Here is a 132,988-nt window from a genome sequence, read left to right as displayed (position 1 = left end):
ATATTTTAAAAAAATATGATAAAAGTTGAATTTAAAAAAAAATGGGAAAGGGTGCGTGGGTGCCCGCGGGCAAATGAATTTTGAAAAAATGTAATTTAAAAACATATATTAAGGACTGCAGTCTACAATATCAGTAAGAATTATGAAAAAATATAATCAGAGTTCTATCGACTTTCCCTTAGTACTGTAAAAGAATGTGTTAATTTATTGAAAGTTATTTTGGATACAAAAAATTAAAGTGAAAGAGATCTAAGTGCTCTTTTACGTTAAAGCAATTTTTGACTTAAATAGTTTAATGTTTGAATTAAAATAATATTGTTTTTCAAACGGTAACTAGCATACATTTGGAAAAGTATACAAAAAATTCAAGTATAATAATATTTAAATTTTTGTTATGGTCTTAGTAAATATGTCTTAAAAAATAGATTAAGTGCAATGTGGAAAGAAGTGAGAGGAAAACATTTTGGGAATGCTAAGACAATATAATTTTAATACACTAAACCATATTTTAAGTCAAAACTAATGAATATATAAATACTGAAAACCTCACAATAAATCCTCATACCGTCAACTCTCATGTTTTCTTAATTAATATTTAGTTTTATTTTTTGATACATTAGAATGCTTAAATCAGTTTTTATAATTTTTTGTGATAGGCAAATCACTAATTATTGTTGACTGTATTTAAATTATTATTAATTATAAGTACTGGTACAACTCTAGCCGACTGGCTTTAAATCTGTATATACAAATTATGATACTTAATTAGGTTTTAATTTATCTTGGTAATATTTAAATATTTTCTTTTATCGTTATGCTTATACAATATCGATTACCTTGGTAGTTAGTAGAAAAAGATCATTGCAATAATACACTCGACCAGGGATGATAGTATACTACCACTAGCCTACTATCATCACCACAACTTTAACTATTCATAGCTCTTAGGCGTACTAACCTTTTTACGACTTATTTAACCCTCTGTCTTAACAGCATAGTCGCGCGAGTTGGGCAGTGTCGGGGGTGCTAGTTAAATCGGGTGAAACACGATTGCGGACGCTTTACCTTTTTTGCAACACGATTGCGGACGATCATTATAGAACAAAAGGTCTTATGTTGCATCCGAAAAATGACACGACTGCGGTCGAAATTTAATGAAACGTTGCCAAGTTGTGCGACGCGGTCTACCAAGCCCAAATATTATCAATTTTATAAAAGTTCTTAATAACACAGTTAAAAATTGAAAATCAAAAAAAGTAAAAAACAAGAGCTCAATATAATAATATAATATACACATTTAAAGTCAAGAGCTCAATATAATAATAAATTAATTAAATTTATATTTTTTCCCCCTGTAATGACAACTAATTTTTTTTAAATATTGTATCACGTTTTGGTGATTTTTGTTATCATTATAGCTCTGAATAGTTAGGTTGATTCTATCTAAATCTTTTTTTGCCACCGATGCCGTCAAAATACTTGCACTACAGACTTTATTAATTTGTACATAACCATTTCAAAATTCCATCTTTCCGCAGTCGCCTAAATCCATATTTATTCGTTTTGTGTAGAACTAACTCTTTACCACGTTCTGATCACTCTCAGAATTTCCACATACCCACATTATCGAAGTATTATTTATAAATTGGGCAACATGTGTCCGCAATAGTGTAATATTCGGGGGTCCGCTGATAAACTATAATCGTTCGCAATCGTGTCAATAAAAAGGTCGCCCCGATAAGAACCGTCCGCAGTCGTGTATCACCGGTTAAATCACCCCCGTTTGGCACGCGATTAACAGAGGGTTATGTGGGACCCTTAGAATAAAAAGATCCTTATTTGGTTTTCTATTTTGTGTCCGCTTATTAAGTTGAACTATTTTTTTTATTTTATGATTCTTAAAATGCATTTGCCTGCGAGTGCCCATGCTCCCTTTAACATTTTTTAAATTTATATCTTATTTAAGTTGAATTTTTGTTATTTACATTTTATAAACTTTAGAATATAGTAAGTGGTTTCAAAAAAATCATTGTTTATTGAACTAATTGTTTCTAGTATGATTTTCGGTCAATGAGTTTGAATATGGAGTTGAAATTTTTTTTTTTAATTATTACAACTTCAAACAACTTGAAGTATACGATCTATAAGGTGATAAAGACTTTTATATGTACTTCAACTTGAAAGTATGATTGGATGTACGTTTAAGAAGTAACTAGTTAGTATTAATTTTTTATAAGCATGTGTTGGCCCTGTGTTACAAGTGCTCATCAATGTTAGCAGATCTCATTTAGTAATGAAAGTTTTAATATTAGAGTAATTATTATTATTTGAAATCAACGAAGATGAATGATAACTGCTTAACTAAAATTTGATATGTTTCACACTTGTAAGACGCATTTGAACAATTGGAGACCACGCATTCAGGTGAAACGTCTTTCTTAAAGCAATAACTTTTTATTAATTATTTATGTTTCAAATGTTTTGTAAAAATTCTAGAGAGGTATCTAGATTTGCAGCAACTGAATAACGTATTGAAATAATTTTATTTTGAAATTCTTTGAGTGTTATTTGGATGATAAACCTTCTCCCCGTCAACTGCAATAACCGACTAAAATAATCGTAATTTTCATTGATTCTATTAAATCTATTTGTTAAATTAATATAAACAATTTGGACTTTTTTTGTCCAAAGCATCGGAAACTATGACAATTAGCATCTTTTGTAGGGATCACGGTCAGGCTCGAGTAACACGTGTGTATGTGGAGGTAGGATTCGTCACTAAACACCCAGTTGGTCACCCATCCGGATGCTAGCCACGCCGGCCGATGATTGACACCCATTAGGGACTACAGCCAATCACCACGCCACACCAAGCCCCAACTGCATTCTTTTATTTTGTATTAATTGTATATCACATATTATTTTGTACGCCAATTTGATTGTAAATAAGCCGTGCACTATGGCTAACAGCATCTTTTGTAGGGGTCACGGTCAGGCTCGAGTAACACGTGTGTATGTGGAGGTAGGATTCGTCACTAAACACCCAGTTGGTCACCCATCCGGATGCTAGCCACGCCGGCCGATGATTGACACCCATTAGGGACTACAGCCAATCACCACGCCACACCAAGCCCCAACTGCATTCTTTTATTTTGTATTAATTGTATATCACATATTATTTTGTACGCCAATTTGATTGTAAATAAGCCGTGCACTATGGCTAACAGCATCTTTTGTAGGGGTCACGGTCAGGCTCGAGTAACACGTGTGTATGTGGAGGTAGGATTCGTCACTAAACACCCAGTTGGTCACCCATCCGGATGCTAGCCACGCCGGCCGATGATTGACACCCATTAGGGACTACAGCCAATCACCACGCCACACCAAGCCCCAACTGCATTCTTTTATTTTGTATTAATTGTATATCACATATTATTTTGTACGCCAATTTGATTGTAAATAAGCCGTGCACTATGGCTAACAGCATCTTTTGTAGGGGTCACGGTCAGGCTCGAGTAACACGTGTGTATGTGGAGGTAGGATTCGTCACTAAACACCCAGTTGGTCACCCATCCGGATGCTAGCCACGCCGGCCGATGATTGACACCCATTAGGGACTACAGCCAATCACCACGCCACACCAAGCCCCAACTGCATTCTTTTATTTTGTATTAATTGTATATCACATATTATTTTGTACGCCAATTTGATTGTAAATAAGCCGTGCACTATGGCTAACAGCATCTTTTGTAGGGGTCACGGTCAGGCTCGAGTAACACGTGTGTATGTGGAGGTAGGATTCGTCACTAAGCACCTAGGTGGTCACCCATCCGGATGCTAGCCACGCCGGCCTATGATTGACACCCATTAGGGACTACAGCCAATCACTGCGCCACACCAGCCCCAACTGCATTCTTTTTATTTTGTATTAGTTATCAATACATATTATTTTTTATATTATTATATCTCCCATTGATAGGTGAGTAATTGGCTTACGAATAGTGAATCAACCATGCCACAGGAAAATGACGTACAGATTCTTTAACATAAATTATTACACAGGGAAAAGAGTATCCGTGCCTACATCTATTATACACCAGTTTCAGGTTTATTTTTTTTATTTGTTTTATTTAGATCATAATTACAATGTGTATTTTACAAGAAATATTACTTTAATATTAGTTCACGTGATAATTTCATGTAATTATTAAAAGAAATTATTGTAATCATTGAATACTATTATTGTCTTTCATTAATTTTGTGCATCAACTTTAGTAGGTCAAAAATCTAAAATACTCCCCATCCAACAACAAAAAGTAAATATGCCAATATTTGACATCCATTTAAGTCATACTTTACTAGAAAATTCGTCATCTTCCCTCATAGTACTTTACTCCAATATTAAAGATTTGGATTAGTAAAATACGTAAATATTACAATTAGTTGCTTCCAAACTTGTCACACCATTTTTATAGGGCATAACCACAGTTTTTCTCTGATCTCAACAAATTACTACTGGACTAGTTATTTCATTTCATTTCTTAGAGTAATGTATAATAATGTTATCATTCATCTAAGTTAAACAATGTGCTGTGATTAATTTATTATTAGGTATCTAAAATCTTTTAACTTTCATTAAACATGTTATATGTTTATGGAACATATTTTGATATTATTTGTTACTCATCATTATTTTTTATCTTTGACAAACGTTTTTCTTGGTTAAGCGACAAGCCAAAAAATTAAGTTTTGAATAAAGGGCCACGCAGGGTTTTGAAGCCCGTCATGCAGTACTTGTCTTTGTCGCCGCGTAGGGTCTCCAAAACCTTCATTTTACACGTTTTCTTATGGAATTCAAACAGAGCGTGGCCTGTAGGGTAAGTTTGTAAAATGGTTCATTGAAATACTCAGGCGTTGAAATTATATGGGCAAATGTATAAATAGAATATGTTTGGAAAATTTCTATCGTTATCGATTTGTAATCGCACTATTAATTCGTCCGTTTTAATAATAATAATCATTAATCATGATATTTATTACTGTGATAAATATGTGGTAAACAAATTATAATATTACGATACAAGTATACAACACAGTCGGTTGATGAAAGTGCTGCGTGATCGACATTTAAAATGGACGAACGTATAATTAATTGGCTGAATAACAGTGACTTTGAGTTTGATTCAGATGATAGTGAGGATGAGGTAAGAAATAATATAATCATTGTACTGTTTAAAAATATAGTAAAATAAAATAAAATATATTTATTTGTAAAATATAGGTCGATGATTCCGATATTGATCCGGATTATTTCCCAAACCAACTGCACAACGAAGAACAAAATATAGGGAATTGTGACAATGATGATATTGAAAATGATATTGACGAAAATGCTCAACTCACAGCCGATGAGTTTGAAGATGATGCTAATACGCCGAGCAATGAAATTACATGGGGACCAGTAACTGGTAATCTAAATATAATACCTTACAACCCCCTTAATTTAGACGTTGGTATCAATCCTGATATCACTGATTCTATGAAAGATTGCGCTCCAATAGATTTTTATACTTTATTTTTTGATGAAGATGTACTAGATTTTCTAGTTTCTGAGACCAATCGTTATGCACACCAAATAATAAATTCACGTATATTATCAAAATGTTCTCGTTTGAAAAAATGGACTCCTATTGACCGTACCGAGATGAGAAACTTTTTAGGACTTATTATATGGATGGGATTAGTGAATATGCCTAGTTTAAGAGATTATTGGAGAACAGATTTTCTTTATAAAACTAGAGTTCCAGAAATAATGAGTCGTAATAGATTTGAGTTGATTCTAGGAATGTTTCATTGTGGAAATAATGAAATTATTGAGCACGGTAGACTAAGCAAAGTACAACACCTAGTCGATATGTTAGTAGCCAATTTCAATAAATGGTACATTCCTGAAGACAAAGTATGTATTGACGAAAGTGTGGTTCCTTTTATAGGACGATTAGTCTTTAGACAATATCTTAAAAACAAAAAACATCGTTATGGAATTAAGATATTCAAACTATGTTCGAAAGATTTTTATACTTTGCGTTATAACATTTATGCTGGAAAAGAAGTAGTAAGAGAAACTGACGTATCTTATAAAATTGTATTAAAGTTGATGGAGCCGTATCTTAACTTTGGACGAACCTTGTATACTGACAATTGGTATTCGAGTGTTAAGTTGGCTGAAAAACTTAACCAAGAAAATACACATTTAGTGGGAACTCTGAGAGCCAATCGTAAAAATAACCCGGAGAATGTAGTTAAAAAAAAATTAAAAAAAGGAGAGATAATCGCTTCACAGAGCAACAACAATGTAGTTATTCTTAAATGGCGGGATAAACGTGACATTTTATTAATCACCACCAAACACTCTGACCAAATTATAGAAATACAAAAAAGGAACAAGATAATAAAAAAGCCACTCGTTGTCGAGGATTATAATACTGGAAAATCGTACATAGACCGTTCTGATCAAATGTCATCTTACAGTACACCTTTGAAGAAAACTATCAAATGGTATAAAAAAGTTGCCTTTGATATTCTTCTATCCACATCATCGGTCAATGCATTATCTTTATTTAAGTCTGTTACCAAAAATAAATCCATAACAATAACTACTTTCAAAGAAGAAATTATCAAGCAGTTACTATATAAACCAAATGTTCCTCAACCTATTTCACCAGGCTTAAAACACTCACTAGTTACAACACGACAAAAAAGAATGTGTAAGCCGTGTTATGCGCAGAAGTCGGAAAATCTTGGTAGATTAGAAGCTCAAAACAAAACAAGAAAAGTATTTACTTATTGTGAAGGATGTAAACTACAAATGTGTAGAGATTGCTTTATAAAAAAACACAAAAATGTATTGTAGATATTCTTTACAGTTATAACCATTTGGTTATATAATTTACATTATTTTATAATTCATATATTATGTTATTTAATTTTTTCAAAATAAAAAGTACCTATTATTATTTATTATATCTGATGTATGAATGTGTAATTATTCAAAAAGTTAAATATTGTATTTTTACATAATTGTATATAGCACTAAAAATTGAATAAAGGATCTAATGACCCTACACTTGTCATTAACGCCACGTAGGGTTCTAAGATCCATCACATTTTTTATGTGTGCATTCAATTCAGGTAAAAAAGTTAATAAATAGTTAATATGTGATAAAAAGTGATAATTGTCTTTCTTTTCGGTGAAATGTAAAAAATTATTTTGACAAACCTACTGAATTTGATAAGAATAGTTTTGACAAGTCGAATGAAAGGTCAACAGACCCTACGTGGCGCTTAACCTGTTTTAATAAAATATCATTTCAGTAAACTATTTTTGTCTAATTTCTATTGAAAAGACAAATTTACAAATATTATTACAAGGGTAAAAATTGCCTAATTATTATGAATAAAGTGTAACTAGGGTCACAAAATGAAAAAAATTGTCGTTAAAGTATTTTGTATGGCGTGATAAATTTAATGTAAGACAATATCATTATTTCATTATTTTTTCTTTATATTCTAAAACAAAATATTTTTTGGAGTACTTATAGACATTATACTAATCAAATTTCGGACAAGTAGTTCATTTGTTATACGATGCTCGTATATGAAAGGAGTAGTGGAAAAACATTTTCCCATTAGTAGTACACCCCCTCATGAAAACTAAAAATGTATATTACTTGTTTCGGCTCAGTTTGTGGTTTTATTGAAAAAAAAATTAGCCGAAACATTGGTCCTAACGAAGCGGATCAGAACGTGAGCGTCAATAGTTTTACACACATTGCAGCCAATTTGACTTACAAGTCCATGGTAGAAGATCAAGAAACTGTGCAATTCAAGGATGAAGACAACTGACCAGGTGAGTAAGTCTAGCAATTTAGTACCTATTTAAATGAAAATGGCTTTATTTCCATAAATTCTATAATCCTGTCCTTGTGTTAAAATAAACATTGTTGGAGAATATGAATGAAAACGGTGAAAATATTTAAATATTACAAAAAAAAGTTTAAAACAAAAAATAAAATAAATTTCATACCTGACCAATTTCATAATTTTACTGATAGCCGGAATAGCGTTATACCAGTAGTTACAACACAATTAAATTGAAAAGTTGGGGGCAATACAAACTCTGATCATTTAACAATATTAAATAAATCTACTGAAAAATAAAAAGTACATACCACATGCTTTCTGCTATACAACTAAGTCATTGAAACACTCACGTCAACACATTTCACACTGCGTAATATGACATTGTATTCAACATTTGGCAAATTTTCACTGACGAATACCATCTCTGAAAAAACCGCAGCCTACATAGTAAAATGTTCAACAATATATGTATGAGCTATTTGTTATTAGAAATTACAGATATTATATAGCTAAAATAATCTATTTAAGTTTTAGCTTTTATCTACTAGAACTCTGCTAGTGGTTCATTTTTATTTTAATAATAGTATAATACACAGGGACTAGTTACCATAACTGATTAGCCAGTGTGTTTATTTTATTTCAATATTTTATAAATATCTTTCAAATCAATTATTTTTATTATTAATTAATTTACCTATAATATATTAATTCCTGATATATTGTGTTTAAGAAAATAAATAATTATTTGCAATAAATTAGAGTTAGATAATATGTTATGTGAGTACCTATATGTACAAAAAAATGTAGTATAATAATAACTGCAAGCCTGGGCTAGTTAATGAAAATTTTTAACTGAGTTAAGGTAAGTCGATATGAAACATTTCAAAAAGTTTTAAATTAATAGTTCTCTTAATTTTATTTTTAATTCATTTAAGTTAAAATTGATTTGGAAACTTACAACTAACTTATTTTTATTTTATGTACATAAATAGCCAGTTTCCTGGTTTTAAAATAATAAAAAGTAAATTTTGATGTAATATGTAAATAATATAATTTTTACTATATTTATCATTTTATATTTTATAAACAAACTATGCAACTAGGACTTGATTTAAAGTAACTCAATATTTAATAAATGTTTAGCAATAAAAATCAGTTAAGTTAAAAATGTTAAGATATTGAGAATTATATTTAAAAAAACCTGGTATGAGGAGGTCGCTTTGCTGTACATTAGGTTACAATTGGGTCACTGTAATGGATGGTGTTATGTTTGAATTCAACAATAAAAAAATCATTGTATACGAAAAACGATTCTGAGCGAAGACTAAGGTCTGTCAGTCTATAATATTACTTAATAATTTAGTATATTCGATGATATTATTGTGATTAAAGTAATTTATTTTACTAGTAAATATTAGTACTACGCTGTAGATTAAATTGATTTGAACAGATTTGAAAAGTCATTGTGGGTATAAAATATAATAATATACTTTAAAAGTTTCAAGTACCCACGAATAATATTTTTAATTAACAACAAAATAATATAAATCATTGTTCTTGGCAATTTAATCTTTAATTTAGTTCACATTTGAACATAAAAAAACTGTGATAATATTTTTTTGATTTTTTAACAACAGAATAACCTAATTGCTTGAAACTTTGTTTTGAATTTTCAACCCTAAACTACAAAAGTTGAATATTTCAAAAATTTTAAATTATAAAATTATTTGTACATTTCAAATTATGTGAATTTTGTTAAAATTTGAACTTTAAATGCTCATTACAAAAATCGTTCCCATGTATTTTAAATATTTTAAATTAATATTGTAAATATCTATCTGCAGGAGCATTTTATTGAATTTTCAAGCTTTTTTGTCCAACAAATACATATTTATTAACAATTATAGAAAAGAAAACCTAAATAAACTAAGAAAATTCAAAATTCAAATTGTTTGTAAGCAGCTCAATACGAGTCAAAATAATTTGAAAATTGTATTAAGTATATGAATTGAAAATATAAACAAATGGTGTGAATTTCAAATATCTGCAATTATTGGTTTTTTTATTATAAAAAAATAAGTAAAAATCACTATATGAGAAATTCTTATAAAAAATTGTTGTCAAAATTGTATGCGGGTTTATAGAAAAAGCCGTTATAAATATATCAAATCCAATCCATCGTATGATGCGCATTTGTAACGAGCACCTATGCTTTTCTTAGAAAGTTTTTTTTTTTTTTTAGTTCTTAATCCTTATTACTGTTTTTACCTTTGTTTAATTTTTGTTTTATTTTTATTTATTTATAATCACCGTATTGTTTGACGTTTACCTATTTATTGTTATAATATTCATATTCATTACTGCAAATTGTGTTGTACTATCGGGCTCTCATAGCCCGTTCATACATATAAATAAATAAATAAATAAATAAATAAATAATTAAATAAATAAATATTCAGTAAAAATTTCATGTATATCTACGGTATTTTTTTTTTTTTTGAAAGTTACATCAAAAACCAAAATCGATTTTGTCGAAAACCGGGTGGCCGTAAAAATTCGCTTTGTTTCCTTAATTTTTTTGTTTGTTTTTACTGCCGCTTTTGAAAACTATTTAGAATTTTTTACTTTTGACCCCTTGAAATACCGATACTATTCACATTTCTACCAGAGAAGATGTTTGTCGAAGAAAATCTAAGCACTTTTACTCTCCCAAATTAACGTGATGACAGAAATAAAAAAAATAAATTTTAAAATCAATACATTCATCGCTCCGCTCGGAATCTAAAAGAAGTTAAAAGTTAAAATTTACATAACTTTAATTTTTTAACTCGTATACACCCAGGTTTGAATAACTACATAATTTTAGAATATTTGAACGCCTGTGTCTATTTATTTCATTACTATTTATTATATTATATAAAGATACCTATACTAGTATAAAAGTATATTTTTCATAATCACTCGTACGGGGTGATTACTTTTTAGGATAGTGAGTTTACCACTCTGTGAACATTTTTGTTTTTTGGATACAACTATAATATAATGTAATATTAATATATTATTATAATAGAACAATGAAATATATATAACACTAAATTAATAGTGTTCTGTAACAACTTTGGATTAAAAAAAAATTATAAGTTATAAATTAAAATTTTGCTTATGAGTAATCACTTATAACGGGTATTTCTAAATTAAACCGTATAATGAATGTCTATTTCAAGTACTTAAAAATATAGGTTATAATTATAAAATTACCCTACGATCAGGGAGCAGAAAAACGACGACGACGAGCGGCGTTTGTATATTATTTGATCTCTCGTATATTATGCATTTGCTCTCAGAAATAAAATAATATGTGTCGTACTAAATCGCCTCAGAATAGGCCATACGCATCACACACGTAGCCACCTCATGAAAAAAGAGCCACCAAAAATATGCCTTACATACAGAATTACAACTACAATCAAACATATTATCACCGAATGCAGAGACACAAAAGAGGCACGACAAAAATTCAACATACCGGAACACCTTCACGACGCTCTGGGCCCTGACGAAAAATCCATCCAAAGTATAATTTTATTTTTGAAAGATACTGAACTGTACAATCTAATTTAAGTTATCATTATATGTAAAAACAAGCCAATGATGGTCACGTTATCGAGGCTTTACTTCTTAATTAAAAAAAAAAAAAAAATATGCCCCTACTTTACCCGAGTAGCAAATTGTCTGTGACAATAAATTTTAATTTTGAGAATAAAAAGTAAAATATGTAAGCCCCAAAAGAATAAGTAATCAAACTTACGTATACATCGACTCTTCGGGTAATACATAGGATATATCTATATATATATATATTATATATCTTGAGTGCAGACGCCATACCGAGGAACTTCTTTCTTCATCTAAAACCGAACTGAAAAATCGAGATTTTGTATAAAAATTACTTGAGTAAAATGAAATATCTGAGCAAATGTTTATTGTTGCCTTACAGATTTCTCTTTTGTTCAATGAAATTATTAGAATTGTGAATCGTCTCCGACGAGTGACGACGATCGGCTTTTGCCATAGATGATAGATATTATAATATAATATGTTGTTATCAGTTTACGAGTTTTTGAATTCTTTGGATGACACGATACATTTTTTATTTCAGATTCCGAAACATAATAATATTATTCGGAGTGTATACAATTAATATTAAAATCTATACAATTCAGAACACGGAAGTCTGCGTATAGGCCATTTAAATACACTACAGTCGCGAGTCCATTTTTTTGTCCGGCATCTCACAATATTGTTTTTAGTCTTAACGGTTAAACTATAACTTAATATAAAACTTTAGAAGTGTCGAGACATGAAAAAAATTCAAAATTAGGCTTTGAAATTTACAGAAGTAATAAAAAAATGGATACTTTAGTCGTGCATATAATATTCTCTCTGGGATCGGCATTAATATGTTATCAAACAATATTATTCTATTATAGTGTGCAGTATTTGCTAAACAATTGTGTGATTATATTATACTACTACTGCACTATAGTGTAATAAATAATGTAATGTATATACAGCCGTGTTAACCTAACTAAGGCTCTCACATAAAGGTAAGTGACGGGGGAAAAAACCTTATGACCAAGGTTCGGGACTTATAGCTTTTGCATACTTTTTTTATTTATTGTAAAATGTAGCAGAGTGCAAAATAAATTCATACCAAATCTAAAATTTGAATGTGCATATTTTGCATAGTTCATACATTTTGCCGGAAACCGCTTATTTTTACGTTATTGTGCTTAATTTGCATATTTTCGAAATTTCAACTTCACAAATTTTACCCCATCTAAAAAAGAAAATAGTAATGCAGCTTACTCGCAGTCGTATGTACCTATTTGCTATATACAACTCACAACTCCTTATAATTTTCGTGGTTTGAAAGTGTGCCATCCGCCGTTGAAAAACGACTGTGTTTCAATTGTGCTACGTCGAAAACTATACCAAGTCCAACAATAATTTTAAAATCATCATTCAGCAATCTCAATGATATGGAGTTTAGTTTGAAAGAATACAGTGAAGTAAAAAAACTAAATGCACAGAACTTAACTGTTTGGGATTTTTAAATGTAACGAGAATTCTAGAAAATCATTTATTTATTGAAACAGATTAAATTACTGAATATCAAGAGTACTCATTGGCTGACTTGCAGTGTAGTCTGGCAATTGACAATAACAGGTATTGTATATAATTATTTGAAAATAATATATTATTTAATAAATCGTTTTAAATAATTTTTAGATATATATTATCCGGAGCAGTTTCTTATGGATATGATCATTTTGTAACGTATGTAAGCCATGTAAATAGATGGGAAGTGCACAAAGATTTGGCAAAAAAAATTAAAAGTACCCCTAGTTCAACAAAAATAAAACCACATGTAATTTTATATGTGAAAGAGTAAAAAAAAAGACATGTACATTGGTACAAAAGTCAACTATAGCAATAAGAGATGTCTTTTTTTTAATTAAACAAAAAGACAAAAAGGTTATATTTTATTATTTTTAAATTTATATTAAGCGTTTGTTACAAGATAAATAAAAGTAATAAGAATCAATAATTAATTAAATCAATTTTATTTTTTTCAATTTTCCTTTTACCAATAATTATATTATAGTGACATACTGACATGACTCCAGGATCCGGTACCAAAATGAGAAGAAGTCCGCAAAGGATTGAAACAGTCTGGTGGCGAAAAATGTTTTTGATGTATCGACCTGACGTTTTATAACAAATGACGAGAACCATGAACCACGATTTCTAACTTTAATAATTCAAAATTAATAGAGTAAATTTAAAATGAATGAAATTTGAAGATCTGAAAAACATAATCTATTTATTAGCAAAACAAAATAAAAATTGTTATTAATTAATGTGAGCTCTTATTTGATGGCCATGAGCTTATAATATTCAATAACCCATGCTATGTTTCTACAAATATAGAGTAAAAATAATTAATAGCCCGATATATTATGTAAAATATTTCTGTAAGTAGTATATTTAAATTGTGTATTACATAATATAATTTTAAACTATACTATAAACTGTACCTACGTATAAACAACAATGATTGCTATGATTTTTGGACTCGAAATTAAAATTAGTTAGGGGCTATTGGCAAAATGTTAGCAGCATATTTTAATTCGTAGCTCAAAAGGGGGTGTAGCATGAAGTTGGCCCCCTGTCTTATTTTTTTATTCCTGGCAGGGAACTTATTTGCAAATTCTGAAAACCAATTTGCAAAATGATAGCATAACTTTCAAAAAAAATTGGTCATGGTTGGGGGGCCAACTTCACGCACATAACAAAATAAATGTTTTACATAATTGTTTTATAAAAATAAATATAGTTAGATGGTTTTTTGGGTTGCGGTGGTGTAGCACAGAATATAATACACAAAAAAAAAGTAATGATATCATATTTTAAGTTATGAAAAAAAAACAAAATACCTGTCTACCTATTTTATGCTATATAGCGTTTATAATGTTCAGTGTTCACTGTTCACATTGTATTCATTGTAGCCCTGAAACGACGGAACTAACTATATATACTATATATATAATATATATGTACCTCTATAAAATCAATAAAAAGACCACAAAAGTTATTAATTATTTTACGGTCTAAATTATTTTAAATTCTAAACAGAGCGAACAACCTATTGATTTTCCGGTAATGTGTTTTGGTTTTTTTGTATATACCTATAAGCTATTATAATAGTATAAGCATTAGGTTTTGAGTTGCGGTAACAAAATTACCTACCTACTAATGTTTTTTTTTCTGTTTATTAGAATGTATACAATATTGGGTTTACAATAACTAGGTAGTTGAATTTAAATGCGAAGGAAATGTAACTATTTATACCTACATAATAATCTCGAAATTCTTGAGTAACTATTTCACGTACACTATATAAGTCGTAAAACAATATACCTATTATACATTATATACTACATTATATACCTATAAATAAACTCCAATCAGAACAATTTATCCAGTAACATGATTTATTCATACTATATTTAATTAAAAATAATAATAAACCATGGTTTGTACACGCACGCCCTGAGCCAAATCATCAAAATCTCGAAAATGTTGACAGTTATTTTTAGTAAAAAATGTATAAAATCTTAATTTTTTATAGCTGAGGATTAAACATTTAAACAATATTTCACTTAAGTAGTTCATAGTGGAACCAAAAAATATACTAACACAATTATGTTTATAAATATTTGAAGTTTAAATTTGAACGAAATTAGTTTTCGTACATCATGGTTTTAAATTATTGAATTAATATTTAACACAACTATTACAGTAACCTCTCTAGACACCTACTGTAGGCCCCTTCTAGCGGTACCCATTTACCCACCTTTTTATGTTATGATATAATGTACCATTATGTTAGCTTTCGGTAAAAACATAATCCTCGACGTCAAAAAAGTAAATAGTAATTGATGATTGGATGAACTATCAAAATCAAGGTTTTTCCAAATTACTTCTTAAGTATCCTTGAAATGTAAATTTTTTAAAATCCCTGCTTGTTGCACATTTATAGGTATAACATTAGAGGAACCACTATTTCAAAATTCAAGTTCTTAGGTTTTGTCATTTTTAAGAAATAACGACGAGTGCACTGGCCCCATTTGCCCCTCCCCTTTATATACTCCTTGTATTTCTGTAAAAGATATTTAGTAGAATTTTTTATGATATTCATTATGGCCCTAATATGTATCAGGTGTCAAAATATAAAATATCTAGATAGATCGATACATTAACCTATGCATTTTAAATAAAACTTGTTTTAATTTATGTTGTAATAAAAATGTACCATTTTTTTTTTAGAAAAAGTCAAAAGGATGCACCTACCCATATAATATATATATATATATATATATATATAGCCATTTTATTATTTTCCGTTTATTATTATTTATTATATTCTCTTTATCTAAACAATGAACATTTCACAATTTATAGATATATTTATTTACAACTTGAAAATCAAAATAGAATATTAGTTTATTACCTACATTCACTTTATTTAGCAACAACACACATTTTACAGGTATTAGTTATTATTTATTAAGTACCTTTGTATCACAAAAGTAACAACTTATATTTAATAAATAAAATTATTTACAATTTCTGTAATACCTGTAAATAAAAAAATTGTATTCAACAAACATATTCATAAACTTATATCACAGATTTTAGAAATAAAGATCAAATGTTTTAACATTTTATATTTGTTTGTTCTCTACGCTTGTAATTGTCGTCTTCTATCACACACAAGTTGAAGAATATAAAATTTATGCATTGGTGGTTTGTAATAGGTTAATATATAATATTATAAATTATAATATACACTAGCTTGAACACTAATTATAATTTATAATAATACTGCTATTGTAGATGTCCCACGATGTTCTTCAAAATGTTGTTAGTGGTCTTGTGGACGCAGAGTAACAAAATTAATACATTCCTCGCTTCGCTTAGAGCTTTTAATGTCTTGATTTCCATTTTTTAAGAAGTAGGTAAAAATATTTTCAAACCGTGTACTCTTATTTATTTTTTAAAACTATGGGCCTCCAGCCTAACTCACCGGCTAGTGTCTATACCACTGCAATTTATAAGTACATCTTATATTCCACAGTCCACGCCATTAACAAAAAAAAAAATATATATTTATATCATGAAGCACCTTGTAAATATACAATAAATCTAATATCACAATATTAATGTATATTAAAAATTAAGTAAAAATTATTAAATTATTGTAAGATTTTTTTTTAGTATGAATTATTTGGCGTAGATGGTATCAATAATGTTTTGTTTACAGGAGTTCCGATATTACTATATTCATCATCAACCTGTGAACAAAATAAAATATAAAATATTTAACAGATAGTTGGAAATTTTGAATTACCTAAATACGCTACGAAGGTATAGGTGGTAAAACAAAACATGAATTAATGAAATACTTGAACATATAACTTTTAAAAAAACAACTGTGATCAATACTTACTTATTTTTAATATTTTAATTTTTAATAGGTACGTATTTTTTCGCCGTCGAAAAAATATTTAACTCTTAATTCTTATACTTTATTTACATACGACATACATAAATAAATAAACAATACTTGATAAATCCTAAATAACTCTTTAAATATCTATGTTCCACAATATAATAATATGATAATAATATACATAAATACATTGTTATCTTATTGTTATTAGCCAAATAGAAACTATTTAGTCTTACCATCTGTGAATACGTTTGAATCTCATGACAATCGCAAATAAGTTGTATTGAGCACTTTAATTTTGCATCGATATTTTGTCCCGTGATTGGTACAATCAAATTAAATTTAATCATTGGATTGTTTATTGAATCCACGGTATTCACTAATCCCGCAGCTACAACTGGAGACGATTTTCCCGTTACCAAGTGTACGTTGATAAATAAGCCATGCTGTAATGACAACATTTTTAAGGGATATTTTTTTTCATTTATTTTTAAGAAAATATATTACCTTTGCAACAAAATGTAAAAGTTCTGAGCTACTATTACTACGGTAGAAACAACTGCAGTTGAAATCAGCAGACCATGCTAGACGACTAGGTGAATAAGCTACATCTTCCTGGTCTTTAAAACCCCACGTGAGAAAAATATTTGGTTCCGACTGTAGCGACCTTATGAATTAACATATTATATACATAAATAATATAAGTTTATTTTAGAATAAAATGAACGCTACAAATATTTATTACAAAGTATTTATGAAAATCAAAACACGTACTTTAAATGTTGTATACTTTCTGTTGAGAAGTTTAGACTATTAATATTGATTTCTAGTTGTGCTGAATTTTCTCGAATTATAGTAGTGTTCTAAAATGTTTAAAAATTATTTTTTTTATATTTTGATATTTAAGTTATAAATATAAATTAATTAATGAATATACCTAACTATATATTATAATTAAATTGGTAAGTTGTTTATTATTTTAGTGAAATTATAAAATACATAAGTGACGTATTAGGCAACTATTAATCGTTGGTTAGTTATACATTTTAAAATAATAAAGTTGCTTGGCCCGACGAGATTTCTACGCAACCCCTACAATAGAGAATGGCCATAGTTGCCGGATACTCAAGACAAATAAAAAAATAATAATAATAAATTATATTATATTTTCATCAGTTACCTATAATGGCAAAACAGTAGGTATTACAATTAAAACAAATTACATATTTACATTATATTTGTGAATTATTGCTTATATAAATCAACCAAATCCGCTTTTATATACGAGTGTCGTTCAGTAATTCTTAGGAGAAGGAGTAAGATTCATTTGTTTTAAATTACAGGTATATTTTAAATAGCTGATGCTAAAAATAGGTCGATGATTAATCTATTGTTTTCACTGTTAACCTTATAAATTATATAAAATATATTTTTTAAATCACTATGAAATAAATTAAAAATGTAATACTTTATCTGTTTACCAAGCTTTAAAGTCAAAATGAGAAGAAAAAAAATGATTTATAAAAAAAATAAATGATTAAGGAAATAATACCTAGTCATAATACCTAGACCTTTTATTATTTATCGTATTACAAATCAACCATCTCGCTATGCAAGGAAAACTATATAAAATAACAATACTTTTATTCACATACCTCACTTTTAGCTATGGTATCTGTAATTAAATTAACTATTGGTTTTTTGGTCCACTGTTCTTGATTTAGGATTGTTTGTCTTTTAACCATCCGATCTCTGAACATAACCAACACTTCTAGGATTTCATTTACTAGTTCTTCGAACTCCTTGTTTTCAACATTAATTTCGTTACTTTTCTTAATAGAACAAACTGCTTTTTCTACTATTTCTAAAGTGGCCACAAGGGGTTCAGATAGATCTAATGTTGTAATATCCTTAAATAGGTCCATACATATTTGAATAAACTGTACTGCCGTTTTTATATCACGTTCAGCTTGATCTACCTAAAATATTAAACACCGTTAATAAATACCATATATTTAAATAATTTCCAATCAGTACCTAATAACGTAGTCAATTAAAAGAACACTTTTACCTTATCTTTTAGCATTGTGTTTAAATAAGACTGAGAGTTCAACGTTTGATTAATTTTTAATTGTTCTTGTTGAAGCTCTTGAATTTGACTTTTTAGCCTACGGAAAAATATTACTACCAATTAACTATTGTTATTTTTATTTAAAGATACTCTCGGCAACAGTGACAATTTACTATTGAGATTGAGATTGATTCACAGATATGTATTTACATAATTATATATGACTATATAAGTGAGGTATGCTGTTACATAATACGCCGTTAACAAATAGGTACATAATATAATACATGATATAAATGTATCAAATATTACCATGTGCATTATAATTATAACTTTCATCAACTTAAATTTACCTTTTTTCTTCTGACTCCAAATTTTGATGTATTGTGATCACTTCACTTTCATTTTCTTTTGAAATGGCACTATTTGTCTATTGAATAAATAATAACGTCAGGTAAAATAAAATAATTTGTCTAGAAAGTAGAAATTAAAAAATATCTAGGTATAGTTGTACTACATATTCACCTCAAGTTTTTTTTTTAAGTTGTCATTCTCTTGCAGAATATTATCAATTTCTTTATGTCTATTTGTAATTTCATTCTCTTTTATTTCTAATATTTTAGATAGTTCCAAGTGTTGATTCTGTAATAAAATGTATAGGTAATATCATATTTAAAGCTTATTTTCTATTTAATTAAACCTTCAAGCATTTATTCTCATCTGCGTAATTAGACAGCTTTACTTCATTTTCATGTATTGTCCCTTTTAAATCTGCGATGTATTTACTATTTTCTTCCATTTGTTTTAAAAGTCCAGTTCGAGTGTCGGAAAAATTTTCCTCCAATTCTTTTAACTAAAATTAACATAAATAATTATTATTTATAAGTGTACCTATTTAATTATTTATCAATTTATATTTGTTTTATTATACATTCGTTTGCTTATTATTCAATATTATACAGCTTCTATATAAATATTTGTAAAAAAAAAATAGTTATTATATTTGTACGAAAGCTGTGGTTGTTCCGGAACAACAGACAGTGAGACAATAAAAGTCTGCAATTTATAATTTTCATATTTTCTTCTTTTGTATTCAACTTTCTTAAAAATTGTTATGTTAAAAATATTTTGAAACTCCTTTGTTTATGTGAGTAAATTTTTCAACTTAATGTATCACCGTAAATTGCAATAAGATGCTTAAAAAATTGTATTAGCATTGAATTCAGAGCATATGAATATACCCCCAAAATAGGTATGCAATTATTAAATGAAATTAATTTTTTATAACTAAACAAATAACTTTATTACAATATTGTCCATCACTGGTACAGTGTATAAATAAAAACGAGATGATTTTTATGTTCATAATATTAGACAAGACACTTAGTAATAGGAACCAAGTACAGTTCAACATATTTTATTGAAGTAAAATAATATATTTTACTTTACTGATGACCTGGCGGTGCAATACATGGAGAAATTTATGAAACGAGACTGCTCGGACTTCAGTACGCGTAAGGTATGTGTTTATGTCTGAAGGATTATTACTATATATGTTGTAAATTAATCGAAAATAGTTATACACTTATACCTATATTGTAGCGGTCTACCGGCAGGACTCCGTTATAATACTGAGCGAATAGAATAAGATGACATAGGTACCCTATACGTGTCCGAGATGCACATTTTAATAATAAAATATAAATACTGTAATGATAGGTACCTATTTCACACAATTACACTGGCTTAAATATTAGTTATAACTTATAAGCTCTTATAACTCTTAAGCTGTTTTGAGACAACATTTTTACATTAATTTTTTAAAGAATTAACCTTTAGTCCGTTATTTTGATGCTGTGGCTTGGAAGTAAGTTGTAGCAGTTTCTGGTTGTGTTCTCTGAGTGATAGCTTTTCTCTCTAATTAAATTGTAATCATTATATTAATAATATTAACTCATGACCATCAATATACGTAATAATTATATACTAAACAATTTATGATTGAAATTACTTGTAAGTCACGAATTTGTTCTTCTAATACTTTATTAGTCTCTTTATAAGCATTATATTTTGGCTTTAGTTCACTTAAAGCATGTCTTTCATTAATCAATATTTCTTTCAATTTGTCTAAATGTACAAATTTAAAATAAAATAAAAATATATCCAACTATAACTAAGTTGTAAATTATAACCATACCATGTTCATCACGTTCTTTATCCAACAATTCATTAATATCCATTATATTTTGTTCAAAAGCTTTACACTGAGCTTGTATAGTTTCCATTTGAATCTCCATACTTTTGATAACTCTGTGAGATTGTATTAGTTCAATATTCCCTTTAAATTTACTTTTATTTTCTACTAAGCTACTTTCACTATCAAATGATTCTGTGCTTTCAAATTTCTAAAATACACACATAATAAATATAAATACATATAATGTATATATACCTACTTAATATATTAGTTTTTTAGTTATTATTTCCAATGAAAAAATACACACTCTTTCGGGAAGTTTAATAGTCTTTTCATTTTCATCAAAACCTACTCTAGACAATCTTGAAATTTTTTGTAATTTTATTGGTGTTGACCTATACAAGTTAACTGAATATTTATCACATTTAAATGTAGTAATTAATTATATTAAAACTTATACAAACCTTTGTGAATGTCTTGATAAAGGTTTTTCTGGTCTTTGATGAATATTATTGTATAAATTAGATGATGTTTTCAGTTGAAATTTCAATACTTTAATCTATAAAGACAGTATTTATTGAAACATTGAATTTTTAATGCATAAATTATCAGGGCATGGGGTACTTAGGCATCAATATAAAGGTAATGAACTGCTGCATATGATAGTTTTATGTAAATGTAGTAAATTTACACATACCTTTGAAACAAGGCGGGCGTTTTGTTTTTCTAGTTCCTCGATTTTATCATGACATTGTCCAATTGTCTTGTATGATAAATGTTTTGAATGTACAGGACATGATTTATTGTGCACGAGACTCTTATTAGAACAACTGCTTGGCCGATCTGTCAAAGAACCCTTACTTGGATGCGACGAAGACATTATATTTGATCTACTTGGTGATACGTTAGTAGTCATTTTTTGTTGGAAATTTTAATTTACCGTATCTGCATAACTATGTAAGAAATTACATTAAACGTTTAATATGAAGGTATACAATACCGGTTTTAAACCATTTCAATAATTTTTTACAACTACCGCAATTTTATTTATTTTATTTTATTGTACGAACATGCGGGTAATTTAGTATTTAATCAGTATAAAATACTAAATCATCTAAATCACTAACATCATAAACACACAGAGCATAACAATCATAACCAAAACACAAAAGTAAACGATGCTCATATGTTATTGGGTGGTATTGTTGTACTGTTTGTTGCCATGGTGTCGTAACACCGCAGCTATTATACAACACCTATTCATCACCTTAGCTGTTAATACATTATTGAAATTAGAAAACATTCAATTTGATTGATGGATACTTCCAGCTAGCAGCTACGGGATAACTTTGAAACTATTCGATACACATGAACATAAAATAATTTCAACGTTTTCTTATTTCAAATAACATTATAACCAACTCTGTAATAAGTATATAGTTGATGGGCAAAATATATTTAGCATAGAACTATACAAACGTATTAAATGCAATGGCCTACCGATAAGTATATAGATCGAATTACTATAAATAATTAATACCTCCGCCTAGGACGGCTCCGGGGATATGGTTGGGGCTGGGCCGCTGGGGACTACATCATAATTTTCAGAAAACTTTCGAAGATACGTTTTTTTTTAAATTTTGAATTGAACAATATAGGTACAATATTTTATAAATACGGGTTTGAAAGGGGACCAGAGTTAGTTTTTTTTATTGAAATTATAAAAACTGTTGTTTTAGATAACTTTGTCTAACTAAATTTTAAGCAACTGATAAGTGAAAATACTCCAGGATTTTTCAGTAATTAAAAATTTAGAAATGTAGGTAATCATTTTTAAGGGCGTCACCCTTCGCCGTATAAATTTACAAAATACACGTAGGATAAAACAGTACACATATTTTAAAATACTGGATCTACCCTTACAGCACACAAATTTAATCGAATAGTGTTCACATAACCAAAAAAGCCATAACCCGAAATTGAATACTCGAAGAAATTATTTAAAACTGCTTTTATGCTTTAGAAATAACCTTGCAGTGGTATATATAACTGAAAGACTCTTTCGGTAGCAGACATTCCGGCAAGTTATCTTGTTTTACTGTATTCCAAAAATTGTTGGTAGGTATTTAGTTCATCCGCCGCATAAATTGTGTTAGTGATTTTAGTTACTTTTTCGTCTGCATTTTGAAAACAGAACATTTCAGTGTTCCGAAGATTCCCCCAGGGGACAACCAGACAGAGGTTCGAAAAACGGGACATTTTATATACTTTATAATTTATAGGTAGATGCTATTTTAATTATTTTGATACAAAGCACACATTTTTAATTTTTTATTTGAATCGTGTATTTTGATTTTATTGGAAATTGAATTTAATTCAATTAAATATTTTATCTTCTGAACGGAGTGATGAATGTATTGATTTTACAATGATGTGTGTTTTTTTATTTATTTATATATATAATTTTTTTTTGTGCCTGTCATCACGGTTTGGGGCAGTAAACTGCTTTTATTTTCTTCAACAGCAAATTTTCTGTAAGGAAAGTGATTTTAGTTGGTGCAAAAGGGAGGTCAAAATTCAAAATTCTCAATAGTTTTCAAAAACGACTAGAAAAACAAACAAAAAATTAAAGAAAATCGGGAATTTTTACTCAAAACCAGTTTTCCAAAAAATCCATTTTGGTTTTTAGTGAACTACAAAAAAAAATGAAAGGAGATACATGACATTTTCACTAAATGTTTGTTAGCATTTTCAATAAACCATTCAATTTTCAAAAAATGTTGACTTATATTGAACTATTTATAGGCATCATATGAATTTTTCGATTATTTGTTTTTTGAAACTAATATCGATAAAAAATATTTCGATCGGTCAAAAAACTTGTAAATTTAATACGAGGTTCCTCGTAAGTAGTTGTTAGTGAAAATTAAAAAAAAGTTGAGACTAAATGCATAGAATTTTTTTTTTGAGTACCTATTTGGACTTAGAATTTTGACGAAATTCGTAAAAATCACGAAAATTGGCAAATTATACTTTGAGTTAGAAATTTATATAATTTTTTATTTTTATATCTAAGATTTAAAAATTGAATACGAGATTCTTTTTATGTTGGTCAATATTTTTCATTCAAATTTATCGATTTGACTGATTTTTTTTTTTTGTAATTGTCCGGACAGGGTTTATATGAACGAAAATGTTAGTAAAATCCACCGGAATCTCTGGGCAAAATCATATTTTTAATTTTCGCGCCATATCGACATGCTATCAAATGATAGCGTTATCACATTATTTTAAATATTTTTTCCGGAAACAATAATGTCTTCAAGAATAATATAGTCAATATTCCTAGGCCATAGTTGTAACTTTTTGTCGTTAGCCAGTACCGGTACTTGAGATTTGAGTACTCCATACTCAATTTTCACTATTCACTACTCAGTAGGTTAGTAATCACTAATTCATTAATCATTATGCTGTAACCATAACTTGTTTTCATTTTTCTTGAATATATTTTGTTATAGCTTTCTGGCAATTTAGTTTTGTACTATATTGGTAATGATTAACTAAGCAATTTCTCACTAATAAGTAATAATCGTTGGCGTTTACTAATGTAGGTAACGAGAATTTAATACAAATTTAAAATTCAAATTTAGTCGATTGACATGCTTCAATGTCTCAATAAGATCACTGAATAAAATAACTCCTACATTTGGGTAAATACTATTTATTTGAGTACTCCTCTGGTGGTTGCCGTTCTTATGTTTTGTATTGTTAACCGAGTTTATTTCTTAATAGTGATACGTGTGCATGTTCACATTCACACAATGGATACCAAGTATAAAGAACTGCATAGAGAAGCCATATCAAATCAAACAGGCTCATCATTACTTGAAATTTACACATCTCTGTTTCCACTGCCCATTCATATAATCATATTCATTTGGATGTCAATTGGTACAGGCCACAGCAAAAAAATCAACTTTCCGACAGTTTGGATGTTTCTTTTTGAATTTATTACAATGGTGCTGCCAACCGTGTTTAATTTCACGTTGCTTTCAGATTATTCAGTCGAACAGTTCTTAATTTACGTTACAATCTTTGGCGTTGCAGTTTCATGGATGTTGTTAAATCACAATTATATATCATCAAGTACTATTAAAACAAAAAAAAATCCTTACATAACTGTCTATAGATTTATGCTCAATACATATACTGTATTTTGTATATTGGCAGTAGATTTCAATGTGTTTCCACGGCGGTTCGCTAAAACTGAAACCTATGGACACGGTGTAATGGATATTGGTGTAGGATGTTATGTTTGTTCTAATGCATTATTGTTTACTATTCCTAACCCACAGAATATGAGTAAAAATGTACTCAAAGTTTTCAAACAAATCTTACCATTACTCGTGTTGGGAATTGGTCGTACATATTTTGTAACAAAAGCAGATTACCATCACTATGTATTTGAATATGGTGTACATTGGAATTTTTTCATGACTTTGGCTTTCCTAAAAGTAATTAATCTATTTATTTTACCATTTGTCAGTGCTTGTTGTCTATCTGGTATTGCCACAATTCTGGTCATTATTTATGAGTTGGCATTAAATTTTGGTCTAGCAGATTGGATTATGAGTGATGCTCCTAGAGACACACTGTTCTCAGCTAACCGTGAAGGCATTTTATCATTAATAGGCTATGAAGCAATATTTTTATATTCCTTGTCAATGAAATCACGGTTGTCTATTTTTATGAATAAAAATCATTTAATAAACAATATGTTCCTCTTAATAGTAACGGGTTCTTTATCTATTGCTTTATTTTTATTGACATTCATCATAAGTTTTGTTTTTGGTGTTTCTAGAAGATTAGCTAATGCCGGTTATGTTTATTGGGTATTATCTATATCTTCATATCTATTATTCATGTCAATCATGATTGAAAACTTCATAACTGTTATTTTACGTAAGATGGGACAAATGGGCGAATTCAATAGAGTTTCACTCATTATAGATAGTGTAAATGATAATTTATTATTTTTCTTTTTACTCGCCAATGTTGTAACTGGAGTTATAAATATGAGTATGTACACTTTAGTAATGAATACTGCCTCTAGTTTAATTATTCTGTCTCTTTATATGTTTATTATTTACTACACAATTTATATTTTACAGCGTTATAAAAATAAAATTGATGTTTAATTTTTTTATTTTTTATATCATGGCAAATTATGTACAAGTTATCTACATACATTAAAAATAAAAATGTTTAAAAATGAATGGTATGATTTTTTACAGCCATATGGTTGATATGGTAACAGTTCAAAATGAGAATTTATAAAATATTCCCGTGAACAATATATTTTCAAACTTCAAAGAACAAATTAAATGATGCAATGATTAATACAAAATAAGAGATAAGATTAAAAAAAAAATAAAAATTATATACTAATGATAAAAATTATTTACAGCTCTGATATTGTTGTAAATTATAACAATGATTTTTTGCCAAATCGTAAAGAAGGATCGAGGATTTAATACAAGTTTAACAGACATAAATGTAGGTATTTATGATAAACACTTTTACACTGAAATCTGAATAAACATGAACGAAATGTTGGTAAAATGTGTTACATTAATTGTTCGTAACCTATAACAATATTTGTACATTAAAATTATTTCACAGATAAAACAAAGAATTAAATAAATAAAGTATTTTAATTTTGAATGACCATACAATTTACTAACAACTTTACAAAATATATCACTTTTTTTTATTTACAATAATTCATTCTGGACTTGAAGATGGATTGATATTTGGTTGAGATATGTAAACTGGTGTTGGTCCATTAGCTTGTGAGGCCACCTTAAAAAAAAACCATTTTGACATTAAGTTGGTAATTACAAAAATATTAGTATAAGTATCTTACTTGTATGATTTGAGGTTGCGACTGAACTACTTGAACTTGTTGTGATTGAGGAGAATTTTGAATTTGCATACGAAGCATTTGCAGTTGATTGGAGTTTATTTGAATCTAAATAAAAAAAGTGAATAAAGCATCTTTATCTAAATAACAGAAAATATGGAACAGAAGTATGCTAATTGCTGGTAAGGGTTACTAAAAATATATTCATCAAAATTAATGCTGAAAATTGAATAGTTAATAGAAAATATATTTCTATATTTTATAATTAAAAAATCAAGCATTTTTACTACTGCTCCAAAATGTCATGGCGGACAGGAAAAAAACAACATTTAAAAATCACTACATTCTTTAGTTACGCTCAAAAATGATCTATATTCTATAATATTATGCAATATTTCAAATTTAAAATTGCTGTAAGAAAATCTTATGAAGAACTTCTTGTTTTATTTTGAAAATTGTATACATTTTAACTACAAATTAATTTGCAAAATGTAAGTGATTTCAGTCCTATCAACATATTAAAACTGAAACCGAATAAAAAACTTTATGCTTATGTAATTTTAATATTTTAAAAATCATTGTAATTAAGACTTATGAGGACTCATATTAATTATTTAAACTTTTTGACAGAGCATATAATTTTTTATCAGCACATAAAAAAAATTAAAAATTTGAAATGCTTATACATGTTTAAAGGTTGATTTTAATTGATTACAATTAATCTACTTTATGAGTTGGAGTAAATGGCTAAATTCCACAAATTAACCAACAATTATTACCTAAAATAGCATTGATTTTACACTACATATTATTATTATACACTGGATGATATTAAGACATATATATATATATATATATATTGGTTTAAAATAATAACACGACAATCATGATATAAACATCTTAGCTATGTCAGAACATAAAAATTGGAAGGATGTATATTACACTAATTTATTTAGATAGCTATACTAAATTTAACTACTTGACCAATGAAAATTGGTTGAGTTCACGTATCCTCTAATCCTCTATCATAAATTATCCCAATGATGAGCTGTTGAACATTAAGATACTACGAGGTGTATAAGTAGTGAGCTGCATTGTCGTATCATTTTCACAATACTAGGCTCAGTAATCATGCACTAAAGTCGGTGAGCTTATTTTGAACAAAGTTATGTACACAAAATTGCAGAGGAATATTGGGAGGTAGCCAAATTTTTCAACACCCTCCACAAAAATATTGTAATACTTAAGACTGTTTTAAAAATTTTTACATTATACAAATTATTTTTTAACTCATAAGAATTATGTTGTGTATCATGTTCAATATTAATGATTACATAAACATCAACACTTACGGGTATATGTTGTATTTCTCCAGTTGGAGTAATAACCTGTTGTACCAATTGAAGTACGCCATTTGAGTTTGTATTTAGTGCCTGAGTATTGCCCTGTAACTGTATAACTTGTGGCGGCTGACTACCTGTTACTGTGGTTGAAGTACTTGTAATATTTGATGTATTATTTGGAATCTAAGTAAAAAAGTAATAAAAATTAAAAAATATATTAATCCTCAAAAATAAAATAGGTGTATAATACTATTAAAGCTGAGTACTAGGACTTTCAGTATCAAAAATCCTAAAATATGTATTCACATAATTAAAAAACGAAAAATATACACTTAATATGGTACCTAAATTATAATATTTATGCAACAAAAAATAAAAATGATATTTTAATTAATTTATAAAAACTAATTATACTAAAATTAGTTGCACGATCAATAGGGGTGGTGTCTTTTGCCAGGGGGGACAAGGTAGGCATTTGCTTCTGTTTGGTTTCAAAAGCAACCATATAAGCTAGTGTCCGGTTATGTGTCACAGCCAGAGAAAATACTATATTGTGCAGGAACACTGGGAAATTATTGTCACAATGTTAAATTGATTATTGCCAAGGTAATAAATAATAGTTGGGGTAAATATAACCTTCTTGTGTTATGATACATCATATTTATACATCACTCACATTGTTCTGCAACCTTTCTAGACAAACATGAAAAAACTAGAAATCCTCAGCCTCAAATACTAATTTATTAATAGTTATTGGCATAACACTTATACACTGGCAGATATTTAGTGGAATGTATGGGGAGAAGGATTTACATTTATACTAATTATCAAAATTAACCTTCAATTATTTGGTAAATAATGCCTAAATAATGCCCTTAATGTGGGTTAATATGTAAATATAAATAAATTAAATAATAGTGATAATATGCTTATTTTAATGTTATAAATGTATTAATAATATAATGCCAGGTAGCATGAACCATTAATAAACATAAAATATTTTTATTAATAGTAAGTTAATGCACTAAGAGAGAAATATAAAGACATAGAGAGACTAAAGTACTGTGCAAGCTTGAAAATATCTTGGGGGACCTAAGACAGAAAAAAAACTATGAATTGTAATTTTAATTAAAAGTTAAACTTAGTAGTAAAAATAAAAATTAATTACGATCTTATTTATAACTAAGTCATGTATATAATTTATAACACTTGAGATATGTTAAACATATTTTATAAGAGAATATTAAATTAACCTAACCAAAAGATAACTAATTTTAACTACACAACCCTATAATTTAATAAATACTTATATAACACAACATACATTTTCTATATTTACTTGATCTTGAGTACCATTCCCTAAAGATACTACTTGATTGTTCACTGGTTGTAAGATTTGTATTGTCTGTCCAGCACTTGACCCTGATGCATTATTTGCTTGCTGTTGCTGTTGTTGCTGTTGTTGTTGTTGTTGAGCAAGTTGAAAATAGTACTGAACCTAGAATTTAAAAATTAGGTAGAAATAAAATATTTTTTTATTAATTTGGTAGAATGATAAGTTTATTTTCTTCATTAACATTAATTAATGAAAATATACTGTTCAAATAATAACGTAGAAGAACATTAATTATATTTCATAATCAAACAAATTTAAATCACCCAATAATTATCATAAGTCACCATTAATAAGTAGGTAGTTTGATAGTTTGATAAGAAAATGCTAACATGTATAATATTACCACTACAATGAATAAAATAATACTGAACAGAAATTATTATTTGTATTTTTAAAAATAAAAAGAATATTAAAAATATAACAAATAAAGGATAGCCTTTTTTTCCTTGTTATCAAAAACCGAGGAGGAACTGCTGTTGGCATTGCTTCTCCCCAGGTCCCATCAAATAAAGGATAGCCTATACTAATTTGCATATTTTTATTTTACACAATATTGTAATTGGATTAAGTAAATTTATTCTATAAATAAATTTTTGGGCTGGATACAAGAGATAAAATGTTTTTGACCAATTTATAGTAGTCTTCATTGTTGTTATTGACAAAAACTTATTTACGATTTATAGATTTTTCTTGCAAAGGAAAAATAACGAGTCATTATTTTATTCTTTACATAAACTAAACTAGGGTTGAAATAAATTTAAATTTGATAAAAAGTTAATATTATACATTTTTTGTTCTACAATAAATTATTGGTGAAATATCTTACAGAATTATGGATAAATTAAATACAAATACCTAATAAAAATAAATGATAATTACTTGTTCGGGATTCAGTGATGTCTTAACTTCTTTTGTAACAATTTTTGCTTCTTCTCTAGGCACTATGTCGATAAGAAAATCAAATTGATCATACTTGGTGATTGCCATAGCAATATCATTTCTTTGTAAAGTCCGTCGTCGGTTGTCTTCGGTATGAATCCAAGCGCGAAGAGTTAATTCGTTGATAAATATTTCTGCAGCTTTCGAGAACAACATTGGAGCCTCGGCACTTATCATTTTCACATTATCATCTAATTTCATCACTTTTTTTATTCTGGCTAGTGGTAATGCTTGTGTTTTTAAGTCTAACTAAACAAAATTTGAAAAAAAACTGTTCTGTCACAACCAAACATAATTTTATAGAATGTATAAACTTACTGTTCCAATCTTTCTAATTTCTTCGATTGCTTTGGGCCAAAATTGGTTTAGTGCGGCCACATTGCAAGTTTGATTGTTCTCTTCTACGGATATTGTAATCGCGTTTGGATCATCTTCGGTCGGATTGTCTTCCTCTTCTTCTTCTGTGGACCTGCAATTATAACACGTTTATTATTACAGCATACAACATTCTACAGTCGAACATTAACACTTACGGATTCACCAAGAAGACGGACATGGCTATGTTATTCTCACGATTCAGAATCAATCCAAACGAATTAATTTGCCGCTCAAATTAGCGCATCCAACCAAAATTGGCGTATCGTTAGTTTTCAACAGAACAAAAGCAGATGTCCAATAGCTGTTCAACGACACAAATGACGCCCAATCATTTTTTCGCCTTCATGCTCGTATTGATACTAACCGTAAACGCAAGGAATCCCAAAACTTTAATAAACAAACTCTATTTGGGGTGACACAACTTACTGCTACGTACTACTACTGCTACGACATTATACTACTTCGATATTTTATCATTAATACTACGTAGTGCGTATACAACACTATCTCGAATGTCATTTATTGCGAATAACAACTACAACGCTGTTTAATTGAACGGTGAACAACGACTGCTCACTGCTACGATATTTATTATTATCACAGAATATAGTAATAAATAATAATAAATAGTAATGTAGTAAAAACTATAATTGTATGGGTAAAAAAGGTACATTACAGAAGTGTTCAATATTGTCCATAACTACATTTGTGTGAAACAGTATACGTACCAACTACCAATAGTATAGATCAGAGGTCTCCAACCTATTTTTACGGAGGGTCAAATTTGAAATACGCTTTGGCATCAAAGGCCAACATTTTTAGAAGAATAGATGATAGATTATGAAATTCGGGAGGAGATAAGATTTATTTAGAAAAACGTATGTTTATTTATATAATTTTATAATTCAAAATTTGTTTTATTATGATACGGGTAAGTTACTTAGTGAGACGTTTAAAACTGCTTGTTTTTTTTTTAAATGTCTTGATAGTTTGCGTCAAACTCTGTGGTTCCAATTAGTAGCGTCGCTTGTAAATGTACTCACTTAAATTAGTTCTGTATTTGGATTTGACGTATTATATTTTTGAAAACGTCTGCTCAAGTAGTCATGTAAGTATGTAAAACTAAAATATTGACATCAAAAACTGATTCAGTATTATACACCCAATATTTCAGTGGACTTACGTCTTACACAGTTCGAAAAACTCGTCGATCACCCGTTCGATAGCGTTATTATTAGAGGTCAGATTTTTATGATTATACATATTTGTTTCTAGTCAATGCATTTAAATGGGAGTGAGAAATCTTTACGAATCATAAAACACAGAATTCACAGGAAAAAATGTATTTTGCATAAAGAACATATTTTAAGGGTTTGAGATTGAGAATATTTTGGTAATATACGGCATATAATGAACATATTTCACGTATATCAACACTTTGATAAATGCACTGTTCACTAAATGATTTATTTCTGAGTTTTAATAAAAATTAATCTTAATAACTTATTATTATAATTTTATAGCAGAAAAAGTCGATCGTATCTTATCTGACCATTGCGTAACTTCTGAGTACAATGTAAGTCAGATAAGTGTCATCGACGATTTTTTCTATTATTAGTTAAGTAATTCTATTGGATATGAATTTGTATAACAATATGAATATATTATGATAATAATATAATATGAATAACAAACAAAATAATTAATAAATTCAATTTTTATAATTAGATCAATAAAAAATAATTTAAAACCATAAAAACTAATACATTATTTTCAAAACATGAATTAGCTTGGCGGGTCGGATCCGGCCCGCGGACCGTAGGTTGGAGACTCCTGGTGCAAACTATCAAGATAATCTATCTATAGACTATGCTATTATATAAAATAGTAAAGGGTTTTCTACGAGCGCGCTAACCAAGAAAACTACTTATTGGATGGTCGAGCAGTTTTTTTTAAATTAAAGAGAAGGTTTACAGAGAAGGTTTTAGACGTAAATTTAGTCCGATAAAGTTAATAAATAATTAGTTATTAAGTACTAAAGAATTGTGTAGCGACTCGTCCGTTTATTGTTGGCTCATTTAATTTTTTTTATTCAATGAAATTATTAGAATCGTTAATTGTCTTCGACAAATGTCGACGATTGAGGTTGACATATTTTTTTTTTTTTTGTTTTATTTATACAATTTACAATCTGTTACATAAAAAGGTTGACATATAGAATATAAATGATAGATACAATATTATAATATGATAAATCCATAGACATTTTAATTTGGTATGTGTATGCATAATAAATGTTGTACAAATGTATTTTTGGTATTTTTAGGCAGCTGTAAGATCTATTTATGAGAATCTTTGTTTTAAATTGTTACGATTTTTTTTTTCAGAGATAAACATTTTAATAATTTATAGTAAGTATATAAGAATAAAAAGACTATTTTTTCAAAATTCTTCATCCGATTACGAACTAATATAGTTCCCCAACAGTTAATCGCAGGTTAATGACCAATGTATTAAGAGGACGTCACACCCGCATGTGTTGTCTCCGTCTTACAAATATACAACATAGCAAAAATTGTTTTGGGCGGGACAACTTTCTATGTTTGTAGCACGATTATAGATAGTATATCTATAATCGTGGTTTGTAGTAATGGCTCCAAAATAAAATTTCTGAACATAGAGAGTAGAAAATTATCTATGCAACAGCGTACCTATATTTTAGATAACATAAATACAATATAAGTTGTTTGCTTCTAAACATTTTATTTTTTTGTTTTTTTTTTCATTTGCTTATAAAAAATGATTGGATAGTGTAATTAAAAAAAAGCACACTGTTGCACAGATAAAGTTCTTCTTAACGTGTTGTGAAAATTTGGTAGTTCTAAAACAAATGTTGTGCGAGAAAAGTTGACCCGCGCCAAACAGTTTTTGCTATGTTGTACATTGGTAAGACGGAGACAACACATGCGGGTGTCACGTCCTCAATGAAAAGATTAGATAACCTAGTTTATTTTAAGTTATCTAGTTGATAAATTTGGCACCGTAATGGTTAGTGGACTAGGAACAGTTACTTTGTTTCGTTATGGCGACTCCGCAACAGAAAGCGATTCATCCCTGGCCACCACGTTTCCCCTGACCAAACAGTGGGTGATTTTTTTTTTATGAGGCTACGTAAAAGAGAAAGTGTATGTCCCACCATTACCTACAAACTTGAAAGAGCTTAAAATCAGAATTAAACACCAAATATGATCAGCAACGTTTGGATCGAATTAGATTACCGTATAGATTATGTACGTCGGGCGGACGGTGGGGGTCATATTGAACATTTGTGACCAAAGTAAATAAAACTTGACTATTCTAAGAATATATTTTACTTTATTTCACCCTTATACCTTCATTTGTAATATAAATATAAATTTTTGAAGTAGGACGAAGACTTGATACACTCTGTATTATATAAGCTATTCAAATACCCATTATTTGAATTTATTTGTTAATAATGATTAAGACTTTAATATTATCATTTATCAGTAATCGTGTTTCGTGTTTCTCTTACAAATTCTGTTTTTATTGCTCTTAATTTAATGTAAATTGATATTTTTGGCATTTATCCCCATTTATGAAGTTTCATCGTTAAATATATTATTGCATATGCTTTTCGAAAAAACGTAAAAAAAACATGAACAATAAATTTCTATTTTATGTCACGCGGGTTGATCTAGCGACTGATACGACAACTGTGCAGTTTTTTTAATCATAATTCGCTTCTGAAAACATCTGGAAAAAAGTACGTTTTAAGACTGCAGCGAGTAGACTTGATAATAACCAATTTCTATTAAAGTATATTATTGTAATCAAAAATATAAAATACCCATAATGCCATATCTAGAGTATAAGCTACGCTAAAATAGGTGTAAATACTTGAAAAATAAGATGTGTAGGTAATGAATATAAAATATAAAGATTAGTAATATATTGTTTTAAATACTCGCACGAACTTAAGGTGTTTCCCGGCGTATAGTTTAGGCAAAACATGTACATCGCTGCAAACTTCAATATTGTCCATAATTACATTTAGCTAATACTCAAAAGCAACTTCATTCACCCAGAGAATTTGGTTGCGAAATGAGCAGAGATAAACAAGAAATAAATCAATAATAATTATCATTAATTATGATTTATATGTTATAGATAACTATAAGTAACTTACAAATTTTACAATTTTATTGTATTCGGTATGGATATTTATCTCATCCCTCTTTCCTATACTTACAATTTATAAATATTTACCTATACAATGATATATTTAGTAATATACATAGTTTTTATCTATTGATGCATAAGTCATGCAATATTTAAACATACATTATTATACTTTAAATACTTCGACAATAAGTTTTCACAAGAAAATAATTAGAACAAAATGTGTATTGTTTAAAGAATACTTTATCAATGCCTATTTATACATTATAAATAATAACATATGATGTATTAAAATATCAATCAAGTAGGTTATATTTGATAAACTAAAAAAAAAATTTAATATTATAAATATCTAAAAATATTATGTTATTGTACGTATTTGGAGACACATTAAAAATAATAAGTCTTGCGTTTTCAAATAAGTTTAGAACATTTTGATGTGTCTTTACAATGATATAATATAACATCATACTTTAAAATATAAAAAAAAATATAAAATATTTCATAATTTATTTTAATTTACTCTGTTCTATACCAGAAGGAATCATTTCGTCATCTAATTCTTTGTTCGTAATATTTAGACCCATAGCATTATATCTAATTGGGTATGTTAACAAATTTCCTTGATCCCAAGTAAATAACTCTTTATTATGTGGATTGTATTGGATTAATGTAGTGTGTGCAAATGGATTAGTGAATGGTAAATCAACATCGTTTAATCGAACGTTTTTGTATAAATCCAGTGCAAATCTAAATTAAAATTAAAACAATTTAATGTATGGGAGAGTTGGAAATAAAATCTTTTTATTTTTTTTAAATTAATTATATGCATCATGTTATATACCTAATGGTTGTACTCCTTTCAGTTACACTATGGACTGCATATAATACACCACAAACAATAAACATATCTCCGGCTCGATCATGTTTGATGCTAATATTCCAAGCATACTCGATTTCCAAAGTCACCGGATCTACATGCAGAACAGCTGTATTATTTGAATCTTCCAGCCCATAAATTACCCATAGGCCGTTTTCTTCAACTGCCAAATCTACATAATTCATTCTGAATATACATATAAAAACTAATGTACCTAGTTCTAAACTGTATACAGTTGAATTTCGTTTAAATTTTATGATCAATTTTATTACTTGGTTGTATATAAACGACTTTTAAGGTTAGAAGTATTTAAGTATGGAACCGTCATAGAATTAGTGTATTTTTCTTGTAGAATGTCAAACTTCCGAATTATTGGTTTGTCTTTTTCGTGGAAATAAAAAGAGTCCTTATACATCGCATGACTATTTCCCTAAAATACATTTATATATTATATATATATTTAAGAATTATTTACATATTATTACAATAGTATGCAATTAAATTGAATAACTATTATTAATCCTTACAGACCAACTTCACATTAAATATGGCAATTCTATAGAAACAATAATAAAAATCACAGTATGAAATTGATATGTTTATAATTTTAAAAACAAAAATATATTGTAGGTTAGTCAAGAAAGTTGGAAGATCTGAAGACGATTGAAAATTATTACATTAATATTAATTGTGTTATTTAATTTAATTAAATCAAAACTATAAGGATTATTTTAAGAATAAATTATAAAATGATTACATGGTGTTATCTATTTATAAAACTGTTGCTTGATGTTAATAAATAAAATAAAATATTAAGTACCTAATACTTTATAGTAAATGATAATATTTCACTCACGTGGAATGAGTAACTTAGGGTATATGTTTTTGTTGGTCTATTATCTTTAAACATTGACTTATTAGAAAATTGAAAAAGTGAATTTATTTCATTTATTGTCATCCAAATCGTTTCGTTTGATTCACGCGACATTGGATCTTTCATCCAACTTCCAAATGAAGCATTCGAAACCCTATTGAAGACTGGTTTACCCACTGCATATACTTGACAGTCTGAAATAATCATCATAGTTATAGGTACCTAAGTAAGTTGTAAGTGGAGCTAAATAATACAAACCTATTACTATACTCTTAATTTAGCATTTACCTAAAGTTCGATTAGCATGACCTTTATTGGTGACTTTGTGTAATTGTTGTATAGCTAATGGCTGATGGCCTAGCAAGTCATCAATTGTAAATTCTTCTTTACACTCCTTTGTTTCTTTTGATTTTGGACAAGTAGGACAAATTACGGGTGGTTGACATATATCGTATTCTCCAACTAACTCTGGGGGTCCTTTACCGAACTTAACTTTGTTATTAGGGTCAACATAAGGTGGAGGTGTTACCAAAGTTGGATCCACTACTGTAATATATAAAATATTATGTTATTGAATAAAATATTAACAATTGTTTTTAAATATTTACTGTATAAAGTGATGTTTCCGGCTACGATGGCTTCGTCATTTTTACTCACACAGTAATATGTACCATTATCAGCATCATTGACCGATGATATATTCAGTTGCATTATGAATTTATAATTGGAAACATCTATTCTGGTTATACTATATTTATCACTATTATCTATTATGTCACCTTCTCGTTCCCAGTAGTGAATAGCGTATGGAAAAGCTTCAACTTCACATTCAAAATATGTTGAACGATTTAGTGCAGCAGCCACATGTTGATTTTGTACAGAAATAAGTGGAGGGACTAAAAAAAATAATATTTACATATTATGATTATGATAAATTTATAACATCCAATTTAAATTTTAACTTTTAATTGTTTTAGCAATCTCGTAATTGTTCAGGGAGTAAAAATTTCCAATACCAAAACAAACGAAAATTTTTAACGACAAGAACAAAATATGTATATAATAAGGTAAGTACTTACAATGCGTTTCAATTGAATAATATTGTATTGCAGATGGAGCTATACCATTATCAGCTATACATTTATAACGACCCATATGCAGTCTATTAACTTTAGTAATATTAATAGCATGGCCAGTGACTGTCTCCTCTGATGTAAAAAAATTTAATTATATATATTTTATTTTGAAATAACTTGTAAAAAAAATGTAATACTTTTAAAAACAATTACCTCTCCAAGACCCCATTGGTACTGTAGTAGTATCAAGTTTTTGCCATACAATTGTAGGTTTAGGGGATCCTGTTGCTACACACCGTAACCTTAAATTATCACCCTCTTTTACAGTGATATTCTTTAATTCAGAATGTCCAATAATATTAGGAGCTGTTAAAAAATCTGAAGTGGGAGTTCCATTCACCGTGTAATTATAAGCACTTAATCCTGGTCTTCCAGGAGTACCATCAACTCCTGGTTTACCTGGACGACCTTTCGGCCCAGTTAAACCTAATTCATACAATTTTAAATATAATTGTATTATATATGAAAAATATGAATAACCATTAACCTTTTGGGCCAATAGGACCGGGTGGTCCAAATGGTCCCATTTCACCAGGCTTTCCATCGGTACCATTGAAGCATGTTGCATCCTTTCCGGGTAAACCATTAGTACCAGGAACACCTATAAATTCAATTATTAAATACAATCACATTTAGAATAACTCTTTTAAAATAAGAAATATTGGATAATAATATTAAATAATTAAAAGTAATAAGTATATATAAATTATGAAAAAATTCTTTAAGTAAAATATACTTGCTAAATATATTTACTGCGTCGATAAACGATAGATGTTTATTACAAATGTATAATAATATATACTACCTGGCACCTGCATATTGATAGGTTACAAATAAAGATTTTTTAAAGTATTGCTGTGATTTAAGAATTAGGCATGTGACTCACAAAATTACAGATTTGGTTAATTGATTGTTAAGAACACGTTTGAAAGGAGCGTTACCTTGGAATCTCTTTGCATAGCTTAGCTAAAACGTGTCAGCATTTTGCTAAATCGTCAGGTTAGTTTTATCTGAAAGTGAGAGCAGTGGCACAAATATGGGGTTTAGGGGGATAGACTCCTAAAATATTTACAAGCCCCATCAACAACATTCTAGCGATATACTATAATATACTATATATATATAATATGTATAAAGTCTTATAAGGTACACAATATACTTAATTCATTTCTACAACAGGTTTATCCCCAGATTTTCCTACTACAATTATTATATTATACTTATGAAGTTATAAAAAATATCAGGAGACTGAAGCCGCCTCTTTAGAATTGTTAGTATTTGCACCATTGAATGGAACATCCCCTGACCCCATGTCGATGCATTACAAGTTACAAATTTAACAAATTTAATATTCTTTCCTGACTAAATTATAAACTATAATTTGAATTAGAAATCCTTGAAAATTCAAATGTACAGAAAACGTTAAACGACTGAAGGTTTTTTGCAATATTGCGTTATATTGTTATAAAACTTAGTTATAAAACCAATTACAAACCATCAAGGCCATATTTTCCAGGCATTCCATCCAATCCGGGTTCTCCAGGAATACCATCGCGTCCATCTAAACCTAATTAATTAAATAAACATATTTTATGTAGGTATTTATTTCATACAATTAAACTTATTATGTAACTAGTAATGTAAAGTTAAACTTACTGTGTAAGCTATATATTATCTAGGTAATGTAACTATGTAAGTCCATGTTAAAGTAGGTACCTAGTTCTTATTTAGAAATTGTACACTTCAAATCATCGACATTTGTCTGAATTCTGAATATAGTGGTTATATATAATTTCTAACTATATATTTAGCCTTAAGTTTAAAATTAAGTAGTTACTCATTACCTAAGCTAAATGAAACGTATAGTTAGAATTTTAAGCAAAAAAGGGTAGATATATTTGAAAAAATGTCTGTATGCTATTATGTGATCAGAATTCAAACTATGACGTATTTTTATGATTACCTATATTAGTTTATATTATAATATGAATTATCCTTACCAGGTGCTCCTGGGAAACCAGTCATCCCTCTTTCTCCTTTTGGACCCACCTATAATTAAAAATGGTTTAATACATAATAATAAAGCTAGCATTTTGTATGACGTCAATTTAGATGGCATGGCACCTACGAACCGGCCCTGGTAGTCCCGTAGGTCCTTTTCGACCTTCAAGACCCATTGGGCCATCCTGACCCGGTTCACCTAAAACATAAATTATCAAGAGAATCATTATTTTAAAGTTAAATATTTTATAAATTTATATTATTTTATTAGGCATAGACGCATAGTTTTAAAGAACCATTTATTTAAATCTTATAATTATATACAATTTATATTGTGATAATTAATAAACATAGAGTTAAAGAGTTATAATATAATGTAAGGTTAAATTTAACCTATTGGATATTCGACATTATTAGACGCTACAAAAATAAAATAATTATTTTAAGATTTAAATATAACAGTATTATTAAATAAAAAGGTATTATTTTATGATTTTGTTTTTGTGATCAATAAAAATAATCCGTGTTTAGGGTAGTTATAATTTTAAAAAAAAAATAAGTTGGATACCTTTGTTGCCTGGTAGTCCTCCCGGACCAATCTCCCCTCGAGGACCTATGGGTCCTTCTTTTCCAGGTGGACAATAGTCTCTGGTAGATGAGCAGAAACCCTGAAGAGCAGCTACCTAAATATTTTTACCGTTTAGGTTAATATAATATTTATAATAATAACGATAAGCGCTGTGTATTTTACGTATTTTATGTGCAATATGCACTCTCTCTGTCTCTTACTGGTATCCTAGAATAGGCGTTGAGCCAATACCATTCCTCTTTGGTGCCGTTCGGTGGTTCGCCCTTAGCGTTGGTTTCTTTTTCGATGATAGGTCGGAAATTCGGATTGATGAATTCCACTTTTTCTTCGGAACTTTCGGTCTTCGAAGACACTGAGTTCTCTGCGATATTCACATCCCGGCGAGGCCGATGGCTTGCCGCTGCCTCCAGTGCCGAACACTTGATGTCCACCTCATGTATATACTCGTACAGTCCATACAACAGTACGTATTGGACCGTTATGACCGCGACTAAGCACACATTCGGGAAGTACTGCATGATTGAACGTACAATTTTAGATCAGCAGCATTGACGCAGTTAACATTATAAGTATTTAAATAATAACGAGGTCCCCCCAATTCGGTGAAACCATATTCGGCACGCCCGAACGCACGCAGCGACTTAATTAGACACTTCAATATATAAATCTCCCCCATGCGCTCACTCCAGTCTGCAGCAGTCAACGATCCCGTTTTAATCAGACTCAATTAACGGTATGCTTTTTTAATTGAAATTAATTATTATAAGAATCGATGAACGATTAAAATCTCAAAACTTAACCACTTTATCAATCATGATGTGCAGCATATTAAATATGCAATATTGCAATAACATATATACATTCGAAGACATGCTTCAATAATAGAAGGAAAAAAATTTCATATACATTTAAATAAAGCACGAAATCTGATATTTAAACTTGATTCTACTTTCTATACAATATAATATGTGAGATAGATCATGTATATTACATACACGCATTATATAAAATTATTGATATTTTTTCCCCCTATTTCCATGTAAGTTGACGTTATTATTAAAATAATTGTTCATTGAAACAACGTCTATTAAAATCTATAGGTTATAGTTACTCTATCAAATACCAATTCATATTAATGCAACTCATTATGTTGTAATAATAATTGTACACACTATAAGTGGTACAATATTTATTGATTTATTCATTGAATTTATACATAATAAATAATAATACATTCTATAATTATTAACTAAAATATTATAGGTATAGCTTGTGGATACGAAGTGCAAATATTAGGTAACTAATTCATAGTTACATGTATTTTTCAAAATCTATATTATATCCAATAAACGATTGAAAAATTCCACCATTAAGCCGTATCTTTTTATGCTGAATTCCGATTTTATTTAAGAATTTTTCTGGAAACTTGATTAAAAAAAAATTATAAGCATTAAAGCAAGAATAGTGAAATGTAAATCAATGAATAAATACTTACGTAGAATAATCACGACTTACTATTCATAAAATAGATCATTTTATCAACAATTTTTATGAATTATGGAGGTACATAGGTACCACGGTAATTATCCCATACAAAATTTCATCTGATATTCTGACATTATTGTACCTACGTTATTAAATATGTTTGCGTTTTACACATTTTGTTACATTTGATATCTTATCTTATTTAAGTTAATATTGAGAACCTTTTTTCCTGCAGGTCTTAGCTCTCAAATACTTTTATTTTATTCTAGTGGCTTGCGGCTGTTTAATCGGTGGCTACCTTTCCTAGTTTTCTATAGGCAAGGCTATGGAGTAGATTCAATCATCCATAAAGCCATATTATATTAAGGACCATTTATAATAGTTGAATTAAATAAAATAATAAAATAATATATAATATTATATAATTTAATTATTTTAATTTAATATAATTATACAATTGGAATTCAATGGTTTGTATACGGTGTGGAGTGAAAGCAGGGACGTGCTCAGAAGAGTGGGTAAGAGAATTCACCCCATCCCCCTCGTTGACACTTGATAAATATATAATGTACTACATATAATTTTAATTCATAATGCATATTGATTAGATTATATTTAAAAAAAGTTGAACATACTATATATATTTATAATACCGACGTCTATACTCTATGATATTTTAAGAATTTTAGCACATATTGTTGTTAGGACTATTTACCCATGATTGTATCATGTGACGATTTTACAATAACAATTGTGATACCCCAAATCGGTACTAGTGTTGTATACCCGTAAACAAAGACAAGCGTAATGTTTTAACAACTTATTTTACTGTTGACTATACAAAGTACAGACACTGTTCCAAGATACAGAATAGATGATTACACTGGAGTACAACCACAGATACATAAGCTTACAGTACACACTTAAAGTAAATACGAATTAGTAAACAAGTACCATAGTTGTATGTATTATTTGTATTTATTTTTCCAAATTTGTAAATTGTTTGTGATACATCTGTAGTTATTTTAATTAGTTGTTAATGGTGTCAATGACATTTAACCAACAGTGTATGAAATATGTTTGTATGAGATTAGAAACTTGGAATTGATCAGTCAGGTAAATATTTTATTGTTTCTTACGTAGCAGTTTTAGCGCGAAATTTAATTTTAGATAAATATTTATAATGATGCAGGGCCGGATTAAGGATTTTGACGGCCATAAGCTGAAATAAATTTACCGCCTAATTTACATAGGTATTGATATTTTACTAATATCTTAACGTAGTTTTTGGGTCACACCAAAAAAAAATTTGCCGCCCTAGTCTTTAGCCTACACAGCCTAAGCGGTAATACGGTCCTGTAATGATGTATATTTTTGTAATACACATACCTATAAGTTAATAATGAGCAATGTATTATTTGCTGTTAGTTTGTGTTTTCAAAATTATTTTATTATTTTACATTATTAATTTTTTGTAAAGCACATAATATTATATATACCTATTCAACTATAACATTTTGTAAGTATTCTAACATCTTAGAGATCTAAAATTGTATTTTACTTGAATAATTTTTGTGTAAGGATCTTAGTACATAGTTGATAGTATTATTATTATATGTTATAAGTTACTATACTGATATAATATATAAATCGCTGCTATAATAGTAGACATTGCCATCCCTCTATATGGGCACTAATAACAAAAATCCGACTGGAGGTAGCAAACAACAAATCTAAATTAACAAAATGCATTGGGGACATTAAAAAAAAGACATCCCAAATTTTTTAATGGCTATATCATACTGTTCAATATTTGTGATTTTTTAACACTATTATTAATTCATTTTTTTATAACAGCTATTTTATATACTACCATTCTTTAATATAATATACAATTAATAATAATCCTTTTTAATTCCATACCAAAGTAACATATTAGTTATAACTTAATAAGATAGATACCCCCAATAATTGTATTTGTTTCAATTGAAATTTATTGTAATCTACTTAAAAATTAAAATGTAAAACTTGATAAATGATACTAAATAATAGTAATGATGAGGTTATTATTTAATATTATTTCTCCTCATAGGCAGGTAACCACAAAAAAAATATACATACATGTTTTACTATTGTGTAGTTTTTAGTATTGTTGATTATTTAGTTTTAGTAATAAGGGCATAGCCATTAGAAACAAGAAATACCAAATAACTACTCTTTTTGTGACTAAACAATTTTAACCTCTGTTTTTGTAGATCGCTAATATAATTTATTTCTATCTACAACTCTTCTTTTTAACCAGAATTTATCTATATAGGTAATTAAATTAATTTAAATGTTCGATTTCTGTTACTACTTTTTTGTTTAAATAGTAATTACAAACACCACATGAAAATTAAAATTTTTGCAGAAGTAAAACAATAAGTTCATTACATAAAAGTACCAATTTAATCAATCATTAATATTTTACAGATAAAAAAGTTAAAATGCATCGAAGTATAGGTAAACGAATTCGCATGGATGATCCTCCTCCAATGGAGTACGATGTTCCATCTACCCCAGGGAGTTCTATTCATCCAAGCCCAATGACACCTAGTCGATCAGATTATCAAGAACATTACAACCCTTATGCCAATTATCATAATTTTCAAACACCAAGGTAAAAAATAATGAAAAAAAGAAAATTCATGTAATGATGATGATTGCTAATTTATAGATCTGAAGTCTTCAATATGGACCACTATCCAGAACCTGGAATGTCGGATAATAATTATGAACAAATGCCGGTTATTCAGCCACTTCAACAATCACAGACTGGAATGACATATGAAACACCTCCTCCTCATGTTTCTCCATCTATTCATGAAGAAATAAATACACAAGAACATCAATCCCCCCAAATGCCAGTTCATGATGCTATGTCTAATTTACATTTAGACAATCAAATTCCATCTACAAGTAGTGGTATTATTGATTCACCTAGTGGTGGTATTGTTGATTCACCCAGTGGCGGTATTTCTGATTCACCTAGTGGAGGTCGAGTTACTAGAGCAAGGACTAGAGGTTTTATATACATAATTGAATATAATACGCTAAATGATTACACTTTTATATTTTATGTGTTATTGTCATAGGAGCACAATATCCACCTCAAAGATCTACTATGTCACCATCTCCACCACCAGAAAAGAAACCAGAAAAGCGTAAGCCTGGAAGACCTCCTGGCAGACCTGCAGGATCCAAAAAGCAGCATGTTCAAATACAACCTGTAGATTTGCAATTAGAAAATGATGGAACATTATATGGTTCAATTAGAAATGGACGTGTTTCTTTACAGGTAAAATAAATTAGTTTGTCACAGATGTGGCCAACAAAAATGTTGTATTAGATAACGTATGAAATCAGTTATTGTGAAAAAACCTATTATATTTTTTTTAGTAATGATTGCCTATACATATGCTTAATGACTCAAAAAATTCTTTAAATGCATTCTGATTCCTCAATTCTGTTCAATAATATAAACTACTATACTATGATAGTATAGTAGATTGTTGCCTAATAATCCATCAGTTTCGATGATGTCTCTGAAATCTGAATCCAAAAAATTTGACTTTACGTTACTCAATAAATATTTTTCTATTTTTACTAGCCCGATATTTATGTTATCAACATTAACTGAAATTTTGCTAGAAACTGATTTCGCACTTTTGCTGGTATGGCTATGATTACATGGCCATACCCGTAAAAACGCTTTTGGGAATGATCATAATTGTTAAATTTTATACAATTGCTTATAATAATAATATACCAAGAAACTCTTTTGTTTAATAAGTTTAGACTTAAGAGTTTTTAGGGTCTCAAGTCTCATAGTGTCAAAACTGACAGGTATCATAGCCTCATCAGTCAATATATCAATTTATAGCCAAATTTTTCTTTGCTCTTCAGAATCTTAAATGTATAGAATATTTATTGATATATATTTTTTTTTTATGTAAGGTCACTGTTGATGATTGGATCGAACAATATAAAATAAATAGAGATGAAGCACTTTTGGTATTGATGCAGTTCTTTATCAATGCTGCAGGTTGTAAAGGTGTCATTACACCAGCAATGTCTGAAAATATGGAGCATGCAGCAATTATTAGAAAAATGACAGAAGAATTTGATGAAGTAAAATAATTTTCATAGCTGTATTTTTTTAAATTTTATATTTATACATAGTCATTTTTATATTGCTCATTTATTTTTTAGGAAAGTGGAGAATACCCTCTTATTATGAGTGGAATTCAATGGAAAAAATTTCGATCAAATTTTTGTGATTTTGTTGGTCACCTTGTTAAACAGTGCCAATATTCTATTATATATGATCAATATTTAATGGATAACATGATATCACTTTTAACAGGCTTATCTGATTCTCAAGTTCGAGCATTTAGACATACTGCTACACTTGCGGGTAATTTATCTACTCCAATTAATTGAAATATATATTATACTCAATTTTGATTAAATTGCAGCCATGAAATTAATGACGGCTTTAGTTGATGTTGCATTAATTGTGTCTGTCAATTTGGATAATACTCAACGTCAATATGAAGCTGAGCGTCAAAAAGCTCGAGATAAAAGAGCAAGTGATCGTTTAGAATCGTTAATGGCTAAACGACAAGAACTTGAAGAAAATATGGATGAAATAAAAAATATGTTAACATATATGTTCAAATCAGTATTTGTTCACAGATATAGGTTAGTATAAATAAAATAAAAAAGTTCCATCAAGTTTGCTAAAATATATAATTAATTACAGGGATACTTTACCAGAAATCAGAGCAATATGTATGGCAGAAATAGGAGTTTGGATGAAAAAATTCCATCAAAACTTTTTGGATGATTCGTATTTAAAGTATATTGGTTGGACTTTGCATGATAAAGTTGGTGAAGTACGGTTAAAATGTTTACAGGTAATATTATTGTTATATTACGATAATTGCTATACAATAGTATTGTATAATTTTAAATCTGCAACACAAGCATTGCCTATAGATGGATAAATGATAAAAACTGTAAATTTAAAACATTTTATGTTCTACTTTTATCTTGATTCAATAAACAACAAATAAAAGCCAAGATGAAATTTTAAACTGACTAAAAGGTTATTCTTTTTTTGTTTTTGTAGGCTTTGCAACCTTTATATGCTTCTGAAGAATTGAAAAGTAAATTGGAACTTTTTACAAGTAAATTTAAGGATAGAATTGTGGCAATGACATTAGATAAAGAATATGATGTTGCAGTTCAAGCTGTCAGATTAGTCATCAGTATTTTAAAGTAAATAAAATGTTTAGTTTTTACATTTACTTTTATTTTAATTATCTTATATTTAATAAGTAAAAATATTATTTTTGTAATAAAGACATCATCGCGATATCTTATCAGATAAAGACTGTGAACATGTTTATGAACTTGTTTATTCCTCTCATCGTGCAGTTGCTCAAGCTGCTGGAGAGTTTTTAAATGAACGTTTATTCAAACCAGAAGAGGATACTAAAACTGTAAGAACAAAACGAGGAAAAAAACGCTTACCAAATACACCTTTGATACGGGATTTAGTTCAGTTCTTCATTGAATCAGAAGTAAGATTTGGTCAAAAATCAAAATTAATTCATATAATATTATGTTTTAATGTTTAAAATTGTGTAGTTGCATGAACATGGAGCTTATTTGGTTGATTCACTGATCGATTCTAATGAAATGATGAAAGATTGGGAATGTATGACTGATTTATTGTTAGAAGAACCTGGTTTAAGTGAAGAGAGAATGGATGATAGACAAGAAACGAGTTTGATTGAACTTATGGTGTGTTGTATTAAACAAGCAGCAACTGGAGAAGCACCTGTTGGGCGAGGACCAAATAGAAAGGTAGATCTTTTATTGTTTAAAAATATTATTAAAACTTTTTCCCTGTTTTGAATATATAATCCATTTTATTGAATATCAAATTATAAATTTAATTACATTTGTCATATTATAAAATAAATGCACATTTTATTAAATCTACATATATCATTTAGTTAATAATTTAATAAATGCAATATTCAAATCTATTTTAATAAAATATAAATATTAACGAAATGCAGATATTGATTGTTTTCATGATGATACCAAAATGTATATTTATTGAAAACCTATTTTTAATTTATACATTATTTTAAATAGATGATGTCAGTAAAAGAAATTAAACAAGTTCAAGACGATAAGCAGCGATTGACTGAACATTTTATTAAAGTGTTACCCCCGTTAATTGATAAATATAGGGCAGATGCTGACAAACTTATAAATTTGTTATCTATACCTCAGTATTTTGATTTAGATATTTATACAACATCAAGACAAGAATCAGTAAGTAAATTGATGTGAATAACCCTCTTTCCTAAATTTTCATATTATATGTGAAATAAATTTTTTTATATATTTTATTGTTACTCTAGAATTTAGATTTATTACTTAAAAAAATACACTTGGTAACTGACAAACATCAAAACGATGAAGTTCTTGAAACTTGCGCCAAAACTTTAGAAATTCTTTGTTCAAAAAACAATTCTACATTAGCTACCAGGTGTAGTGTTCAAAAAAGTACACTAATGGACACCATTACTAATAAACACAGAGAAGCTATGGATGATTGGAACAATCTAATTGAAGGAGTAAATAAATAAATTATTTTCATGAAATATTGAACCATTTTTTTTTAGTGATATTTAATATTTATTTAATCTTTCAAAATTATTTTTAGAATGAAAAACCTGACGATGATGAAATCTACAATGTGGTGAATAGTGTGAAGAAGATTTCTATATTTTATTCATGTCATAACTTGGGGCCATGGAATTTGTGGGATATTATTTTCAAAGACTTAAAAATGGCCCACGAAGGTTCAAAACCACTACCGGAAGAAGTAATTTAATATTTGTATAAATTTTTAATTTAATTATTGTTTGATTTTTTTATTTGTTATGAAAGGCTATCAAATATAGCATTTCTGCGTGTATGTTTGCTACAATGTGGGAATTGCACAGTGTTGAAAATGTTTTGGAAAATGGACGTAATGAAGATATAGAAGAACAAGTGGCGCAAGTTAAGACTAAGCTCTTTGATTTTATGGATGTACTTCGAGGAATTTTGGCGCATTCTACTAATCCTTTATTCAAAGAAGAGGTATTTTTCTTTTTTTATATCCAGTGAATCGTAGAACGTTTATTTTTAATGAATACTGTTTACATAGGCTTATATATCAATATGTGACTTACTTGTCGTTTTTTGTAACCAATTGGGTGTTAAACATTATCCAGTCTTGGGAAATCTAATTTATGATTCTGACAAAGAACTTCAAGATTTATTGAATAATTTTATTCAAAAAAATGTGTTTGTTTATGAAGAAGAAGGTGATTATTATTATATTGGTTGTTCTCCAATGTATTAAATATTGAAAAATAGACTTAGACTAATAAATCCAAATAAATAAACAGGTGTTCAAGATGAACATTCAAAAATCGAAGAACTACATAAAAGAAGAAACTTTTTAGCATCTTATTGTAAACTAATTGTGTATGGGATGATTCCGGTTACTTGCGCTGCAGATATCTTTAAGCATTATGTCAAAGTATGAATTGAAATGTTATCATTAAATCAATAAATAGGATTTGATTCGTGATTATTTTTTTTATTTTTAGTCATATAATGAATATGGAGATATTATTAAGACTACAATTGGAAAGGCACGTGAAATTAATAAAGTAATTTGTGCAAGAACTATGGTTGTCAGTTTAATAACATCATTTAGAGAACTACAAATCAACTGTGGCACATTCCGTATATCAAGATCTTCTCAAGAGTTCAGCAGTTTAAAGGTATAGTTAACTAGGATTAACAAAACTAAATCAAATTGACTGAATAAATTTTTTTTTATATCAGGAATTGGCCAAAAGATTTGCTTTATCATTTGGATTGGATGCATTAAAAAATCGTGAAGCTATGGCAGCTTTACACCGTGAAGGTGTTTTATTTGCTGTAGGAACTGATGAAGGAATTGTTCAAGATGATCCGTCAGTGCCACCACCACATGTTGCATTTTTGGAGATATTAGCTGAATTCACCAACAAACTACTTAAACAAGATAAACGGATTGTGTATGGATATTTTGAATTTATACTATTCTAAAGTTACTTATCCTAACTGTTATTTACTTTTAGTCTTAATTATTTGGATAAACACATAACTTCAGCAGTCCCCTCAAGTCGCAGTGAAGATTGGCAGCCTTGGGTCATTTATAGAAACAGCTTAATGCATGGTGATGCTGAACCTGGACCAGTAACTTCACGGCGGGCATACACGCGTAGAAACAAAAAAGAAACTTGTAAATAAACCATTTAATAATAAAAATAAAAAAATAATAAAAAAAAAAAATTAATAATATAAATAATTATTTTCTACATTTATTTTTTAGATGATGACGAAGATGATGAAGGGTCAGATCAAGATTTTGGGTAATAAAACCATTACAGTTTTAATTAAGCTATATGTTTTATATACTTGAATTACATTAATTTTTAATGCTTTAGCATCTAAGCGGAGAATTATTTTTATTTGTAATATTTTTGCGATATAGTATGCTTTTATTATTTTTATTTTATTAAATTTTCAATGCTAAATTTTTTATTTTTTTCAGTTACTAAATTTAAGCTGTTATCACCAATGTCATCTTGGAGTTTTTATGCACCGTTGTGTGTTCCTATCTTGTAATAAAATATATTTTGCTATCCAATTTGTGTTTAATTTGATTTTTTAAATTAGTAGATTTGAATCTTTTAATTTAATTTAATGTAAATCAATTACTTATAAATGAATATAAATAATGCATGCTTTTGATAAATGTGATTGATAATAATTATAATAATTTTATTTTGGCTATGTGTTTTACAGTTATTTTTTATTAAATTATATGTATGGAAAATATTATTTTCAATATGCATGAAATTTAGTTTGATATTTTAAGATATATATTATATAATATATTTTTACATTTTACATTTCAACAATATCTTCATTTTATCAACATTATGAAGAAAACATATTTACCTATATCATAATTTATATGAATAGTATAAATAAATGCAAATCATGCAAATAATTTGCAAGATGTAGTAACTCTAGTACTTAATTATATATTTATTTGTATATGTACACAATAAACGATGGGGACCGGGGGAGAAGCAATGCCAATAGCAGTTCCTCCCTCGGTTCTCGATAACAAGAACCAAAAAAAAAAGTACTTAGTTTTAATGTGGTAAGTGATAAAATAATAACTTTTATGCAATTTAAATATTGTTATACTTTAATGATAATTCAAATATTACATAATTAATCATTAATTCATATAATTATTAAAATATAAAATGTTGAATATTAATTATTTCTTGTTTTGTCTACTTATGCATTTTGGTATATTGAGTTTTGTTAAATAATTTAAATTTGAGTATAATATTTTTTAATACTAATTTTTATCAGATAAAATACTTTTAAAAACTTAAATTCATACCAATAAACTTACTAGTTGAAATCATAAAATTGATTAAACATTATTTTTTTATCAATGTTTACTACTTTTTGATACTCACAGAACTCCAAGTATACAGAATGAAGCACCATTAAAGAAAAGGAGATCAAAGATAATTAAGTAAGATTATATATATATGAACCCATATCATCTTCAGTACTTGTTATTTAAAATATATCTATTTTTATTCTTTATTTAGATCAATAAGATCACAAGATAGCCGTTCTGAATTAAACTCTGATGAAACTAATTGGTCGGACAGTACAGTAGCTGGAGGCTCTCGCCCAACACGCCAGTGCATAAATCGTTCAATTCCTTATCGTTATATTCAAGAAGACGATGATGATGATGAATGATGAAGCATATAGTTCAATGATTATAAACTTAAATTACTTTTTATTTGAGATAATTTTTTTGTTTTCGTCAAAATCTTTACTATATAATATATGAAAGAAAACCATCTTTATTTGATTTTTTTGCAATTAAAAATTTTTTCAAACTACTAATTTTTAATTCTTGCCTAAAATGGTACCGTATAGTGTATTCTCTTGGTAGAGGGAAAAAAGACAATTTTTTTAAAATACAGTTTGTCAGACTAATTTCCTAAGTAAAATTGGAAAATTTAAACAAATGTCATAAATTGCATAACAAATGATATTTTGACATTTTGTAGATGAACAAAATATCTTTAAGTCAATTGAAATTGTCCTATTCTGAGATTATATGAATAGTAGATATAGGTTAATTTTTTTTAAAACCAAAAAAGGTAAACACTTACTCATGATTTCAAAAACTATTTTACTAATTTTTTTAAATTAAAAGTCAATAACTATAATCTTAGGTTATATACAGAGTGTACAGTGTTTTATTTAGTGTTCGTAAAAATTAAAAAGCTAGTATCACTTAAAATTATGATATATTAACTCAAACACTCCTTATAGTCCTCTTAATGTACTAATTAAGTATTTACTTGAAGAAACTGCAAAAATGAAAAATTTTTCCAAGTACTACCAGTGGTCTGTTTAAATTGTATCAAAAGGTTTGTAATAATTAAATTTTTAACTTGGTTGTATAGGAAAAATATTTAATTTTTAGGACAACATAATATATAAAATTAAAAAATAATTTTTATTTTAAAGATTGTTATACTAAAAACTCAAAAATTATTTTTCCTAGATAGCCTAGAAAGAAGCTAATAAATTCATACAAACTTTCATAATATTATTCAGACATTGGGAAGTACATAAACTACTAATCTTCTACTTAGTGATACAAAACTAGTGGCGTGGTAATTGGTATTTATTTACCTGATGTAATTGCACCAGCTCTAGCAGAAGCCATTAGGTATGTGACAGGATTTAATCTATGTATATGATATTTGTTTACTATTTGCATCAGGGTTTGAAATGTTGTTACCCCTCTAGATATAAGGGACTCTACTATTCTTAATATGGTTCCATTCATATTAATTTATTTAGGTTTACTGTACTGTTTGATATTTATTGTTTATATTTTATAATTGTTGAGAGTAATTCTCAACAGTTGATATTCATTTTATACCTTTTTTTTACAAGAAATACACAATCTATACTATTAAGCGCAATAAATATATGTAAGATCAGGGTAACAAAACATTATGGAGTAACATGAATAAGGAGCCACCCATCAGTAGCACTTAGCTTGTTTATTATTTAATTACTTATAACTTATTAGAATTAGGTTAGATGATCCCTACACCATTTCCTTTTCACCCTGCGGCGGGGATTTCCAGGAAGTAACAGAATATGTAATCCTTTTATTAGAGGATTTCATGGTTTAATAATTTATTATAAAATCGTTTATAGAAAATAGCAGCTTCTTCCTCTACTGTTTTAATACCTAAGTCTTTGTGTAGGGTTATGTTAAGAACGAAGGGTGGTGCATTTGTGATTTTGCGAAGGGTAATATTTTGGAAGGCCCAAATTTTATTTAGATTTGATTTTTTTGCCGATCCCCATAGTTGAATTCCATACGTCCATATGGGTTCCAGAAGAGATTTGTATACTTGAAGTTTGGTTTTTAAAGATGAGAATTTATTTTTTGAAAGTAATATTTTTAGTGAGCATGAGCATTAAGTATTAATCTTTTTTTTTCTTATATGGTTTTGCCATTTTAGTCTTTTATCAAGGTTTAGTCTTCAGTATTTAACAGTGTCATGAGCAGGGATAGGTAAATTATTTACAGTTACGTTAGGGCAAAGTCCGTGTCTTAGGATGAAAGTTGTGTGAATGGATTTGTTATAATTTTCCATTTGGCATACCATTCTGAGAGTAGATTTAGGTGGAATTGTAAATTTTTTGAGACAATTAGTGGATCAGTATTCACTTTATCGTCAGCATAATCAGCAAAAATAGTATTTTGTGTAGAAGGTTGATTGGCAGCATAAATATTAAATAAGATAGGAGAAAATACACCTCCTTGGGGTACTCCTGCACTAATTAGTTAACGGTCTGTAAGACTCCATTAGAAGAAATAGTGTAAGAGGAAGAAATTTACGAAGATTAAACAGAAGATCTTCATGCCAGACTTTGTCAAATGCCTGGGAGATGTCTAAAAATGCACAATTACAGTAGCATTTGTTTTCAAGAGAGGTAGAGGTTGCATCAACTATTGTATAGACCTGGTGGTGCTGTATTTGGCTCTAAAGCCAAATTCTGAGGATGGGAGTACATTTTTTTGATATTATGTGCGGATAAATATGTTTGAGGATGATTCTTTTGCAATTTTTGATAAGTATGGCAATAGACTTATAGGTCTATAGGATGTTGGGAGGTCAGGTTTATCCAGCTTAGCAATATTTTGTACCTAAAATAAAAAACAATAGTATATAGGAACAGCAAGTATAATATAATGCTATCAAGTATATTTATCTATAATTTAATGAATTTTGATAGTTGGACTTATATGTTTTTGAGCAGCATGCAAAGTAATATATTTTTGAGTAGCATAAAAGTAATATGTTATTACATAAACTTAATTACAAAAATACAAGTAAAATATTGAAATATAATATTCATTTAAACAATTACTTACATAAAATGTAAAATATAAATTATATTAATTTTGATTAGCTACCAAAGTTGGTTTCTATTATTCACAAATAGTTACTCCTAATTTTTTTCTTATATCTTCAACCAAAATGGCATTCTCAATACTTAGCGACCATGGAACTATACTGCTCTCATTTAAACCTGCAATAATACATGTACAAGCAATTGAGTTAGAACTATTTTAATTATATATTCTATTGAAATTTCTATGGACATTATCAGGTTAGGTTAGGCATGCCTGGGGGGGGGGGTCTATCTCCAGGCCTCGCCTAATCAAGCTCTACATATATATTATATTATGGTCAACTTATTAATAATTATTTTTATTTTTCGGGGGTGGTCTGATCCTCCCCCCCTCCCTAGGCATGCCCCTGGACATAATACTTTATGCAAACTTGCAAAATGAATATTTTTTTAAATTATAATTACCTTTCAGAAGACAATTTCTAACTTCTTGAATCTCGTAAATTAGTTGCACACTATTACCATATCTTGTTGCTTTTTTTGTATTAGGCACGTCTATATTAATGTCTGTTCCATTTACAGTAATTTTAGTCGCTGACCAGAATGGATCGTGTAACTAACAAAATAATTTTGCTATCATATATAATTATAGGTCATTTTAAATTAAATTTTACTTTAATATTTCCTTTGGTTCCAAATACAGTTGCCTCATTAGGTAGGTTGACTTTGAAATGGCTTAAAAAGGTAGATATTTTACCATTGCTATACTTTAAAATTATACTTGCATCCTTATCAAATCCAGATTCTGTCAACTGTCCATAAGTGCCATAGATTTGTGGTTTTTCAGGACCAAACAGGAATTGGCTCATGTAAACTGAGAATACAGCCAATTCTAATATTGATCCACCACTATTTCGTCTATCAAATTTGGTCAATTAATTATTTAATATTTTTTTAACTAACTATAAGAGAGGAACTAAATTTTTTATTACTGTTGAATTAGTGATTCGGACATTGGGGTACCGAATGAAGAAATTATTTGCAATGGTTCACCAATTGTACCTTTGTTGATTTCTTCTCCTAAAATAGTGAATGCCGGAGTGAAAAACATCCACATGGCCTCCATAAGAAACACATTTTTAGACCTCGCAAGCTGAAATAGTAAAAATGTTGTTTTTTTATCAACAGCATATTGAAAAAGGTAAACTTGCGTTTAGCTATTAAAACCAGACATTTTAATAAAATACAAATATAAGACATAATTACTTCAACAAGTTGTTGGACTTGCTTAGTATTTTGACAAAATGGTTCTTCACATAAAACATTCTTACCGTGTTCCAACATTAAGCGACTGACAGAGTAATGGTGTTCATTGAGGGTGCCCACATAAACAACGTCTGTTACAAATTACTCATTACATAATAATTATTAATAAATATCATATACCTATTGACTGTTATGATACATATATATACATATATTATCTACTTAAATGTATCATAAATTATAAAATTAAAAAATTTAGGTATCTTACCTACTTCGGTGTCATTTGCCATGAGAGAATAAGAATCATACGAATTGGGAATATCAAACTGTTCGGCGAATTCTCGAGACCTCACCTTGTCTTTGGACGCCACTGATGTGATCAAGTGTTCTGTCCGTGGCAATGTTCCCATGGCCACAGCAAAATCGTGCGATATATTGCTGGTGCCTATTATTCCCCATCTGGTAGCCATCTCTACAGGATGATGTAGGTACAAATGAAATAGTAGTGTCTGTAGCTTGAACTCGGCTGGCCTATAATAATATAAACTTCAATTTTAATGGGCTTGCACAAGTAATAGATATCTGTCAACAGTGGATCATCAAAATATGCATCACAGACATGTGACAACCTGTTGCTTACCTGTAGACTTTACAGAATGAAAGACCTATAGTCGACGGTGCCTTGCTAGAAGTTATTACTTATTTATAAGTATTATTAATATTATACATAGGTATTTATTCTGGGGTATTACTGCTTAGGTTAAAAATATTAATACACTCACAAGCACGGGTCACGGAAGATTATCAATTAATTGTTAGATCATACTTTATTTGAGTTATATAAATTATTATAAAAAGCCATGTGTATATTATTATTAACCAAACCGATAAGTGATTTCAGTATTACACAATGATTTAAGATTATGTAATCTAAATCGCTACTCAGTACTCACATAGGCACCTCCTCAGCACCATAGCACAATATTTTGACAGCACTGAGCAGTCTGTAATTTGTCATTTAAAAAAATTCTGAGCTGACCAGCTGATAGGTACATAATTAATTGATTATTTTATATATATTTTTTTACCAATTACCATAAAATGATGTGTTTTTTTTGTGTTCGACAACTTTAGGACTAGGAAAATGCTTTAATCTTTAACTCTGAGGATGGTTTCTGGTGCAAATTGAATGTAAAATAGTTGGTAATTTGAGTTTGGGAATAAAAAGCAAATAACATATTTTTATCTGCACGATTTAACTCAAAATATTTTGCACCTTTTTGTGCTTGACATTTAAAATGTTCAACCTTTTTAGTCTTTAAAAGACCTTGACAATTATTTGTATACAAGATTCTTCAGAAGCGGTTTTTACGTCGATTAAAAAAATATTAAAAACACATATAAAACAAAAAATCATGCAATTTTTAAAAACTTTAAATAGGCTTGAGCGTTTAATAATAGATTACTCATAGCTGAGAATTGTTTTACTGTAATTTAAAAAAATATATAGCGCTTAAAGCCACATAAACTCGTATAAGAAATTATTCAAGTTTAAATTTTAAAATGACAATATGACATTGTGAAATGCAGATATATAAATATTTTTCTTCTCAAGCGATTTTTGTGACTTTGTTATTAAAAACATATAACCTAGAAACTTAAAACATTCCATTGTTGAACTTAGAACTTTGAACTTATTTATTGCATATTAACCTAACCCACGGACTAAGATAGATCTATCTTAAGATAGACCTAACCTAAGTACCACCAAAGCCCCTAAATTCATTGGTTTCCTAAAATGGGCCAAATTCTAAACAGTTTTTGGGCTAATATGCATTTTACCACCCCATGTAAATTTTTCTATTTTATTTTTGGAACTTACCTACTCATATTGACTATTTAAGTACAATGGTGCAATCAGAATCTGTCGTTCGGACTTGGTTTCTATGAAGTCAGCCTCTATATACTGTTTTACTTTAACTAACAAGGCTAAGTTTTCTTATAGATCATCCGTCTGTCCGAAAGGCAGGATGTCCCCCCCTCCTCATCCAACTCAAGGTCCAGAGGGGTCCAGTGAGTTTGAAGACCGGAGCCGTGAGGCGAAGGGAATCACTATTTAATAAATATTTATATTACACACTCATATTTTATAGAGAAATTTAAGTGTATAACTTAGTTCAACTAAGTTTATTCTCCTATAGGCTTTTATATTTTTGGATAGGTATAAAATATTTGTCATTAAGATCATTTACAACTATGAGTTTAATTTTACGCTATGAAATATTGATCAATATTTAAAAAATAATTATATTTCTTCAACTACATTTCCGGACATCACCTGACTGTGTGGCTAACAAATTCTGATTGCATCATCATTCGTAACTCTTTGAAGTCATAAGTATCCATAAAAAAAACATCAATATTCGTAAATCCTAATACTCATCTGACTATAGGGTCCTTTCAGTCCTATGTATGTCTTTCTGAATATAAAGGGACCATATAACAGCTAAGTTATAAACCAAAATCGGCCGAACTATATAATTATGTGAATAACACTAAGTGGCAACTTTCTTGATTGAAGTCCGAAGCATTTCGACGAATAAAATCCTATGTACTCAGTGCTTCGCAAGTAATGAGTTCAACACGAGTACTAAAATATAGAGATGGTACAAATGAAAATTCCAAATCTTCTACAAGATCTACTCGAGGTAGACATTTGTTATGAATTAAGTACCTAATGAAAATTAATCTTGTTACCTATATGTTTTGAAAAATGTTATTACCTAGGTACCTTGCATTTATCAAAATGTATAGAGTCCAACCAAATTACATCAATGATCAATCAACTAGTTTATTTATAGAATTTTGCAGTGCAGTCATCTTGACTCTTGAGTTTTTATTTATTTTTATTTATTTATTTATTTAACGCCAAACGGCAATTTATAGATACATTGTACAATTAGAAGATTAACATGAAGAGATAATAATGAAATAAAGTACATGGAAAATATAGTTATAATTATAGACTTAAGTTTAAACTTATACTAAACAGCGTTCAGCTAAAAAGAGTACATGCTAAGGTAAAATAAAACAAAGACAAAAACATTCAGTAGAGATAAATAATAATATAGTCAGCTACAGATCAGGAGCTATTAAGTAGGCGGAGCATTCTGTCTAATGGATTATTATGGGAGTAATTAGTACGGTGAGAGGAGACAAGGTATAAAGAGTGATTTCTAGTGAAATGCACAGGAACCCGGAAAGAGACAGAGGACAGAAGGTTCGGTGCATCTATTGAGCCGTTAAGGAGGGAGGTGATGAATGAGAGGTCAGCATCGATACGACGAGATGCGAGAGTAGGGATATCTAAGGAAGTTCTAACTGATAGGTAATCATGGGGTGGGTGATCAATATTGAGTATAAAAGCGGCGTAGGAAAGGAAGCGGTTTTGGACACGCTCTAAACGTAATTGGTCCTTGGCTAGATACGGGTACCATACAACTGAGCCATATTCTAAGACAGAGCGGACAAGGGAAAAATAGAGGGATCGAAGACAAGTAGCGGACGTGAAAAGGCTAGTGTTGCGCTTTAAGAACCCTAGAATTTTTAACGCTCTACCAACAGTAACATCAATATGGTGTTCAAAAGAAAGAGAAGGAGTTAGATAGAACCCAAGATCTTTGACAGTGGATACACGCTCGAGAGTAGAGCCATTAAGGGAATAAGGATGGATTATGCAAGTACGTTTTCTATGAAATGACATAACATGACACTTGTTGAGGTTGAGCGTTAGGCCAATACGCTGGGCCCAGAGAGAGAAAGTATTGAGATCTGATTGAAGTTGAAGACAGTCAGATGGAGATGTAATTTTTGAAAAAAATTTAATATCATCGGCAAATAGAAGAACTTTAGAGGATGAAATGTACCTGTTAATTGAGTTAATGAAAAGGATGAACAGAAGAGGACTGAGATGTCCTCCTTGGGGGACCCCAGAGGGAGTAATAAATAAGTCAGAGTCAACGCCGTGAACTCTTACGAATTGCTTTCTTTGACTTAAATACGATTGGAGCCATGAGAGTAAAGGATTACCGATACCAAGTGAATCCAGTTCAGAAATAAGGCGGCTATGAATGACAGTATCGAAGGCTTTATTAAAGTCCGTGAACACAGCATCAACTTGACAATCAGATTCAAAGCTTTTTAATATATATGATGTGAAAGATAGGCTGCAAGTGACAGTAGATTTCCCACTACGGAAACCATGCTGCTCATCCATTAGAATATGATTAAGACTTCTTTTGATTGAGGAGTAGACGATGGACTCAAACAGTTTAGAAATGTGTGGTAGGATGGAAATAGGCCTGTAATTAGAAACGAGTGAGGGATCTCCAGATTTAAAAACAGGGGTGACAGAGCATGTTTTCCAAGCAGCTGGAAAGATACCCTCATCAAGAGATAGCCTAAAGAGTAGGAATAAAGGATAAACAATAGAATCTTGACAATTAAAAAGTAAACGTGCTGAAATCCCGTCTGGGCCATTAGAATTGGTGTTTTTTAAAGAGTTGAGTGCAAGTTGCACATCGTCGAGGGAGAAGTGACAATTAGAAGGAAGTTCATATGGAATAGTATTAATATTAGAAATATTGACGGGTGGAGAAATAGAGTTGTTATACATAGAATAAAAGTACTTAGAGAATAGGTTAGCCGAACCAAGAGGAGTATCAACCTTATCATTGTTCCAGAATAGAGTGGTGGGTACTGTGTTTTTCTGGTTTAAATTTTTAATAGATTTCCAGAATAGTGAGGGATTGCGATTGAATGAATATGAAACAATTTAACGTCTTCAGCAAATAATAGTATTATACAAGGCGAGATGATAGGTAATCTTCGATAGGTAAGGTATTTATAAAAATAATAAATAAAAGCGGTGATAAATGTGCACCTTGAGGTACCTACACCAGATGTCACTTTTAGGCTCTCCGATGTATTATTAAGTAAGTTAACAACTTGAAATCTATCACTGAGGTCTGAGGTATGATTAATTATATCAGATATATCTGACATAGACTGTATATCTAAAAAACCGTCAACCCTATTCTAATTAACTTTAGAAACTGCTGTTTTAAAGTTAAATTATAAATTTAATTGTGATTTTAAACTTTAACAAGCCATTTATTTAAGTTTTTTGTTTCTTTACATTTAAATGATGATGTTCGCACTACCTATAAATAAAAAAACAATTACTATGTGCCTTCGATTTTATTTTTTCGATATTCACAAATAGGTAGGTACGAAAACAGTAAATTAAATGTTATCCTTTTTATAGTTTAAATATATGGTTACTCAGCTTAGACCACAGTCCAGTGGCGGCATGAGTCTTCATAACTCAAGGAGTAAGTTTATAAGCAACCCACCCGGCACCCACCCACTACATCGTTACATTTACTAGGATCAATGTAGGTAATATTGTAAGTTCTTTTTTAGTTAAATTTTTCATTAACTTTTACAACTTATGATATAGATACACTTATTTTTTACTTGAATGATCTTCTGTTATGAGTTATAAATAAACCTGTTAAACTTAAAACATTTTGTTTCCCGATTTTCAGGGCAGGAGCAGTCGCTCCTAGTACCTATACTTACAAGCCGCTCCTGCCACAGCCTGCGTGGTTCTTCCCCCTCATAATAATTTTTGCTATTTTTTACATCAAGACGAGACAACACAAGCGTCCTCTTAAGGTCAAACAAACTATTATAAATTATTTTATTTATAAATAGTAATTTTGTAATACCAAAATATGTATAAGATATTAAACATTTATCTAAAATGTTTATTATTTATATGTGTTTTTTTCATTCCATATAATTGGTATATTATTAAAATACAAAAATAGAGAAGTAGAGAGCGGAGCTCATAATTTTTAGTTTAACCTTAGAAAAGGCCCTTTGATCAGATAGCAGAGAGCAAACTGGGCCCTTTTGACGCCAGTCCGACCCTGCCCAGGATAGCGTCTACTAGATTAATACTGTAATCTTTCCACGGTAAGGTTATCAGCAGATGAAGTAATGTTGATCCCTGTGAAATATTTAAGTAAACACAAAGGATTTTACTACACAATTGATAAATTGTAAATCAATAATTAGTTATGCCTATGTTTTTTTCTTGATTCGTATCACAGAGTAATAATCAGTAACTGTATTGCCACCATCATGTACCTATTTCTCCCATGCTATGTATTAAACCAGAATAAAACAAACAACATCCTTTCGGTAGTGGTAGTAGATTAGCAGTTGCATAAAACAAAAATACAAATAATTTGAAATAAATATCAATTTTTAAAATAGTCAGCACTGGGCAATATTGTTAAAAATTAGGAGTTCACTTATTATAGCGAAATACAAAGTAAATTATTTGATAAATCAATATTTTGACGACTAAATATAAAATAGTTTGATATTTTACCAGCGTCTATGTATGCTAAAATACCAATGTTTCTTATTTTTGACATGTTATCGATATTGTGACAACAATAACGTTTCATAATATGTTACGATGTAATTATAAAATGATAAAACGTTTTTGTTACAAATTATAATAATTTATCATATCATAGACATTTTATATTCTATAGAAGCGTTGAAGGCCCAATCATAATTTTTTTTTTAACTCATAACTATGGATTATTACTATTCGTTTAATTGAATTAGAACTCGTAATTATTATGCATTGAACAATTATTTTTATAGAATTTACGCGTTGCACAACTCGTAATAAAATTACGAGTTCTAAGTGTTCTAACTTCTAATTCAATTTAACGAATTGTGATAATCCTTAGTTAAGAGTCAAAAAACATATGATTGGCCCTGCAACGCTTTTGTAGATAAGAGTCCATATTCAGTGATAATATTATATAGTATACTTTATTATCGATATAAATATAATATAATTATTTACTATTAAACATTTATTGCCGTGACAACTAGAAAAAGTCAAATATCTCAGTTTTACTTTTTAGTGAATACCTACATCATATCATAAAAACACATTTATTTATTTCAAATCAAATCGAAAACGAATAAACGATGGTTGAAGCTAACGAAGGGGTAATAGTTCATGTATTACGTTATTATTATATTGTTTTATATATTTGTGAATTTTCTAAATGTAATTTCTGATAAATATATAAAAATGTGTTGCACATAATTCACAATCATATTGAAACAAAATATGTTTTACTGAAAAGTTGATTTAAAATTGTTGATAATAATTAATTGAACTATCAAAACAATGTAAAATAAATTATTCGTTAAACTAGTTGTAACTTCAAAGTCCTGCAATAGTAGGTAATGAAATGAAGTATATTCATAAATATTTTTGTTTTAGACCCTTTTTGTGGTAGATGAAGTCAGCGATATTATTAAGGATTCAATTGAACATTCAATCGGCAGTCAATTATACCAACAAAATATGGTAAATAAATGGACAGATTCTGTAGTTGAAAACTGCCTAACAAGGCTTTGTAAATTGGCCAAACCTTTTAAATATATAGGTGGGTGAAGTAGAAATAATTATAATTTTTTGTTTGAAATTATTTGATTCAGAGCTCGCCTTAGGTATTTTGCCAACCAGTACAATATTACACGAAGCCCATATCTGAGTTCAAAATGACCCCCCCCCCCTAATTATCCACTTAAAATTGCTGTACGGTGTAAAGGTGGCTCTGATTTGATTTTTAACTTTTGTAACTTAATTTTTTTATTTAATTACACATTTCTTTTGGCAGTGACATGCGCCATCATGCAAAAAAACGGTGCTGGTTTTCATGCAGCAAGTTCGTGCTATTGGGATAACTTGACAGATGGTAGTTGTACTGTTAGGTGGGAAAACAAAACTATGTATGTTATTGTGTCAGTTTTTGGCCTAGCTATATGAATAATCAAATTCAATTTCTGTACAAAAATATTTATATGTTTACACTATAAAATAAAAAATTATACTTTTTAATTTTAATAGAATTTGTATGAAACAAGAAAATATTTTTAATTTTGTCATATCGCAATCAGTAAAATTATATTATATATTGGTTTTTATGATATAGCTTAATTAGAATACTAATATAGATTTAATTTATGTGATATAAGTAAATGTACTGGTTGATACAACATCAACAACTATTAACTAGAAAAATAACAATGTATCAATCAAAATTGTTATTTATAATTGTAGCTATTGAATAATTTGTATTTTAATTTTGATATTTATTTTATATAAAGGTAAAAGGATCAATCCTGTTCAATGATAATTATTTATTATTAGCAGTATTTTAACAAAGCATAAATGTAAAATGTATTATAATATTGTTGTTCTAATAAACTGATTGTGATTTATTTTAAAGAAATTGTATCTAATAACAATAAATTTTTTTTTTCTAATTTACTTTCATACAAAGTTTTATCTACATATCAATAATTTTAACCTAAAAATAAGTAGATTCAATTTTACATTTTTTTTGTTTACAATTTATATTAACTTGTAGCCACCTTAAATGTATAGTATTTGTTATTTGCGTGCTTACTTTTAGAAGTATCTCATTTGATTTTAAATATTTGACAAATTTACATTGAAACTATATTTAAATAGGTAAAATATGTCTAGTGTTCTAAATGGATGGTGTTCATTACTTTTTAAATTTTTCTAAATTATTTAAATTGGCTTAGTTATAATTAAAGTAATTATATTTCTAAAACAACTATCCACATTTATTTACAGTGTGTAAAACGTTTGCATTAATATTCTTAACTCATTAAGTATCCCAGTCGTTAACTGTGACAACCGTGTCAACAAGTCATAGTCTTTACAATATATAATTCACTCGAATAGAAAGGCAATATTTCCATTTCAAACATAATTCTATATATGGTGTTCAGTGGTTTTTTAGGGTAGGGTGAGGGCAATACACCGAGGCATTTTAAGTGGTAATAAATTAATACATCTTATTTTTAGTTTATGAAATTTGTTTTTATACCACTAAAGTTGAATAATGTTCTTAAAAAATAAAAATAGTATTTTTGGCATACTCAAAAGAAATATACAATTATATCAATATTTATACCATATTTATAAATCAAATCAAATGAATATTATTATTGCTTTTGTTGTTTATCTTCATCTTTAATTAAACCTGGAACTCTATATAAAAATTCTCCATTATCATCATAAAAACAGTCGTTGACTCTATACATGTATCCTTCTTTCCAAACTTGTTTCGGTATTCGAATAGCAAGTGGATAATCATTAATTGTATCAATGAATGCAGACGCTTCTTTGCGTGAAACAACGCTTGTATTTTCTTGTAAACTAGCTTCAACTTTTTCTACGTCAACACATTTATCATTTGTCAACAATGTCCGAGGTGTAGTATACAATGAAGAAGATTCTTTTCGAGCATCACATTTGAATTCTTCTAATGTTAAATGTCTCTTACTGCTTTTAGTTGTTGTATCATATTCATAAATCATCTCAATGTTTGGTTTATCTTTAGTTTCAATTTGAATTGGTTCATCAATTGGATTTGTGAGTTCTCCAAGGTAACTTGTTATTATTTGTCCAAATTCCTGGGGCTTTAAATAATCTGCAGCTAGCTTGGGAATATGAGCTTCAGCTTCTGTAAAATAAGTTTATATATGATTATCAAAATATGCCTAAATTTAATATTCAAAAGACAGAGAAAAATATCTATTTATTTTCTAGGCAAAAACATTTTTTTTAAATTAAATTTAAAAATATATAAGCTGTAACTAAAATGTAAGATGTATGCATGGGGATCTAGTGGCATAGTTCTCATTGGTCTGGTTAAGATTTTTTTTGGTGGGATCATGGCGTAAATTGATGTAATTGTGAAATATAATAATTCAATGTACTTACTACCAGTGGTACTAAAATACTTACGTTCTAGTGTAATTAGTGTAGGTCGTCGTTCTGAAAATTTTTCCAAATGATTTTTTAGTTCATCAGATAAAATATCTTTAAACAGTCCATTACGAAAACGTTCCCAATTTTGTTGCACCAATTTATCATGTCTCAATATTTTTTGCCCTTCATCCGATATCCATTTAGATTTCAGTATTTTCTATAAATTTAAACACTGCTAGTCTAGTATAATCATTATTAAAAATATACTCTAAATTACTTACAATAATAACTTCTGGTGATGCTGGGAAGCATGTTGATAATGTTTGAGGAGTCCATTCTTTAGGAGATTTGTTATGTAAGTTTTTTATTTGTTGTTTTTCAAAGTATGTTAAAAAATTAGGCTGTACTATATTACTTTTGAAATATTTTCGTTTAATGTTCTGAAATGATTTAAATTGTTTTTGTTTTTTCATTTCCCTAAAATTGATAAAAAAAACTTTAAAAAATATATCTTCTACCAAAATTACATAGATTCAATTATACCTTTATAAATATTTTTATAGTTGGTCTATCCTCAAAATTATATTTTTTTCAAAACAGCATTTATAAACTTAATTATATAACTATTAGGTAATCAATAAAGTTTGAAATTAGAAGATATTATTAATTTTATAAATAACACATAGACTTAGATTATATTTACAATTAATTAAACCTCAAGAGATTTTAAAGAATATAGTTTACTGGCTAGTTCATTACTCTTTATTTATTTTAATCTAACAGAAAAAGAAAGTTGAAAATAAGTTGTACAAAAGTATGCATTGAACCTAAATCGGACAGTATACAGATTAATAAATCAAATATAATTTACTTCATGTGCTGATCATAAAACAAATGCGAATCAAGCATATCATTTTCGCCGTCTTCGAAGTCTTCTAATGTTACGTCGGTGACATCTGGAGATTCTCCATCCAAGACCATGGCCAACACACGATTGCCCCCAGGGTTACCTTTGACATTGTCGTTCTTGAACTGTCTGTGAGGTTTCGATTTCACGTTTCTGTACGATCTGAACACAAACGTCGGCTGGATTGCAAATTTAAAAAACAGTATTTTCCTAGAGAACATAATGATCTTGGCGATTTTGTTGTTATTTACGATGCTGAACTGTAAACGTTGATAAGACACCGAAAACGCGCATAAACATTTGAGGAGCGAAACAAGACGTGCTGAAAGGAGGTAATTAATACTCAAGGACTTATTCAATATTCTCCAGGTATTCGGCTAAAGCCACAGGATTTATGAATCTTGACACTGAGCGTGGGAAGAGAAGATGTGTCGAGTGAGGCAGAGAAAATACCAAAAAAGACTTCCTAATAAGTGTTAAGTGTCAAGTGACTAAGGTGATGATAATGGTCTAAGGACTGTTCTAGATGCCTTAGAGTATAACTTTTTTTGTATTCATGTTTCATATCCATAAGATAGACGTAGAAATTTGGAATTGTTTCATTTAATGAGTGTGGGACACTAGAAGTATCGGATGAACGCCGGACTGCCGGAGCCGGAACCTCATGGCCATGTGATAATAATAATGATAACGGTTATCCTTATCATTTCATTGTTTTATTATCTATGTCCGCATTACGGTTTAAGATATATATATATAATCTTTTTATTTTGTTTTTAAATGTTTTATTCAATCTGTTACAAAAAGAACAATAAGAACAATTGATGAAATTGGAAAGTAGAAGAAAAATAAAAATAAAATAACAATCTAGATATAAGTATATAACGGAGCGTAGGAGCCTCCCAGTGGAGGTACTACATTTAATATATAATCTTAAATATAATATCTTGGGTACCTATATCCATAGAGTAATATTACTATATTATATTATATTATATTTATTATATTATATTACTATATTATATTATATTATATTTATTATTTAATATTACTATTGTTTTATGCTATGGGTATATCTAAAACTACAAGGTTAGGTATAAGGTCTATGTATAAAAAAGGCAATTTATCATAAAATAATGAAAAAATTATATATAATAAATAAAACACAATATGATTATTTATAGGCTTAAAGCCATTCTTTTTACATAAGCTGCACATCTACATTGAGTTATACTGAGGGTACACGTACATCTGTAGTTGAACTCAGCGTTTTAACAATTCTAAATACTGTTTCCGTAAAACACATACTAATGTCATGTATAAATTGATTTAATTATGATTGTTAAATCAAATTAATAAATTGATAACTGACATTCCGACCAGTATATGTTTTGATTTTCATTACTTTTTATACTAACTTTAACTGCATTCACTCCAACAGAGTATATAATAAATAATAATTAATGTATAATATATATTTTAGGCTGACTGATGTAGATTATAAATTTAGGATAATACTGAATTGTATAATGTACATTCATAATTCAACTGCTCTTATGTTGTTTAATGTATATGCTCTGCTAAGTGGTTCACTTACCATAAATAAACATAAAGAAAACAATACCTACCTAATAATATATGTATTGTATAATTGTCTTTATGACTTATGTATTTGTATATATTACTGTATACCTGTAGTAATAACATTTTTTAACAAAATATAACTGAAGTCTGAAATACAAAACACAATTAAATATTGAATTAATAAATAGAAATCTATTTTTTTTAACAAATTTTTTATTTTCATTCTCATTTAATAAGTTATACTAACATTGACACTAATTTATTGCTTGGCGTACAATAGTTAAGTTGTAATCCATTATCCAGACAATTGTGAAATCAGAATTAACCAGTATCGTTAAGTCAAGATCCATCCAAGAAGGTTTTACATTGTGAATTGATTGTTGTTTTGAACTTTAATTGTCCATAACAGTGCAGCGAGCGAGTGACCACACGGGCTAATGTATTATGTCTTTTTATAAGCTTTTGGAAATTATCATTTACAGCTGCCCACCACCGTGTCCACACACCTTAAACGCTGGCCCAGATTGCCTGCCTAGATGACTAAGTTGAACGTCAATCGATTTTCACTGGACATGACTGACTTGTTAGACACTTAAATACGGCTTTCATAAACACACTTAAGGTTTCGACATTCGTAAGAGCACAAGACTGGACAGTATCGACTATCAACCCCGTTCAATCACAAATTTCTAGATTTTCAAACGTTCCCGCCTTCGAAACGACACCTCCAAAGCCCCTCATCACTTTCTCTGACTTTTGAGGTTCAACCCACCTATACGGACGCGACTTTTATAATTGCAACGTCTCCGTGGACCGAAATCCACTTTCTAATTATTAATGATGATTTTATTTTTACTTTTATAATTATTACTATTCTTACGATTATACATGATTTATGTTGTAATTATTGACTTAATATGTGAAATATATATTTATTTAAATACCTACTTCTAAATTATAATGTTTAATCTATGTTATGTCAGTAATAATATGATTAATAAGACACATTCAGAAATTTGTTTATTAACAGTAATACATTTTTTCGGGCGGAATTTACATGTACCTTATTTTACCTGTAGTTCATTTTGGGCGGAATTTACATGCGCCCCTTTCAGCCCACTCGGGGGGTCTGGGGGTCTCCCCCATCGACGCTCGGAGAGCTACTATTTAAAAAAACTAATACAAATCGTAATATTTTATATGCCTATAAATGAGTCGACATGAGTCAAAATATTTTGAAAATTTTCTGGTGTGGAAATGCTAAAATAATCATTCAGTAAAACTTTTATGTATACCTATTACCTATCCGGTAATTTTTTAATTTTTTAAGAGTTCCATCAAAAATAAAAATAGATTTTTTGTAAAAATTCTCATTTCATCTTATGTTTTTTTTGTTTTTCAGGGTACATTTGAAAACTACAGTGAATTTTGAATGTTACCTTCCTGAATACACATCATTGTAAAATCATTGCATCCATCGAATCGCTCAGAATCTAAAATAAGGTTTATTAAATAGGTATTTGAATATTTTTACTTAACTGAGCTCTCAACACTAGTCACATTCGACGACTTGATGGTCACACTGCCGCTTTTCCCGCTCTTTCTTGGAGTTTTACAAATGATATTATTGTGTAAATATTAACATCGTTATTCGTTATCACATGAAGTCACGAACCGCTTTTTCTCGTATAGTCAATAGTCTAATGGTTGTGTTCGTTTAATTAATTAATTTATTGTTGTTCTTAATCCGATAATTGAATATTTACAATGCGTTTCACTAGCCCTCACTGGTTATCGCCACACAAATTTATGTTTTTCTGAAACGATCCGCTCACGGTCCTCTTCCGTTGCACTTGCGACTTGACAATCACGACTTGGCACTCACCACACGCCCCCGTACACCTAACAAAAAATGGAACCTTTGATGCCATCTGAAGTTGCTCGTTTAGTGTACGGTGAGTATTTAGGTTTTTGAATCTCTACTTTTTCTATCTAAGTTTTTATAAAATTCACATGACCATCAATATTCACGGATTTGCGCCTGGAAGTTGTATATGTTGATGCTGCAATGTACAAAAAACTACTGTTTTGAATCTGTCGTAAATTAAACTCATGGCATCAAAATGTCTACTTGAATATTTTAGCTACTCACTAAATGGTCTATCCATTCTTTATTACGTATGATGTTCTTCTGGTCATACTATACCGTATTGATGATTTTAATTACTTTATATTTTTAAAGTTTTTGTGTATCTAAAAATTTAAAAAATCTTGATATTAGTATGTATGGGTACTGAAGATTTTTATATTAATAAATCATATATCCATTAGGTTATCTGAAGAAAGAAAAAAATGAGGATGCTGCGAAATGCTTTTTAAAATCATCTCCTCATTTGACTGAATGTTTTCAGATGTTTAAAGCTAATAGAAACTTTAATATTAAAGTGAATGGGCTTAATTTACATGACATATTTGACAATTTTGGAACCATGTGTGCTATGAGTAAGTTATACTAATTATTTGTTATTTATCATTAAAATAAAGATGTATAATTTATATAAGTTATAAATTCTAGAAATATTTTAAATACATTTTCTTAATGTATTGATTTTAGTTGAAGAGCGAATACCTGAAGCATGTGAATCTAAAACATTAATTGAGAAACTACAGTATTTGTTAGATACAAACCAGGCATCAATGAAAAAAGATACATTTGTTGAGAAAAAATTAAATATGGTTGACAAATGTGTTGGTAATACAATCAATACTAGAGATCAAAGTACACATACAACATTAAATATAGAAGTAAATAAAAGTACATCAGAAGAACTATTAGAAATCCCATCGTTCACTGAGATAATTTCTGATAACGTTTTTAAAACAAAAGAAACTGACACATTTAATGATGAAACCACAATAACTGACCAGAAAAATTCAGTTTCTTCGCCTTGTTTATCTTCAATGACACAACTAACAGAAAATAATGCAGGTTCAATGACATTTTCCAAATTTGAAGACAAAGAAACAAAAACATTTCAAATAAACAATCAAAGCTGTAGTACTCCAGCAAAGAAAAATGAATCAACTAAAATAAATATTGAGTCAATACCACAATTTAGTCCAAAAAATATTCATAATATAAATTCTGGGTATGTATCTATACTATTCATTATTTTACTATTAGGCGATAGTATATTTTTGCCTTATATTTAAAATTGATATAAATTTGCTACAGCTTTATATTGCCTGATATTGGTAATCAGTCAAAAAAAGTTGGACAAAAATTCCACTTGTTTTTTTAGTCTACAAAATAAAATCAATTACATTATGTAATAGAATATTTGTTATTTTCGACTTTTGTCTGTCAATAAAAAGATGAGACCAGACTTTTTGTCAACATTTTTTCAAAACAGACTTTTTGTCTGAGATTCCTGTATATCAGTTTTATGTTTAGAAAAATAGTAGAACTAAATATTGTAGTGGTCTGGCGACTACAGGTGTTGTTGAGAGGAATAGGATGAGATGTATTTGATTAATATGCAACGCTTGAGGTTTGAGGTAGTATTTATTATTATTTAATAAAAGAATACAAATGTAATTTAAAACTGTGGATTGAATAATCTGTGCTAGAATATTTGTCACAAAGAATTATTCTGAGTGTTCAGAAAAATATCGAGTTGAATCAAATATTTTTCTAAGTCCAAATAATAAACTGTTCAAAATTATTCTAAGCCCAAAATAATACTATCAAAAGATTGACTAGCATGAAGGTGCTCTGGCTCATCTGGTCAAATCACATCTGAATATGGGCTGTTCAGGGGTCTCCTATATTGGCGTACCCTCTACTTCTCCTAGCCCTTTTGATACGAGTATCGTTCCCACAGAAGCTGTGTCCGCCAACTATTGTACTGGGAAATACTAACGGCCCACAACCCACTATGACTTTCCTGAGTGCGCATCCTGGGCTTCGCTATGTGTATAGTTGAATATCTATTATGTGGTATTCGAGATGACTATGCACCAACGAATGATTAATCATAAGCATGACTAAATATCATTACAGTATTTCTCAGAATCAACAAACTCGTTTACAATATATTAATCGAAAATTGCTGATCGTGTCGCATCCCTCATATATTGTGTATAACCTGTACCTGGTTTATACGCCTATTGTCACCCCTTTGGGGCAGGACTTAAGTCTATAGCATTACCCTGTCATTATCTCTACCAAGGTCTAACGCTGGACGCCAGTCCATAGCAATATATACTGAGTGATGAAATGTACCTATCCGAACATAATTTTTCTATTAAACTATTTAACTTATAAACTATTTGTTGTATGCATAATTTTGTAAATGTAAATGTCTTAAACCATATTTTTATAGTGACCAGGCTGAATACCAGCAAATACCAGAAGCAACATCCCTTGACTCTATGCCGGGATTTTCAAAAGAAGATAAGATAAAGGATAGTTCAGTTGTTATTGATACTGGTGAATTAGTTGATACATTTTTGAATGACCAAAGTTTATTGGAAAAAATTGCTGATTCCATAAATAAATCTTTTGACGCTCAAAAAGAAAAAGACGATATACTAGAAAGTAAAGTCTTAGATCCTCCTACTCTTGAAAAAGCATTAGACTCCACTCAGTCTGATCCACAAATTAAAAACATACTGGATGAGTTTTTAGGTAAGTTTTTCCTTTTCTTTTTGGTGGGCGAGGGATAGTGTTAGGGTAATTATTGACAAATTTTATCCAAAAATGATTTTAATATTTTATTAATGAAAATTTAGTTATTTTATTTAATAATTTTCAGGGGGTTTACAACTCTCCACTACCATCCCTGGATATGCCACAGATCAAAGATCAAATCAACTAACCAATTACGAACGATATTTAAATTTAAATTATATTAATATAAAATACTATCAAATTATCATTCCTATATTTTAATTTAAAAGGACTACTTGCACCATGTAAAGAAGATATCTTCTCTACATTGCGACTTATAGGCATAGGCTTGCTCACGTGATTTGAAATCTTTTCCAAATAAACTCTACAATTTACAAAAACTACAAAATTTATTTTTGTAGTCATTATTTAGGCAATTGTGTTCATACGTTTGTGACTGATATATTTTATAAGCTTGATAAAAAATAGGTTTCCGAAAAAGTTTTTGAAAAATTGCCTAGGAGCTAAACTGCATTTGTGCCTTAGGCTAATTTTATTGCATACTAAAATAATTAATCTAATAATATTAGCCTAATATTATAGATGTTATTGATGTAAACCTATTTGGTCCCCACTCCCCTCATTCCTAAAAAATATTTCCGCAAGCACTGATAATGTTGACAAAACATAATGTTTGGTCCTCCCTGTCATTAAGGTCTGCTCACGCCTATGATTATAAGTAATACAATTTAATAAATACTTTTTAGCTTGCTATTAAAAGAAAAACCTAAGAGCTATTTAAATAACCCTGTTGTATTAGTTATGAGGTTCAGGTTTGCAAAATATTTGTTGGAGTTTGAGTGGAGTAAGAAAACATTTTTGGATGGGTGGTAGAACTAATATGTATGTGAGACTAGAAGTAAAAGTTTTAGTTCATTTAACTGTGTATATTATTGTTAAATAATTTTGTTAAAATTTATAGCACTAATGTGCTATTTTAGTTTATTTTTAGTTTGAAACTTCTTTTATTTAGAATGTATCATTAATATTTAATACAAATAAGTTTTTTAAAAATTTCAGTTTTTAATGTTGACAATGCTGATATTGATAAAAAATCATGTTCTAATGATCAATCAGACACAATCAAATCTCGTTTACGTAGTGCCAGGAAAAAAGGTAGTACGGTTGATCTCCAATAATAATACAAAGTTACTAATTTTTATGGTTTCTACAGATGACGCACCAAGCAAATTAAAAAAGAATAATTCAAATATTACAAAACATATTGTTTATGGTAATGAAGAGTGTTTGAAAGTTGACAATAATATTGTATTGATACATGAAGGTAATATCAGTACAACGGTTTTTGAGAATTACGATTTGCTATCAAATCAATTAGTTTTACAATCAAGTGACTCGTATAATTTTGACTCAACTAAAACAGAACCAGGTATGCTTTATGAAATTGAATGACAATAATTAATTTTAAGATTCTGAGCAATGAATGTATTGATTTTACAGAATCACAGATGTTTTGTCCCCCTTCAATTAGCTTACGGACATTCTTTCCCAGGCAATTATTTAAATAAGATGTTTCATCCCGAGGATTTATTAACTATAGAATGTTTGGTCCCTGGCATATTTTGATTATTATAGGATACTCCGGTTTTTTAAATCATTAGTATTTATTTATCTCTTCCAAAGTTTATTATTTCACTAATGATAAATACAATTTATTTTTAATGAACAATATTTAAATGATAATACTACAAATACAAATATATAACCATACAATATAATTAAAAATAGTCAAGATTTGAATAAATAAAAATATTATATTTTTATTGCTGATTTATGTTTTTTAAATAGTATTAAATGCCATCATCATTATTTTATATAAATCCTGGACGATATATAAAAATAATATTAAGTTTGAAAATTATAAATAAATAAATTGTTCATTAAAAATAAAATATAAATTGTATTAATTGTTAGTGAAATAATGAACTTTTGAAGAAATTTATAAATAATAATGATAAAAAAATACCTGAGTCTATGATAATCTAAATATGCCTGGGACCAAACATATTATGGCTAATAACCTGTTTTTGGAGGAACTTCATTCATAAAGGCTCATTCACGTTCATATTTAGTGAACCATACGCAAATGTCACCCCTTTTTTATTAAATTGAATGTGAATTTGAACATTTGTGTATTTTAGCAAATTTGAACGATTTTTAAGACGCTCAATTTATTTGCCATTTAATAAATATACGTTTAACATTTATATTTATTAATTATATTGTATAATAATATTTTCTCATAATTTCTATTAAACGAATTACACAAACCCATACTTTTGAAAAAAAAACAAATTGAACTAGTTAATTTTTTTAGTGAATGTTCAGAACACTTTTAATAACTACCCAGCACGTAAATCACTTTCGTTTTCTGATTTTACAATTCTGTTTTTATATTATTTTTTTTTTGGCTATCGTCACCTTTTAGAGTTGTAAAATGCTTCAATCTTTGCATAGTGGATCTAGTTAGTACTTTGGATTAAGAGTAAAAAATTCCTAGTCCTTATGCTTATCAAAATAATGAATAAATTGGAATATTTACATAATACCAGTCTAATTTTGTTATTTTATTGTAGGCACTTGATATTTTCAGCAAATATTCATGTTAGCATTTTTTAACAGGATATAATTTTCAAATATTTTACCTCTTTTTGAGCTTTTTTTTTATAGATATTTGAAAATTCTTATTTTTATAGGCTTGAAAAATGAAAACAAGGTTCCTAAGTTCTTCTTTTCTTTAAGGTCCTTGAGTTCTTATAGCAAAAAAATATCGAAAAAGGAATGAAAGATTAGGCCTAGAATATACCTTCAAAATACCATCTTTATTTTATGTTAAATTAATATATATTTTTGTTGATGCATTGTATTTTTTTGTTTAGGAGAAGATCATTTTGCCAAATCTGACTATGTGAAAATTGCTCCAAAAATAACTCCCATGTTATTAACTCATCAAGGTATGAACAGTTTATTTATTGTTAATCAACTTATTCATTTTTTATGTGTAAATGTTAGTCTATCATTAGAATTATTTGTATATTTTTTTTTTTTATTGATCTTAAGCTTCGGCAACTGAGGCCATTAGCTGTAGTAGGATTTGTATTGTATATTTTGGGACGGTAGGGGGGAACACGTGTGTGTTTGTTTTGGCAGAATTTCGAATGGGGCACCCGTAGGTTTCTGCCATGCCCTGGGGGTGGGGGATGGCAGCACTTGTTCTCCGGTCACCGCTACTTGTCCGGAGAAAAATGCCACCCAGTAGCCGAGGATCGAACCGCAACCGGCTGCGTCGCAGCGGACGCGTCAGACCACTCGGTCACCACATCCCCCTATTTGTATATTATATTTATATATATTTACACTTTAATTTTTGACCAAAATTGGTCAAGATACATAACAATTCATATTAAAAATAATTGCTACCAATTTTTATAAAGAAAAATTTGAACAACTGTGTTATTGTTTTTTAAATTATTTGGAGCTTTAGCAAATCATAATAGTTCTTGTAAAATTCCAGGTAATGATAATTTTGTGAATAATCGTATTTGTTTTTTTTACAAAGTATTACTGTATTGGTAACATCTACCATTAAAAATAAGAGTAATGACTGAAATAAAGTATAAAACCTAAAAATAATAATTTAGATAAAAATGTTTTGATGGAGACGTACTATCTGGTAGTTGCAAGCACTTAACCCAAAACAATAAAGACTACACCATTCTCGCATGTATTGTCTTACAAATGTATACATAGCAAAAATAGTTGTACACGGGATACAACCACTCAGGCTGTAATCCAAGCTAAGCAAACAAATTTTGACACTAGAAAGAGGAGAATATTTTCTATGCAACATCATTTTTATTTTTCGATTTAACAATTACTAAAAAGTTCTTTTTGTTTAAAAATTAATTTTTTTTTCGAACTTGAATAACTTTTTCTGTATTGCTATGTAGAACAAATTAAAAACGATGTTGTATAGTAAATGTTCCCTTCTTTAAAATGTGACAATTTGGCTGCTTAGCTTGGACCACAGCCTGAATGGTTCTATCTCGCACAAAATAGTTTTTCCTATGTTATACATTTGAAACGCGGAGACAACACATGGGGGTATGGTTGGCCTCGGTCAAATAGTCCACTCGAGTGTCATAATTTTGCTATAATATAATATTTTGTTAAAATATAGGGTACCTACTTATAACTTACATAAGTTATACATTTATTGAATGTATATATAATATACCTTTCAATAAAATTGCAAATTTATCAGCCATATATTGATAACATTTTTGACATTTTGATTGGTTTGTGCGCAGTTCACTTAATTTATATTTTTGGGTACCTACCTCTTTGTATCTGAACCATTACATAGGATTCAACTTGAACAATGAAAAAGAAACAAAAGAAACCTAAAGCTTACAATTTAATTTTTAAAATCAATATGGAAGATGAAATGAAAAATTATTATCATAATATCTAATATATCTAATATGTTTTCAGAAGTAATTATTTTGTGATTCATACAAACTTAATACTTATTTAGAACAACAACATAATATTATATATTATTATACCTACTAGTAATTAAATTTTTTTTTTAAATTTTGCTTTCAGCTCCTGAAAAACATATATTTCCAAAACGAAGAAGACACTTACTAGAAGTTAATGGCATAAGAAGCAAATTTAGGAGAACAAATATAACTAGACAACCAACCCCTAAATCAATTATTATTGAAGTTCCTAATCAAAATTCATTTGAAAATCAAGAAAAAAATCATACTGAGATTAATGATATTATCAGATTACCTGAGGTTTCATCTAAAGTTAATAATCTGATTGTTCATGATACACCAGATGATAGACTTAAACCTCCAAAAAACAAAAGTATGAGTACACCTCGTAGAAGAAGCACTCATATAAGATGTTTAGATTTTAGTACTCCACAGCCTAAGAACATGACTCGAAATCAAGCTCGCTCAAAACTTTTCTGTGATTCACCAAAAAGACTTGAAAAATGTTTGGAAGAACCTTCAACTAGTCCTTTACCAAAACTTCAAGCTGATTGGGGTTCAGTTAATGGATTTGAATCAATGATTAAAAAAGAAATGGTTAAACACTGGGATACAGATATTCGAGAAATGGTGGGGGCTGGAATTCTAACGTCAGATGCTGATGGAAGAAAAACAAGAAAAAAGAAAACGCCAAGAAAAAAAATTAAACCAGTCAATGTTCAAAATAATTCTGTTTTGCTCAAAGATCAAAAGAAATCAAGTAATATTTCAATCGCGACAAATGAATTACATACTGATGTATCAAATATTTCGGAAGTTGCATTTGATGGTTTAAATGGGCAAGACTCTGATAAGCCATTACTGGGTATCCAAAAGCCATTAATAGAGAAACAGCCAAAATGTCATATTTCATTAGAAACATCAAATAATATTACAGAATTATGTAATGAACAATCTCCAATTAAATCGAATTCTTTGAACACCTTGAACAATCTAAAATCGTTGAAAAAAGTTAGTGAACCTTCTATATCATTAGAAACTCCAGATAAAATAACAGAATTATATAATAAGCAGCCACCAACTATAACTGATTCTTTGAAAAACATCAATGGTACAAAACCACTTAATGAACTAAGTGAATTTTCGGTTTCCTTAGAAACTTTAGATAAAATAACCAAGCTTAATAATGAATTACTGCCCATGAAATCTGATTTTCCAGAAAGCAAATGTGCAACTCAAATTAATCTGGATCAGTCTCAAGTTAATGAACCAAAAAATAATCAAAATGAATTAATTAACTCTTCTATTTTAAATACTAGGTCAAAAATAACAAATCAGGAAAAAGATTCTAACTTTTTAAAAACATTTAATAACCATAACTATTCATTAACAGAAAATAAGTTATATGAATCAACTAAACCTTCAAAAGAACAGGGTTTATTTGATCAAACTCATACAAACAATTCAAATGAATTAAATAGTCCATTAAAATGTATTAACATTGAATCAGTTAAGCCCAGTCTACTTGAAACCCCATTTAAATGTGATGATGCTGCTGTTGATGTTCCTGAAACTCCTATTTCAAAAATAATACGAGAATATGATCCAAGTAAGATGGTCACACCTTTGCCATGTACACCAGAACATGATGATTCATTGACCGAAACACCACTAACCAAAGTATTCAGAGAAACATCATATTTAAATAGACCCCCAATTTCACCATTTCCTCCTACACCAGGGAATTCAATGTCTGTCGATACTTTGATTGCACCACCAGAACTGGATTATGTTAAAACCTCAAGCGGTACAAATTGTAAAATGAATAGTTTGAATGAATGTTTATCACAACCCTTCCAGACTACAACTTCTACTGGTGAATTATCAACCAAAACAAAGAAAGATAAAATTAAAAATACACCTTTAAAATCTAAATTAAAACTTTCGACTAAACCCAAAGTAAAAAATGGATTAAAATTAAAAAATGTTGAAGCAAAAAAGAAACAAGTGTATGAGTCTGTTAAAGTTGAGCTTTTTGGAAGTGATATTTCACTGAGTCCAAATAAAAATGAATTTTCAACGACAAATGAACAGCGTAAAACAATAGTTATTAATAAAAAACCACAAGAAAAGGAGAAAAAATCTGGTTTTAAACCCATACCTAAAAAGAAATCAATTGAATCCATGTCTGTTGTAACTGTTAATGGTATTGAAAGTCAATTATCAGACGAATTAAACATGCAATCAACTAAAACTCCGTTTATTAAACCAATAATAGTGCAATGTGAGAACAACGCCTCAGGAAAAGTAAAGAAAACAATTTCAAAAAAAATTAAAAAGTCCATGGTACATTTTGATGATCCAGTTGAAAAATTCTTTAAATTATCTAAAAGTCCAACATTGGATAAACCCAACAACCAAAAAGTTGGTAGAATACAAAACAAAACCACTGCAAATGACAACTCAGAACAATTGATAGGGTTAGAAAGGTATTTGAATAACACTTCATCGACAGCTTATGACTGTAGTCCAAAAGAGAATAAAATCAAAAGAATAGAACCAGCGGTTAAGATTTCTAAACTTAATAGTAGTGATTCCAATATTAATTATTCAGAAATGTATAATGTAGACGAATCCAATAAGAATATATCAACAAGTTATATTAGTAATGAAACAAAAACTAATGAAATGAACAATAAAAAAATTAAATTATCTGAGAATTGTGTTATAGGTGTAAATAAAGTGTCTAATGGAAAGGAAAATAATACAGTTGATAATAAATCCATTGTACCACTGGAGTCTGTACAAACTATGTCTATTGACGGTAACATTTCTAATCCAAATTGTATTTCTGAAGATAAAATGAACATCAGTCTTGACAGATCTGAATCGTCTATCATCAACAGCAGTGTTATCAATACTTCTTGTGTTACTGTTACACATGATGATAAATTAGATGTTCCTATAAATGAGGCCTGTGATTCACCAAACAATATGGAATATTTAAAAAATCCAAAAGTATATGAAGTCATTACTGAAGATAATGAACACGAGGTATGTTAATTAATAGTATTAATGTTTGTTTATAATTTTGTTTTCCTCCAGATTTATCTTTTATCTTCTAGCTATAAGTTACAAAATATGTAAATACATCTCATTCAGTAATTCTGAATTATTTATATGAAAAAAGCCATACATGCATATTTTTTGTTGTGTTAAAATGTGTCTTCCATTTTTTAATGAAAACTAGCTATAGTTGAATAAATTTAAATGCATAATTTTGCCATACTGTGTAAAACATGGGTGTTCCTATGGTTTATTGGTGGCCAAATTTTGACAGCCCACAAAAATATTTGTATTTCATTGTTCAATCTTCCATAATAACATTTAATGAAATAAATTCTTTAAACACTCAATATTTGATATTGATTTAATAAAAAGGTTTGTCGCCTCAGGGATAATTCAAAGTAAATCACACAATTTCTTAGGTTTTAACTATTGAATTATGATTAATTACTATCATAACTTTTATTTCATATTTTTCAGATGGTGTATTTAAATGTATCAGAAGCATTCACTTTTCTTGATATACCCTCAGAATTAAAAAATGTACAGACATTAAATCCAATTATATCACCATCAATAACAACAAACAAAATATTAAAGGTTACTCCAAAAATAGAAAGTTGTAAACTTGAGAATGATGCTAAAATACTAATGCCAGTGACTAGCACTCCTATAGACGATGTTGAAACAAAAAATGAAAAAGATGATAGAGCCAGAAGAAGCCCTTCTTTTTGGGATGACTCTGTTCATAATTACCCAATCAAACACAGAGAGAACAGACATTGGCAAAATAAAATATATGATAAAAAACACAGGTAATTAAAGACCTTCTAATACAATATACATATTTGTAATTTCATACACAGAAAGTCAATAACTCATTGTATAAATTGAGTAATCATCTATGTCAGTGGTTCTCAAATTTTTTTGTTTACTTAGCCCTTAAGTTTCTAAACAAAAATTAAGCAACACCAAAAACCAGGATTATCAGTTTTTAACAAAAATAAATGATAATGATCATATTACTATGCAAATAATATTACATTTTTATATGTCCATGGAAATGGAATCCCCAAATAAGTGGAACCCTGAGGCTATTAAGCACTATTTGTTAACCACTGGTGCTATTTTTTTTAAAATTGCTTATAATTAAATGTAAATTATGTTAATAGGCAAAGCAAATTTAGATGCCATGATGAACGATCAAAATTTGATAGTCGTTACTATTCTCAAAGAAGTCATCATCATAATGTAAAAAGAGAGTTCAGGGAAGATTCAGTAAAAGATAAACATAGATCTAAGTACAAAGAGGAAAAAAGGCGGTCCTATCATGATAATAGTAAAGGAAGAAATTGGCCAGAAGAAAATGATAGATTTTCAATCCCACAAAGAATGTAATATATCGTATTCTAAATTATTAGTTATTTTTGATCCTACAAAATATTTTATTATGTACCATTTATATACTAATTACTTGACATTAAAAAAATATATAAGCTTGAAGTATAACTTTGAAATATTTTCATTTTTTTACTCAATACTGCACAAAGAATCTGATATCTGTAAATAATTTACCAAACTTTATAATATATTATTTCCAATTTCTAGTACGCTTTTATTTATTAATTTATTATACGCCAATTAATTGAAACTTAAATTTACTAATATTTACTCTATTGCTTATAATGTTTCAGATCACAAAATGAACTACAGAAGTTAAATAGATCAGAAGATATTGTTAAAAAGGCTACTAAAAGGCCCGCAGATCGAACAGTTTATAATAAGGTAAATGTGTGTATGAGTTTCTAAAGACTTTCTTCCATATTATTATTGCATTGGCATATGAATATTTTCTAAAACTAAAAATATATTTTTTTAATATATGAACAATATGTTTATAATAATGAAGCAGTTTAATAAATTATGATTGGGTTATTATTTTTAACACATAACATCTTAATGTAATTATTTCTAAAATGTAAATATAAACCATAGTGATAATATTAAAACATCTTCAATAAATATAAGTATAAATATACAATTAAAAGAGCAAATATTAAAATAAAATAAAATAAAAAAGTAAAAATTTTCATAATATTACAATAATATTACTATAAGAAATAAAGATCTATATAGGTATTGCCATTATACACAACAATTAATTTAAGTTAGAACACTAAATACATAATTTTAATACTAATTAAAATTTTTGAAAGAAAAATATTTACGTTGTATTTATATATAATAGTATCTTTACCACCTTTACTTTAAGGCTTTGATTACCAAAATTGTTGTTATTAAAAAGAACTTGAGTTTGTATCATTTTTTAATCTTGTATTATGAGTGGCGGTGGTTGATAATCATTAATAATAGTTTCAATATTAAATATATATAATAAAGTTTAACATTCATATAATAAATTAAGGGTTTGAATATGAAAACAGTATATATTCAATTTTTTAAATAAAATTTAGGTTTATTTAAAATAATTTTTATTGAAGAATTTATAGTAATATTTCAACATAAGTGTGGCTAGACTGCTAGAGTAAGTACAACCCCACACTAACAAACCATTTAAATTAACTGATTGTGCTGAAACAAAAAAAAATACTCTTAAAGGTTAAGATATTACGAAGTACTTTAAATATAAAAATAATTTTCCAAACAACCCTTGCATTCATTTCTCAAGTTTTTTAGTAAGTGAAAGTTTTTATCCACAATAATTTAAAATAATCTCTTAAGGCTCAAAACTTTCTTAATAGCTCAAAAAGAATTAACATTTTACCATGTATGAAAAATGCTAGTGTAAACATTTAGTAAAAATTGTACAGTTGTATGGTTATTACTTTATTAGCTTTTGAGTTACACCAAAAAAATTTAATCGATTTTGTTAAAAATTGATGTAGCATAAAAATTCACATTTTCCTGAATTTTTTTTTTTGTTTTCCATAACCTCATCTAAAATTTTAATAATAAGTTAATTCACTTATTCACATATCACAATTCACATATCAAAACTAACAGCACACTATTGAAACTAGAAATGAGAATTTGGTATGTTGTATGTTTGTAAAATGGAGACAACAAACTCATAGGTAGCATCCTCTTAAGAATTATATATTAACAATATATCTAATTAAATAACTATAATTCATCATACCATTTTTATAACTAGAGAGTAGAGAAGAAATAGGAATTTTGTTAAACTTTAACATTTAATTAATATTTTATTCGTCATACGTCACGAAATCAGAATATTTATAATGTATTGTGTAGTATTAAATGTTTTTATTTATTGTTTTAGACTCCAGCTAAGGTATCCAAAGTTGAACACCAACGGTTGCTGAAAAATGTAAATGTTGATGATTTTTTGTCTGTTGTACACGGTCAAAAATAAAAATTTATAATTGGCACTGTTATTATTGTGTACATATTAAATTATTAATGTTATATTTTTATATCTACTCTGTATAGCAAAAAAATACTGTAAACATTTTATTTTTTTAACAATTTTTTTATTTAGAAAGATCTTCATAAGTTATTTTATTAAGTAGACAGTAGTAACTGTATGCATTGGTTATTCTTATTTATTCAAATACAGATATGATCAGGATTTTAAACTGTATGCTAATGTTAATTTGTCATTATCATTAAATGATATTATTTATTATTTAAATCTTTTTCTTCTTTCTCATCTTATCAGTCCATTTCTATCATCTATTTCTCTCTCACTCTGTCAGTACCACTTTAAAAGTCAGTTAATACTTCTTTTATTAATTGACCAGCATTTCTCCCAACGTGGCATAACCATTCTAGATGTTTGCTTTATATAAACAATAGAATATTTGGCTAAGTTGGAACACTTTTGCAGATCAGAGGCCTACTCATTACTGATTTTTGTCTGCAACTTTGTGTTATAGCTTGGTATGCACATATTTTGTAGTATTTTTTTTTCGAGGGCAATTAGTTGACTACCCTACTATTCCTTTTGGTCAGTGACCATGTTTCACTTGCTTATGTAACTACTGGTCACAAATAACTGGAGTGTGTGTCTTCAAATTGCGTGACAGTAGTTTTGATTCTAGTCTTTAGAAGTTTTATAATGCTGTAGTAACACCGGTTACCACATGCTATTCGTTCTTTAATCTCCTTCCTCAGTCCTTGTGCATCTCGTTGCTGCTGTTTATGATAGTGCCTAGTAACCTAAATACATCCATTTTTCTAAATCTATCAATTAAAATCTTTAATTATCTACCAACTATTGTTATGCGGTCTGACTTTTGAGTGCTCTTTGTGGTTAGGTTAGGTCCTTGTCATCATTAAATATTTAGTTCTATCCACAATAAACATACCTAATTGATCTCTTTTGGTTATTTTCTAATTAATAATTATGTATGATAAAATGTTTGTGGGTTTTGTAAATATGTGACTGTACCTAATATAAAATTTACCACAAATTATTTTAATTCAGTATTGGATAGTGTATAGTGTTACTATTGATTCCACATAATGACTGACGAAAAGGTAACATTCATTGCATCAAACTAAAATTAACGTAACTTCAAAAATAGTAATTTGAATAATGTGATAGCAACTTAAGAACTCATTTTATATGTAATTACATACATAAATATATCATAAAGTAATTTTCCAACATGGTACAGCACAGTGTAGGGAAGGTATCCTTACTAGGTTTTAGAATTTTTATTTGATTATAAAATTAATATTATACATCCAACAATTATTATAATATTTATGAAACCAATAAACCACAGTATTTGTTTTTGTGGTTTAGCTATTTATCAGTAGCTTACCAAATAAATTAATTTCCATTTCATACAAAACCTGTCATGATCACCAGGTTAGGTTATCATCATGTTTTCGAGATAGTATTTATTCTGTGGCCATATATTGTGTTACCATATTTGTACATAGATAGTTTCCTTCATCTTTTCAGACACCCAAAACTACAAATAGTTAGCTGCAAGCTTTTAAATTAAAATAAAGTATCGAAAAGTGTTGGTCTACAAAACCGATCACAACTCAATAATTATTTCTGACATCTTCATGAACACCTTTTGATATTTTCCATACCTAATTGTTAAAAACACATATCCTTAAGTTAAAATTAATTAAAATTGAAAAAATATAACTACAGGCATTGACTAAGCTAACTGATGAACAGTAGTAGTGCATTTCAATTCATGTTAGAAAACTGCATAGATTTCTACTACTGACCCCTAATAAAAAGCTGATGTTGCAACAGAGCATCAAAATAATACTATTGAAAGGCTAAACAAATTTTAAACTGTAAAAGCACACAATCATGTACTGGTGAGACTAGACCTACATATAATCATATTGCAAATAAAAGATTATATTCTACAAAATAAAAATACCAAAATTAGGTTATAAAATATACCAGTGAACATTTATTTTTTAACAATTATTTATATAAAACTCAATAAAATGTATAAAGCTCATTATTACAGAAATAAGCAATTATTAGAGTACAATAGTATAGTCAACTAAATGTAATTAAAAGTTAAGCAAATGAAACATTACATAAAATAATTCAAGTTTTAAATATAATTCATTTGGATGATCAAGTAACAAAAAAAACAAATAAAAGGGTAATTTGATACCTAATCTGATCATGTATGTAAATATAATACCTATTTTGTTACTATGTTTAACAATAAAAATATTTTAACATAAGAAGAATGTCACAAATTTTGTAATTTCATAGTATCAACAGTAGAAAAAAACGATAAACTTAATTTAAACATAATAAAATGAATATCACTATTTCAATATTTTTTTAGTTAAAAACAGGCCCAGCTTAAGGGGTTAGCAACATAGGCACCTAGGGTGGCATTTAAAAATATTTGACATAGTATTTACATGTAAAAGGCGGTAAAACATAAGATTGCTTAAATGTGTTTAATTCTTGAGCCAGGCCTGTAAAAAAAGTTGGAACATACGAATAAAATACAAAATGTGCGTAATCCAGCGAAGTCATTAGGATTCTTCAACAAGAGATGATTGAATACAATAGTAAAGATTTAAATGTTTGTTTTATAAATAATAATATTAACATTTATACATTAACTCAGCCACGAGGGGAATAAAACCTTATGCTTCCCACCCCTAATTACGTCATTGGAATAATATTACATCATTTTCTATTACAAAAAAAAAAAACAATAAAAATATGTATCCGTAAAAAATATTTAGGGCGTTGTTCAAAAGGCTACATCTCTCTACTAAGAAATTATTTTTTTAGTAAATAATAATACCAACATTTTTTTTTATTGTTATTAAAAATGATACAAATGACAGCTGAGTTAAAAGTTGGCTAATAAAGCAATTAGGAGGCTCTTTAGTTCATTATAATTGTATTTGTATAAAATGTAAAAATTGAGTATTCTTGGGTAAACCATGTTGCATCAAGTGATTTTAAAAAACACAATTTATTTTATTGGATCAATTTACAAACTAATTATATTAGTAGATAGTAATTATTTTAAATAAAAAAATATGAACATTTTTATATTTCTTTAAATTTAATTAACGTTTATAAATTATTTACGTAAAGAAAGTATACCATGCAACCTATGTGACATTGGTTTATCAAAATATAAGAACATGTAACATATAACCATGTCACACAAGGTAGTGAAATTACTAAGTTTCCTTAACAAAGTCTTAGGAATAATAGCTATTTCATACATTAAGCTAATGAATTAGATTTAAAACAATAACTAAGTGCATTAGTTATATTGAGTAAAGAAGTATTAATGAATGGTACAGCATTTATTTATTATACTTCATTAACTTTAATCATTGGGATAATTTTTGGTAGTATACTGAACAAATTCTATTTTGTACACAAAAATAAATATTGAGTCCTTTTACAAAAAACAAACTTTTAGGTAAGTGCATGTAAAAAATGTTTATTTTTAATCTAGGTACTATAATAGCGTATACAATTTTTAAATGTTTAGTTGTTATAAAAAAGCGTATATCAGAAATAAGATACGTAGAAAATTTGTAAGAAATATTCTATGAATACTATTTGAATTATTCATGTAGAATACAGTATATACTAAGGCACTGAAAAAAAGTTTTCAAAATATTGAGGTATGTAAGTAACTATTTTTTTAAAATTGTCAAATTTTTTACAATCACAAATAAAATGTAAGACAACAAAGTTCCTACAGAATAAAGAATGGTTACGTTATATCCAAAAATCTATCATCCCATTTTAGGGCCCATACTTATAATAAATTGAATAACATTTATAAAAATTTAAAAATAAAAGTTTTAAGTAACAATGGGTTAGTTAATAGAAGTTAGAAAATAACATTAGCTGCATTATGCAAAATAATATATATATATATATATTTATGGTTCATACATCATCAAGCTTTCACTAAAAACTTAGTTATTTTCAAAAATTACCGTTGTGGATGTTTTTTTTTTTTGTTATCAATTTAATATTTCATAATTATTACTTCAAATAACAACTCCCAACACTGCAAATGCAAAAAAAAAAAATGGATAAAATAATTTATAAGTTATGTTATTTTTAAACACACCTTCTGTTGTCAATTATTTGGATAATATCATTACTTGTTTCATTTTACATATGAATGGTAGCAGCTGTATAGCGAGCTTCTCCTTTTCTCCAACCCCACTGATTTGGTCGATACTAAATAAACAACAATATTTAATTATAATATAAACAGTAGATAAAGCCAGTCCCAAAACTATATTCAAAAAGTTATAATATGTTTTTTCTTATATAATGAAACAGTCAACACATTCAAGTTTAGTAAAATGTAGTCACTTTTCACTAATTTAATGTTTTTAATAAAGTATTAAAATTTGTTGAATAACACTATTCCCATTGTTCAGTTATAACTAATACTTCCAACTAACTGCTACAATATTAATCAAAGTCCTATCTTTATTTAAAAAAATATTAGAATCCACGACTTAACTTAACTTCAATAAATATATTAAGCAATGTAGAATTTAAATGGTACACTTACTCTAATTAGCATTTGTCCAGACCGTGTATGTGGATTTAAATAAGCGTAAAATATCCAGACTAATGACATTAAAGTTAATGAAACACACAATGCAATGAAGAATAAACTTGTACTAGAAGATGAAGAATTTGTATCTAAAAAAAATTATACAGTTAAAGTAAATGCTAAGTAAAATTTGTTCACAGTGGCGTATTTGAGGGGGGGGGGTCGTTGGAGCAATCACCTCCCACTAGATATATTTGAAAATAAATAAATTTTTTTTTGAGTTGAGATTGGCCCTCTTAGGTGAAGTCTTAATACGCCACTGTTTGCACATATATTATATTAATAATCATAGACCATTACGAGATTCAGATTTAACAGATGATTCAACACTAGAATTGTCAACAGTAGGAGGAGTAACAGTTGTCACTCCAGATGTGCACATATCTTCATTAACAAGTTTCAATTTCTCACAATCTTTCTGGTGCCAGTCTTGACGATTGCGATCAACTCCTGAAGAACATCGGTTGTCACACCAGAAACACTAGAATACAACAAATATTTTAATCATCTTTTCCAATTTACAGATATAATTAATCATACGATAAAATTAGACATATTTTATATATATTACTTGAAAGTTAGTATCTTTTTTAATACAACTAGAACAATTTTTCTTCTCGAGACATGTTGGCAATGCAGTTAAAATTATAACAGTTCCATTTGTTACTTCATCCTCATGGAATGTTACTCTATGATATTCATAAATAGTTTTTCTTCTCACAACTATATGTAAAAAATAATAATATAAATGTTTAAAAAAAACATATTTTACAGAAATTACAAATCGGGCACTTGGTGTAGTATTTCAAAATTATTAAAATTTGGAACATTTCATTTTTGATTATCAGAATTATTATGAGTTGCAGTTAAAAATAATAATTTTAAATTGTACTAACAAAATATTGTTTTATCTAAAACATATGCATCAGACAATCCAATTTTCACTGGATGATTTGTAGAATCAATTTCTTTGATTTTAGATGGTATATTTTTGTAAGCAAATACAATATTTCCATTTGAATGTAAAGTTGTTTGAAAAGTGAATCCTCCAACTTGAGGTTTATCTTGCAAAGTGGCATTATGCCAAGTAACAGTTAATGCAGTGCCATTTTCCATGTAATAAATGTTTGAATAATTTGATGAACTTAAATCGAAATTGGCCATTAGAGGTGCTATGTATTGAGTGGCTGCTAACCACGAATGAATGTATTCTCCTAAATATAAAAAACCTCCAGTTGCAATTGTAGTAGAGTTTAATAGATGTCCATAGAAGGGGAACTGAAACTTCAAGTTGATAGTCTGAAAATATATATTTTATTTAAGAAAAATACAACATATTTATTAAAAATTATATTGTTAACTTACTGCAGCTCTCCGATGAGAATCTGATAACATATCATGTACGTTCGCATCAGGATGGTTCTCCAAATCAACCCAATAGTCATTAAATACCTTGGCATTGTTAATTGTTGTGCTATTGTAGTATATATGAGAATCCTGCCAACATTTTTTTTGAAAGGTAATAGGGTGGAAACTAAATCAGAGGAGGTCGTATCCCCATATATTGACTGTCTACTAACACACATGTAATAGTGGCGTCATATCAATAATTTTTTTTAATACGCATATTTTTATGCAAGCCACAACCCCTAGTCAAGAATTTATTGATTTGTTAGGCCAAGCAATTTAAGAAACAGATAAAATTTACAATAATATTGTATTTAAAGCCACATCTAGACCTGTGAATGTATAACATACGCGATCCACATGACGCCACTAAATTGTGTAACCTAGCATATCTAAATATCAGATTCTTATTAGTATTAGTATCCATAATAGTTAATATTAAAGCAAATTTACATATTATCAAATTTGAGGAGAGTATAAACTTTGCTCAATTGAGAGTAGTTTTTGTATTTTTTTAGTAAATTAGTTACTTCAATACTAAAATAATTCATCTTTTCAAATTCATATCTTGTTATATAACTAAAATATGGATAAAAAAAACTGTTCCCCTTTACAAATTTGATTATAAGAAAATTTGCTTTAATTTCAGCAATAATCAAACTGTAGTAAAACTCTGATACGTAGATTAGCTAAGTTACAGATTTATAAGATAGACCCGTCAAAATGGGGAAATTATATCACCCTAAGAGTATGAAAATATCTTTAAAACATCTTGAAAACATCTTGCAAGTTTCTGTTTTTAGTGGTTAAATGTCATTCAAATACTAACAAAATAAAATTTAAAAATAAAATATTTTCAAGCAATAAAATAAATGTTATTGTTGAATATTAAAAATGTATTTAATTATTATAGCTCATTAATAAACATAATGAAAAAATTGACAATTATATTACATACTAAATATCATTTATGCATGTGTGGTCAAAGTGCATGTTCTTTTGATAAAATAATATGTAGTGTTTTAAATAAATGAAATTGAATATTTAACACTGGTTATTACGTCATAATGCATAATGCCATGTGTTAAAGTAAAAACCTGGTACAAGTCTGAGTATTGAGAGTGTTCCTTTATTTGTCTTGTCTAAGAACAGTGGTGTAATATTAACATTAACAAATTTAAATCAATGAAAAATCATCACAAATAAAAAATGTTTCAGAGCTTGATTTACTGTATTTATAGATTCAAACTTGAGAAAAAGAAAGTTGAAGTTTTATAAAATTCAAAAAATAAATAAAAATAAATGTTTTATTTCATAGAATTTTTGGAGCTCTCTATTCTTTTTTCCATTAGTATTTTTCTTATACATATATATAGATCATTGTAAAACTAATAAACAATAAACATTATTTGCTTTAGTCGGAATATTACCTTGAAAGTAATTATTGTTAAATGTTGTGTCAATTTAAAGAATACAAAATTGTGTTAATGTAATTTAAGTTATATGGGTTGTCTTAACATTCTATGACTTGTAAAATATTATTTAAATAAATTAACACACATAATAATTTTAAGGAATAATAATAATAATAATTAATGGCTTGATATCATATGATAATTTACATCTAATGTACAGAAAATATCTACTTCTAAAACAATGTAGAGGTCATTACCAATATCAGCAATCAATTGTGTTTAATATTTCTATAGCTATTCATTTTCACATAAATAATGATTGACATACAGTTCTAAAAATTAAACATTCAATAAATATTGAATTTTCTGGTTTTACAAATTTTGTTTTATTTTATATGTAATTAATTGTGGGGGGGGGGAGTTTGGCTTTTTTCAATAATTGTGTAAAAAAATCTTTAATACAAAGTATGCTTTGTATGTAATATTTATTCTAAATGTAAATATTTTTTTTAAAAATGCATCAATAGTATAAAAACTGAAGCTGTATACGTATTCTTAAATGAAAGAAATGATTAATTTATTTGAAAATATGCATATTCTTCAAAAAATGTTCAGTTACCAATCATACCTATGATAAAAATGTTGACATTGTAAAATACGATTTAAAAAAACAACTATTAATTTATCTTCAGATAAGCACATTATCATTTTATCATATTTTGCGAACCTAAGCAAAAATAAATTAAACTTAAAAACTGTTATAACATTAATAGATTTAGATGTGACCTCGTAATGAATATTTAAGATTATGTTTAGAAAAGTGGAGTATCAATTTCTTTTGGAATGTTTATTTTTTGAGGAGGGAGATAATTTATTTACCATCTATCTACATAAAAAATTTAACATAATATACTACAATTTAATCAAGTGATTAAATCAAATTGCCTGTTTAAATTTAATTCCTATAATTATGAAGGAAATTCCAAAAAACATTGAAAAGCAACCACCAAAATGGTGATATACTATTATATTTTATTTTACTTTTAAATTGGTAAGCTGAGCTCTGTTCAAAATCATTTTTGGAATATACTAGTCTAGCATTGCATTAATTTACTGACATTTATCCCATTCTAAATGTACATTTAATACCAAATTAGTAACTTAAAATCCAACTTACATTTTTTGATTTGGTTATATTATGATTTTTAAGTGTTTCATTGGTAATTGCTGAGGGGAATTCTAAGTCAACTGGCAGAGATATAGGCGTGGGTGTTCCTAAAAAAATAATACATATATTTTTTATTAAGTAAAATTAATTTTTTAAACCATTCACTACTTTACCTATATAACTTATATTTCCAGAACTCGGCTGAACCGGAGGTTCATGAGTCACTGAAGTTAAATTCTTTCCAAAAACCTTATCAGTGTCATTCATAACAAGTGAAGCATTTGGTGTATTTGTTTCTGCATAAATTAGTTGACAAATTAAAAATAAACAAAAAGATTAAAAATTTGAAATTTGATTACTTTTAAAAACAAAGCTTATATTATATTAACAGTAAAACCTTGATATTTAAAACAGTATTCATAAGTTAAAATGTTCCGATTGAATAAGCTAAAACATAGTATATCATCATAATGATTGATGTTATTCAATACTAAGCCACATAAATGAAATGACGTTTTTTTAGCTACATTTAATAAGAATGGCAAAATTTAAATTTTGTGTTATAAAAAATTGTTTTATCCCAATTTAAAATAGTGGAGTAATATCATTGTCATAGACAGGAATTGGAAATGGGGAGAAGTTTATTATAACCTGATACTGTTCACACAAAAGGGTTATTACCCGTTTATCATACATAAAAAAAAAATAAATAATAAATACATTCATATACTTTCCAATTATCCCTGTTGTAAGGGGGAAGGGGAGTGAACCCACGGCCTCGAGTAATATACAAAATATAAATTTACAATCCCTAGATCAGGATACTTGTTTATGTTTGATATGCCTGTTCTAGATCAATAAAAACTTCCATAACCCTTAATAACTATCCTAATTTCTATACAAGGGGGACAGAGTGGCTGAGCAGACTAGGGCATCGGTTGTGTAGAGCACTGTTGTCGGTGGTTTCAAACCTTGGCCAGGGGAGGCACTTTTCTCCGGGCAGATACCTGTCTGGAGAGAAAGGTCACCATCCCCCGACCAGGCATGGCAGAAACCTATGCGTGCCCCATCAAAATTCTGCCAAAATACTAACACACAAGTGTTAATATACCTACCGCACCCAACTATACCACTTCCACAATGTTTCCCTACCCTTCCACCTCTCGTCGCAATAGACTTTGTTGTCCACCCACCAAATAAAATGTCTATACAAGGTTTAATTAAAGTAAGCTCCTAACTTTATGATGATAATGAATAACCAACATGTGATGAAAAATACAATTTTTTTTTAATTTGATACATTCCTGATCCTTAATGTATAGATTTGTAGGTATTTACCTTGTTTTGTTTGTTTTGTTCCATTTTTTTTGTCTATGATTGCTTGAATAGAAATATGTTTTTGTTGAGTAGTAGTACTAGTGTTAGTAACAAGAGACTCAGCTAATCTTTTTATTCGTACATTTGGAAGTGTAATTATATTGGTATCTAAAAAAGTCTTATCTTGTGTAGAGATTTTATAAAAATGGTCTGCAAAAAAAATAAAAATTTTATTGATTAAAATAACAAAAATAGTAAAATTAAAAAATATGGCAAAATATGTTAAAAACATTTAAATATAAAAATCAAAGAGATATAAATATTTACATGAATAACACTTCTTAAATTGATACAATTTAATATACATAATATTTGATGTGAATTAAACCTATCAAAATTTACAGGGTTAGGTTTAACTAAGTAGATATTTTCTCACTAATTTCATGTATTTATTATTAAACTATTAACTGGTACAATTAAAAATCACAATCTATTGTACATACAGCTATACTAAAAAAAAACAAACAATAATTGTTAACCAATCTATATCGAGTTCTGACAAAGGACTTTTCCTGTAAATGCTATTGATATTAGAACCAAAAAATTATGTTACTATCTAATTTATTCAAATATATTACTTTTATATACAAATAAATACAATGAGTCTTGATTAACATTATGAATTATCAAATTAGTGGCTTGTGCACATAACAATTATCCTTTTACCGATTTAATTCAATAATATATACATAATTTTTGTTATCCTTTATTATTATAGGAACTTATAAATTTTACTTATTATAAACGTATTACTGAAGAAAAAAAAAACTTATGATAGATTATTTCACTTAAGCGCCATAAATTAATTTCTGTTAGCCTAAAATTACGTAGGTAGTTAATAGTAATTAAATTATGCTTGGATTATAATCAGCTCTAATTTTTACTACCTATTTAGTATTTCAGCTACCTAATAAAGTGATTAAATCATCTCATACACAGTGATTCTAATAAAAGATAATTTGTAATATTCTGAAAGTTGACTAAAAAAATTATTTCGTTCAAGTTTGTGTTTTTTCCAAATGAACGCTTCACTAAATCATTCATTTAATTTTTTTAATTTTTTATAATAGAAATTTATTATAATAAGAAATATTATTAATCAATATATTTTAAAGAAATAATTATTAAATGGCAAATAAATTGATAATAAAATATAAATGTTGTTCATGTTCAATTTGAAAAAAACGATTGACGTTCGTGTAAATTGAATGGCATTCATCCCAAACTCGGGTCATTTGTCATTACAAACGTAATATGATTTGGTTTAGATTTCTATTATTTGATTCAAATAAAGATTAATTCTTTTAATCAGTGATCACATTAAGATAAAATAAAATAAAATCTAAATTAACATAGTAATATTATATTATATTTTTTGCAAATTGTTGGCATACATGTCGTATGAGATCAATACTCGATAACTATAAAACTTTTTTTCCCCATATTATACATTGTATTCCTAAATCACCGGCTATACTATCAACATGTAGCCGAGTTAGTATGCGTTTGGTACTAGTTGAACAATTTTTAAGATTTTTTACAATCAATTACACGAGTGAATTATCTTAAATGACTTTTGAATTATTTTTTTAACTTGTGTGAATTTAATAACCGTTCATGAATTATTAGCAAATTGAAATGTTTGTTGTACAAAATAAAATGATGTTAGTGAAGTAAGAATAGTTTACGTGCATAGTTTATAATGTTAAGAATAATTAATAATTATTAATTATGATTAATATTTAGTAATTAGTATTCATCTGTTGAGTTGACATTTTTTTCATAATCTAAGAGTTAACTGTTGTTTCTTTAATAAAATTCCAAAAATCCTTTTCTTAAAACTCATGAAAACTTAATGAAGACAATGGAAATTCTTCTACAATATCAATATGTGCTTTGCCATTGTTGTCATTAGTAAGTCTCAACCTTTGATAAGTAGGATGCAAAAAGTTTGATGTCAATGAATATTGAGATAATGCAGTATATTCGAGTATATAAAATAAGTGCTAGAGTTTTATCTTAAAATATTACTATATACAATATACACAGGTATAATACATAAATTATATATATGATTATAATACGTCCCAACCCTGGAGAAAACTGTATATTTTTACATCATTAATCCAGTACCTATATGCAGGCCCGGATAGAGTCGGCGAGTTACCGAGTTGAACTCGGTGGGGCGGCTTAGTTGTTATATTTATTATTAATCTATGTCAACATTACTGCTTAATATAATATGTATAATTTATATTGTATGATATATGGTGTTATTGTTAAAATATGGATACCTATTAATGACTTAATCTTATTGAAAAATGGGCCGTTAACTTTTTTAGGGCCGGTTAAAATCGTAAAACTCACGGGCCGATCCCTAGGCGCTGCCTATATGTTTTCTATTTGAATTACAACATGTTCATTTATCAAGCATAGTATATAAATGATACACCCATATTATACTTATTTCTATAAAAATAATTACATTTATAATAAGTAAAACATAATTATGATATCTAATACTTTATATAAATTAGAATAATAACCTAAATAGTTTATAACCATATGCAATTGCAACTTTCGACATCTAATAAATATGCATTATCATAAATATCAGATTATATTATGATCCATCCTATAATTTTTTTAATAGGTAATCTCATATTAAAATGTAAACAATACTTTTTTTGTTATTAAAAATTAATTTTCATTTAATACATCCATAACTTGGATTTAGGTATATATATACATACATAGATACATTATATATAAAAGTACCAAGCAAAATACATTACATCTAAAATGTCTATGATTTTAACACAAGGAAAACGTCCTACTTTCATTTACTTGTTTACCTATGTTACAACAAAATTATATCAAGAAGCAAGATGTTTAAGATTATCATATTAATGTATAATATGAAAGTAGGTACCTAATAATTACCATGACCTCTAAATAAAATAGTGGCATGTAAGTAGTTATACATAGAAATATTTTTTTAATATAAAGTACCAATGAAATATAGAATTCAAAATGCACAACACCGAAACACTAAAGTTGTAAATGTATGAGTGCATACTGAATAGATCATTAAACAAACCTGAGTCAAGTACGTCATTGATAATATGTATTTAGATAAATGTAAATTACCTTCGTGAGGAGACACTGTGGAGATTGTAAGAAAAACATAAGATAATGTCCAGAAAAAACTTTTAGTCGTCATAATTGTTGTTGTAGTTGTTTGACACTTCTGAGTATGTGAAATAGAAATTACAACAAAAATGTTTAATAACGCATAGTTATTAGTTATCACTTAACAGAATCAAACGTGCGGAACAAAATTACAACTTTAAACGACTAACGAGTTAATTATTAGCGAACAACAGCGACCGCCGACTCGACGAGGTAACTGTAACAACTGCTGGAAACAAATAATTATTACAAGTAATAATATAGCCAATATACCTTAAAAAATATTATATCTACAATTTATATTTTATACGTCAATGATGATAGTAGATAAGGAATAATCACTATCGCTGTTAGAGTGCGTTGCAGTCAACAGAAATTGCGATTTGCGGGGTCGGAGCCCGAGGGCACTGGGTGAGTACTGAGTATCTATGTAATATCTTTAGCTGTGGTTGTAACTGGACAGTAGGCACGTCTTGTTAGACGACACAACGGCAGTTGTTGCGTAAACTGTTGCGTATAATTGGTAATTAAACGTCGGTCATTTCACTTTTTAATTGATTAAAAACTGAATTTTAGGTTAAAAGTAACCAAATATCCATGAACTGTAGCCCCCACTACTATTTGAAAGAAAAAAAAATGTATAATTAATAAGTTTAAATTAGTTTCGTAGAAATTTGATTGTTGGAAGCACCTAATGGTTAATGGGCAATGTCTATTGCTTAATAATTGTTTGTTGTTGTGTTTAATGTTTATGTCGTCACCGTGACGTGAAATATCTATCTTATGACTAGGTAACTACTAACTAGAGTTCAAAGAGCTTAAGAAGATGCTACACTCGCATCCGCATATGTTGTCTCTGTCTTACACACGCGACACGCGTAATGCGTACCAGATTCTTATTTCTTACTGCAGTTTATTTGTAGTTATTAGTTAATATTAGAACAAATTTAGATGTTAATGAATTTGTAAAGGAGAATATTGAACCAGAGCGTAGAGTTTTTGTATTCTTATTTTTATTTTAAAACCATTAAAATGAGTTGTTTAAGTAATTTTATTTTAACTCATTTTAAAATAAAAACACCTACACTCTTCTTGAAAGAGAACAATCGTTTTTTGCGCATCGTGAATGATGCGATTGACGTTTTATTATAGTTTATACGTAATATACGCTTGTCGTTTGAGCTCAATTTATATTCTCTATAAATTCAATAATAACTAACTTTGATCTAATATTAACTGTAATTTGACAGTAGGTACCTACCTGTATGGCTATATATAGTAAGAATCCTAGTTATCCTACTGTATTATTGATACCTATTTGATTTGCAATGTAATGCGGGTGTAAAACAGACAATTATATAGCGGCAAGTGTAGCGTCCTATTTTTTACGTTCAGAATAATGTATTTTACTCCATCATTTTTAACGTTAGAACTTAGAATGAATCCAATAGTAAAACGTAAATATATTATATTACCCACCTATACATTTAATCAATCACTCAATTCACCCTAATATTAAAAATAACAGAGTAAAATGGATTCTTTTGATCGTTCATTTTTTATTATGCTGTTATTGACCATTTGACCTATGACCTTAATAAATAAAAAAAAATGTACTTGAATTAGGTATTTTATTATTTTTGATTATACAATTGATTCATTACAATTAAATAAACATCAATTACCTATCAAAATAAGGCCAAACCGTATAAATTAAAAAGATATTTATTCAATACCTACTTAAATAATTTCTTCTGTATTTTATAATTTACTGGAGGTCAAGTGATGATCCAGCTAAAGTGATTAACCCGAGATTATCATGTTATTTCGGGATTTCATTGATATAGATATAGACTAGGTACCTAGGTAGTTTATAGGTCTATTATTATTTCATCGATTTGGTCAAACACACCAGACAAACACTCCAGACCATTACTCGGGTGTAAAAGATAAGGTTATTGATTTTGCCAATTTGCAGTTGTGACTTGTGACGTTGTAAGTTTAATCATTTATTAATTCTGAGGCGTGACTCAAAGTTGAACCACAGATTCTATTAAACTTAATTAAAATTTAATAAAATCTGCGGTTGAACTATATAGGTAGCTACTGTTTTTTCCATACCAAAACATTGCCAACTATTTAGGTCTATCTCTATATCGGATCAGGATTTTCACAGTAAGGCATGGGAAGAAATTACAAATCGTAATAATTTCATGAATTGTTGTTTTTAAATAACAAATCTTTAATCAAGACTAGTGGATTTTTGATTCTGAACTGAGATGAGTGATGAATGATGATTGATATTTGATGATGATTTTGCATCAATGTGGCTATTTTAGTGTCACCTTTTGAAACAGTAAAAACTAAAAATACTTGGATTTTCAATTTTTTCTGGTGGGAAAGTGAATCTAATTAGTTTATTGAGAACTCAAGCACAGATTATAAAATTCTCAGTACTTTTTTCAATGATTGGGAAAAACCAGGAATTCTCATGTTTGTATAAAGGTATAACAATATTGTTTCTTCAATTTTGTGGGAATACATTGCAGTTCCATATGGGTTACCTACTTGTTTTAAAAGTCTAATTAATTTAATTGTAATTAAAAGAGACAAATTAAATAATTAGGAACAGTAAAAATGTAAAAAAAAAAATTAAATAAACAGCATAAAAGTATAGCATCAGATATATTTTACATATTTAAATATTATTTTAATACAAATTTGTCAAATTTTTAAAATCCGATGAGATGCTTTTGAAAGTAAACCCACAAATAATATGTGTTACAAATTTATAGTAGCTACAAGTAAAACTAATTGTAAACAAAAAAATGTACAGTTAAATCTATATTATTTTTGGGTTTGAAATTATAAATACGTTGATAAAACTTTGTGTATAAGTAAATTAAATAAAAATATTTATTGTTAGGCATTAGACACAATTTTATTAAAATAAATCACAATCAGTTGATCAGTACAATATTACATTACATTTTACATTCATGCTTTATATTAAAATACAGCTGATAATAAAATAAATATCATAATTAAAATTAAAATACAAATTATTCAATAGTGATCATTTTGATTGTTACTTTGTTATTTCTCTAGTTATTAGTTATTAATATTTTATCAACCAATTAATTAATTTATATCACATGAATTAAATTTATATTATATCTATACATCTAAATATCAATAAAAATTGTACTGATTGTGATATCACAAAACTAAAAATAAGAAAAATATTTTCTTTTTTCATACATATTGACCATATTGTATAAAACATATAATGTTTTATTTAATGGTGTAAACATGTACTAATTTAGTTTGACTATTTAAATAGCTAGGCCAAAAACAGTTACAATAACATATATAGTTTTGTTTTCCCATTTGACAGTACAACTACCATCCGTCATGTTATCCCAAAAACATGAACTTGCTGAATGAAGACCAGCACCAACTTTTTGCATAATGGCACACGTCACTGTCAATAAGAAAAAAAAATGTTTATTTATATTAAATAGTTGTCAAATATATTACAGCAGTCAAAAATAAAACATAGAACATAAATAAATAATAATGATTATATTTCTACTTTACCTATATATTTAAAAGGTTTTCCCAATTTAGAAAGTTTTGTTAGACTGTTTTCAATAACAGAATCTGTCCATTTATTAACCATATTTTGTTGGTATAATTGACTACCAATTGAATGTTCAATTGAGTCCTTAATAATGTCGTTTACTTCGTCCACCACAAAAAGTGTCTAAGACAAATTATATTTATCAATATAGGTACTATAACATTTTGTTGTAATTGAGGGTGGAATACTGAAATTGAATTAAGGAACTAGATCAACTAATCATTTTTTTGTGACTACATCTCCACAATAAATATGATTATCTAAACACATTAAACCATTCAAGATAGTTCAATTTAATTAAAAAATATTTCATTATATTATGTTTATCAATAATGTGCAACAAATGTCATATTTATTTTATTTGTCATAAATTAAATGTTGACATTTTACTAATAGATATAACAATAATAATAATATATGATTTTTTACCCCTTCGTTAACATCAGCCATTGGTTTTGATTTTTTTAATTTTTACTTTACAATACCAGTAGATTGTATTGTGTAATATTGTTTTATAGGTATTCCGTATTCACAATCATATTATTCAATGGTTTTATGGTTTAAGAGTCGCGACTCACTACAAGGAACAAATACTTAAAATTTTAAAGTGAATAAGCATTTTAGTGTGTCTTACAGAAAAGTTAACAGTTGATACTAATCGCCAATCGGTCAAATTTGAAATTATCACGGAATAACCAGAACAGGCTCTGTTATCTTGGGGAGCAGAACCGCTCGGTTTTATTAAATCTATTCTGTGGTATAACCATAGAAAAATAATGGTTAGGTAATGGTATAACTGTGGTATAATAATATTATGATAAGCCTTTTAGATTACAGATTACAGTGTGTCCATTTACTTTAATATAATTACCACGATTAAAGATATATCTTTAATCGTGATAATTACATATACTTCTACTATCACGAACTATGGTATCAAAATGATCAAATTATTGAAAATTTACTACTTTAGGATTTAGTTTTAGATTTCATTATTTTAGATATTTCTGTTACATATCGAGGATGAAGAATTCGTGATTTAATATTTTAATTATTTAAATACAATAGTCAAGAATACGATCAAAATTTATTATAGAATTTTCTGTATTTATTAACATAGTTGTATATTTATACTACTATGGCTTTTCGAATTCTATCGAAGTGTCGTATTTTCCAATATATTACAAACACAACATTTCACACTAATTTAAGGTATATTAATTTTTATGAAACATATATTAAATTATTCTATTAACTTGTAATTCGTTACACTAAATGTTATGAACATGTGCAATTAATACTTACTTATGAATTACGATTTAAATTATAAATGCATTAGCTTTTATTTTAAACTTGTGATTGACATTTTAGATCAAATGGTATTCATATTTCAACTGTTCATCGTGATTTAATGGAATTTTTTGATGATAAAAAAAATTGGGCTGTTGAACAAGTAAAAGTTGGGAGATCGTGGTCTAAAGATGAGTTGCGCATTAAAAGCAATCAAGATTTACATAAACTTTGGTAATGAAACAAATTTTTTGAATATAAATATATATGATTTTTATTTTGGTATACTAAATACTGTGGGTTGCATACAAAAGTTATTTAATGGTTCAATAAAATTGTATTCACCTCTCAGGCTACTAAATCATGTTTAAGGGACCATTAGCTCACTAATTGCAAGGAAGTTGATTATTATTGATATGTACAACTATGAAGTAAAATAATATAATTCGATTGATTAACTTTATACTAAACCCTAGATTTTTAATTATTTCAGATAACGTTTATTTTCATGTAATAACTAGGTACTTATGTACTCAAAAGTTATAAACATTTAATTTCAATTTTAGATTTTAAATTCTGAGGAATATATTGATGAATGTACTAATTTTAATTTATGATTAATTTTTCTTTTTTCTTGTGGTAATGAAAACGCTTTTAATAGCTTAAACTTTCAAGTAACTTTGTAATCAATAAGACTAGAACTTGAATTTAGTTCTTTATAATGATAATTTTAGATGTAAACTAAGCATAAAAAACTATTGTAAACTATTAAAAATATTGAAAACCTTTCAGTGAACTTAGTTTCTTTAAGGTCTTTTTATCATTGTTTTTTAAATAAAATGATTTATCTTTTTTATCAAAATGTTTGTAATTTTTATACTTATGTATTACTGCTCTACCATTATCTAGACTTATTGTTTTCTTTATATATTGTGCAGGTATGTATTACTTAAAGAACGCAATATGTTATTAACTATGGAACATGAATGCAAAGCTCAATTTGAATTATTCCCAAATCCAGAACGTATTGATAAGGTTTTCTTTTAATTATATTATTATATTAATAAAGTTATTTATTTGTTATCCATAGTAAAATTAACATTTATTTTTATTATTAAAAGGTTGAAGAAAGCATGAATAATTTAGAAACTGTCGTGCGTGAACGTAATGATGCTTATTACAAATTAGAAGTTGGAGAATCTGCTGAAAGACCTGGACAATTAGTTACTAATTTATTGGGTAAATTGTTTTTTTTAGAAAATGACTTCAAATAATTTTAAAGAAGTAATAAATTAGATAAAAATATTTCTAAGTTAATATATGTTTTTTTATATACCTAGTTATTAATTTTTAATAATATTAGTCTCATAGTTTAATTAAGTTTAACTATAATTTAGTCCATATTTATCAATGATCATTTTGTATAATACAAGTTATGCAATTCGAGTAGACATATCATGTTTGTAATATTGATCATGTATTTTATTATATTTTCAGGGTTGAACTTTTTTTATCGTAAATTTGAACATTTAATACCAAAATTTTTGAATAAACAATGGAAAGACAAACATACGTTTAATATTGTTAATGGAAACATTGAGAAATTCCAAAGGTTATATAGAGAAAAATTACATAATGCTAATAGAAAAAGTAGAAAGTAAGTATTTAATATGGTGATTAAATGATTAAAATAAATACAGAATATTCAAAAGTTATTTACTTAAATCATATAGGCACTTCAGATTCTTGGATAAATTTTATTCCTAGTATTTTCTATTTTGTATTTGATTAAAAAAAATTTGTGATAATATTTACCGAACACATTATTTTTAGAAATTATCAACTAGAACTAATAATATACCTGTTTATATTAATCTCACTTTATTTTTGGAGTCATTAATCGGAATACTGAAAAAATTTGATTATTCTGAGTAAGGTGTAGAATAACATCAATTTTTCTATGGATATTAAAATATTAACGTGAAATAGAAGTATAGTACTGAAGTACTAAAATTTATATTCTTAATATTCTAAAAGAAGTTCTATTTATGTAGTTGGTCTCAACCATTCACACTACTGAATCATTGTGTTATTTGTAATACTGACATCAATTCCAGTTTATCATTAATATTATTAACAATATTATATATGGCTACAGGGTACTATTTTTACTTCTAGTTACTTAAATGTTGAAAAACATTCAAATCATTCAAAAAAAATTTTTTTTCCTATTAATTTTTAATCATTGTTTGATTCTCTGCACAAATTAATGATTTGCTCGTCTCTCAGTCGCAATTAGTGTGGATAATCAACACCTTTCTATAATTGTATTGATTTTAAAATTCTAAATAAATTATATACTTTATATATTATGATTTAGTTATAATCCTCAATTATTAGAAAAATTGTCTGTAATTTATTAAAAAGAATTAAACAAATAATTGTATGTTGATTATATGTATTAATATAAATGTATATATTTTTTTTTTAAGTCGGGATCGTAACCATGTGATGCATCTGATGAAGCGTTATCCAAATATGGACATGGATGCTGTCAAACAACAATATCCTACAGTGGACATTGAAAAAATAAAAAGTTATCATAAAGTGCGAGGACATTATGTACCTTAAAATGTATAACAAATAATGTATTGTAAATTTTAATATGTTAACTAAGTTAATAAAGTAATCCAAATTTGTCTGTTTACTTGAATACATAAATGTTCATTATTATTGATAGCTTTGTCCTTTAAATAAAGAGAGATGGAGTAAAGCAATATATATATAGTGAAATACCATCCTTCATATTTCTTTAGAATTTTCAAGTGATCTTTTACAGTTTATAACTAATACCTATATATCATCACATGATTCAATATATGTGTATTTAAATTCCATAATCAAATATTATTATATAACTCAGTATTTGATTACTGTGTTTTTGCAAGTTGTAAAAATTTGAATGATTAAATAAAGAAAAAGTGGCTAATTGGGTACACTTCTATACAGTTATTGTTGAGTACCTACGTCATTGTATTAGATGTGTTAAATTTGAATTCAATGATAAATCATTGTTCATAACAAAAAATGGTTCTGAGCGGAGACAGTATGTAAGCCTATATAGTATAACCTTGCATACTTGTAAAAATAATCAAATTTAATAATTAGAGAGCGTTGTCCCGGTTTTATACGGGATTAAAAAGGATTAATCATGGATTAATCCATTTATAAATCTTCACTATTTAATATGTAATTTTGTCTACATTTGAACATGAAACAACTATAAAAAACTGTGAAATGATATAAATCTTGTCAAAATTTAAACTTCCTTCTAAAAAAAAATCATGCCATGATGAGTTTTTAATATTTTTCAACTTATATTGCGACAACATATTAGTAGCCTTGTATAAAATGTTCACGCTTTTTGATCCGACAAGTACAATTTTATTGATATTTATAAAACAATTGAAAATTGGAAATTGTAGGTAGCTCAAAACTAGTCAGAATATTTTGAAAATTTCGTCGAGTATATGAATTAATAAAATAAACAAACATTGTAAATTTCAAGTACCTAACCTGCAGTCATTTGTTTTCGAATTATACAACGAAATAAGAAAATGAATGAATAGGTATCCAATGTTGTACAAATTTAAACTTCAAATGCTCATACAAATTTAAGTTGACTTTCCGGTAGAATTTTTTATTTTTATAAAGGTGGAAAAGTTTCTAAGGAATGTAGTATTGAATTTTAAAATGATAGATATAAATAGAACAATTTTTATGACAGTCTAACTCAAAATAATTTGCAAATTTTCATGATTTTTACGAATTCTGACAAAATTCTAATATCAAACGCTCATAAGAAATCATCGTAGATTTACGCTCTAACTTTTTTTTAATTTCCTCTAACAACAACTGAGGAGGAACCTTGCATTACATTTTAAATTTTTTTGACAGCGAAAATTTTTTATCGACATTAATATAGTCAGCAAAAAAAAATCGAAAATTGTGGCCTATAAATAGTACAACATAAGTCAAAATATTTCGAAAAATGTTAACACAAATATTCAGTGAAATGTTCATGTATCTATGGTCATTTTTTTGGAGTTACCTACACTAAAAACCAAAATTTATTTTTTCGAAAACTGTTTTTGTGTAAAAATTCAAGTATTTCCTGTCGCTTTTGAAAACTATTGTGAATTTTAAATGTTGACCTCCCGGCTCCCATTGCACCAACTAGGTTCACTTTTCTACCAGAAAAGTTGCTATTGAAGAAAATTGATGCACTTTTACTGCCCCAAACCGTGATGATAGACACGAAAAAAAAAATCACACATCATTGTAAAATCAATACATTCATCTCTCCACTCAGAATCTAAAATATAAACAATATTTTTGCATTAAGTACAACCTAAACTCCTATTCGTTTCCATATATATTAAAGAAAAAACAATCAACAATCGAATTTAATAACAGTATATCATACACTTTTTGTTTGCCAAGAAAGAAGTTTAAGAAATGTACATTGTACTGACGACCTAGTCAAAGGTCCATTGCATTATTGTATTGTGATTAAATGTCCATACTGTTACATAATAATTTTTTTTTTAATATGATAGTCAGAATATTCAAGTAGGTATACAATGATTTTATAAATGGAAAGCGATGCGATCAGTCAATAATTGTTGGGGTCCCTTTTGTAAGGCTCTTGAATTCAGTTCACTTGACCATAAACTATATTATCCTTATACGTCGCTGAATATTAATACTTATCAAAATTAGCGACTATTGTAGCTATTTTACATAATTTTTCATTCAAATATTTTGCTATTATTTCATATTATATTACTTTATTATGCTTCAAATTGATTATAATTTTATATAATCTAAATTCATTTATTTTCATTAACAGTTATTGTAAATAATAGTACATTTATTACTTAATTGTAATACCTACACGACTACATCATGATAATATCATGCTAATGTTTTTCACTTAAAAAGTTAAAAATGTGTAGGTACATCCTACATTGTACAACATATTCTATGCACAATTGTACAACTATTATAGTATCATTAACATTAGTTATAGGCACACACTCTGTATGTGTTATAATGTTGTGTTGTCTAAGAGTCTTGCCAATATTGTTTTACAGTTATTCGAGATTTTTCTTAAACTAAACAGAGACCGATCACTGATGATAGAAAGCTGTAGTTGGTAGGTGTAGTAGGTAGGTTATAGTGTAATATAGGTACCTACTAAATTATCAAGAGGTAGGTAGGTACCATGCAGGTTGGTATTGCATATGGTCAGTATACGCCGTTAACATTTTCAGTGCGGTTGTGTAAATGTTTCTAATATTTTTTTAGTATTATTTTTTATAATTGAAAATAAATATTTATAATATTAATGTGAACATCTTGAAAAACATGAACCAGGATACTAGGTATACATATTATATAATATTATATTTACAAATTAATAGTAGATTTATAATATATATACTATAATATAGTATAATATAGTACACTACAATATATAATTACACATTTTAAGTACAATAGGTACAATAGTACAATTGTTTTTTTTTGTATAATGTATATATATATGATTAAATGTTAGATAATATATATTATAGTATATATATTATACATATTATCGTTCAAATTACTAAATAATTCTAGTACATATATGTAATGTATGCATAAAATAAGTATTGTCATTAATTAAGAATACGGTGTTATACTTTGCTGATTCCTATATTATGAAAAATACGTATTTCTTTATAGTGTCAACTGTCAAGACATATCTCCATGCGATTAACAAAAATAATTAGTAGGTATATGTCAAATTAACATGTAATTTAACATGAATTCTATGTTCTATCCTACCAACAATATTACACTCAAACGTATTTTTACCAAGATACTATATTTATCAAATCATATAATGGTACCTATGTATATGGGATAATTATGTTAAAAGTGAACACTCGTTATCTTGAAAACGATTAACGTTTTTAAAAATATTTTTTTTACTTAATTTAAAGTCTTTACGAAACAAACATTTTGAAAATAATATATTTAACAACACCATTTTTTAAGTTTTTTACTTCTTTGAATAGTCAAATACCATTTTAACTTCATATACCGAATGTTATCGAATGTTTTTCTGAGAGTTTTTATGTATGAACATTGAATTTCGAAGAAGTGTTTCTAATTAATTGTTATAAGGTATAATAGGTTATAGGTACCAAATAATTACTTAAAGTTTTGATGGACGGAGTGACCTAACCCAGAAAATGTGGTCTATTACTTCGCGGATCGACGGATCTAAACTATAAATATCTTGATGCTTTTATTTTTTTAATGAAGTAATGTAAAAAGAAAAAAACAAATAAAATATGTCTGAGTTTTATAGAATTAATATTAAGTGACATTAAGTAATTTATGTCATAAATTATAATAAATATGTAACATACAAATGTAAACAGTAATTTTATATACCCGGTAGGTGCCTGGCCAGCCATGCATAATATGTATAGGCAGGTATGAAGACTAATTATTGTGACCTATTATACCAATATTATGTTATCAAATTTAATATTTTAACAGTGGAGACTAAAATATGTAACACAAACCTTTATAAAAAAATAAGTCTAAAAATATAATAGGTATAATGATAATTTAATTATTTTATGAATACGTTTCGGCATTACCCATAGAAGATTAGATTGGATTTGGTAGTATTATAATAGTGATTTTAGTACATTTGATTAGTATACACTATAGTACTATACACGATACAATTCTCGAGACAATATATTATACAGAATGATTCATGTATTTAACTTTAAATAAACTTTAAAAAGTAAGAAAAAGATAAAAAATATCACGGATTCTTAAAAATTTAAATCAACATTGAATATTGATGGCATGATAGTTAATAATAGGCTGGATATTATACAGTTCGAACTGAACACAGTATGCCCGGCTTAAAGCTAATTTAACTCATTTTTTCATTTTTTTTTTCATTTTAAATTCTTACGTGAACTTTTTGAATAAATATCCATGCAAATCAATGAAATCCAACTTAAATTTTCTTTTTTATTATACCCAAAATTCCATTTGCACGAGCTCGTTAAATTTAATTTGAAGAGCTTGGACGTTTTAATTCCGATAAGTGACGGCTCCACTTCCGTTGTCAGTTATTCAAATATCTTTAAATTGAAATACAACAGATAACTTATATTCAGTAATCACCACAGTTATATAATAATGAACATCTGATATATCAGATGTTCATTATTCTATTAATACTATTTTTTTTTTTTTTGTAAATATGTTATTGTCATTTGGAATACCTCTCGACATACTTAGACTTATCCTGTGACAGCAGATTTAGACACTTAGCGACTGTAAAATATGTATTACCTACATTGTTATTAGTTAAAGTTAAAGTTTACTAGTAGTATAAATACGTAAAGATATTTACTTTAATTGATTATTACCACCTAATTTTCCTAATTAGTCATTAATCACTATCTAATTTTTAGTGTTTACTGTTTGAGGACCACGATTCTTCGAATGAAATAGATGTTTTAACTACCATATATTATATAAACATGGACTACGGCACTATTAAACTTTTCATCAAATGTAAAATTATCTACTATAGTAATTCATAAAATTCTGAGTATTAAAATAAATGACGATGCTTAAAGAAATATTGTTAGTATAATATGTAATATTTAATACTTCGTGGATCTGTTATCCAACAACTAAAATAGGGAGTGGGGGTTTGGGGGCTAAGGTCTCCAAAATCTCAACAAGATACTATTTTAAATAATATAATATATTAAATGTATACATAATTAATAATCAATAGTCAATACTGACTCTCTCCTATAGTTCTATGCTGGCCAAAGCTGGTCAAGTAAGCAATTTTTTTAACTCGTTCAAGTTAAGTTACTGTAATTCAACAACTAAGTTAGAATAGAGGTTAGTTTCTAAAAATTTCCAAATTTCTGGCTTACTTAGTAGAAGTTAGTTTGGTGAAAATAGCAACTGAAATTAGAGTAGAAGTAAGAAGTTAGTTTTTTTATAGTTTAAAATATAATTTAAAATCGGTTTGTTCAAAATATGTTAAGTATTACATAAATTAATTACTCGGTGTCGCGGTATCTAACTTAAATTATTCATAACTGGAAATTTTATCAAATGTTTCAACTTTTAAGTATGTGGGTAATAACTAATAACCCCTATTTTTTTGGAAACGAATTGGAATTTCATTCATCAGAACACAGAATGTATAACAGAATAAGACATTTACAAACAGTATGATACTATATTCGTATAATATATTAATATATTGCATATCTAATATCTATTGGCAGTTATAATCAAAGGCGTCATGGTTATCATGTATTACTAGAAATAGATGTACCCATCGTATTATTAATAAGAAACAATATAACAAGAAAAATGTTTTTGTCATAAAATTGAAAATATTTAGTATTGGCTCTTAATAAATTATGAACATGGCTATATTTACTAGACAATATCTGGCCCTAAGCAGTTTTATGGAATATTTGGATTTTCGGAACGAAAAAAATTTTTTAAAAAAAAACAGTTACTTATTATTTTTCACTAGTTAAATTAGATTATTTTACACATTCAATTTAACTAGTTATGTTACAAAGTTGCTTAATTTTAATTTTCTAATTAGTTAGAACACAGCTTTGAGTACACTATGCTAAGTCTTTAAAAATATCAGGGATTGAAGAGTTCCCCCAGTAATATTTTTCCGCATTGGCGCCACTGCTGTTTGCTGTTACCTGTGATTAATTATTGGGTCAATGACAATCATATAATTCTCACTAATACTATTGCTATTTGAATAATGATTTCCTATATCAACAAAACAACAAAAATTGTGTACCCAGGAAAATTTTAGTGTCCCTTAAAATAAATCTAAAAAAAACGTTTTCATCATCATCAACCAGAACCCTATTAATATAGCACCACCGTCCATTTCCTGGCAAAACTGACTAATGACTCCTAACTTAAACTTTGTTTTTGGTTTTAATATTATATGTGATTTCAGAGTAACTTAATTATCATGAAATAAAATATTTAAAAAAAAATTAAAATTAAAATGTAAATTCATAAATAATTTCTATTGTCTAATGTTAGCTTTTGGTAAAAATCTTTTACAAGTATTCATCGATTATGGCGATTCGATGATATTTTTTTAAAAAATATTTTGTATAATTTTACCATTGTAAACTTAAATATTTACAATAATATAGTTAAATGCCGACACTAAATCATTAACATAATAATTTATACATAACCTTACTATTCGTGGTTGTGACTTTCATTTTCTTTATTTCTATGAAGTCTATATGACTATAATATAATGCCTATTATATTCTACATAATTAAATAGAAAATAGTTGTTTGCATGTCAACTTTAAGTCTTTAACTGTGTTGACTAAACAGTTTCTCTGGCAGTCGTAATATAATAAATAATAATATAAGTAGGTATAGGTAGGTACCTATTATATAGATACATTTCGATTGTTTGAGATTCGTTCCAAGTTTACATTCTAAGCATGAAATTATGAATCAAGGCTTTGAAGAGTATAGTCTTCTATATTAATATACTATTCAGTATTCAGTAGAATGATAATATTATTATAGTTGTAAAAATATCTGTGTTTCTACATTTTTAAAGTTCTTATTGATAACAAATTCACACCCAATGGCTTCAACTTATATGATCAACCTAACGAGTTTGTAACGGCATATTGTAATTATACATCACTATTTAATACTTAAGATTACGTGTTGTTAAAGGTACATTTCTAACAAAACCGGTTTGTCTATAAGCTTTCTAATAGAATAATTTTTAATTTGAGCCCATCGAAGTATAGGTACAACAAACGACAGGCGTTGTTCACGTATTGCCAATGACGTGCTAAATTTAAGACTCGCCCCACATTGACCTTAACATCTCTCATACAATAACATAATCTGCATGATAATCATTTTTCCACGAACAAAATTAAATTTCTAAAATAATATAAGTACCATTTCAATCTTTGCATCTTATTGTTAGTGAATTAAAAATTAAAAATTATCATAATAATATGAACTATGGCGAAACAGCTAAATATTTTAGGATTAACCTTTGAAAAGTAGAAAGTACCTATGGAATATGGGCATAAGCACTTTTAAAAATAGTGATCACTAATCGCAATTAAAGTTTTTAGTTAACTCTTGGGCTTATACCTAATATACCAAATTAATAACGTTTTTCTTATCAGTTATTCAATTAGTAATTTATCACAAATCTTTGAGGACTTTCGGCTACTGCGTACGACCAATAGGTTTGTGACTTTGTGAGTTAAATAGAAGGATGATTGATGACACAGCCTATGATGGCATATATTACCTATATGTTGAGTTTAAATGTATAATATATATATAACATTTATAAAATTGAATATAATAAGAATATAAATAATTAGGTACCTAGTTATTATTTACTGTTTTATAGTTTTTAAAACTATTGAGTGTACACTTTAAAAGCTGTGCAAATACCATTACTATTGTAATACAGGATTGGAATGTATCAGTCAATTCCACTCCCATTTCCTAGGTTCCTATCCTATGTATGGTTTTTAAGGTAAAATGAAGTTTCGAAGTCTTACAGTTCAACTTCTTAACGATGAAAGGGAAAATTATTAATTATTGAGTAAAAATTAATCAAATTAAATACCTTATCATTTGCATTTCTCCTTATGAATGAAAATAATGTGTATAAGTACATAGTACATTCAAGAGAAAGTAGAGCTTATAACTTCTATTCCTAAGTCCACAAAAATTATAGGTAAGCTACCTTTATGAAAGTGGCACCTATAAGCGGCTATATATTATACTATAATATATATATATATATTCATACACATAAAGATAAAGTTATAACACGATTTAATAAAATAGTTTATGTGCCATGGTGTGGTGCAGTGGCTGACCGTAATCACATGAGATTGCTGAAACTACGCTGCGTCCTGCGTTCCTAGCTCCCGGACGCGTGACAACAGGGGTTTTTAGGGGGTGAAATATGTCACACATACACACACAATACCATGTATTACAACTTACAATCCTATACCAACTCAAAAAATACCTTCTAAAAAAAATTCCCTACCTTAACACCCCACATCCAATGACCTATGTTTCCTAGGCTTCCCTCTCATAAAACAAATATTTATTTTGTTATTATTATTATTTAAATAGGTACCTATAGGTAAGCTATTTATACTGCTAAAATATTAAATGATAAATATAACTTATAAGTCGTTGACGTATGTATAATAATGGGTTTCGTTATTAATTTTTTTATTTCAGAGAGAGAACCGAACCAGTATTAATAAGTGATTTGCCAAACAATCATTCTTCTATATCCACTAACGGCCACGTTGCTCCAATTAAAGAACCTACAAGTCAGAATAACAATAATAATAATGATAATAATGTATTCAAAACTAAATCGAGGAAAACATTCAAAAATGCTTTACCACAGGTACAGTAGTTATTGGTTTTTCGAGTTTATTAAATCAGAGCATATATTATTATATTATTATTTTAATTCAAATAAATATATTTTTATATAAACTAATAATAATTCTAACAATAACGCTGCAATATAATAAATGTAGTGACTGGATTAAAAAACGGTTTTAATATTTGGATTCTTATTTTTATATATTATAAACGTTGACGAAACATAGGAAATATTTATGAAATGTTCAATTTTGATACCAGAATCTTGAAAACCAATATCATTCAATTCAAATTTAATAGATCCATTATAAAGTCCTACTCAGTGACGATTATCGCGGTACACTCAAGTCTACTATATACATGTAGGGCGAGTTCGCCGCTTTTTATTATTAATATCCATTTTAAATAATTTTAAACTGTATATACTGTATAAATATACAAAGAGAATAAAATAAACTTGATTCAAATTATTCTAAAAAACTATTATTTAGGTATGATGGAAGTTGAAGGTCATAGGACTCATCCTGTATTTAAATTAATACAATAGAATCACGGTATTGAAGATACATTTTCCGGAATTTTTACCTTGTAAGACCTTGGAAATTATAATTATAATAAAACTATATGAGTAGGTGTATAAATTTGTTTACAATTAAAGTGAATACAAATAAACAACGTAATATTATAGTATAGTTACTTTAAACTCGAGAAGATAAATAACAATTCACTACGTAGCTATATAATAATAAATAATAATAAATAATAATTGATTACTCATTTTATATTTACATTTAAGTATTTAACAATAAAATAGTATGAAAAAGTTATAATATTGGGGACTATGTAGCCATAGGCGTGCGCAGACCTGAATTTCGGGAGGTTCCAATAATATTTTTAGGCCCTTTCTTAACAGGACAAGTAGGTACCTACATATTAATCATTGGTACATAATATTACTAGTACCAAGTTTGAAGTTATATTATATTCCCATGGATCTAATATAAATTTTTAAGACAATTTCAATGTTTGTTTATTATTTGTACTGTTGTATAGTCAATAACATCTAAAGCTGTTAAATAATATAATCATAATAAGTTATAATTGCATGCAAATTGAAAATATTTTATGTTTTACTATTTTTTTTTTCACGAAACATACCGTTTATTTTAATAACATTAGTTAAAATACACGTACCCTATGCTTTTGCTGTTGGTGCCCCAGCACACTCAGCACCTCCCGTGCGCAGGCCTATGATACGGGTATTAATAGTGAACGGGTTAGAAACCATTTGGAAAATATTTTTCAAATTGCATAATTTCAATAGTTACAATGATATATTTGACAGAAAAATTAAACTAAATTACATTTATGATAAAAAGAGAGAAAAAAAAAAGAAAAAAGAAAAGGTATGTTAAGACATTAAGTATAGATTAATATTAAGCAATTATATCTTACTTATCAACGTTAAGTAAAAGAGATGGGAACTTGGAAGTATCATAATAAGATTAAGATTTTTGAGTTTCAAAAATGACATTTCTTTTGTATGATCTGCGTATCCTATTGTCCGCTGTCAAATTCTAATTTACGAGGGAAACGGAATTTTTTTTTATTGATCATTACAGCTTCGGCAGCATAGACCATTAGCTTGTGAGTTTTATACAATTATATACTTATAAATATATGCTTAGAATAGGAGAGATAAAAAAAGAACAGTTTATACAAAATTAGTGACTTATTCTATTTGATTATTATATGTTTTTGTCTAATTTTAATGCATTGAGGAACGATATAATGTCTTCTGGTAGGCAGTCGGGAGTCGGGACCGATAATTTCGTACAGGTTCAATGGTATGTTGTACTTTTTTCGTTCTTCCTCGTTGGATCTGCACTCGGTCAGCAAGTGTTTAATAGTGAGGGTCGTTCCGCAGACGGGCCTCAAGGCTTACATACATTTGGGGGGCCAATCTGGAGCTAACACTGAAATTGTCTTAAAACTCAAAACTTAATTATTCACAATACTTTTTTTTTAAGTTGAAACATTATTATAGTTGTAGGTATGCTAATATCAGATTAAGTAATAAGTATGTTAAAATAGGATGGTAATTGGTAGGTTTAGAAAAAGGTTGGTACCTATCGAGTATTCAAGTGTCAACGTTTCTAACATTTTAAGTACTATCAATTTTTTCACGAGATCTATTTTCATCGCATCTATGGGTCGTTGTTTGTCGAATTGTCGGAAGAACAACAGGCTGATAGCAGAAAACGACGACGGTTGACGAGCGTCGACGTACAAACCATTTATAGGTATATAGTACTGGGAGGTCTCTGAAATTTGTTTAGTCTGCCTTTTTATTTTTATTAATATTAGCTTATTCTATGACATTACTTATTCTTATTGTTCCCTTTGGAACAGATTGAATAAAACGTATGAACAAAAAAAAAATACATATATATATATAATATATATATATGCACGTATACACAAAACCTAAAAACGTTGGCACTTATAGATCGTAATACTCACAGTAAAATTAATTCAGGGAGGGGGCTAACAAAAATATCGCACACGGGCCCCTCATTATGAAGTTGCGGGACTGATGAGGAGGGTGTGATCGATTCTTAGTCGGGTTATTATTATTTCTGTTTTTCTGGTTGTTTTTGTTCGTGGCCAGGGATTTATATTTTGTTTTATTTCACGTAGTTTGTTTTTTTGGTTTACCCAGTAGTTCTGCATATGTCCCGTGTTAAAATATTTATATGATTTATTGTGTTGAATTTTTGTTTGGGGGCTTCAGATAATGTTGCATTTTTTGCTTGTTCGTCTGCTAGTTCGTTCCCGTTTATTTTACTGTGACCTGGTGTCCATATGAATTTAATAATTTTGTTTAGGTTTTTTAATTTTTCTACTTGGTTTATGATGGTGGTGGCAATGTCGTTTGTATGAGATGTATTTTGGATGGAGTTGATGGTACTTAAGGAGTCTGTGAATATATTGTAATACTGTCAATACTGATGAGTTTCATTTTCAATAAGTTTTAGTGCTGATAGTATGGCGATGGCTTCAGCAGTATATTTTGAACAGTTATTTTGTAGTTTATATGTTGATATTTTTTTATCGATAATAATAGCTATATCTACTCCTTGTTCACTCTTCGAAGCGTCAGTATAATGTTACGCGAAGTTTCTTTTTTTTTGTTTTCCGCAAGTTCTACGTTTATGTCGATTTTGGTAGACCATAGGGGTGCTTGTATAATTAAGTTTTTTATCATATTTGAAAAGTCTAATTCGCATTTTGTGGTGATCTGTTTGATGTGTTCTGATATTAGTTTTTCACTGTTGTTTCTGGCAACGGAATTATAGGTATTGTTAAAGCTATATAAATATATAATGCGTTAATGTCAATATAATTATGTCATAGTTTAATAACTATTAATAGTCAATACATTGTAGTAGGTATTTATTTTTCATGTACAAATTATTTGAGTGATTTAAGCGATATGCCTGTGGACATTATTGTACATCGATTTATTTGAATCTGAATGTGGCCTATCGCAATGAAAACACTAATCAAATTTTTTACAAAAAATAATAACATATGTAGTATAAGCAGATAAGTAGAGTGATTAACCTTTACAAATAAATTGTAGAATTAAGTGACTAGTGAGTAATAAACGTGAGTTAATATTAAAAAAGGTGAGAAAGTAGATAACCACTTATGTAGAATTTACAACACAATCGAATTTTGTTATAACAAAATAACCATTCTTTAGTAAAGTCAAATATTTTTCATTTTTTGAGTATTTTCAATATTTGAATCCATCAAAACCAAATCAAATAGTTTTGTCTGACTTTTGGCCTTTTTGAAGTGTTTATTTTTTCATAGGCAGCCTAAACGGTACATCGAATTGAATATTAGTATAGGTATTTCATATATTTTCAGTAAGTGATAGAGCAAAAATAGAACTCTACGAGTTGGTAATTTGGATGGTACCTATAATTCCATACTAAAATGAAAATCAACAACCAATGAAAAATGATTGCTTGTGTTATGTCAATGGTAAATGCCACGGCCATATTAGTAAAGACACATTTTTAAAACCAATGTTTATATATTATAGGCATGTTGACAGTGGAGGTATTTGGGGGTTCAACTATAGGGGGTGACATTTTTTTCGTGTACACGAATTCACATAAATATAACCACTCGTCATTTTAAAACAATCGCTCTTCTCATAACCAAAGTAACATTTGTAAATATAAACTATAGGTTTTTAAATGAGTAATTTAAGAAATATTAATTTTTTTTATCGGATATTCGGAATTTCTTATTTAAGTAGATATCATAAACATTGGCTCAAAAATGTTTCTGTTAACATAGCAAGACCTTTACGAATAAGTTACATTCCAAACAAGTTTAAATCTTAGAGTTCAAGAATGTTTGAATACCTACGAAATAAGTATTTTTTTTTTTTTAGATATTAGCTGTATCAGCTAAGAACTGTTTGCTCTTAACATATGGAATGACTTTAGGACTACCAACAATAGCTATTCCAGCATTATATTCTAATTCAGTATCGAATATCACTAGTGTAAGATATGACGATTTGCTCCAATTGAACAAAGAACAAATATCATGGTTCAGTTAGTAGAGACTGTTATTACTTACCTATATATTAGTACGTTGAAGCTCTTGAAATAGATGCGTCTTAATACAATTTTTGTTAAAATGTTTCTAGGTAGCATAAATCTAATATGTGTTCCACTCGGATGTATGATATCTGGAACTATCACTCAACCTTTTGGACGAAAACCAAGCATGATTGCGCTTACATTGCCATTCATTCTAGCTTGGTTGTTATTTCATTATGCTTCAACAGTAACTCAGCTCTATTTAGCTTTAGCTCTGTGTGGTTTGTGTGGTGGTTTGCTAGAAGCTCCGGTTAGTAAAAAGTTATTCACAATAATGTGAATTTTCTGTTACAATACAACTAATTAATTTCCCGCAGGTGTTGACTTACGTTGCTGAAATTACTGAACCTCATATCCGAGGTGTGCTTGCTGCTCTGTCATCGACTACAGTTATACTTGGATCTATATCGCAATTTATCTTAGGAAACTTTTTTCACTGGAGAAAAATTGTACTTTTCAATACTATTGTACCCGTAGTGGCGTTTATTTCATTATTATTTATACCAGAAAGTCCTCATTGGCTTATAAGTAAGATACCATAAAATACTTTATATATATATACAGAGTGATTCGCCAAGCATGCTCGACCCTAATTTTTCCCATAGTAATGAATTTATTCGAATTCTTGAATTTTTTTGTACTACTTAAGAAATGTCCTGTGGTGGTACAAACATCTGTTTTTCAAATGAAAACCCCCCTTTTAAATTATTGAGTAGATAATTTTTTTGAAAATGTTGATGTACCTATAGCTAAAAAAATCGAATGGGCAGTTTCTTAGTTGTTAAAATGTTTGTACTAAGAAAATAGTCCTTAAAAATGGTTTAAAAAATATAAAATAGACGTAGTATTGAAACTAGTGACTATTGATTATACTTGGTCATTTTTACACATTATCAATGTCGACAGATTATAATATTAATGACTAATGTTTTCAAAACACCATAGTCTCTATACCTTATAAACCCAAAACCATGGACCTTCTAAAATTATAATATAAAGTTAAATAACTAAAAACTACTCATAAGAATTTTGAATTTGATACGTCAAATGTTTAAGAAAAGTTATCAGCTGGAGACTCCACAGGGCACTCCTTAATCAGTACAAAAATCTCAAGAATTTGAAAATATGATCTTTAAGTTTATTCAAAAATTCCAAAATTCAGATTTTACATAACTGCATTAATAAAGAAAAAAAGGTTGAGCATACTTGGTGAATCACCCTGTATATAAGAAAATGCAGATTTTTAAAATGTACCTATATTATTTTTGATTGAATTGGTTTAAATTTTTATGTTAATAGAAATTTTCATTTTTTTCATTACATGTATTATGTTTATTCCATTTAGCCAAAGGTCGTATTGCTGAAGCCGAAAAGTCTCTATGTTGGCTTCGTGGTTGGGTTCAACCAGATGCAGTACAATATGAACTATCGATGTTAAGTAAATCAATAGCATTAAATGAAGAGAAAGTAAGAATGAAAAAAAACAAAAAATTTTATTCGTTTTATTTGAGACGAACATTTTTGCTACCTTACTTCATCATAACAGCTAGTTTCTTTTTTGGAAGCTTTGGTGGAACGAGTACATTGCAAGTCTATGCAGTAAGTTTCAATAATATATAATACATAAAAAGTATATTATTTATTGATATATTGAATTAAAATATACTTATAACTAATTTATATAGGTACATAAAATATATTCTAAACAAAGAATTGTGTACAAAACAGGTTCAAATTTTTGAAACGTTGGGATCTCCGATCAATGGTTATACATCTACATTAGTTCTCGGAATTTTACAATTGATGGGAGGCATTCTAGGCCTGTTATTAATTCACTGGACTGGTAAACGTCCTCTAGCAATTGTTTCCACGCTGGGATCATCTTTGTGTTTTTTCGTTGTGTCAGCATACGTATTCTTAAAACAATACAATGAGGAAATAATTCATAACGTTACTTGGATACCGTTAGTGTTTTTGAATACAGCTGCTTTTATGACACATATTTCTATTAGACTATTACCATGGATGTTAATCGGAGAGGTAATATTAAACTCGATTATTATTACAAATATTAGAGATTTAAAATGATAAAGTATATAGTGATACGAGTATACGACTTAATCGCTTGAACTAATAAAATATATGTTTATAGGTATACCCACCGAATATTCGTGGACAAGCCAGTGGTGCTAGTGGCTCTAGTTCCTACATATTTTCTTTTATTGCAAATAAGTCATATTTTATGGTACTTGATTGTATTAACTTATCTGGAACATTCCTTTTATACGCCATAGTGAGTCTCATTGGATGTCTAATGTTGTATACTTTGATGCCAGAAACTGAAGGTGTACCTTTAGAAGACATTCAAAATCATTTTGCGGATAAAACTAAAACATTTGTCATGAAAATTGAAAGGAGTGATAAAATCAAAGAAAAAAAAATGTGGTCAGCAACAAATCCCGCTTTAGAACTAGATCATACTGAAACACACATATAATTGTCATCGCCTATATGTTATTTTTTAAAAATTTTTTTTTTTTAACTTTGTTTTCTTAACTATTTCAATAATAGTTCATTATATTTATTATTTATATACATTATGATTTATGGTTAATATATTATTTAATTTTTTATGAACTTTGTGATTTTCGTTAGCGCTGTTTGGCTAACAATATATTGCTTGTTAGTAAGGCCCAGATTTTTATGCAAAAATTAGTGTTAAATATGCAGATATTTATTCACTCGAAAATTTAAAAATATGCAAAAAAAATGTATAATGTGTTGAAAAAACCAAAAATTTAAAAAAAAAACCATAAAATCTACTATCAAATGAAAAAAAATACAATTTAAATATCAGTATTTAAAATGTGTACATAGCATAAAAATGTGTATTAATTATTGAATGAGTACCAACATGATGTAACAAAAAAGTGCTTTTAAATTATCAAATACAAAACTTCTACGATTATCACGTGGCATACGTGTATTTCTGCTCTTATAATTTCAGAAATTTTTTTTATTTGTGATAATCTGCAGGGAGATTTTGATATACTATCTACTAAGATTCAATACCTCATCCTCCTTCACTCAATTTATTTTCAACATTTTGAAACAATTTTAGACTTTTTCCAAGATTAATATCCGATTTTTCTAGACACATCATGGTAATCTTTTATGCGTTGGAAATTTGATGGAATTATCGAAAGTGCATTTTTGATCGAACTATCATTGAATAACTGTTTTGCATTTTGAATAGACTTTGCATCATTTGAGTTAAATGTGTCGACAACTTCAAATATTTTGTTTTATTCGGTCGAATTATATTTTTCTGGAATGTCGGCAATCGACATGTACCTATATCAAACTTTGAGGAAAATTTAAAATATTAAATTAAGTATTTATAAAATATGCAAAAAAAAAAATTAACAGCAAAATCTACGTGTTACGAAACGTCAAGATACTTAAGCAGAATTATTATTTATTATAAGTTAAATGCAGAAAAATATGCATTTGCATAAAAATCCAGGCCCTACTTATTAGATTGGGCATTGATCAAGCATATACGTAGATAAATACTGATCCTTCAATACTTGGTTACTTAGTAGTTAATACTAATACATAAATACATAACATTATGCAAATGATACAGACTGTATCATACAGTCAAAGATGATAATAAAGAAATTATGTCAATAAGGAAATATCAAAACTTGAAGTTATATTCCACCGTGTGTTTCGGGCATTATTTATTTAGTGTATAGGGTTATATAATTGCTTTAGTATATCTCGTCATAGATGAGATAACTGTAATAATAGATGTGTAAAAAAATTAACTTTTTAAAATTTAACAAATTTTAATATACTATGTCATTGAATAAGAGATAAGACAAACAATTTTGAATGTAAACTGTCTGACATCTTGTATTTTTAAATGACTATTTTAATAATTTAGGTAATTTTCTATTTAAAATTCAGAGGTTAAACTAATTTTTGCAAAAAACAAAATTTCGATCGCGTTTTTAGAACACAAAAGTGTCTTACAGGAAAGACTATTATGCCCTTCAGAATAGTCGCATTCCGTTAATATTTTTAAATTTAAAATAAGAGAACATTTTGCAGGTTGGATCAATACCGAATTTCAAAATTAAAAATTTTGAAGCTGAATTAAGCATTTGAATAATGTATAATATTTGTTATTTTTCAAACGCAATTTTCTAGAACTCTTTAAAGTAAAATGAAAATTCAGGCTTCGACCCGAACTAAAAGAAGTTCTCATATTTCAAATACCTAGATTATCAAAATTGAACTTATAAATAGGTTATAGGTTAGGTAATATAATAAGGTGAAAGAGTTAGTGGCCGATTATGTATTATTATTTATTAGGTACTAGGTACCACGCCTACAAATTTTAAACCTGTGTACTGTGTATATAGTAGACAAGTAGTAGTACTATTCTTACCTATTTATAGTTATAGTTACGAAAAATCATAAAAGTCCTATAAATTATAATATACCTAGAACCTACATAATATTATGGTACAATAATTTTAATTTTTATACGTCACTCATAGGTGACATCATTTTTCGACATTTTAATCTGGTGATATTTCGTAGATATCTGAATAAGTTTTGGCAGTCAAAATGACAACTAACCCATTCAAACCTTTAACAACCCAAAATGAACATAATTAATGTCAAGGATATCATATTAGTCAACTGGAATGCTAATGGACTAAAATCCAAAAGGTTTTATAGCAGAATTTCTATCACGACACAAAATCGACATTGCTAGTATCACCGAAATACACCTAAAGGATTCTGAAAGAGGAGTAGCAATACTGATTAAAAAAAACCTAAAACCCAACGTAATAATATTGCCGCCTACACTTCAGATGGAAACAGTAGCAATAAATCTTATAACAGATAAACATGACTTACATGTTATATTAGCATACAACCCACCGAACAAGAAAATTCAAAACTCAGACTTGCCCAAGCTTTTCAATAATACCCCCACCGGCCCCACCATACTCCTAGGAGATCTCAATTCCAAAAACAAAATCTGGGGCTGTAAAAAAACAAACCCAAACGGTCAAAAATTGTACGAGTACACGTCAGATTTAAACATCATGGTCTCCCCTCCACCGTGTCCAACCTTCTACCGAACATGAGTTACCCTGGGCATATTAGATATTGCTCTAATCTCAAACTTCCCTACAAACTTATACCACAAAGTATTAAACGAGCTCGACTCTGATCATGTCCCGGTTTTAACAACCCTAAGAATACAAGCAGAAACTATCCCTCCCGTACCAAAACTGATAAATCGGCCAATAAAATGGGAAATCTTCAAAGACAATATAATAGATAAAATATTAAAACCAAACAGAAAATACTCAAATACAAACGATATAAACTCGGGAATAATACATCTCACAGAATCTATCAAATCAGCGATAGACTTATAGCACTAGCTCCACCAAATTACAAAAAAATCTCATAACACACCAATACCATCCCACATACAAAGCCTAATAAAAAAAAAAAACATAAGGTACGAAGAATTTGGCAAACACACCTATCACCAGCAGTCAAAAAACGTTTAAATCAACTAACAAGAAGGGTAAAATGGGAACTGGATAATCTCTCTCACTCCCAACCTTCTCTAAACTCCTCGAAAGAATCTTGCTGCGCAGAATTAAACCATTCCTAAAAATCATACCACTACATCAATTTGGTTTCAAACCATTCCATTCAACAACCCATCAGCTACAACGGATCTCTGAAATAATAGTAAACGGTTACGAAAATAAAAAATTTACCATAACAGCCTTCTTAGACATATCTCAGGCATTTGATAAGGTTTGGCACTTATTTCAAAAATAAAAACCCTAAAACTACCTACATACCTTAACAATACACTCCTGTCATTTATAACAAATCGCAACTTTTAAGTCAGAATAGGAACAGATATATCACAAATACATAGAGTAAAGGCTGGAGTTCCACAGGGATCTGTGCTAGGACCAACTCTATTTAATATATACTGTCACGATATACCAACACCACAACACTGCCAGCTAGCAATGTTCGCAGATGACACAGCAATAATAACGCAAAACCAAACTCTTGAATCTTCAATAAGAGATCTACAAAGCTCCCTCGATGAACTATCGTTTTGGTTCTCAAAATGGAAACTAACACTAAACTCAACCAAAAGCGAAGCAAAAATATTTACACTTAGAAAATATATAAACCCGACTCTACTTCAAATGAACAATAAAGAAATCAACTGGAACAACAAAGACGAATCAATAAAATATCTGGGCCTGCACCTTGATGAAAAACTAAGCTGGAAAATACACATTAACAAAAAATTAAACCAAGGATACACAAGGCTACGAATACTGTACCCTCTATTGTACCATAGCTCTACCATACAAATGAAATGCTCTCTACTCCTTTATACAGCAATAATAAGACCACTAGAAACCTACGCATGCCCAGTATGGGCAGCCGTCTCAAAAGTAAAAATTACAAAATTACAAACTCTTCAAAATAAATTCTAAAGAATAGCCCTAAAGGCCCCTTGGTTTATGAGAAACAAACAACTACACAACGATACGGGCCTACCACACCTATCTACCTGGATAACACAACAATTTAAAAGTTTCTACGAAAAACTCCACAAAGTAGATGGAGCTCGTCACTACAACATCGGCAACTGGCAAGAGATCCACAAATCTGAGACTCAAACCTCGGCTACCTCAGGACACCCTACTAGATCCCAATGAAGACACCTCAACCTCAGATACTGATACAGACTCATAGCTAACCAAAACTATTATACATTATATGATATAAGATCTGTAATCTGCATAGGCGGAGATCGGGGGGGGGGGGCTTACGGGGGCTTAGTCCCCCCAAAATAAATGATTTTAAGTTAAAGACCCCCTAAGAATATTAAATAAACAATACCGTAATTTTGTATAGTTTGCAGAACTTTTTTCATTATTTTATATTCTTATATCCACAATTATATAAGTGTACCTAGTACATTACATACACACTATTTACCAATTTATTATTTACGGTAACATACCGAACAATTAAGTCACACTTCACAATAATATTATATTGTGTTTATATACCTAATATTGTACATATTTTGTACCAATCGGCCATCTATATTGAATAACATATTAAACCATTCTATTTTAGATGGGAAAAATATTATTTCTTTTCCTAATTTTTGTTAATTCTCGAGAAGCGATAGCTATCATAGGACTATCGCTATAGCTGTATTAAACCTATCGTAAAGTTTATCGCGATTGAATGAATCGTTAACCGTATTGACCATTTTAATTATATTTTACTTATTGCTTGATGTTCTTGGGAATACATTTCTTTTGAGATTGTGATGTAGATTTAATAAATAATTTAGTTCAAATATGTTTGAAATATTTAAATTTAAATCGTTTATTAATTTTTTTTTTTTATGTTTGTAACTATTTAAGTTGTTATGATAACGAGTCAACGAGAACAATTTTTTATGAGTGATCTAATGTAAAAATTAGTTTGTTGAGGGTGTGGGGGCAATGCCCCCAAGGGTCTGTTTGTCATCAAATATTTAAGCCCCCCTTAATATTTCACAAGATCTCCGCCTATGGTAATCTGTAAAATAGTAACATTGTAAAAATACCAGGTGTATTGAATATTGATACAATTGTATTAATAAATAAAAAAAAGTTTTGGCAGTCGATTATTTAACCACTCGGCTATCGATCTTTCAGAGTTCCGTACAATACGTCCATACTCAATGGTAATATAATATTTGTAGTGAAAAAAGTTTCAATATAACTTATGTTTTGAATGCAAAAAAATATTTATTTTTCGTTAAAATATCCAATATTGATAAAATGTGAACTTGGTTAGTTTAATTAAATACCAGGTCTGTTAACATTTTTTCTAGTAGAAATAATGCTTCGATTTTAAACTTAAGCATTTTTTCTGGCTGCATCCGAGTTGGGTCCCAAATTTAAAATTGCTACACTAGCTGGGTGCCTGAGTCCCAGATTTTTATAGTTACTACCTACACTAGTAAGGTCCTGAATTATTTTAGCTACAACACTAGTTCTTGAATATTTTATGGTAAGTACTATATACACCATAATAACATTTTCCTTCCCATTTTAACAGACTTAGGACTGTCTATGATCTATTTAGATCACAGGTGTGGTTAAAAATGTTTTTTACAGTTATTTTTTTATTTCTTTTACATTAAAATATAAGTTATTAGAATAAATATAGCCATATAGGTGTAAGTGGAAAAATATTTAAAATGTTTAAAATGTTTACCAACACACATATGATTTTTCAAAAATTATTATTTTATTTTTATTTATATTATATAATTATTTTAACATTTTTAACCCAACTAGTATAGGCTATGTATAGGCATACTAATGGCTATACAAATTAGTGTTTGAAGTTACGCATTGGGCCATTGGGGCANGTATAGGCTATGTATAGGCATACTAATGGCTATACAAATTAGTGTTTGAAGTTACGCATTGGGCCATTGGGGCAAGATTGGGTCGATTTAAATTTTTTTCCTTTCTAAGTTGGCAGATTTGAATTTGAAAATTTTTGTTTTTCCCTTATCACTTTGGGGTATCATTAAATATGAAGTTGGCTTCACTGTATTATGGTCTAACTGTCTACGGCATAACCTCACTTATCAATATTGTCCGTCGACGGTCTCTCAAAACTTTTTGCTTACCTTTTTACTTTCAGTGTCAATTGTGAAAATGTTTTATGGTATTTAATTTTTGGATTGTGTTCGTCCATTAACTAGGATTCAACATGAAGGTAATGTTAACTCTTTAATATCTTATTTGTCGATTATACGAGTTTTAATTTTAACAAAATTGTTATTTTATGAGATGCAATTGGATAAAGTTGGAAAAATTGTTTAACAACATGGTATCGAGTACCGACAAATCTTACATCGACAAAAAATAATTCGTCGAGTTTTATTTTTATTTCGTGGTTTATTAATATATTAATACATTATTGTATTGGGCTACTTATGTGATTCGTTGAAAAGCACTGTAATTTAATCATGAACTAAACGTTTGGTTCGGCTATTATTTTCATTACATATCCTTATTGAGTTTCTTTAAATTATGTTTGCAAACTTTTTCCCCGTGATTTCTCCCATTGACTCAATTTCGTTGAGGGAGCGAATGAATTTTTTGAGATTTATTCATCAGAATTAACTGGCAGTTCTTCAACAATTTTGTTTGTTAAATACGATGGTGTTCAGTATCTTAAATTTTAATACTGTCTAAAATTGGTTTTAAATTATATATACATACGTGCATGTAATATGTTGTGTATAAACAATTATTACCTACTTCTTGTAAATTTATTTGAGACTAACAAAACATTTAATGCATTTTAACTTACAGTGGCATATGCACTTAAGTTATACTAAGTTACCTTACCAGTAGTATTCTGCATTTAGGCATTACACTGACAAAATACTTTACTTTTATTTAATATAGGTTTCATAAGTTTTGTATACTTATCATTGTCATCCACCTAATAACCTATTAATTAAATTATTTTATGTTATTTAATAGTTAAACGTATCATATCCAGCCACAGGCAGCCAAAAGCTGTTTGAAATCGTAGATGAGCACAAGCTGCGTGTCTTCTATGAAAAACGTATCGGCACTGAAGTTGAAGTTGATATACTTGGCGATGAATGGAAAGGTTATGTGCTAAAAATATCTGGAGGCAATGACAAGCAAGGTTTCCCCATGAAACAAGGTGTTCTCTCTAATGTCCGAGTGCGATTATTATTATCCAAAGGACATTCGTGTTACCGTCCTAGAAGGGATGGTGAACGCAAGAGAAAATCAGTTCGTGGATGTATTGTTGATTCCAATCTTAGCGTTTTGTCATTGGTTGTTGTCAAAAAAGGAGAGAAGGTATTTATAATTATTATAACGAATAAACAAGTAATTTTTCCGATGGATTCATTTTTTATTTATGAATGTTAATAGTTCTTATTAGTTTGAAATACACCTAAACTAATGTGCTGCATGTAAATTAGATTTTATTGGGACACATCTAATATTTTGTGTTATTTTCCCCAATAATTTAATACCAAATAAAATACATACCCATACACTCCTGTCTAGCAAGGGAAAACATTGTTTCTGCACATCCTGCTTCACCTTACTACTGAAATTGGTTCACCTGTGTTAGGTTGAGATGTGCAGATAAATCAATGTTGGTTGGCTCACGGTGTGTTCTCTTGCTGAAAAGAGTATAAGTACTAATTTTTTAAGAAACTTCATATTTTATTAATATTTGAAAACAAAAATAGGTAGAACTGATTTTTACTCTTCACAAATTGTTAACGTTTGTGGTCTGAGCAGATGTCTAAAGCGTTTATGCGACTAGATATAGAAAAATGTCCCAATTACATAATTAAGCAACTAAGAAATACCTAAATACAGTTAGGTACTTACATAGATTTAAATGTAGAATAACAAGAATACTTCAAATACAATTGTTGTTACGGTTGATTAAATTGTATATGGCAAGGTGTTAAGTCAATTTGTTTATGTTCGGTTCAGTAAAAAAGGTTAGGTTTGTGTTTGTTAAAATATTTTAAAGATCAATTGACTTCAAAAATCAGGGTCCAACCCACCATTATTTATTTTCTCCATTGATTGGAGTCTATTGTATTAATATTTAATGCCAAAATATATAATTTCAAAAATTTTCTCTTTAGGACCCGACATTTTCCTGTTGATTTATTTTAAATAATATTTTGACATCGGAATGACGGGAAATTAATATTCGTTTAATGTTTTAAGAATGATTACTCTATTGATCATTGTTAGTGTATAAGCGTTACATTTAAAGTTAATTTCTTGTGTTTAAATCTACTTTTCCAGACATTCCTGACATTGAATAATCCATGTATAAGCAACTATATATAGAAGTTGTGTAACAAGTTAATCTACAACTGAGTTTAACTTTTTATTGTTAACTAGTTTACATAACCTATATAATTTCTTTTGAACCCGACATTTTCCTGTTGATTTATTTAAAATAATACTTTGACATCGGAATGACGGGAAATGAATTTTCGCTTAATGTTTTAAGAATGATTACCCCATTAATCATTGTTAGTGTATAAGCGTTACATTTAAGATTATGTGCCCTGATGTATTTAATCATTAATATTTTGATGTTCTATGTTAATCTCTTGCATTTAAGTAAAGTATTCTAAGTAACACCCAATTAATATATTTCTAAAAATTGAACCTTATTGTTTAGTGTTGACATGTTCATTACCACTGGTATACTGGAAAATAAAATAAATATTTTAAAAAATGCGAATCTAGTGGAGCAATTAAAAGCCCAACAATATCATCTTATTAGTAAAGATATGTTGCGTAAATTGATATAAAATTTTTAGAAAAAAAAACAAGTATCAGGAAACTAAGTTGTATCATTTATACATTTTCTCAATTCTTTTGAACCCCGACATTTTCCTGTTGATTTATTTTAAATAATATTTTGACATCGGAATGACGGGAAATTAATATTCCTTTAATGTTTTAATAATGGTTATTGTTGATCATTTTTAGTGTTCAAGCGATACATCTTCTTTGTATTATTATTTACTCTTTAATGAAGTATTCTTTTATTTCAATTTAAATTAATTATTGTCACTTCTTAGGATATTGCTGGGTTAACCGACACAAATGTCCCGAGACGACTTGGACCTAAACGTGCAAACAAAATCCGTAAGTTGTTCAACTTGCAAAAAGAAGATGATGTACGTAAGTACGTCATTAAAAGACCTTTGCCACTGAAGGAAGGAAAGACCAAACAACATTTCAAGGCCCCGAAAATCCAACGTCTCATTACTCCTGTCCGTCTTCAGGTACTAAAATTGAAATAAAGATTTTTAATTCTTTACAAAATGTAGAAGTTATTTGTTAATAATAATCTTTCTTTTTCATTTCTAGCGTAAACGTCATAATTTGGCATTAAAGAAGAAACGTTGTTTGAAACGCAAAGAACAAGCTACTGAATACGCCAAGCTTCTTGTACACAGACAAAAGGAAAAGTTCGCAAAGAAACGGGCTGAACAGAGCCGTAAACGTACTATGTCTCAATCGTCTGTTTCTAGTTCTGGCACAAAGAGCAGTAAAAAATAAATATGGTTAAATAAAACAATTTTTTTTTAATCATAGCTTTGTTGTTGTTTTTTGTTTCAATCAAGAAGTCCTCGACCAGTTTTATCTGTTTATGGTTAGGAGGGTAGTGGTTTTTTTTTTATTCCATTTCAATATGAAAATAAAAACTAATATATTACATCTAAAAGAAAAAAAAGAAACTATTCATTTTTAAATATTATAGCACATTTATACAGTATTTTTGGTAATATCTAATCTTGAATTTACTTCTTGGTTGGTTGATAATATTCGGCCTAGACCCGTGTCTCAAACTCAAATTAACTGCTGGCCATATATTTATCCATCAAATTTGGATTAGCAGATCATTTTTGTTCTTTTACTACTTATGTTAGTTAATGATTTATGAGGAATCGTGAGTTGAATCAAAAAATGTATATTACATGTTAAATAATATTATATTAATAATTATTTGACAATCTATAAAAACTAAAATGTATATTAAAAAAAAATGTTAATCGTCCATTATTAATATTTACTGTCTTAAAATCAAACTAGATAATATGAGTATCATTGGCAAAACAACCTAATCTTACCAAACTAATAAACTCCCATCTCCATTGACATGACACTATTTTAAAATTGAGTACAAGTCTCAATAGGAAAATATGTCTGATTTACAAATCATCAGACCACCAGTATGGGAGAAAAACCAATAAAATGCATTTTGTGGAAGTATTTCGGTCTATTGGAAGGTCAGCATTGTTAATGCAAAACGTGGTTGTGACTTGTGAGTGAGATATGCAGTGTCCACCATCTGTGAGGTCCGAATGTCGTAATCAGGAAAGACGGCAAAGATTAAATTAGTTTAATTCAGACTACAGAGGAACATTAATTATTTTTCGTGCGGTCGTTTAAAATATAATAATCAACGTTGACCGTTGAGTAAATTGTGTCTTATGTATTAGCACGTATGACACTCATACCTCATAAGTCTCTACCTATTTATTAATAGTTGATTCTTATAAATGTGCATATGTAATGAACCATTGATTTTATAATAAACTATATTATAAAATCATTGGTGTAGCAAAAATATACTTGAGAATTTGTACTAAAAAATCTTGAAATAGATTTTGGTATCTTAATTTCCTGATTTTAGATTCTGAGCAGAGCGATATGTGTTTTTTGTCTTTTTTGTGGCTGTTATCATATTTTAGAACAGTAAAAGTGTTTCTATTTTCTTCAACAGCATCTTTTCTGGTAGGAAAGTGATTCTAGTAAGTACTCAGGGGGTCAAAAATAAAAAATTGGATAAGTGGTTGTCGCTCTATCGTACATTAGGTGTCTAGAAGGTTGCTGTAATGGACAGAGAGTAGTCCAGGTTTTGGTGGCTTTCGCCTACGTCCGTATACCTTACCTTAGCCTAGGGCTACTCAAGGGATACGTACGATTACGGTCGGATTTTACCCCTCCCGCACGTCTTCGATGTATGGAACACGAGCACCGGCCTGTCACCGTACCCGATTTGAAATCAGCCTTTCGGGGCTTCTTTCCCGTTGGGTCGTCGGTTTTGCACTATCCAGCGATTACTCATGCCACAGCCACTACGTTTCAGCCGAGGTAGGCTCCTCAACCTTGAGGGGCACTGTCCCTGGCACGGCGAGCCGTGTCAGCTACAGTGGGGCTCCCCTCTCCCGTAGTACCAACTTGGTTTTACCGTTGGTGTCAGATGAACCCACTATTCTAGCTCCGAAAAACCGGCTAGTGGTCGGCCTTGAAGGGGGATATTGATCAAAGATCGCGGGTCCCCCTTCCCAGCAGGGTGCCTATT

General features: G+C 28.4%; 14 protein-coding genes across 26 annotated transcripts; 7 read left to right on the top strand and 7 right to left on the bottom strand.

Moving 5' to 3' along the window:
- Window positions 1-16,017: 16,017 nt before the first annotated feature.
- On the bottom strand, window positions 16,018-22,418 carry LOC111034358 (interaptin-like). Its single transcript, XM_022315536.1, has 15 exons — window positions 21,968-22,418; window positions 21,735-21,829; window positions 21,578-21,665; window positions 21,271-21,478; window positions 21,085-21,200; window positions 20,907-20,990; window positions 19,774-19,926; window positions 19,599-19,715; window positions 19,427-19,503; window positions 19,074-19,170; window positions 18,658-18,981; window positions 17,777-17,865; window positions 17,510-17,669; window positions 17,239-17,448; window positions 16,018-16,844 (listed from the first exon to the last, which is right to left on the bottom strand). The coding sequence occupies exons 1-15, from the start codon at window positions 22,184-22,186 to the stop codon at window positions 16,764-16,766; spliced, it is 2,118 nt and encodes a 705-aa protein (XP_022171228.1). The 5' UTR covers window positions 22,187-22,418; the 3' UTR covers window positions 16,018-16,763.
- Window positions 22,419-24,571: 2,153 nt separating this feature from the next.
- LOC111034347 (phosphatidylinositol-glycan biosynthesis class W protein-like) lies at window positions 24,572-26,831 on the top strand. The gene is made up of 3 exons (XM_022315522.1): window positions 24,572-24,709; window positions 24,789-24,980; window positions 25,063-26,831. The coding sequence occupies exon 3, from the start codon at window positions 25,092-25,094 to the stop codon at window positions 26,466-26,468; it is 1,377 nt and encodes a 458-aa protein (XP_022171214.1). The 5' UTR covers window positions 24,572-24,709; window positions 24,789-24,980; window positions 25,063-25,091; the 3' UTR covers window positions 26,469-26,831.
- Window positions 26,832-26,965: 134 nt separating this feature from the next.
- LOC111034348 (nuclear transcription factor Y subunit gamma-like) lies at window positions 26,966-31,612 on the bottom strand. Its single transcript, XM_022315523.1, has 7 exons — window positions 31,405-31,612; window positions 31,190-31,340; window positions 30,812-31,120; window positions 29,861-30,034; window positions 28,546-28,719; window positions 27,197-27,301; window positions 26,966-27,132 (listed from the first exon to the last, which is right to left on the bottom strand). The coding sequence occupies exons 1-7, from the start codon at window positions 31,425-31,427 to the stop codon at window positions 27,055-27,057; spliced, it is 1,014 nt and encodes a 337-aa protein (XP_022171215.1). The 5' UTR covers window positions 31,428-31,612; the 3' UTR covers window positions 26,966-27,054.
- Window positions 31,613-35,923: 4,311 nt separating this feature from the next.
- LOC111034355 lies at window positions 35,924-41,537 on the bottom strand. 2 transcript variants are annotated; one of them, XM_022315533.1, is made up of 14 exons: window positions 41,133-41,537; window positions 40,912-41,026; window positions 40,475-40,542; window positions 40,343-40,391; window positions 39,838-39,909; window positions 38,830-38,943; window positions 38,496-38,768; window positions 38,286-38,414; window positions 37,815-38,102; window positions 37,495-37,752; window positions 37,189-37,400; window positions 36,605-36,762; window positions 36,297-36,518; window positions 35,924-36,202 (listed from the first exon to the last, which is right to left on the bottom strand). In XM_022315533.1, the coding sequence occupies exons 1-14, from the start codon at window positions 41,448-41,450 to the stop codon at window positions 35,962-35,964; spliced, it is 2,517 nt and encodes an 838-aa protein (XP_022171225.1). In that variant the 5' UTR covers window positions 41,451-41,537; the 3' UTR covers window positions 35,924-35,961. The 2 variants fall into 2 exon arrangements, with proteins under 2 accessions (XP_022171225.1, XP_022171226.1); XM_022315534.1 differs by having other exon boundaries at window positions 41,095-41,200.
- A 1,691-nt stretch (window positions 41,538-43,228) lies between these two features.
- On the top strand, window positions 43,229-52,497 carry LOC111034340 (cohesin subunit SA-2). 6 transcript variants are annotated; one of them, XM_022315504.1, is made up of 24 exons: window positions 43,246-43,378; window positions 43,451-43,533; window positions 44,890-45,076; window positions 45,134-45,480; window positions 45,552-45,754; window positions 46,414-46,587; window positions 46,669-46,873; window positions 46,935-47,160; window positions 47,222-47,375; window positions 47,591-47,739; window positions 47,825-48,044; window positions 48,112-48,330; window positions 48,628-48,810; window positions 48,900-49,115; window positions 49,205-49,366; window positions 49,432-49,626; window positions 49,694-49,853; window positions 49,938-50,071; window positions 50,142-50,318; window positions 50,383-50,597; window positions 50,661-50,824; window positions 50,915-50,954; window positions 52,088-52,144; window positions 52,224-52,380. In XM_022315504.1, the coding sequence occupies exons 3-24, from the start codon at window positions 44,904-44,906 to the stop codon at window positions 52,378-52,380; spliced, it is 3,930 nt and encodes a 1,309-aa protein (XP_022171196.1). In that variant the 5' UTR covers window positions 43,246-43,378; window positions 43,451-43,533; window positions 44,890-44,903. The 6 variants fall into 6 exon arrangements, with proteins under 6 accessions (XP_022171199.1, XP_022171196.1, XP_022171200.1 ...); XM_022315507.1 differs by lacking the exon at window positions 43,451-43,533 and having other exon boundaries at window positions 43,229-43,345; XM_022315508.1 differs by lacking the exon at window positions 43,451-43,533 and having other exon boundaries at window positions 43,253-43,378.
- Window positions 52,498-54,889: 2,392 nt separating this feature from the next.
- On the bottom strand, window positions 54,890-57,298 carry LOC111034341 (trans-1,2-dihydrobenzene-1,2-diol dehydrogenase-like). 2 transcript variants are annotated; one of them, XM_022315512.1, is made up of 8 exons: window positions 57,126-57,298; window positions 56,984-57,028; window positions 56,612-56,874; window positions 56,344-56,474; window positions 56,070-56,230; window positions 55,752-55,995; window positions 55,543-55,693; window positions 54,890-55,254 (listed from the first exon to the last, which is right to left on the bottom strand). In XM_022315512.1, the coding sequence occupies exons 3-8, from the start codon at window positions 56,811-56,813 to the stop codon at window positions 55,154-55,156; spliced, it is 990 nt and encodes a 329-aa protein (XP_022171204.1). In that variant the 5' UTR covers window positions 56,814-56,874; window positions 56,984-57,028; window positions 57,126-57,298; the 3' UTR covers window positions 54,890-55,153. The 2 variants fall into 2 exon arrangements, with proteins under 2 accessions (XP_022171204.1, XP_022171203.1); XM_022315511.1 differs by having other exon boundaries at window positions 56,984-57,298.
- Window positions 57,299-63,240: 5,942 nt separating this feature from the next.
- LOC111034354 (dynein light chain Tctex-type 1) lies at window positions 63,241-64,318 on the top strand. The gene is made up of 3 exons (XM_022315532.1): window positions 63,241-63,447; window positions 63,728-63,893; window positions 64,128-64,318. Exons 1-3 carry the CDS (start codon window positions 63,427-63,429, stop codon window positions 64,274-64,276), a joined length of 336 nt encoding a protein of 111 aa, XP_022171224.1. The 5' UTR covers window positions 63,241-63,426; the 3' UTR covers window positions 64,277-64,318.
- Window positions 64,319-64,940: 622 nt separating this feature from the next.
- LOC111034353 lies at window positions 64,941-67,846 on the bottom strand. Its single transcript, XM_022315531.1, has 4 exons — window positions 67,128-67,846; window positions 66,538-66,733; window positions 66,293-66,473; window positions 64,941-66,008 (listed from the first exon to the last, which is right to left on the bottom strand). The coding sequence occupies exons 1-4, from the start codon at window positions 67,382-67,384 to the stop codon at window positions 65,488-65,490; spliced, it is 1,155 nt and encodes a 384-aa protein (XP_022171223.1). The 5' UTR covers window positions 67,385-67,846; the 3' UTR covers window positions 64,941-65,487.
- A 2,546-nt stretch (window positions 67,847-70,392) lies between these two features.
- Window positions 70,393-87,275, top strand: LOC111034342. Of its 2 annotated transcripts, XM_022315514.1 has the most exons (13): window positions 70,393-70,702; window positions 71,079-71,249; window positions 71,362-71,896; window positions 73,133-73,437; window positions 74,500-74,595; window positions 74,654-74,869; window positions 76,380-76,454; window positions 78,109-80,670; window positions 80,737-81,059; window positions 81,552-81,886; window positions 82,244-82,465; window positions 82,766-82,856; window positions 84,376-87,275. In XM_022315514.1, the coding sequence occupies exons 1-13, from the start codon at window positions 70,660-70,662 to the stop codon at window positions 84,466-84,468; spliced, it is 5,067 nt and encodes a 1,688-aa protein (XP_022171206.1). In that variant the 5' UTR covers window positions 70,393-70,659; the 3' UTR covers window positions 84,469-87,275. The 2 variants fall into 2 exon arrangements, with proteins under 2 accessions (XP_022171206.1, XP_022171205.1); XM_022315513.1 differs by having other exon boundaries at window positions 78,109-81,059.
- Window positions 87,276-88,011: 736 nt separating this feature from the next.
- Window positions 88,012-97,811, bottom strand: LOC111034343 (plexin domain-containing protein 2). 2 transcript variants are annotated; one of them, XM_022315516.1, is made up of 11 exons: window positions 97,691-97,811; window positions 94,502-94,690; window positions 93,337-93,459; window positions 93,173-93,270; window positions 90,539-90,670; window positions 90,070-90,472; window positions 89,745-89,896; window positions 89,474-89,654; window positions 89,129-89,262; window positions 88,707-88,785; window positions 88,012-88,609 (listed from the first exon to the last, which is right to left on the bottom strand). In XM_022315516.1, the coding sequence occupies exons 1-10, from the start codon at window positions 97,761-97,763 to the stop codon at window positions 88,717-88,719; spliced, it is 1,554 nt and encodes a 517-aa protein (XP_022171208.1). In that variant the 5' UTR covers window positions 97,764-97,811; the 3' UTR covers window positions 88,012-88,609; window positions 88,707-88,716. The 2 variants fall into 2 exon arrangements, with proteins under 2 accessions (XP_022171208.1, XP_022171207.1); XM_022315515.1 differs by having other exon boundaries at window positions 88,512-88,609; window positions 88,673-88,785.
- On the top strand, window positions 97,809-105,378 carry LOC111034345 (39S ribosomal protein L47, mitochondrial). 3 transcript variants are annotated; one of them, XM_022315518.1, is made up of 7 exons: window positions 97,809-97,984; window positions 98,057-98,143; window positions 102,747-102,899; window positions 103,604-103,700; window positions 103,787-103,904; window positions 104,163-104,322; window positions 105,158-105,378. In XM_022315518.1, exons 3-7 carry the CDS (start codon window positions 102,787-102,789, stop codon window positions 105,294-105,296), a joined length of 627 nt encoding a protein of 208 aa, XP_022171210.1. In that variant the 5' UTR covers window positions 97,809-97,984; window positions 98,057-98,143; window positions 102,747-102,786; the 3' UTR covers window positions 105,297-105,378. The 3 variants fall into 3 exon arrangements, with proteins under 3 accessions (XP_022171210.1, XP_022171211.1, XP_022171209.1); XM_022315519.1 differs by having other exon boundaries at window positions 97,871-97,984; window positions 98,060-98,143; XM_022315517.1 differs by lacking the exons at window positions 97,809-97,984; window positions 98,057-98,143 and adding an exon at window positions 102,310-102,587.
- Window positions 100,947-102,171, bottom strand: LOC111034346 (dynein light chain Tctex-type 1-like). Its single transcript, XM_022315521.1, has 3 exons — window positions 101,805-102,171; window positions 101,333-101,498; window positions 100,947-101,216 (listed from the first exon to the last, which is right to left on the bottom strand). The coding sequence occupies exons 1-3, from the start codon at window positions 101,823-101,825 to the stop codon at window positions 101,068-101,070; spliced, it is 336 nt and encodes a 111-aa protein (XP_022171213.1). The 5' UTR covers window positions 101,826-102,171; the 3' UTR covers window positions 100,947-101,067.
- Window positions 105,379-107,960: 2,582 nt separating the features above from the next.
- Window positions 107,961-121,467, top strand: LOC111034352 (facilitated trehalose transporter Tret1-like). 2 transcript variants are annotated; one of them, XM_022315529.1, is made up of 8 exons: window positions 107,961-108,112; window positions 114,084-114,258; window positions 118,714-118,879; window positions 118,975-119,177; window positions 119,245-119,455; window positions 120,273-120,526; window positions 120,656-120,967; window positions 121,080-121,467. In XM_022315529.1, exons 1-8 carry the CDS (start codon window positions 108,096-108,098, stop codon window positions 121,422-121,424), a joined length of 1,683 nt encoding a protein of 560 aa, XP_022171221.1. In that variant the 5' UTR covers window positions 107,961-108,095; the 3' UTR covers window positions 121,425-121,467. The 2 variants fall into 2 exon arrangements, with proteins under 2 accessions (XP_022171221.1, XP_022171222.1); XM_022315530.1 differs by lacking the exons at window positions 107,961-108,112; window positions 114,084-114,258 and having other exon boundaries at window positions 118,786-118,914.
- A 6,201-nt stretch (window positions 121,468-127,668) lies between these two features.
- On the top strand, window positions 127,669-131,213 carry LOC111034349 (40S ribosomal protein S6). The gene is made up of 4 exons (XM_022315525.1): window positions 127,669-127,798; window positions 128,575-128,925; window positions 130,695-130,901; window positions 130,987-131,213. Exons 1-4 carry the CDS (start codon window positions 127,793-127,795, stop codon window positions 131,176-131,178), a joined length of 756 nt encoding a protein of 251 aa, XP_022171217.1. The 5' UTR covers window positions 127,669-127,792; the 3' UTR covers window positions 131,179-131,213.
- The last annotated feature ends 1,775 nt before the right edge of the window (window positions 131,214-132,988 follow it).

The sequence above is a fragment of the Myzus persicae genome, unplaced genomic scaffold, assembly GCF_001856785.1.
Source record: "Myzus persicae strain clone G006 unplaced genomic scaffold, MPER_G0061.0, whole genome shotgun sequence".
Lineage (NCBI taxonomy): Eukaryota > Metazoa > Arthropoda > Insecta > Hemiptera > Aphididae > Myzus > Myzus persicae.
This window is presented reverse-complemented; position numbering and strand designations above follow the sequence as displayed.

Coding starts and splice junctions, on each gene's coding strand:
- LOC111034358 (XM_022315536.1), bottom strand. CDS start 22,186: ATGACTACTAACGTATCACCAAGTAGATCAAATATAATGTCTTCGTCG. Junction 21,830..21,967: donor ACGCCCGCCTTGTTTCAAAG/GTATGTGTAAAT, acceptor CTGTCTTTATAG/ATTAAAGTATTGAAATTTCA. Junction 21,201..21,270: donor TAAAGAACGTGATGAACATG/GTATGGTTATAA, acceptor TTGTACATTTAG/ACAAATTGAAAGAAATATTG.
- LOC111034347 (XM_022315522.1), top strand. CDS start 25,092: ATGGATACCAAGTATAAAGAACTGCATAGAGAAGCCATATCAAATCAA.
- LOC111034348 (XM_022315523.1), bottom strand. CDS start 31,427: ATGTCCGTCTTCTTGGTGAATCC. Junction 31,341..31,404: donor TCCGTCTTCTTGGTGAATCC/GTAAGTGTTAAT, acceptor TTATAATTGCAG/GTCCACAGAAGAAGAAGAGG. Junction 31,121..31,189: donor AAATTAGAAAGATTGGAACA/GTAAGTTTATAC, acceptor AATTTTGTTTAG/TTAGACTTAAAAACACAAGC.
- LOC111034355 (XM_022315533.1), bottom strand. CDS start 41,450: ATGCAGTACTTCCCGAATGTGTGCTTAGTCGCGGTCATAACGGTCCAA. Junction 40,543..40,911: donor AGGACTACCAGGCAACAAAG/GTATCCAACTTA, acceptor TTTATGTTTTAG/GTGAACCGGGTCAGGATGGC. Junction 36,763..37,188: donor CCCTAAGTTACTCATTCCAC/GTGAGTGAAATA, acceptor AATGTATTTTAG/GGAAATAGTCATGCGATGTA.
- LOC111034340 (XM_022315505.1), top strand. CDS start 44,904: ATGCATCGAAGTATAGGTAAACGAATTCGCATGGATGATCCTCCTCCA. Junction 47,376..47,590: donor TACGGTTAAAATGTTTACAG/GTAATATTATTG, acceptor TTGTTTTTGTAG/GCTTTGCAACCTTTATATGC. Junction 49,627..49,693: donor ATCCTTTATTCAAAGAAGAG/GTATTTTTCTTT, acceptor CTGTTTACATAG/GCTTATATATCAATATGTGA.
- LOC111034341 (XM_022315511.1), bottom strand. CDS start 56,813: ATGGCTACCAGATGGGGAATAATAGGCACCAGCAATATATCGCACGAT. Junction 56,475..56,611: donor GGCAAATGACACCGAAGTAG/GTAAGATACCTA, acceptor AATTTGTAACAG/ACGTTGTTTATGTGGGCACC. Junction 55,996..56,069: donor TCCGAATCACTAATTCAACA/GTAATAAAAAAT, acceptor CAAATTTGATAG/ACGAAATAGTGGTGGATCAA.
- LOC111034354 (XM_022315532.1), top strand. CDS start 63,427: ATGGTTGAAGCTAACGAAGGG. Junction 63,448..63,727: donor TGGTTGAAGCTAACGAAGGG/GTAATAGTTCAT, acceptor TTTTTGTTTTAG/ACCCTTTTTGTGGTAGATGA. Junction 63,894..64,127: donor CAAACCTTTTAAATATATAG/GTGGGTGAAGTA, acceptor TTCTTTTGGCAG/TGACATGCGCCATCATGCAA.
- LOC111034353 (XM_022315531.1), bottom strand. CDS start 67,384: ATGTTCTCTAGGAAAATACTGTTTTTTAAATTTGCAATCCAGCCGACG. Junction 66,734..67,127: donor TTTTATGATCAGCACATGAA/GTAAATTATATT, acceptor TATCAATTTTAG/GGAAATGAAAAAACAAAAAC. Junction 66,009..66,292: donor TACACTAATTACACTAGAAC/GTAAGTATTTTA, acceptor CTTATTTTACAG/AAGCTGAAGCTCATATTCCC.
- LOC111034342 (XM_022315513.1), top strand. CDS start 70,660: ATGGAACCTTTGATGCCATCTGAAGTTGCTCGTTTAGTGTACG. Junction 76,455..78,108: donor CATGTTATTAACTCATCAAG/GTATGAACAGTT, acceptor TTTTGCTTTCAG/CTCCTGAAAAACATATATTT. Junction 82,857..84,375: donor ATCGAACAGTTTATAATAAG/GTAAATGTGTGT, acceptor TTATTGTTTTAG/ACTCCAGCTAAGGTATCCAA.
- LOC111034343 (XM_022315516.1), bottom strand. CDS start 97,763: ATGACGACTAAAAGTTTTTTCTGGACATTATCTTATGTTTTTCTTACA. Junction 89,897..90,069: donor TTTAGATAAAACAATATTTT/GTTAGTACAATT, acceptor TTTTACATATAG/TTGTGAGAAGAAAAACTATT. Junction 89,263..89,473: donor ATCTGTTAAATCTGAATCTC/GTAATGGTCTAT, acceptor AATTTTTTTTAG/ATACAAATTCTTCATCTTCT.
- LOC111034346 (XM_022315521.1), bottom strand. CDS start 101,825: ATGGCTGATGTTAACGAAGGG. Junction 101,499..101,804: donor TGGCTGATGTTAACGAAGGG/GTAAAAAATCAT, acceptor AATTTGTCTTAG/ACACTTTTTGTGGTGGACGA. Junction 101,217..101,332: donor AAAACCTTTTAAATATATAG/GTAAAGTAGAAA, acceptor TCTTATTGACAG/TGACGTGTGCCATTATGCAA.
- LOC111034345 (XM_022315517.1), top strand. CDS start 102,514: ATGGCTTTTCGAATTCTATCGAAGTGTCGTATTTTCCAATATATTACA. Junction 102,900..103,603: donor CAAGATTTACATAAACTTTG/GTAATGAAACAA, acceptor TATATTGTGCAG/GTATGTATTACTTAAAGAAC. Junction 103,701..103,786: donor ATCCAGAACGTATTGATAAG/GTTTTCTTTTAA, acceptor TATTATTAAAAG/GTTGAAGAAAGCATGAATAA.
- LOC111034352 (XM_022315529.1), top strand. Junction 118,880..118,974: donor AGAACAAATATCATGGTTCA/GTTAGTAGAGAC, acceptor AAATGTTTCTAG/GTAGCATAAATCTAATATGT. Junction 119,178..119,244: donor GTGGTTTGCTAGAAGCTCCG/GTTAGTAAAAAG, acceptor AATTTCCCGCAG/GTGTTGACTTACGTTGCTGA.
- LOC111034349 (XM_022315525.1), top strand. Junction 128,926..130,694: donor TTGTCAAAAAAGGAGAGAAG/GTATTTATAATT, acceptor GTCACTTCTTAG/GATATTGCTGGGTTAACCGA. Junction 130,902..130,986: donor TTACTCCTGTCCGTCTTCAG/GTACTAAAATTG, acceptor TTTCATTTCTAG/CGTAAACGTCATAATTTGGC.